This window comes from Pyxicephalus adspersus, chromosome 5 (genome assembly GCF_032062135.1).
Source record: "Pyxicephalus adspersus chromosome 5, UCB_Pads_2.0, whole genome shotgun sequence".
Lineage (NCBI taxonomy): Eukaryota > Metazoa > Chordata > Amphibia > Anura > Pyxicephalidae > Pyxicephalus > Pyxicephalus adspersus.
In genome coordinates, this window is record NC_092862.1 from 95,643,323 (window position 1) to 95,751,953 (window position 108,631).

A 108,631-nucleotide genomic window follows, 5' to 3' on the forward strand; every position below is an offset into this window, starting at 1 on the left:
AGTTGTAGAAACTTGAAATTTTCAGGGCACACAGAAGACGCAGAGAAGTGTTAATAAACTAAATTTCAGCCCCCCTAAATGAAACAAGTTACAAGCTTAAAAACCTAATAAGAATCGGGGGTCTTTTCCTATTAAGGGGGGCTATTTTAAGGCCAGGGTCCCCAAATTGGGTTTGCATGTTGGAGACTTCCAGAGGCACGTCCATGGCAATAAGCATTGGGGTACTTGTCAATTGGCTCTGAGCTATGGTGCCCCAAATATATACTTGTCCATTCACAAAACGTTAAGGCTGAGTTCACACTGGTGGTAAGGTTGCGGTGCGGTTACCCCTTCCTCATGCCATGGAACTCTGCCTAGGGGAAGACGCTAAGTACCGCTCACTGCCGCCTGGAGTCAGATCTGCAGACACTGCGGTGCAAGGGACTGAGCGGCTGGTAGGGTGCCTGCTACACATACCTGGGAGCCAGTAGGAAACCCGTTTTGTCAAACCCTCCATTAAAATGTCATTAAAATGATCATATCATGTCACACATAGCTAACCCCTTACTCTCTATGAAAAGGGAAACGTAAGTGCTAGTAGAGGACTTCTATGGCTAACTCCCCCTAAAATGGATTCGGCACCATCACTATCAGATACCAAAAACTATACCTGTCATACCGTGCTACCCTGTCACACATATCTGGCGACTTACCTTCTGTAAACCCTAATTTCGCAGGAACGGGGAGATGTAGGGAGCTGAAGATGTAGTAGTAAGAACATGTACCCCTTGGATTTCTGTCACATGAATTGCATTTCTCTAGTATTCATTGTAGAGATTTTAGGGTACAAACAAGGTTAGCCGCCCCCTAATGTCAGGACGCATTGTGCTGCTGGGGGAAGGGGCGTAATTTGTGTAGTCTTGTCTAAAACATGTAGTGTATATACCAGATTCTAACATTTTATTTATTTAGCCCCATGATGGTGTGAGACACAGAGAGTGGTAAATGGTAAATGAGGGCGAAAAAGTGGCTTTCATCACTGGGTGAAGTTTTATATCTGGCTCCTGGGCCAACAATGATTTGTATGAACCCCTGAGACCTGCTCAGCAAAATTTATTTAGCAGATCCCCTTGTATTCTAAGTTGGAAGTCCCCAAATTTCAGGTACAGGTAAAACATGGGTCACGTAAACACTTGTAGGATTTTTATATAATTTCTTTAGGATCCCACAACTTGTTACATTGAGGGGGCCGACATTTAATGGCAGTTTTCAGGGTCCCCTAAAAATCTCAAGTTTCTACATCACTGTAGGAGATATGAAGGTTTATACATGGGGATATAGACAGCTGCATGGACACAGACACAGCCCACAGCACAAGGTGGGTGGGAACAGCACGTCTGATTTCTGAGGTCTATGGTACACGCCCACTCTCAGTGTCTAACACTGAGCATGCTCAGGAAGCCCCCTCTCCTTTTAGTAGCAGGATCTAATAGAGAAACATAGGATATGCAAGCACAGATGCCGCTGATTGTGACGTCATTGTGCATGCCCATCTAGCTGGTAGGACACATTCCAAAGGTAGAATTATCTCACAGGACACCACCTCTTCCTGGCTTGCTCGTAGTCTGTGATGCGCGACTAAGCGGCACTTTTGATTGGCTGGTCCGGTCACGCAATGTTTACATTGTAGTGTCAATATGGCAAGTGAACACAAGAGGGCAGCAGCGTACTAAAAACCAATTTAAAGGAAACCTGTCTAAGGTTAGGAAAGTTACCATTGCAGAGATGTCTTTCTAAACTGATACCTGCCTGGGGGGTCATTCTTACCAGGTGCTTCATGGCTTTGACCTAGATGGCCTCATTGATAAATCTTCACATAATAATTCTTGTGTGATTATTCACTTATTATCCAATCATGTAAAAAAAAAAAGTTCCATGCAATTTTGAATTCCTGGTTGTATACAGAATAAATCCTTTTTGACAAATGTCCACAATTTCACAGACGATTTTTAAAGCCACTCCTTAATGGGGTCATATATGAGGTCTTTAAAAATTTTGAATCACCTTGTCTCCTTGATGTGTGCAGTTCTTCTCAGTTGTGGCTGTGACTATGAACTTTCATGGCTCCAGCACAGCGTATCAAGCAAAGGTGCCATCATTAGAAAAAAGAGGGACATTAGCTAAATCAGCAGACCCTGGGCAGGCACTGAGCCACCAATCAACCCTATTGGAACATTTGGGTGCTGGACACAGGGTGATGGTTGCTTGGAATTGACCGGAGATAAACTGATGCAGGCAAAGAATTGGATGGACCAGCTGATGCTGGCCTAAAGTTGGCTTGAACACAGGCTGATAGCTGGCCAAGACTTGATGAAGAAGATCAGCAAGAATCTAGCTAGAGAGCAAAAGCGGGCAACCAAAACAAAGGAGTCACCCAGGAGACTGGCCCATCTAGGACAGCTGGAGCAGAGGAGGTCAGCAGGGAGCCAGTCCCAGCCAGGACTGAGGGGACCAGCCTGGGGCAGGCACAGCAATACCATAGGAAGCATGCCATGGCAGAAGGAGTGAGCCAGGGTCCGGGCCCAGCCAAGACATGCAAAGCAAGCCATGGCAGAAAGGGGCAGCCAGGGACCAGGCACAGCCAGGATGTAGATGGACATCCAAGGGCTAGAATCAGTCAATATTTAGGTGGTCATCCAGGGATAGATGGCTGGGGCAGAGGGACAGAGAAAAGTCAAGATGGAGAGGAGGTCAGCTAGGACAGAGGTGTGGATGACAGCCAGGATGAAGGGGGGATTAGGATAGAGCCAGAATAGAGAGCGGGGTCAAGTCAGCCAAAATGAATAGAGGGGGCACCTAGGGTAGAGGGGGTTAACCAGGATAGAGAAGAGGGGTCAGCTAGGAAAGAGGGGGTCAGCCTGAGACTGAATCAGACCTAGAAACCTAGGCACACCAGCAGAACCCACGGGACCCTATGAGCATGTACCAGCCTGCTAGGAAAGACAGCTGTCCTATTCATTTGCAGTCTTCACCTTGACATGAAGGCCTTGTGTCCTTTCTTCTGTCACTTCGTTCAATGGCTAAACTATCTTGGGTGAGCCAGCAAATCTAGAATAGATCCGGTCCAAGATTGAAAACATTTGCCAAAAAATAGGAAATTATGCTATGAAATCCATTCCAGGTTTACTGGATCACCCAGGCTCATCCAAGATAGTCTATCTTCTTCAGTCTTGGAGAGCTTTATTAAATCAGGCCCATATGTGATTTATTTGACAATGTTTATCCCCCTCTTCCACTGGGCACACTATTGTTCCCCACCCATTCCTGCCCATTCCCTGGGCACTGCTATTCCCTCCACAACTTTCTAGGCACTATTGTTCCCCTGTAGGGGATCTTTGTTCATCCCTTCTTCTGTACTCCAAATTTCCCTCTGGACACATTTTACTCTTCTATTCCCACAGGAAACTTTTCTGCTCCCCCTACTACTCCCATCACTTGTGGAGTACCCAGCTCTTGTTCTCTACCACCTTCCACAGGGCATGAATGTTTTCTCTCAACTACCATTCACTGGTACTTGTGTGTTCTCCCTCACCCACTCAATGCTCTGTTGTTCTTTCCTACTTCCCTACTACATTCTCCTGAGGACCATTGTATTCCTCCACTACTCCCTGGGAATTGTTTTTTTTTGCCACTATCCGGTGGATACTAATACCCCCAGAACCCCCCACCCTTCCTTTCACAAGCTTGTTTTGCTTACAATGTCAGATTATTTTTTTCCTCCCAAAGACAGAGATTTTTCTTCTTACTAACTACCATTGACTGGCAAAAACTGGCACTGGCAAAAGGCAGTTTTTCTCCCCATTGACACTGGGTCACTTATACTGTTATCAGCATTTTTTGTTTCCAGGGACAACTGACTTCAGGGCATCCCATCCCATAGTTTAGTACATTAAGATCAGACCCTTGCACTCTATACACTATGTTAAGAGATACATTGTTTGATGTATTTATTTCTCAACAGCTGCTGGGTAGTTTTCAAATAATGTAGATCTCCTTTAGTTTAGGCTCAGTCAAAGTGTTAACTCTGTCTATATGCTTCTTGAGGTCGCATAAGATATTCACATAATTTAGCAATGCCTTTTAATAATACAACACATTTTCAAGTGCCTATTTAACTATATACCAGTTTGTAACTAGACTTTTAGCAGGGACTTATCAGTTAAAATAACTCATTGTAAGCCTGCTTTGCACTAGTTGATGGGTGGAACACTAGGTAATGGATCCATATCCCCCTGACATTGATTGTCAGGCATCTTGCTGTGCACCTATTCAACCTTTATTGTTAGTTTAGTTATACACTTAAGCCGCATACACACATTCAATTATAGTCGTTGGAAGGGATCTTTCACAATCCTTTCCAACGACTAAGCACTGCACGATGCATGGACGAGTACTGTACATACAGCATCGTACTGCTCTACGCATAGGGGAGAAGGATGGAGCGGCACGTCATCCATCGTCTGTGGATCTGCTAGGACGGTCGTTTGGACGATAGCTTTAGGCTACATACACACTTGCAATGGTTCTCGTCCGATAATCGGCTCAGGGCTGATATCGGATGATATTGCACGTGTGTATGTAGCCTTACATCCATGCAAGCACTCCCTACTGTTTCCAATAACAACAGACAGAGCCATGTTTAGGTACACTGTCTGATCAACAAAAGAACAGGCATTCCTCATAATGTTCAATCCATATATCATACAACATTGATCATTCAACATTCCATAATGGGATTTAATAAATAAAGCCTCACAAGTGCAATTAAATAGAAATAATGATTTAATAGATAAATGCAAGGAATCAACAAGATAGTATCTCCACTTAGTAGTTCTACGCTTACTTTACATAAATAAAATTATTTTTAGAATAACATATTCACTTCCTGTTATTCTGATAGTAGATATTAGTGTGTATTAGTATTCAGACTAGTACTGTGAACTGCTGAAACCACATTTTTTGGGGTTGTTTCGAGAGCAGAACATGTCCTGTGTCCCTCCCTGCAGAGCTACAGCCAACAATGTGGTATTTTTATGGACTGATTGAAAGCAGGTATGCTGAGCTGTTGTGAAATGCTAGTTATGCGGAGCAGTGCAAAGAATGTGCAATAGAAGCGGGTGATAAAAGGAACAGATGTTTTTTGGCTGAGGCTGCAACAGAATTTCTTTTATCTTTGTGGTTCTTCCAAAAAAAAAAAAAATGTGATACTTAAATTTTGTGATGATAATGCAGCTTTTATATTCTTGGAAGAGTTATATACTTTTGCTTATATTTGTATCTTTGTATAATACACAAAAGCTGGGTAAGCAGATAATATTGGACCACCTACAACTAAGGTTATACAATACATGTAAATGTAGGATGCAGGGAGCAGTTATAAGAAGAAGGGGTTGAGAATTCACACCAAAACTTTTACTTACACTTATCTTACTTAGAGATTAGGTACACATAGGCAGATTTTTTACCTATGAATGATTTCTGATCAAATAAAAAAAAATTGGTTCTTAAATCCTGTAAATGAAAACTAATTAACCGGCTGTCGTCACTTTGTACTTTTATGTGTTTAAATTGCAGCAAAGGACAAAGCCTATGAACTTCTACTCCAGTTTCCTCCCATATTCCAAAAACATGCAGTTAGGTTAATTGGTTCCCCCCTAAAATTTACCCTATACTGTTTTAAAGACATATGACTATGGTAGGGACATTAGATTGTGAGCCCCTTTGAGGGGTAGCTAATGGCATGACTATGGACTTGTAAAGCTCTGCGTAATATATCTGCACTATATAAATACTGTGTAATAATAATAATATTGGTTACTTACAATGTACATGGTAGGTTGCCCTTCTATTGGCTAGTGACATACAACACGTTACAGCACCATCTAAGACTGACTCACACATTCTCTGACTGCATATTTACAATCAGAAAACCTAATAAAAAGACTGTTAGTATTAACAAAAACCACGCTCACAGTTCCTTAGCTGTACACTATGCAGTTATATGTGGGCAGCATGGCTGGCTGGAAGGCTAGCACTCTTGCCTTTGTAGCACTAGGTCTCAGGTTTGAATCTTGGTCAAGGTGATATCTGCAAGGAGTTTATATATTTTTCCCATGATTGCATGGGTTTCCTGTGGACACTCCAGTTTCCTTCCGCATCCCAAGAAACATGCAATTAGGCTAATTGTCTTTCCCTTAGACTATGTTATTGACATATGTCATTAACACACGAATATGGTAGCCCCTTTGAGGGACAGTTAGTGACATGGCCATATAAATTGTAAAGAACTTCAGGATATATCAGCTCCATATAAATACTCATAACTAGTCGATAACTATGTATTTTAGTTGTACTTCACATCAATGTCTTTATCTGGAGGAACTCTTAAAACAATTTTCATTTCTATAGGTCACATTATATAACACATGAGTAAGTTGGAGATAAAAATAGATGATAAAATGCACCTACTTTTTAGGAAACAAGCTTTGTTCCTGCCAAATATTTAATTTAGTGGCAAATACACATCATGCATTTGTGTTTAGTGTCAGAATTACAGTTTGCATTGGTGCACAGTTTAGTCCTGACTTGTTCAGATAATCAGAAACTTTCAGTTATTCTGCGATTGTTATTATGTATTAGGCAAAAAACATGCTGTACTGTCAATGAAATATTGTATATGAACATCTTACTGGAAATATGTAACACATTGACAGGTAAAGAGTTCAGCAACTCAATGCAAACCATCAGAAAACCTCATCACTGTTCTAAAACATCTCCTGATTAGCAGACTGTTAATAAAGTCGGTACGTGGCTTTTTGTCATGCAGGTCTTGTGGATCCACTGGCAATGAGAATCAATGCTCCCACTGCATCCAAGCAGCCCCTTGCATACAACCAGGCTTTAAAAGTGTATGTGGCTAGAACCCCTAATTTTCTGAAACTCTCCAAAAGCCCCTTTCTTCTTGCTGGGGCTGCTTTTAGCAGTAAAGTTTTATAATCCCATACAGCTTGTAACATAGGTGTAATTTCCATCTACATTTACATATACACATACATTTCCATCCTATTGGACAACCCATTCCAAAATCATTTGCATTAATATGAGGTTGACTCTGCCCACCCTGTCCTTTACTGCTATAACAGCTACCAGTCCTTAAAGCCTTTTATAGCTTTCAGTGAGAGTTTGGTGTGTGTCTGTGAGAATTTGTACCCATTCAGCTAAAAGTTCAGTTGCAAACTCTGATGATAAACGAGAGGATGTGGCTTACAGCCTGCATTCCTCCTAACCCCAAAAGTGTTCAGTAGGGTGAAGAAGTAGACTGGTGGCCATTCACAAGCTAATCAAAGTATTTAGAATCAGACGTGTCAAACTCGGCAGACTTGACTGGTACACAGGGCATAGTCAAGGTGAAAAAGGAAAGGATCTTCTCCAACACATTTTAACAAGGTTGGAAGCCTGATTCTCCAAACAATCCTTGTATCCTGCAAAAAATAATTTTTCTTGTCATATATGTAAGTGTGATGGTCAGGTACCTACAAACTTTTGGGTGTATGTCATGATGCTTCTGTGTAAGTATGGCTTCACTTAAGTCTGATGAACTTGATGGGGTTTTTACAAAAATGAATATCTATTTTGAGTTACTTCATGGAAATATATAAGTATGACATTTCAAAACAACAAAAACTCTGGTTTATACGCCTAAAAACAGGATGCAATATATATATATATATATATATATATATATATATATATATATATATATCTACCTACTCAAAGTAATGAAATACTGTATGTATAAATATACTATTGCTTCTGTAGACATCATCTATAATACAAAATTTTGGTATTTTTTTATTTTGTTTAGTGCAGATGGGAGGGAGGGGTCTCTCTTAAAATGTCACATAGCTAAATTGACAATAATACAGCTAATGAGAAAAGGTCTAATAGGCATTTGGTGACACATAACTTTAGATTCCCCTAGAAAAGCAGTCTGTGATAATCTACAGAACTGTGAAATGTGTCTGGTAAATTTAACTGTGTATACAACAGGAATAGAACATACAAGTCCTTACAAAAAAATGGTCCCTAATCTATTTATGGACTGTGAACTATTTATTTCCTTTTCGTGAGTCTGACATGTGTCTTTTTGTCTCATTATTAATAATTATTATTTTTATTAATATTAATAATAATACCAATAATAAACAGCATAGCGCCAACATATTACACTGCACTGTACATTCCCTATCTCCTGTATTGTGATATGTTTTGATGATCTTATGCTTTCTGTAAAAATACAAAAATCATGTTCTTTAACTGTTTGCAACAAGTGACATTGATTTTGTTTTCATTGTTCATGTCATTTTTTGCCAATTTAAGGTCCCAAGCTATTATTATCAGCAACTTGAAAACTTTACAATATACATGTGTAAAATCATTTGCAGTTTGATTGTTTCTTTTGTGGACCCTTGTTTCCTTTGTTCACAAAAGATTTTCCACTATGTTATGGATTTTATGTCCGCTAGTAGCTGAAGTCATGCTGGGCTATTGCATAGGATTTCAGTGTATATATAAACTTCCTGGGAATATATCCTGTGTTGAAACAATCCATAGCTTTTGGAATTTGACCTTACAGAAATTTATATAATATTGCTGTACATAAGAGGCAAACAGAACTCTGAAAGATGACATCATTTTGCATAGAAGTACAGCATAGTATGTTATATTTAGTAAAGCTATGTTGGTCACAAAGATATAAAACTTTTATTTACAGGAAATATACACTGCCTAAACATATTTTAGGATTAGTAAGAAGTAAATTGGTTTCAAACCAAAGTGAATCTAGAAACTGCAAATTTTTTATTTATTTTCTTGAATAGATGCATGCAGATTTTTCCCATCTGCACAAAATCAAGTCATGAATTGTGACTCCCTACATTCCTAAATAATGCAGTTCTCCAATGTTTATCAAATCAACAAAAAGAGTTAAAAAGACCTGAATTAGTGGTTCTTTAGATTTAGTCAACAAGGGTCAAGCATTGAAAGGCCAGTTTGCACAGACCTTAGGCTATGTACACACTTCAGAAGTTTCTTGTATGATTCTCGTCTCAGGGCTTGTCTAGGACGAGAATCTAACGTGTGTACAGCGGCCATCCAGTGTCGTTCATGGATCCATCCTGGCGGAAGACGAACAACCACAATGGAAGTGAAGCGAGGAGAGTTCAGCAAGGTGCCACCCGCTGGTTTTACCTCCTCCCCTTTTCATGGAACAGAACGGCGCTGTTTGTACAGAATTTGTTCATCCTTCAGGTCTTTTGTCGTTGGAAATGATCGTGAAAGATCATTTCCAACTACTAAAATCTAACGTATGTACGTAGCCTTAGAAACCTCTCCCATGTTACTGAAAGTAGAACAATAGTTCTGTAAAACATTTTGTGATCAGACAGGTTCATTATTGTAGAAGGGACATACAGTAACCTGGTTAAACACACACCTGTCTGATTCTTATCTTCTTTTAAAAAATCAATGGGGCTGCTAGGACTGAATAAATGCCAGTGAATGTGAATGAGATTTGTCACCCAGGCCCAGGCCAGTCAAAATGGATGAAGATTCCAGGAGAAGAAGAAGATTGCATGACCATGACAGGGACAGGTGAGAAAACTGCGATTAGGTAGGGTATTTTATTGCAGAAAAGATATTGCCTGTCCCTATGCAATAAAGGACCTGCCTGAATGCACTTTTTTAAAGTAAGGGTTGAGTTCTGTTTTAATAGTTTATATGTATTGGAAAAACATAACATTAAAGGAAAGGGCGAGAAAATACTAAATCAATCAAAAAGCAGCTAAACCAATGTAGCACTGCAGAGCATATAATGTATTAAGATTCATTCACATATCTCAAAAAATAAGTTATTTTTATAGCAAGATAGTGGGCATAGCAATGCAAATCAATCCTTTACACCTCAACTGCTAAGTGTAAATCCAGATCCACTGACGCATAGAGCAGATAAAGCATAGTATTAAAAAGCAATTTATTTTAAACCACATACAGGTATTTCTAAGCTTGTTGGCTTTCATCTGTGTATGGAAATAATGACTTCTATGAAGTATGACTATGTTTGACTATGTTTAGACTGGTGGTGGGAACAAATGTATTGTGTGTATCCCAGTGGTTGGCCCTAGCCGTGGCCAGCCGCTTGACCACCCATGGCAAACATGTATTTGTACATTATACAGGACACATTGACACATTAAGCTGCTCACTGCCAACCCCATTCATACTCTATGGGCTGACACAGGTGAGAGGCTACATGAAGCATCTTAAAACAGGAAGAAGTTTAGGGGCATGGGGAAGCAGTAACTGCGATACAACCTCCCCGACAGTGTGAACATTTCCTAACTGGGATAAAGAAAGAGTCAGGGAAAGAAACAGAACAGAAAGAAAGTTAAAGTAGAATATGTATATCTTTCACCTAGCTTCTAGGTAGACTAAAGCCTGGCTAGGATTGGCTCCAGGGTGGTGTCTTATGTTGGGTTATGTGACTGACAGGCTGTAGCCTTTGTTTAACCACAACTGCAGTTCCTGGCTGAGTGATTTGATGGATGGTTTGTAGATAGTTGGTAGGCCTCTTGCAAGAGCCCTCTGACCCCTACTGTGACTTCTCCATTGGGCCAGATGCCATTTACAACATATGGCCCATGGTTGTATTTGTGAAGCAAGAGCTGAACCTCTTCACTGCCTCAGGGGAAATGTCACCAAAAAGAAGACCTAACTCTAAAATATAAGCTGTCATTTCTTCACTTATGATGGTATCTGTGTACTGTTCATGTATTAGCATTTAACCTTGTAAGCTGTTTTTCCCTTTGTAATTTGGTTTACTTTTGTCTTCACCAGTCCAATATCAGATTGATATCTTGGGTTTTACTAATTTATTGCACCTATAATTTATATGAATATGTTCAGTTTTTCTCTGGGAATTCTTACTAATAAGTAACCTACAGTATATGTGTATAGAGACCTATATGTGCATGCTATTAAGTTCCTCACAATATGGCCTATAATATGTAATGTGTATTTATGGTTTGATATGTTTTTATTAACAAAAAGGCATATAAAAATAAAACATAAAATTTGTATAACAATAAAGATTCATAAAAAATTTTGAAGAGTTTCAAGTATGAACAACAGTGCAAACATCCAGGTAACAATGGTATTGGGTGTGACAATAAAGATAAGACATAACAAAAAGAGAAAAGAACTCGGAACGGTAATGATCATATAGTAAACATATTATCTGAATTGAGGGCAGAAGGGGAGGGGCGTGAAGGGGGAGGGGGGGGGGAGAGGGATATGTAATGTGTATTTAGCCTTAAGATGTCACTTTTCCATCCTAAATGCTTAAGTTGGATTAAGTAATTAAACTGTTCTTAAATCCTAAAATCGTAAAACAGCTGCACTTGTACCTACCATGTCTGAAAGCTTGCTTGTCTTCTCCAGCCTCCCATTTATGGGGGAAGTGACTGTGGAAGTTATAATGAAGGCTGGCTCTCTTTCTCTTACTATCAGCTGGTGCCCACCAGTATCTGCAAGTGGTCTGGGCTTGCCATCACATGCGACGTCTCCTCTCTATCTCGTCTCTGTTGGACTCTACCACACTGTTTAGCAGCTGAATTGTCTTTACAAAACAGGTTCTTTTGAATCTGTTGTTATTCTTTTGTTTAGGAAGCTCTCCTCTTGTGTACATATGGATTAATGAGGAATAATAGGATTTCACTTGGAGACATGTGCGCTGGTTATTGCCTCCCCTTGCTTAACGGTTAAAACATTTACTGGTCACAAGATGCTGGAACTGATGTAGGCAATCTTATCTCCTGAAACCATCCTGAAGAAGCGGATCTATTATTCCGCGAAACACGTCGACAAATTAGAACCCATTGATTTGGTGTCTAGCACAGGAGATATTGTTTTTATATGTTTTTAAGCTGAAATATGGTTGTTATATGTTTGATATTGAAATAAAACATTTTAAGCTATATGTCATTTGTACCTAATTTGGCCTTAAAAGTCCGAAAACCTTTCTAGGCTCACTCAGGGACAAGTGGCAGGCAGTGAACACACAGTGTCGGTGCACAGTACAAGACCAATAACTACAGCATTTATTGAACATACATATGAATGGGCCTGTTTGCCCTTCCCTGTGTTGGCATAAAAGCACATTACATCAGATGCCTTGTTGCTTACTTTTCCATGTGTATCAGTAGTCTATATCTGAAAAGGTTTTGTCTTTAGATATAGACTACTAACAAATGTGTAGTGCACAAACTGGTCCTGTCATTTGTTGGTGTGCATATGGATTGAGAAGTAAATGGTTTTTGTGAACATGCAGTAGTCCTGACATCTGGGGCTGTAGCCAGTTGGCTGCACACTACCTGTCTGGAAGTTCAGAATTTACATTGTTTAATGCTCTGGAACAAGAGGCATGTAATTGTACACACTTTATTAGGCAGTGTTTCCTGGGTTGATCTGAATCTATGTACCTAAAAAGAGACTATTTCAATATAGTACAACCTTAATGTGGAACATTGCAACCGGGCAGGTCCTATATTGAAAAGCACAGGCAATGATGTTCCTTCTGCAACAAAATAAACATACTTGCCTAATCACAATTTTTTATTTTCACCCACCTTTCCCCATGCTTTGCGGGCGCTGTCAACCCCGATTTCAGTCCATCTTTATGCCAGGATGACAACACTTCCAGGCGGGAGTTCATTCAGTCCCAGCAGCATTGGGAATGCTGAGATACCCAGCAACATACTGGCAGTGTACAGAAGACAGCGAACTGGCAGATACTTAAGTTTATGGACCTGTCTGATCACTGATTTTCATAGGAACTATAGTTCTTCTTATAGTTATAGTTCTGAAGTCTAGCATGATAACATTGGGGCTACTGTTTCTGAACATTCAATAAAATGCTAGCTGTCTGCCTGTCATGCTGGCCCTTCAATATTAACTATTCTAAAACATATGCACATGGACTTTATATGCATACTTGTTAAGTGTCGGGGACCCCCTTCACCAGTGTGTCAGCACAACAACAACAAAAATATTTAACTGGAGTCACATTTCTATTTCTTATAAAGACCTGAAAGAAAAAAAAACTAATAAAGATTGTAGTCTTGGTAATTACCTAATTTTTGCTATCTTGTTTTATTCATAGAATATAATGGAAAACCACGAAAAGAAACAGTTCTGCATGTTGAAAACAGTAGCCCAGATCAGCAGGGACCTCAGTCCAGGATTCCTGGTGAGCAGGCATCATTTGCTCAGAAGCCAGATGGGCAGGAATGATTTTTTATTGCTACAGGAAGGAAGAAATAGACATCATGCAACATACAGAGCTTGACTGGAAGAATGTGCGATGCTGAGTATGATACACAACAATGATCTCAGTGGACTTGTGTAAAGGTATATACAAGATTTGGAAAGGGTTCTGGGGGACGGTGTCTGATCCTAGCCATTTCAGACCTGCAGTGAGCCACAGTGTTCTGCCACAGGCTCAACTGTGGTCCCTGCCCCTCCCATTCAAGTGAACAAGGATCGGCTTATTTTTCTCAGGCAGACAGAGACTTTATTTTCACTCAGCTGCAGCAGATCGTTGTGCAGGTCCAAAAAACATTGCACCATTTAGTCACATAGTTGCTGTTTAGGATTTGCACCACGGCCACCGCCATGGTTGCCCACAATGCAATTTGCCTCTCCTGGCTGCACCGCAGCAGTTTGCCGTGCAACTGGGAGCACATCGCCTGATTTTACGCTGAGGGTCGGAAAGAGCAATAACTTTATTAAAAAATACAATTGTCCTTAATGTATAACTTCCAACGTGGGAATAGTGAAAAGGGACACCTTTTAGTTCAAAGTGTGCGGTTAAAGGAAACACCGCCATGCTATGCAGACCAAAATATATAAATAAAAAAAAGATTGGTTAAACTCACAGCTAATATTTTTCACAACTACCTTGTATATTGTAATATATATATATATATATATATATATATATATTATATATTATGTGGCAGCTCAGTGGTTTAGAGGTCTGCACTCTGGCCTTTGTAGTGCTAGGTCCCAGGTTCAAATCCAGGCCAGGACACTATCTGTATAGAATTTGCAGGTTCTCCCTGTGTCTGCATGGGTTTCCTCCCACATTCCAAAAAACAAGCAGTAAGGGTAATTAGCTAACCCCCCAAATTGACCTTAGACTGTAATAAAGACATATGACTATGGTAGGGACATTAGATTGTGAGCTTATTTGAGGGACAGCTAGTGACATGACTATAGACTTTGTTTGTACAGAGCTAAATAATATGATGGTGCTATATAAATACTGCGTAATAATAATATTGTTATCAAAATAACAAAATGTGATAATATAGATGCTGGATAAAAAAAGCTTTAGTGCAACTTAACATTTTTTGCCGTTTCAATTAATAAATTATGGATATAATTTAATATTCTATGCAAAGAATGCCCAATCATGGTATAAGAAAATGAATAAAAAAAAATTTTGTTTGTACTTTTTTAAGTCAGTGCAACTTTACCACCTCACTATGTAAAAAGTCTTTATGAAGATTTAAAGGAATGTTTTAAACTTGCCAGAACAGAATTTCACTACATCCCCACCTGCTTTATTTGGCTAGAATGTCAGAATTTTAGAAATATAGAAATAAGCAGTAGAAATACTTGGCACATTTAGTCTAATATAGCACCGTCTTTTTTGCATCTTCTTATCTGTTTTCCTCTCTTTTCCCATAAAAGTCTTTTTGACACTTTGCTTTACATACTTCTGTTTGCCTTCCCCTCAATATGGGATGCCATCCCTTTAGAAGACACATTTCTTCATTGTAATTGACTTTTATTCTGATTTACATTGTAGGGATCCTACCATAGCAACTGCAGTGAAGTCAAAAAGCGGAAGGCCATAAGTGCAATCTAATTGTAGTTTCTGCAACTGTACAGAGATCCAAAGGCATAAGGGCTTGGATAAATTTAAATAGTTAATCAGGTTCTATGTCTTAAAGCTTGGAATTGTATGGAAAACGCTTGTTCATTAAATGTTGGTGTCAGAAACTGCATGTAACCTACAGCTTTGAAAAAAAACAGTTTATAATGAAAAAACAAAATCATTATGCCCTTGATAAAATAGAGAATTAGAAGTCCTTAAGGCTCGGTCTACATGGATGTTTCCCCAGCGTTTAACCCGTGGCCCTAATGCCCATGTTTAAAATTACCATGCATTCCAACGGGCTAATCTACACCAGGGCATTTCCTTGAGATAACGCTCCTTGCAACGTGCAACGGGGTTTTCAGATATTTCAGATATGAATAACTGTGTGTAAATAAGAGGCAAAAAAACATTTAGCAGAGAGCAATGTACTAATGAGTCCGGAGGTATTACAAGTTAATAAGTATAAGACACTGTATGTAATAGAGAGGCATGAGACACTGCATGCAGAAATAACGTGTGGAGTTCAGCATCTAATAAAGAGGTACTAGGTATATTAGAAATCATTTAATTATTGTATGCAATAGAGATCTAGGCAGTACTGCTTGTAATAGCAGTATTTCAGGCCAAGTATGTAGCAGCCATGAGTCATAAGGATTTACATGTTATACAGGGTATGGGGCACAATATGTGAAAGAAAAGTATAAGGTACAGTGTGTAATATAGAGACATGAGTAACAAAAATGTAGTAGATCAGCATGAAGAAAGTTTTTCATTAAAGAAGAATTAGGCACTAAATCCAAGGAGCAGCCATCAAGTACTGAATATGAAAGACAGGTGTGAGGTACTACGCGTAACAAAGGTGTAAGACGCAGCCTGTAAGAAAAGGCATAAGGTAATTAATAAATACAGAAGGATACTTATGGTCTTGATTTAAAAAGCACCATCATCCTCTGTGGAGCTGTACAAAATGGAAAACAAACATGGGTGCATAGTACAGAGGTGGTAAAAAAAGATTGTATGCTTCCTTTAAAAAGTGAGTTTTATTTGTGTGCTGCAGGGTTTCAAGGGCCATAAAAAAAATATGTTTTGAAAAGGAAATTCCAGAGGAAAAGAAGTAAAATAAGTTAGTAAAATAGAAGTTGCTATGCCAAGGATTGGTATACAATTTTTTTAATGTACTTTGTTTTATATATATACAGTGTATACTTTTGTTGCATACCCCTGAGGAAGCCCTCATGGCGAAACGCATCGGGTAACAAGTCGTTTCTTATGCCTCTCCACTCTTTAGACTAGAACGCAACTGTTAAGCCCAGCTAATCTCCACCCCATGACTTTACAATGGGGGATGGTCTTGTGATGTAATACACCATTGTACTGATGTATGACACTATACTGTAAATATTGCCTTTTGATAACAGTATACAACATCAAACAAGAGCCTGAAGCTGAACTGTTTTTACTTCTATTTCACATGCACACTAAGAGGGGTGGCTTATATAACTCGTATGTTCTCACTACAACTTTTGGACATGAGGGCGTTTGCTCCCATACCCTTAAATTATGAATTCCAGAGGAAGTAAGAATCTGTAAGAAATCTTGTATGTTTGGAGGTGATGTTGGTTGAGCACAGAATAAGGTTCTGTGCAGAGCACAGGCTGTAAGATGGTATCTGAAAATTAGTGGGGACATATATAGAGAAAAAAGATTGAGGAGAGTTTTGCTGGCATGAATTGGGGATAAGATTTGTATTCTCTGGGTAATGGCCAAAAAGTAAAGATCTTTGCAGAAAGCGCATCAGTTGAGAAGAGAGGTGGTGAAGTGTTGAAGGAGGTGATTATGAATTGGAGATGTTCTAATCTGTTAGTTGTAATGCCAAAGAGAAAGATTTTACAATAATCAAGGCTTGATAAAAGGGAGTAAACTAGCATTTAGTAGTGTCATCAGTGAGAAAAGGGAAAGATACCAGATATTGTTTTGAGATGAAAAAGAAAGGAAAAGGTTAGTGAATAATGTGTGAAATAAATTAGCAGGGTTGAATATTACCCCTTAACAGCATGCTTAATGTGCTAAGGTTATAGGGGTGCTAATAACATTTATTGTTGGTGCAGGAAGAGAAATGGCTTGAGACAATGGGAAGTAATCAATTCTATTATACTTATGTTAAGTTTTGAATGAAGCATTCATAACATAGAGGTCCCCAACCCCCGGACCGTAGACCACATCTCCCAAAGACATCGCAGGATCAGGGCAGTGGGCCGGTTGTGTCTCTAAACACAACCTGCCCACTCTCCTATCACAGGCTCAGACCTGCATGGGAGAGTGGGCAGAATCTGGCATCATGATGTCACTCTGGGGGGATGTTTCTTCCCCTTTGAGTGACACCTGGCTCCCCACGTATGCAAGGTCTGGAGACTGTGCATTTAGTGGTCTGTGACCAGCAAAAGGTTGGGGACCACTGCATTATAGAATATACAGCAGAAAGACATTAGAGAGGTAAGATTGAAGATAGTAAGGTCTGGACCTGAGACAACTGGTTTTAATATAGTGCTATAGAAATTTATTGGTAGTCCGGGCATATAGATTTAGAAGGGAAGGGGATCAAAGACAGAGCCCTGAGGTGCACCAACATATACTATACATGGAATGGAGACTAGATTTACGAGATCTTTTATTCCTAAAGATCACTAAAGAACTGAGTATTGACTACACTACAGTATCAAATGCAAAGGACAGATCAAGAAGGATTAGTGTAGAACGGGTTGGCAAACTCCGGCCTTTAGGCCAGATACAGCCTAGCCCAGGGGTCAGCAACCTTTACTATCAAAAGAGCCATTTTGCCTCCTCTTCCACTAAAGAAAAATAGTCTGGAGCCGCAAAACGCGGCTCCGGAGCCGCAGGTTGCAGACCCCTGTCCCAGGCAACTACGAGCTGCATGACAGTTTTTGACTTACAGAAGATCGTGATTATAGAAGAATATTTGCTAGCAGGTAGAAATTTAATGCAGAAGTGATTCTCCTATAGCAAATTACATACCTTCACCGAGGTTTGCAAAGTGGATGTGGGTGCACAGTAAATACAATTTTCATTTCCTACAGGTGGCTCCACGACCCCCTTTTTTTTCTAGTTGCGACTGTTTTGCTCTGCAATTGTGGTGTCCAATCCCACATTAGGCAGAAATAGCATCCATTAAAGTTAAAAATCATGGAAAAATTGTAGTCTATGCTAACAAACTTTGCTTCTGACTTAATGACAGATTATTTGAATAAAGTTATAAATACATATACTTTTAATATAAAAATACATTTAAATAATATATACAATATTATATAAAAATATATAAGACAAAAATTTACTGAAAAAATTGTGCTTTTGTTCTGTTTCCATAGGTTTTGGGGCATTCTTTAACACAAGCATAATAAATGCCTTTGTCACCCAAAGAAGGAATTCGGTAGGGTTATGTATTTGTTCTTTTTTTGCCTTTTTATGTAAGCAAGAGACCACAGATCTGGTGACCTACTCTCAGTGAAGACTGATCTAGCTCTAATTTTCTTTGTTATGTTCACCAGACATCTACAGGAAATCCTGATCAAAGTTACGTCATCAGGATTTGTGTAAAAGGACGAATATCAGTGCCTCACACTTCTCCAATGCACAAAATGCTTTATGCCTATCTACTTTACACAGTGCCCGACACAATTTTATGGGATGCAGTGCCTTATGTCTATTTCACACATTTTCTCATGTCTTTGTAGTAGTGTAATCCCCCTTTAATACACACAATGTGACATGCTTTTCTACTACGTGAATTGCTTCACAGCTTTTTTTACTAAATAAAATGTACTATATCTCCCTTTACATTGGTCATGGACTGTCTTGTCTTACCACTGCCCGCCCTTGTCATGCCACCTACTAACCCTGGCTGACTATGACTAAGCACACTAAACTCCTGAAAAGGAATTGTAGAGTGGCCGAGCAGTGTTGGAAAAAAAAAAACACAGATGAGGACTTCCTGTCATACAAACGGGCTCCACATGACTTCAGGAATGTACATTCATGTGTAAAGCAGTCATATTTTTACATTATTTTTACTACCCTCATATCAATACAGACACACAATCCAAAACAACTATTCAACAACCTGAGCTCTCTACTACATCTTCCTCCTCCTTGTCCTACCTAGACTATGCCTTACTACCCATTCCTTGGAATTTTCCTTCCATTTTTTCTATAGCTGTCCTCACCCCTTATCCTTTTTAACCTATCCTTTTCTACTGACAATTTTCGATCGTAGATTCCATAGAGTTTAAAGCTACTACCCTGTTTCATATCTGTCCTTACAGATATACTGATACTTACTGATCTTACTTCTCTAATTGCTTGATTTTATGTAGTTTATGTTGATTTTATGTAGTTTGCATATTACCCCTATAATTCCACAAATTCAAGGTACATTTTTCTACACATTATTCTACACCAGGGGTGGGCAAACTTTTATGGCCACTAGGCCATTTCAAGGGTGGGTTGGAACACAGTAGGCCAGACTCTGAGTCACGCCCCAATGGCCATGCCCATCACCAGGGAACGCCCCCTGAGGTGAAATCCCTCTCCTCTGTATGCAACCAGGGGGCGTTAGGCCTGGAACGAAATACCGGCTAGGCCAGGGGTCTGCAACCTGCGGCTCTTCAGCCTCCTTGTTGTGGCTCACTTCGGCTGCCGCGGTGAGATCTCTGATGGGGGATCCCCTTCCTCCCAAGACACTGCGGAGGAGGGGGATTCTCTATCCGGTGATCTAATGAAAAAAATCTACCAGTGAAATAAATCTACCACGGGGCGTGTACAAATGGGTGTGTACAATGACATCCCCCTCCTTTGAACCCCAATTCCTCTGGAATGGGGAGATGTACAAAACCAAAAATGTAGGTGCAAGTGGGGGACACCTGTGACTAACACCCCCTAAAATTTAATTGTTAGGCTATCATCAGAACATAAAGAACTCTGCCCATCAAAAAAATCTACCGTTACACATTGCTGGAGGCACCTGAACCCCAATTTCTCTGGAACAGGAAGGGGGTACAGGTGAACAAAATTAGAGGTGCAAGTGGGGGACACCTGTGGCTAACACCTCCTAAAAACTCCACCCATCAAAAAAACCCTACCCTGTTACACATTATTGGAGGCTTCTAGCACCTAAACCCCAATTTATCTGGAAACGAGGGTACAGGTGAAAAAAATTTGAGGTGCAAGTACGGGACACCTGTGGCTAACACCTCCTAAAAATTCATAAAAACTCTGCCTATCAAAAAAATCTACCCTGTTACACATTGCTGGAAGCATCTAGCATCTGAACCCCAATTTCTCTGGAACGGGGGGAGGCGGTACAGGTGACCAAAATAGAGGTGCAAGTGGGGGACACTTATGGCTAACACCACCTACAATTGAATCGCTAAGGCATCGTCAGAAAATAAAGAACTCTGCCCATCAAAATAATCTACCCTGTTACACATTGCTAGAGGCTTCTAGCACCTGAACCCCAATTACTCAAGATTGGGGGGTACAGGTGAACAAAATTAAAGCTGCAAATAAGGGACACCTGTGGCTAACACCCCTTACAATTTCATTGCTAAGGCATCGTCAGAACATAAAGAACTCAAAAAATCTACCTCCAGCTTCTAATGTAACAGGATGATACGTTAGAAGCTGGAGGCTTCTAGGGGCATAGTTCAGTGTTTAATTTATTTCAAAGTAGTCCTACACATGCACACTTGTTGTAACAGGTAAAATTAAAAAAATATTAAAACTTTTAAAAGTTTATAAACTGTGTTATGTTTTGTGGCTCCAGACTATTTTTCTTTAGTGGAAGAGGAGGCAAAATGGCTCTTTTGATAGTAAAGGTTGCTGACCCCTGGCCTGGGACGATCTCCAAGTTGCGGAACATTGTGAATTTTAAGTCTAAATATCTCTCCTGAGGGAGGAAAACCCTCACCTGCATTGTATCCATAAAAGGGCCAATTATTCAAGGAAACAGAACTTCATGACTTTTAGGTGTTTAGCAGTCACACTCCTCCAGAGACTGCAGGGTAATGTCAATAATTGCTTTTCGTCTTTGCACTGACTGAGCCCATGCATCTAAAGAAACCAGAAAGTTGGTGTGGTGAAGGGTGGAAACCATTAAGTTAATTTTGAACTTTCTGAATTGTTTCTTAGCAATTACTAGCTTAATTTCTCTCTAAGACAGAAAACTCTTGCTCAAGGTCTCCATTATGAAATGAGGTGAATTTGGAGTGAAAGGAATCTTTATTTTGCAACTTGTTGTCTTAACCTTGCTTACTGACATATCCAAAATAAATGCAAAAAGTTTGCAAAGGATTAAAGACACCCTAAAAGACCAAAATGCTGCAGGTTGAGGCAAACATTACTGAAGAGATGGTTTTGTCCATGGGTTAGAGGACTTAGGCTGGATGACCAAGAGCATTTAAAGTGGACCTAGGCTCTAAAAACAAAAAGCTACCAGGAGGTAGAGCTAATTGAAAAAAGAGACATGAAATCCATGCCCATGCTTTCTGTAGTGTAGAGCTGGGCTGTGTGTGCAGAGCCATGCACATGAGTAACTATGTGCCATAATCAGCAAATATGACGTGATCTGGGAGGACACAAATTGGCCTGGTCCACTTCCAGAGGTATAGCCCATTTCTAACAGTATTCCTGTTGCCAGGATCACTAAAGATCACTAACTTTCTATGTTTCCAGTGGTTAAGTATTCCCTTTCTTTTGTATTAGCCTAAAACAGAAACACAAGGAGCCCTTGAGTGTTGTGTGAGCGAGTTCAGAGTGATAAAATGTATTATCTATACCCATAAGGCATCTTCTCCTTTTGCACATAACCTGGTTTGTCAACAGAAACAGAAGACAATATAGTAAGGAAAGGTTAGAACTTCTGATGATGGCATTGCTCTTTGCTTTACTCTACCATAATAAATTTTTGCACAGTTGTCGTTAAGACAGAAAGTGGCAAAAGATTCTTCCTAGTGGTGTTACAGACTAGAAATAAAACAAATTTGTCTGAATTGGTAAGTCTTCCAAACTCTAAGAAGAAAAAAAAAGATTGAAGGTGGATATTTAAAGTGCACCCATTACCACATTTTTACTTTATATTATAGGGTAGATAACCCTTTAATACAAGTAAAATGTGTTAGTTATTCCATCCCCTTCTTTACCACCACAACTGAATGTGAAGCCCACAGCTTTCCTGGGATACTCTCAACTTGTATCCCAAGAGGCTTTGGGCTGCTCCTTCTAAACATGCCCAAAACGTGGGCATGTGCAAAAAGGGCTGTTCCCACAATGTAAAAAAAAACATTTTGGATTTCTGAACTTATTTCATGCATACACAGTGAGATGTACAGGAGGAAACATCACAGTGCAAAGTAGGGTAACGTAGGAAGAAGATGAACAAAGATCATGGCGCCCACTGGTTCCAGAATGGAAATAGAATCCAGGGCAGTGCAAAACTAAATCAAATCCGATTTTGGAGGGATCGAGCGCTCTGCAGAAGTAAAGGGAAGTGTAATTTTTTATTTTAACCTCCCTGGCGGTATGATTTAAAAGGATTTTTAAATGTAAAAGAGGTACATTTAAAAATCCCCATTATTTTATATTTCCTGCCTGGTCCCGCCTACCTTCATGATGGTCCCACCTTCAAGCCTAAGACTAGCGAGCTAGAGGACGCCACTGGAATGTGGAAACAAGGTAGGGGTTTTAAACTCCCTGGCAATTCCACCCCGCTTTTGGTATGGAAAATCCACTCCGAGCCACATTTGGGAATACCGCCAGGGAGGAAGTTCTGGAAGTAAACTAAAATTTTTAAAAAAATGATTAGCATGTAGACTTTTCTTGTAAAAAGCCTATGTACAGTATGTCACTTCTGCCATAAAAACATATTTCTTCCCTACTAGAACATATCTTCTATTTATGAACTAACTTTGCCTATGCGACTCAATGTACAATCTTGGTATTAAATTATTTTACAGTGTGACTGCATGGGCAATTTGTCATCCCAGCCAATCAAAGTAGACTAAAGCTACGTACACACGGCAGATTTTTATCGCCCGATAATCGGCATCGGCCAATTATCGGGCGAAAATCTGCCATGTGTACAGTTGGTGTCGTCCATCGTCCGGACGACCGACCTGCCGGATCCACGGATGATGGACGACAGCCGATCCTAATGAAAGGGAAGGGGAGAGGGCGCAGCAGGGTGGGGCTCCGTCGCTCTCCCCCTCCCCTCTCCATTGAGCATGAATGGTGCTGTATGTACATACATACAGCACCGTTCATGCATCGTGCACTCCCTTGTCGTTGGAAAGGATCGTGGAAAGATCCTTTCCAACGACAAAAATTGGAAGTGTGTACGCAGCTTAAGATTTTAAACCCAAAGATGGCAGAGGCATTGGAGTGACATGGGGTGTAGGTAGGCCATAATGGGACTTTGGGATGTAGGTAAGCCATAATGTGCAAACATGCTGTGCAGACAAGGACCATGATCTTTATATATGCCATATGACTGTAATTTTCTAATCTTATTGCAATTAGCTAAAATACTTTATAGTAATTTTATTAATAAAAGGATCCTTACCCTGGTGAGTTAACTTTGTAAACTGAGCCATAAAGAGGAACTGTGTGCAACATTTTTATGTTTTATATATGCAATACAGTACCTGGCATTAATAGCAATTCTTTATTTTGTCACTTTATATAAAAGGCCAAGCTGTGCTTACAAATAGTCAGCTTTAGTTCATATTAATCTAAAGAAATGCTGCTGTAGTTGCCTAAAATGTTTAAATGTTATTTGTCTATTTTTTTATAAAATATATTTATAACTTTCTGCCCAAGTAAGAAGACCCACACTGTTGTGAAGAACTAACAGCATTGTAATAGAAATGTTTGTCAGAAGTATGTTTGTTCTAGTGACACATTGCATCATATATATAGTTTTTTGATTTTGCCCACAGTCCCACTTTAAGTAATCTTCTTGAATGATGGCTGGTTCCATGGTAATTGTGTTTTTTTTAGGGTTTTAACACCTATTTATTTGACTTGATTTAAATCAAGCTGACATCTTACAATTTATGGAATGGAAAATGGAAGAATGGAAAAGACTGAACGTTTACTTTAAATTCCCTGGTTTGGGAATGTACTTTTGCTGGACATAGATTTAAAATGCTGCCTGATGAATACTTTAGGGTGCTCAAGTTAGTACTGAGTACATTCATTCCTAAATCTAAACTATACATTAATGTTGGGTAGCTTCCCATTTTCCATCCTATCTGACTTGTCTTGCTTTAAAGACCAAACCCTCCTGGTACAATTTTTTTTATTTTGTAGCTGTGTCACTAACATGTTGGATACCCTGAATACGTAATTTCCTTTCTAAAATGTTCAATATCCATATACAAACTGATCCACTTCCTTAACTGTGTTTACCTAATTAACTTCTGCATAGCAATAACTCATATTTTTACAGTTTATCTTCTTCCTGCTTAGATCACTGATCTGTGAACACAGAGAAACAGTAATTACATGATAAAAGAGAATTTAAACAATTAATGTCCAAAAATAACAAACTAAGATAGCTTTTTCATAAGGGAATTAAAATGGAAACATGAATATTGCTAACACCAAAGCAGTAAAAGGTTTGTATGTAACAATAACTTAGTTATATGTTGTTTTCATAGTTGCTGCTATAATGACAATGCAGCTTTTACTTTCTAAACATTCAATGTAGACATTTTAAGGCTGAATTTACATCCTTGCATTGCAGTAATGCCTATTGTACTACATAATACTTCAACAAACAAAATATGTGTTTATTCATTTTGAATGGCAATCCAATGAACATTTCCAACTGAGCAGGCAGGTTCTTAATAACTGCCCTGATTACAGTTTTTTAATTACACTCACTGCCAGGCCAACTTGACACCAACTTGGCCAAAACAAAATGACTGTGCATGAGCATGGTACCCAATATGGGATACCTGGCATTGTACACCGCACATTTCAGAAAAGACTGCGAACAGCCAGATAAGTATGTTTTATTTTGAACCTGTTTATAGGTTCTGCTTTAGGTTGCATACAGGCAGTATTTTTTTGTCACTGGAAACAATCTTTTTTAGTCCTTTCTAGTGAAAGTAGAATAAACTAGTGATGTACAAACAGCACTATTCAGTACTATGGAGACAGGACTGGGGAGGATGAGACATCCTGCTGCATCCTCCTCCAACAGATATGACAGGAAACATCCCTGCTTATTTATTAAGCGATTCACTGTGGCAAGCAAACATCTCTTTGAATCGAGCTTGGGTATTTACCATGCGTACAATATCGGAAATATTGGATACATTTGTTTGCCACCAATAATAGGACTTATTTCTAATCTAGTGGTACAGAAGAATCAGGGTTACAATTATTCATATGTGGGTACAGTTCTCTGCTTGACTTAACCATATTGGAAAAAGCATAAATAAAAACTAATGTGTGCATCCTGGAGCATGCGTTAAAAGTCAGTTGTGGTGTGTGCCTGGATTAGGCATATACAGAAGCCTGTGTATGAACACTACTACCGCTCCTGAGAATGTCATTGGATGAAACACACCAAATAGATAAAGATGTCATGACTTATGTCATCATGTGATGACATCAGACGGGTATGTGTTAATACGCCAAAGCCTTTCCTCTTGTGCAGAGCTGCGCACCATTAGTGTGAATTGTACCATGTGAATTGTATTAAAATGTTTTAAAAAATGTATTAAAATAAAATGTTGGCACTATGGGATCTCTCTTTTTCCCTTTTTATGATTGGGCAATATTGAGAATGCTGTAAAGATGAGCATCTTTGCACTGATAAACTGCTGTTTAACTGTAAGAACATTATCAAAGAATATTGTTGTAAGTATAGTGGTTGAGGATTGTGAATTTCTGGATAAACGCTGTTTAGACTATTTTATTTTTATACCCAACATACGGCCCGCGGGCCACATCTGGCACTCTCCTCATTCCCTCTCTGCTTGTTGTCTTGTGGGGGATGGGGAGCACACATCTCCTGTTTCTCTCTGAGATTCTGCTATCAGGGGAGCAAGCTTTCTAAACATGCTCAGTGTTAGCTCTGACAGTGGATGTGTACTATAGACCTGGCAATCAGCTGTGTCTGCTCCCTGCCACCTTGTACTGTGGGATAATCCCAGCAGCAGCATGAAAGCAGTGTCTGTGTCCATGCAGCTGTCATTATCCTCATATATAAACCTTCTTATCTCCTACACCCAGTGTCATAGAAATGTGAGATTTTTAGGGTACACAGGGGAACCTGAGAGATGCTACTAAACCCTAAACATAAAAAGTTGCCAAATAAGGGGTCACAAGCAAAAAATCCTAATATTACCCAGGGATATTTTCACATTAAGAGGGGCTGTTTTAAGATCAGGGTCCCCGAATTGAGTTTTCATGTTAGGGACTCCCAGGGGCCACTTCGATGGCATGAACATTACGGTACTATCAATTCACTCTATACTGGGGTGCCCCAAATATATACTTGTTTGTTCATAGAACTTCAAGGCTGCATTCAGACTGGCGGTGAGGTTAAGGTTTGGTTATTCCTTCCTCATGCCATAGAACCCTGCCTAGGGGAGGACACTCAGTACCGCTATCTACCCCCTGGAATCAAATCTGCAGACGCTGCAGTGTGAGGGACTGAGTGGCTGGTGGGGTGCCTGTTACACATAGCTGGACACTTGCCTTCTGTGAATCCCAATTTCTCTGGAATGAAGAGATGTTGGCAACTGCAAATGTGTCCAGTAGGAAAACCCTTTTGTCCCCCCTTCCCTGTTACAATGTTATACCCATCATATCAAGCTACCTTGTCACACAAAGCTATCCCCTAAAGCTGCGTACACACTTCCAATTTTTATCGTTGGAAATGGACGAACGAACGACGAACGATCGATTGGGCAAAAATCGTTTGTAAAAAAAGTAACCAACGACGCCGACGAACGAGGATAGTCGTTGGAAATGAACGACCAGACCGGCGGATCGGATTTGACGACGATCGTTGACCATCTATCGTGTGTATGGTCTTTCATTGATCGTCCATGGTCTGAGCATGCGCGGTGAACGAACGTTCGCTCACTTCCTGTGGTGCACGTCACTTCCTGTATCGTTCAAACAATCGCATCTATCGTGTGTACAATATCTGCGAACGATCGTGTCGTTATCTGTATGTACAGGATCGGTGCTATACGATCGTTCGCAGATATCGTGCAGGATCGTTCGTCTACCAACGATAATAATTGGAAGTGTGTACGTAGCTTTACTCTCTATGAGCCTCAATCTCTCTGTAAGAAAAGGGAAATCTTACTGCACGTGCAGGACTCTTGTAGACAACTCCCCCTAAAATGTCATCACTATGGTGTTTTGTAACTTTCAATAATAAAATGAGCATCAAATGGTGAATGCAGAAATTCTTGATTTGTCATTTCCTTTAATTGGTACATGTACAATATGATAACTAGAAACATTTCAATATAATTTCATTTTAAGTCAAACTATTCTAGTTTTAAACATACATCTTTAATGTTTGTTGCGTTGTGGCCCCCAGATGAAAAAAAGGTTGGGCACCACTGTCATATAGCATTTAGCAGCAGACCAGAAATTGACTTTGGAGTAAAAAATATTCGTTAAAAAATATATGTACTGTAATTTGAGTTAAGGCTGAAATTATCAGGTGTGGAGTGGATTTGGCAAGCCATGTATTTTTAGAGACGTTGGTTATTACTAAGTAAAGTTTGTATAGGGAACTCTTTATATGGGGATTGAAGCCTGTGTGAGATAAAAGCAGGTTTACTGTGTAACTCACATCATCTGGATTGGGATCTGTCTGGTTATGGGCAGGTAACTTCAAGTTAAAATGGAACTAAACTCGTTGGTAGTGGTGAGCTTCTGCCATAATCAGCAAATATACACAGCATAGTTACCGATAATGGCACATACTAAACTTACCATCGGCTGTCATGTTGCAGCAATGACAGGTCCTGCCATTGTAACATCCTAGAGAGCTGCACTTTTGATGTCAGACGCCGGTAAAGACAGAGATCTTAGTCATTGATTAGACGCACGGATACAAGACTTCTCTAGAGCTGCCCGGACTCTCTGGAATGGTCTTCCTCATCCTATTCGGCTTGCTCCTACTTTCTGCTTTTAAAAGAGCGCTCAAAACCCATCTTTTCAAACTTGCCTACCCGTCTTCTTCTGTTTTTTGAAACCACCACTACTTCCCGCCACTACATATCTCCCCTCCTATTGTGTGTGAAATTCTCCCACCTACTAGATTGTAAGCTCTTCGGGGCAGGGTCCTCTCCTCCTGTATCACTGTCTGTATTAGTCTGTCATATGCAATCCCTATTTAATGTACAGCGCTGTGTAATATGTTGGCGCTAAATAAATCCTGTTTAATAATAATAATAGTTTATGTAATTTCTGTGCATTTGAAGCCAGTGTGTTAGTTTTTTTTTTCTTTATTCAAATAGTATTACCTCTTGGTGTTTATTTTAAATTTTGGTCTACTTTACTTTAGTCCTGTCTGCACTAATCCCTGGTAGGGTGGAGAATCAGGGAAGCCAGGCCCTTCCTCTTCAGATGAGGAACATAGCACACTATTTTTGTTTTATATACTTGTATTTTTTGTTTAGTTTACCAGGGATTTTGTTTCAGAATGCACTGTGGACCTAAAAATGTAGTCGATTCCACATTCTGTCTGAACCAACTCTATCAATCGCCAGGACAAATAATATTTGTGGCAGCTCAATTTATGTGAGGTGATGAAAGGGTACCTAAATTCAGAAATTTCACTTTACATAAACAGGTTGTCTACCCATATATATATATATATATATATTTTTTTTTTTTTTAAGTGCAGCACTACCACCTAATTAAGCACAAAGGCTCCCGGGATACCCAAGTCAGGCTGCCCAGGAGGCTTTTGGGTGCTCCTTCTGCTCATGCCTGAGCATCGCAGGCATGCGCAGAAGCTTTTTCTTGGATAAAAAAAACAATTGCTGATCTCACGCATGCGCATTAACCACCTAGCCGGTATGCCCGACCTTCGTACGGGCAAAAAAAAATGGCTAGGATGGTTAACCCCGTAATTTTGTCACATCCTTACCTCCATGGTCCCGCTGTGCACATCCAGCGGGACCATGGAGGTAAGGATTCCAGCGTCGTCCTCCGTCCATCGTCGTCCGTCGATCTCCAGCGGGACCGGTAAGATGCCGGCCGGTATCTTGTGTTCCGCTGCCCGGCATCTTGCGTTCCGCCGCCCGGCCGAACACAAGATTCCGGCCGGCTGAACACAAGATACCGGCCGGCATCTTACCTGGTCCCGCTGATTGTCCACGTCCGTGTTCGTCCAGCGCCGAATGATCTCTGCAGGGAGAAGCCGTCCGGCGGAGAAAAAAAACCGGACGGCTTCTCCCTGCGTGCGTGATGACGTCGGCGCGTGTGCGGGAAATTCAAATAGAAACTCATTCATTCATTTTGTATTGGATTCAATACAAACTCCTGTATTGAATCCAATACAAAATAATTCAAATAAATACAAAGTTTGTAATTGGTAAATTCAAACTGTCATTTTGTATTGGATTGAATACAAACTCCTGTATCCAATCCAATACAAAAAATAAAAAAAAATAAAATAAAAGTAAATAACTTGGAAATTCAAATTTATATTTTGTATTTGATTGGATACAAACTTGCGTATCCAATCCAATACAAAATAATATAAAATTAATACAAAGTACATAATTGGTAAATTCAAAGCTCATTTTGTATTGGATTGAATACAAACTCCGGTATCCAATCCAATACAAAAAAATAAAAGTAAATACATTTTTTATATTCATAATATCTACTAGAACCCCTGTTCGGACATATTTCTGTAAGTTACAGGTCTACCAATTTAAAAAAAAAATTTCATGAAAAACAGTGGATCACTTTTGGTACAGAAATCTAGACCTCAGTGTAACGCTCAGGTGGTTAAGATCGGCAACCTATGTCTTGCCCCTGTGATCATATTAGATTGGTGGTTTTACACAAATTATCTGTTCAGGCAGCCTTTGCTGCATCACCAACCTAGTGGACCTTTCCCTGAGTTGAAGTTGTCGCCCATCATGAGGAATGTATAGGAGATTCCCAGTCCCACCCTGGTCTAGTAATCCATCCTCAGCCTAGAACACAAGGCTCTCATCATTTAAATAGTTTGAAACCAACGGTCCCCGGCCAGCTGTTTACAAGTATTCCATCCTACAACGTTTGCTGAGGATTCCTGTGGCTCGGATGTCCCCTCATGTGTTACTCGTTAGAATAGCTCAGCACAAAGAGCGGGATTCCAGACACACTTCCCGCGCTCCGCACACAGGGAACCCGGCCGCCCAGCACCTCGCCAGCCCGGCATAACACCGGACAGCCGGGACAAAACTATATAATGAATGTAACCGAGCATACAACTATTCACATCACATGAAAGCTTCTATTAGCGGGAGGCGGCCAGCTCCTCCTCCCTACAACCACTGACGTGTCAGTCACACCACACCAAGCCCAGGCTGTGATTGGTGCCGTCAATTCTACCCGCGTAACTATTTCCTTCATGAGCGTATTTTCTAAAACAAAACCCACGAATAAAGCAGCCGAAAGGCTTCCATGAAGGGCACCAGCTTCATGCCCACTTTACGGCGCACAAGCCCTCCATTGTAATGCTAGACGCTCTGGCCGTATATTTCCTCACACAACTTCGCCCACCTATGTGTGCTACTACGCGCACAGCCCCGCCCATCTAGCGGAGTTTTTACGTACACGGCCCCGCCTACCATACGGACGTGTAGACGAGACGGTGGGCGTGGCTTTCTACTATTAACCCCCTCCCCTTATGTATGTCGGGCGGAGAGATTCCACTAGCAGCGTACCGCCTACGACCTGACGTCAGAGTGTGGGCAGAAGCTGCTGCTTCCTTGCCCTCCGTAGACGTAGTGCGCACGGCAACGTCCCGGGGCTGTGTCAGTAAGAGAGAGAGAGCGCAGAGACGCGTACAAGGCGAGGCGACGACTGTACAGCACCGGAGGCATCATGGGTGAGTGTCACATGCAGCCTGGGCTTGCTTGGTCTGAATGTGAGCGGTGCCTGCCGTGTGGAGAGCATGGTGTGAGGCCCCGTTGTGTGCAGCCAGAGGGAGGAATGATGGAGGGAAGAGGCCCCGCAGAAACAGGAGGGGAAGAGAGGCAGCTGGGTACTAACACTGTTTATATAGAGTGAAGAATGTAGTGCAGAGGGCTCCTGTACATGAGGGCAGGATGAGGCCTCCATGTCCTGCAGAAGAATGGCTTCCTGAGCACAAGGGAAAATAAATAGCATTGTACCCCAAATATACTACATACTATTCATAGCAATAATGCCAAGTATGTGATTCTGCAATGTATGGTGGTTTAGGGCCTGTTCAAAGCAGCTCCATCTATATTTCCTTACTAGCCAGGGAATTGTACTCATAGACACATCGAGTTTTTTTTAATTGTATGATATTAAACTATTTGCCATTTATTGTATAAATTTAAAAAATAAATGAAATGCACAGTCCAATAATCTTACATCCTCCCTTCTACATTGGCTTCACGGCCACTTCCTGTAGGCGTCGGTGATGTCACTCACCCCCAACTCAGGATCCTGGGAAAGCTGAGGATCCCAAATCCTGTGGAAAGACCTATGGGATTTATTGGTGGCCCCCAACTTTCCCAAGATCTTACAAATCAACTCTGACCATCAACCAATTCAATAGTTTTGTCATGGTTTCATTAGAATCTGTTGGTAGATTCCAGTGGCTTTTTTAGCCTTTTTTTTACAATATCATAAAATTGATTGAAGTGGCTTTGAAATTCTTGGTGTGGTTAGTATATGGATGCCGGTTATCCTACTTTAACAGTTCCATAGTTTGATCCTTCAATACTTTTTTTTTGCCAATAAATGGTAATGTGATTTGTCATTTATATATGACACACACATATATTATATGATGGGTTCTATTTTTGTTTTTTTGTTCTTTTTTCTTCCATTGTATATTGTATTACATTACAATATGTGTTAAGGACTTGCCTGTACTGACAAGTTACATTTCCTTCAGAGAATAAAAATGAGATAAAATCAAATTATTATTATTGGTGCTTTGTAGATTGCGAGATGTAACTGTTTTCTCTTTGTTTCCAAGCGTAAAGTTTTATTTTGTTAAATGAATATAGGTTATAAAGTTTTAGCAGTATTTTGTTTGTAGCGTTTACATTTGATCACTTGTAATTCATGGGACGTTTATATATGTTGATGGCAATTTTATTGAAAGGTCTGATGTGCATTGAGTTTTGTGCACCTGAAAAATCATACTGACTACCAATAGGAAGAATATTTTGGACAGTAAATACATTAGACATACAGCTAGTAATAGGAGTTTCTTTTCAAAGGCAATTTATATTTTAAGCTCCCAATATTTATGAAACTTTCCAGTTTCTTATGAAGGAGATGGGATCTCTTATATATTTATTTGGTCTCATGGCCCCGAGTTGGAAGATGTTATCCTACATGTGTAAGCACTTACATTGTCTTTGTGAGTGAAGGATAGCAGCTGTGTTACTTTATTACATGGTTGAGATGCTTGCAGTGGATTTTTTTTTTTTTTTCAGAGCAAAATGTCAGATTTCTTTTTGACATTATTTGCAAATTAGGAATACTCTCAAAAGTGGAATCTTTAAAGTTTGACTTTTGGGTCATTTAAGGGGGAAAAAAATCTGTAAAAATCCCATAAATGCCCTGGGAAAGCAAGTCTGGGCTCCCCCCTTGATTCATTTTTTTCCCTCTGTAATGGGTTGGACTTCAGGAAGAGGCCCCTCCTGATCATTGTCAGAGATGTCTGGAGCTTTGGTGAGCGCCTGTCAGGCACAGACCTACTTTTACTTTATTTATGTCCAGGGGGCCGGATAGCTGTGCTCCTGCCGGAAAGGCAGAGGGAGAAATCTTCATTTTGGAGGAAATGGAGGAACAAAGTTTGGAAGGTGAACGTTACATTTTGTTTCACGAGTCTAACAGCTTTTTGTTCGTATCAATAACAATGCTAGCCTGCAGCCTGTTTTGGGTTTTCCATACCTTATTTAAGAAATTATATTTATTGAGCTACGGAACCTTTGGATGTTTTGCTTGCAGAATTTTGAAAGTAATAAAAAAAAAAATGTAAATTTCTTGGCCATTTTGTCTGTTTTTAACATAGTGAAATGCAAGCATACGTTTATAAATCACTGTTGTCAAAGACAGAATAGTGGCTCAGAAGTACGTCATTTCACAGTAGTTAATAGCTATTTTTGTAAACTATATTTTTATATATTTAATAGTGACTTTTGCTATGTTTAGAGCTGTTTACCCCCTTTTAAAGGTAATTTGTTTTGGAGGTGAAGAATTTCAGATAGTGTCAGTTCTTTAAGGTTTCATTGGAAATGCATTTTTTGCCTGTATTTGCTCTTGATTATACCTCCTCAAAATAACATTGTGGTTAATAGATCGTGCTTGTAAATAATCGCGGCAAGGGGCTTTTTTTAAGGTACAGCAAGAGTTTATTATTGAATGTGAATAAAATGTTAGTTGTCTAGTTTGAGACAACTACTTTTTCATTCTTTTTATGTAAAGAGAAAAACTTGTTGTAAAGCCGATTGGAGCATTGTGTCCCAAAGATTTTTTTCATTCCATATACCGGAACACAGAGTTGTTGGGAAAAAAAAAAAAATGACTGTCATTCTTTACTTAGTTGACATTGTAGTTACCTTTAACATGCGTTGTGCTTTTTGAGATTTACATACCGGTACTTGGGCTTTGATAACTGATTGTGGTGTTCAGTATCACGTGCTGTCATATTCCCCTCCAGAAATCACAAGAGAATTTTTCTCACACTGCTTTACAGTTGATGGCTGTGCATCCAGTAGTCATTACATCTCTCAATGTGGTCTCTGAAACTTTTTACTTGTTGGTCTATTTAGTATTTTTTAAAGCAATGTTTGGAAAATTCTGGTCATAGAATGATAACAAATATACTGCAGTTAAGGATTCCACTATTCAAATCTATGTTGTAAGGATTATTTGACACTGGAAAATTTGCTTCCATTAATAGGAGAATTGCACCTGGGATTTGCTTAACAAAGTTAATAATATAATACTCTCATTTCCTGTGGTTCTAAACAAAGTAACTGATGGAAAAATGAGTAACAGATTATAAAAAAAACATTAAAACTATCCAAAAGCACGATGCCATAGCAATTAGCATCTATATATAGCTGTATGGGCAAACAAAATACTTTAGTAAAGTGGAGAAAGCTACTAGTACAGTGTAGAGGCTGAAGTATATATTGCTGCCTGTATAGTGTGCAATATAAAATGCCACAAGGCATATATGTTAAATAAATGTAAGTCAATGTTTCTAGGGATTAACCAGCTTTTCCAGGGATTCTCCAGTTATAGATGTTCTTGGGCTCTGGCTGACTTACCTCCCATTTGATGCAGGTGCCTGTATACTTCTGGGTTCAATACAATTTGGCAGAGCTGGTAGGATGATACAAGTAATCTTTTTAGATGTCTAGAAGACTGGCATGTTAAAGAACACTGTAATAGGCATTGTTTCCTGATTATTACTATAAATGGGGACATTCTTGTTTTGACCCTCAGTTCATTTTTTAGACCTGAAACATATTTTCTGGTTTCTCCCTGAGGTGAAAGGGTTGTCCAGAGGATGTTACCTACCGCACAGTGTATGTATACACTTATCTAGAAACTCTAGTGGGTGGATTAGCAGGATTTCATTTGTTAGGCATCCTGCAGTTCTTTAAATTGTAGGTAGCAGCCTTTACTTTCCCAGGCTTTTCTGACCAGAAACGACAGCCTATTCCTGCAAATCGCCTCTATGGCTCGCCAAATTAGTGTCCTTTTTCACAATAAAAGCAATCATGAGCTTTGGGTGCAACTAACTCCCTACCTGGGTTATGTCTGTGATATAACTACATAATTAGGTAGGTGTTCTTGTCAAGTAATATTTTTTAATCGGTTAGGCAGGCTTGATAGAGGCTGGGTAAAAACATGGCATTTAGGCATTCTGATGTCTACAGTGAAAGTGACGAGAATTTCTATGATATTGCTACCCGCCATGCCAAGTTACTGCAGGAAAATGACCTAACATAAGAGGTGATGGGTTGGCTCATTGATTTTTGTAAAGGTTTAGTAAAATTTCTTTCTTCTTTTGGACCCACTGATTATTTTGACTTGCTTTTGGTACACTTTATTCTTTAGGCTATGTCACCACCATCCTGTGCAGCCCTCTTTTGCCGCAATAAAGCAATGGTTTTCCTGCTCTGAGACATACAGCCTTTACTCTTCATGGGTCCCTTGGTATGCTGTGTGTGCCATAATATTCTTTCTGTGTTTTATTTCTTGTTATTCTGTGTTGGAGGCCACAACTTACAGACATACATATGCTCAAGTGAAAATCTAGCAGACTTTCCGGTTACAAAATAAAGTTGAAATGGTGTTGTAAGTCTTTAATTTGCGTGAGTGGATATTATTTTAAAGTTTTGTTGATGTTGTTTTCTGCCAGACAGTCCTATTGTCCAATGGTCACTTTCAGTGGAACAAATATGTTGTTCCTTTCCAGTATAACTTGTGACTGTATTTTACAGCTTAATGTGAATGATGCAGTTGCATCCCCCACTACTATCCCTTCCTTTCTGTATGGTAGTTGTCCAGTCATGCTTCTGGCATTTCCTCTTCCGATTTTCCTGTTTTAGTTGTTTTTCCTCCAGCTCTGCCCATTGTATATAGAATGTTAGACCTTTAGTTGACATACACCCTACTTGTACAGAGCTCTTCATACAAACCTCAGAAAATAGAAAGTTTCTGCACTCCCTCCCCCACATCACATGTGAACAGAAGCAGCCTACAGCAATGTGGTCTGTCAGCTCATGAGCATGCTACCTTAACTTGTTCCTTGCCAGATTACATTTAGAAGCATTTCCTGTCTAGGCTGATGGTGCACCTTTAGAATGTAGCTGGTTTATAGTACAAAAGTTTTATGTGTGTGTGTATATACATACATACTTGTACCTTGAGAGTATATACAGCTCAGTAGCAAATAGGCATAAACATACAAATATCCTATGGACAACAAAAAAACGGAATGCTTAGAAATTATTGCATTTTGTTTTTTACGCATTTCTAGATTGTTTTTCAGAGTTTTTTTATTACATTGAAATATTGAAAAAAAAATTTGAAAACTAGATCAGGTCTCCCTTTCTGTAGTGATCACAAGATGTTGATGAGTACTAAAGACCACTGTTACATTCATTGTTCCACAGATGAGGCAAAGTGTTTTTTGCTTTTTGGTAAAGACATTATATGTTTACTAATCTTCACAGCTCTCATATCAATGGTGTACACTGGTGGTGGGGAAGTTTTGTTATGTGGGTATGCTCTTTTGCCTAAATAACTCGCATTTAATGAAGTTGTATCAGAAAATTCTATGACCGAACTGCTGCTGTTGTGACCTTGATTCCTAAAAATATTTTGTTCAGGAAAGATATGACAATGTCAAATGTGTTTATCTTTGTTAATTCATATTCTTTATTATTGTGACTTGAATAATTATCGGCCAAACCATAATCTAGACTAGTCCAAACTAGTGATTGATGCAAGAGTTCAGATAAAGTGCTGGGCCCGATATAACGCCCAGGCATAGATCAGTATGTTTAGAAATAGGAAATAAGTGGGGTTTCAAGGTCTGCTTGTTAAGTGGAAGTTTATTTTTTTTTACAGCTAAAGCCAGTCAGAAATTTACTGCATTTTGCTGTCTTGTGTGTTATATATCTTTTTATTTTTTATTTTTGGTAAAAGACAAAGTACAATCATTAAAATGCAAGGAGTTTTGTAGTATGAAGCCACTCTTTGTGCTGTCAAAACAATTAGAGCTTGTTTTAGCAGATATCTCTGTGCTGGTTTCCCTGTATGTCATAAGTAAGAAAAATGCATACATTTCTTTACATTTCATGGTGTCTTGCTAAAGAATGTATAGATGTTGTGTATCAGATCGCATCTACTGTCCTCTTTGTGGTTGGCCATTAGTTTGTTTGACATTGCATTGAGGTGTTTTTTTGTTAAAGTGTACCTGAACTCCAGATATATGGAAATCTTACAGAAAGTACATTTATGTCAATAAAAATGCTTCAGAGACATACAAACACCATTTCTTTGACTTTGAAGTCGTATCTCTCTGATATTTCTACTTCCTTTCTGTGGACTGGCCATTCTACAAACAGGAAGTGGAAATATCTCAGTTGTGGAACTCCACGGAGAGAAATTAAAGCTATGTAGCTAGTCATAGTTTAGACGAGAACATACAAAATGCCTTTTGATGGGAAAAAAAGGGATTTAAGATTTCAAGTACATGAAAAAAGTAATGAAAAAAGAATCTGTAACAGTGGACTACAAACCATTTTTAAAGATCTTACAAGAAGGAAGTAATTTCGCAAGATGTCCTATCTAAATTTAAAGTTTTTCTTTTTCCTGTGTATATTAGACCAGTGCACATGTTGAGTTCTGATACACAGGTCAACAGATGGATTGAAGAACATTTTGTACTTAAGTTTAATTATTTAGTGTCATTTCATTTTAACTCATATCATAGGGTCAAGCCAATGATGTTGGCTATTTAACATCTATACCGAACAACATTCCTAATTGGTGGCTTTCATTTTAGAAGGATGTCTGCCATAATAATCTCCGACTCAGAACATAATGTAACAGGATAGGGAAGTGCTTTTTAAAACATTTACTGTTGTTGGTCCAGTGGAAAAGCTTTCAGATAAAAGGATGCTTTTGTCTTATGCTAAAGGCATTTGATCTGCACTTGTTCACCCTTGGACCAGCTTTTATCCTGCTTGAAGTGGGTTTTTGCAGTCCTGTGGACTTGCATGCGAAAACAAAAAACTTTAAGTATCCAAAATAACTGCAATGTTTATCTAGCTGTTTGTCAAAAAAAATCCTTTTGTTTTTTTAAATAGATCCATTGACTATATTTTTGGCTTTCTGTTTTCTGGGCAATTCAGGTAGATCATGGGGGAGTAGGATGGGTCAAAAGTTTCTATGTAAAGCTTCCTGAAAGCACCTTGCCTCAGTACTTCTTTTAAGGCAGCACTGAGGCAAGCAGTGTACTGCAGTGCTCAACCCTCTGAAATTGTGCTCAACCCTGGGTGGGAAGAAATTGTAGGCGGGTGGTAGCAACTGTATTGTGACCAAACTCTTTAGTAACTACCCAAAAACAGCCGGGTGGGGGCTGAAAAGTGCCGGGTGGTGCGCCCAGCTAAAAGGGCCTGCGGAGAACCCTGTACTGGTCCTTGGGGAAAAGTTATGCAAATCTGAAAATGCCTTTATGGAAGGTTGTCAGTCTGAGATTGGGCATTTTTACTTTTGCACACATACTGCTCCAGATAACTCGCATTTGATGGGCAAACCTCCATAACTGAAATAAATGGAAACCACATAATTAGTGACAAGGCTTTGGATGTAGGGCTGCTGTGATGTTGTATAGAAGCACAGTTCTTAGAGAGGTTTAAAGGGTCAAGGAATTTAGTAAGATCTGGAATAGTCTTAACTTGACTTGGATTAAAGCTTAACAAGTCAATTAGGTTCTGGAACCTTATTTAAAAAATCACCAAAGCATCAGCTGCCCACATTTTTGGACGAGATAAATTTTATGTTTTTGTTTTTACAGTCCAGTAAATTCAGCAAGCATGTTTGTGACAAATGCTCAAAAAAATTGAGAGACAAATGTGGCCCGATCCTCAAACAGTGAAAACCAGTCCAAGTATTTTTTTTTTTTTGTTTTGTTTAATAAAATGAAAAAAAAAGATATTGTTCCTAACTTACTGCCTTAGATACAAATGAAAGTCAGAAGAAATCTCCCCCCAACTAAAGGGAAATTTCTTTCTGTTAAGGATTATATTTCCCCTTGACACAAGCAGCAAAATGACATCTGGGTTCTCACTCGATAAGAACTAATCAGATTGTTTCCTGATTTTGTAACCACTCTAAAATAGTGATCACATTCTGTCCTTAAAGCTTCAAATATAAAAATGCTTTCGAGCAGATGAACACATTTCAGCATTTATCTGCAGTTCTGTCAGTTTATTGGTTAACTGTCAGAATTTGTTACATTGTTAAAAATGATAGATATTTTTAAAATGTTTTCTATTTTTAAAAAAGGTGTTCTCTTGTTGGCTTATATAACAAAGTTGTTACTAACACTTGTCCAAATAGGTCTCAGGGTAGATATTCTCCATTTATGGCAGTATAGATGCTTCCATGAAGACAGACCGGATAAACTGATTTTTTTTTTTTCTTCGGTAAATTAAATTGTTTAATAAGAACTTTTTTTTATCAATCCAGAGGAGACTGTTTGGATTCATGATTGTCAGAAAATCTTGGAAGGCATTGGCCTTTATTCCAAGTCATCAACTTCTTTTAATGCTTGATACCCCTAGATTGTCAATTGGTGTGACACGTGACAGTAAATATTACTGTAGTGCACGCTTGGCAGGCCACCTCAAACAATGAAACATGAAAGGCAACTTTTCACTGGTTTTCCGTGTGTGTCTGGCCTTTTTCTATTTTATCTGCAGTCATGTATCACAGTTCTGGACTGAATAAACTAATGCTTCCTCTTTCACTTGCAGATCTATGATCTCATCTATTAAATATGATATTGTAGACTGGCAGGAGGTTACCAGAAGTGACATTTTATATTCAAAAGAAAATACCATTATTCTAGTGCTAAGATTTGTGAATGATAATGTTTTCAATGCTCCCTCTCTGTATATAGAGATGCAGATTTAAAGGAGAACCTAATACAGTTATCAGTTGCTACACAACTGACTTTTAATTTAATGGTATTATACATTACTTTTTTATTACCTTTCTATCCATTCTACTTAAAGCAGCCACTTAAAAAAAACTGTGAAAACATTTTATGCAATATACCATTCTCGAAATGTTTTCTATACTGTTTGCGAACTAAATGCCCCCAGAAATTTCTTGCTTGTGAGATTAGCTCACTGATGTTCCTAGAGGTCTGTGTTTTTCAACAATAAGGATTTTAGATTTGGTTGGACATTCCTTATGAGTTTGTTTTAAAGGGATGCAGACACTGCAACTTTCCACATGGAGCTTACTGAAGTCCACCAAGTGGTTATGAAGAACCAGACCCCCCCTATTCAGCTTTTAGTCTGCAAAGGAAATGTTACCTTAATTCAAACAGCCATTTCTTTAGAACAGAAAAAGGTTACAATTTAGATATGACATCACCTGGAGGGTTTTTTTTTCAACAGAATAGAAGTGAAGTTGCTCTTTAAGGAAAATTTACTCAGAGGAAGTTATGCTCAAAAAAGTCAGTAAAGGCCTAGTGACCAGCATTGCCTGTGGGCTAGTCGCCAGTCTTTTCTCCACTACTTACCATATGTTTTCTCACTTGATGTCTTAGTGGGGAGGCAGAGTAGAGGAATAGGAAGTAGGAGGAACTACAAATCCTCAATTTGAATAAAAATTGAAATGAGGAAATGCTTGCAGAGCAGGTCCACAGGTACTGCTGCTTCTTCAAGAAGCAAGCCTTTTAGATAATGGTGAGAAACACAATATTGATATCCTTTACAAATTCCATGAGCACAGTCAGACCTTGGTGTTTTCAATGATAAAACAGCGGATATACAGCTGTTCAGCTACTGAACAGGAATTTGTAGTCCATGTGCATGAAAATTTTTAAGAATTTTAAGAATTTTTAAGGACAAGTTCAAGCAAAATGTAGATTTGTTTTTTTTTTCCAGGTTACTGCTTCATCAAAATATACATTCCCAATAAGATGGTAAATCTTTTTGAATGTACGTTCACTTTTATTAAATTTGTTTTGAAAGGAGTAAGTTGATAAAGAAGTGAATCTGATGTTTACAGAAACATTCTCTGGTTAAGAATATTCCAGGTCCATGTGTGTCAATAGCAGTAATTGATTCCCCACTGAGGAATGTTTTGGTGAATGCCAGATTCACTGCTTTTCAAACACACCCCAAAGACTCTTAGTGCACTGAAGTTGTTTTTAAATGCAGTACAAAGACATTCAGATTCAGCAAACAGAGGATTTATCAAGCTTCAAATGGCTTTATTTTGGGAGTCTTGAATATAAATCTTAATGGAAGTGCAAGCCGTAGTTTGTTTATAGCTACATCTAGGGTGTTTATTAAAGTCTGCATTCACTAAAAAACTAGAGATGTGAAGCATTGGAAAATCTTTGGAAATACTTGCAGAATCTGAAGCTCTATAAATTAGCACATGCAAAGCAGAATGTAAACTATGGTCATCTTTATATAATATTATGGCTATCTTCCATATTTTCTATCACACAAGGAATTCTGCTAGTTCGATCTAGTGAGATCTCAACCATAGAACCCTATCTCCAGCACTCATATCCCACTTTCGAGTATCCATATTATCAGTAAGATACATCTTACACAGTTCTTTTTTTCTTGTATCCTGTGTTCTAATAAAACAAAACTGCACTGGAGGTTTCTTGCACCTATTCAGCTTTACACACTCAGGAAGTATACTCCTATCTGCTCACTCTTCCACTCCATAGTTACTTCACCTTTCCTTATTGGTGGCAGGAATGTACCCCCCCCAGAGCAGTGCTAAAAGCTTCTGGAAAATGCACTTAGTCTTAATGTCTGTTTTTCTAACCTTTGTTATAGTCTAAGCCTCACACACTCCTTAGCAGTAATACATTCTGTCCTATGTCCTTTTTGCTTTGAATGTCATCCTGTTCTCTCACTGTCACATCTGACACCTTGCATTTCAGGGTTTTGTTTTCATTTCATTTGTGTTCTGGTGCTCAGAGCCACCTCGGATGCAGATCGGGGTCTAGGGGATATAGAAGAATTTTAGGTGTCTCATACACCAATGATGTCTCAAAGTTAGCCAAGCGATGAAAGCAAAAAAGTGCACTATTCATCCCACAACTTCCACACCTTTGCTCATCATTTTATCTAAATGATGCATGCTGGTTTTTTTTTTTTTTTTTTTTTTTTTTTTTTTTTTTTTTTTTTTCCTGACCACCTCTTCCAAACATTGTGGGGACTGCTTTCATACTATCAGTACTCCTTTCTACTGCCTACTGTGATGCCCTCTACGGCTTGTACTACATGATATTTTATCTTGGCACTTCTTTCCCACCCATACTGAATGTTTTCAAACTTTTTATTATTATTACACAGTATATAGCGCCATCACATTACGCAGCGCTGTACAAAGTCCATAGTCGTGTCACTGGCTGTCCCTAAAAGGAGTTCACAATCTAATGTCCCTATGTCACCATAGTCATATGTCATCAATGAAGTCTAAGGTCAATTTTTAGGGGAAGCCAATTAACCTCCTAGCATGTTTTTGGAATGTGGGAGGGAACCCATGCAAACATGGGAAGAACCTGCAAACTCCATGCAGATAGTGTCCTGGCTAGGAATAGAACCTGGAACCTAGCGCTGCAAGGGCCGGAGTGCTAACCCCTGAACCACCGTGCTGCCCTTTTTGCACTCCTTTCCTACCAGTACTGCCCCTGTTGCTCACTGCAACAAATGTTCTGGTCCTTCTGGCTGGCTCAAAGCATTTCACTTTAACACACATGCTTTTAATGCACCACAGAGCCAAAGTGGGGTAAATGAACCTTTGTTTGCAATATACCCAATATTGTCTTGTTTTGGAGTCCTAGTGTATAATACCTTTATTTAAGTTGATTAGCGAAACATCTCTCTACAAACATTTTTTAAGTTCCTTTTTAGAAATAAAGTAGGCAAAAGTAGTTGCCTATCCTATTTTCTATATGTATAAAAATGTTAATAATGCTAGTACTTCAGGCACTTCTACCTAAAATAATGTTATTGTCACCTGCAGTTATGTGGACATTGTGATACTTAAATTGATTTTTTGCAAGCTTCAATTACGGTTGTGAAGTCTGAGTTTGCACTGCTTTCCTGGTTATTTTGTACTCGTAACTTTTTAACAAAGTTATGCTTTGTGCCTTAAACCACCAAAAAATTATAACCCCTAGATATGTTGTGTTAAATCAAAATTAATCAGTGTTTCTGCCTCATCACGGGACAGTTCTGTTTATTTAATACCATAGGAAGGTCTTTTATAATGTTTTTCCCTGGAGTGGCTACATGGTTGATCACTGTAAACATGATATAGTAAAAATAGTGACTGTTGTGTTCTGTGTTGATCATTACTCTTTCTTCCACATCCCTATTTAATGTACAGCACTGCATAATATTTAGGCGCTATATAAATCCTGTTTAATAATAATAATGCTTATCAAAATAACCCCATTTTGCGGCAGCTGTAAAAGTAATTTAGTTTATAGGGATTGAGGCAAGTCTTTTGAGTGTGTGGACTATTGGGATATATTTATCCCTGATCTATTTTGTTATATCAATATTTTAAATGTTTATTTGTGCAATAGTAATCACTAATTTCCAGAATGTTTGTTCAGATAATTTCCTATAGCAAACAACAAATCGTTTTGCCAACCTTGTCTCTGAAGGTTAGCTTTTGCCTTCAGCAAAAATCTTTACTGCCATACCATTGCTAACTTCACCTAATAGTAAAGTCTATCTCTGTGTGTGTTGTGCTGTGTATTTTAAATGATTGCATGGAAAAGTCTTAATAAAATAGTTTTGCCCTTTTAATTTTACACAAAACCTATTATTTTATTACAAAATTTATGCTTTAACAATCAGTCTCAACATGTTGTTAGAGTAGGGGAGGTTAAAATCTTGATTTATATTTCCTAGTCCTGTGTCTGGTTGGAGGGATTTTATTTACTTTCCTATTTTATAAATGCAACACAAAGGGAGTGTAGGTTCTCCTAAACAAGTGTTACTGGAATTTCTGCCTCTTTAAATGTATTTTTTTCTGTTTGGGTGACTACAACAGATTTGCATTGCCTATCACATTCTGTTTGGTGAAGTCTTTAGTAGGTTTTTAAATCACATCTGCAAAACATCTTGTATCTTCCTGATAAATGTATTTTAAAATGCAGTAGTTTCATTTGTGATAAATGTTGCCATCATCTCATTATAAAGATGCCAAGTTTGTGCAAAATATAAGAGGAAATTTATAGAGCATTGAAAGTCGCCTTAAATTCATTGTAAATATGGACTATGCCATACTTTTATTATGATGTGAACCAGTCACCGTGCTAAATGTTTTAAAATTACATATTTTCTTTATCCAGATACCTTGTAAAAGATGAGCATGATAAGTAAACATGAAGCTAACTTTTTTTCTTTTTCACTGTTTCTCTCCACATGTCCTCATGGATTGTTTTTCTGCTTCTTGAACATCTGTGATTCGGCTAATACCTGAAATCTTTCAATGCTGGATGTTGGTTATTTACAAAGTAGCTGTAAGTAGTGCCCATTTATCCATTTCATTTTCTTTGACTCTCTTTTTTTCTCCATTATTGCTTATAAGGTGTCTGAGTGTTAAAGTGTGAAATAGCACCTAGACATGTAAAAAAGGAAATGCTATGCAATCTGTTTGTAGTTTATTAAAAAAAACTTACAATCAAACAAATGCAAAGTAAATTGCATGCTTCTCATGAATTTCATGTTCTCTGCTCAGTGAAAGTCATTAGGATTTTGATGACCTGTGTTGATATGCACTCCTACAACACTTCAGGAAAAACACCCTAAAAGCAGACCTATCACCAAAATGTTTACTTTACATTAAAGGGTTATCTTCTTTTTTTAAAAAAAAAATAATAATAAAAAGGTAAGCCCCTCCCCTTCTGTCTTTACTGCACTAGAGAGAATGGGAGTGCAGAGCCCTATTCTGTCTGCCATGTTATGCATCCCAGGAGGCTTTAGGTCGGCTGGCCCTTCTAAGATCAGTGCTCCAATGTTTTTCAAAAAATTTTTTTTTTTAAATGTTCCTATTTATTAAAAGCATTCTTTGAGCACCAATCAGGTAACTTTGCCTGTATGTTGTCATGTCATTAGTCTGCTGCAAACAGGAGGAAGCATTTCCTCAGTCTTCACTCCCGGTCCTCAAACCCCTCACTGTAACAAGGCTAGAGGCTGCAGCAGAAGGCCTAAAATTGCTAATGCACAGATTTACACAATTGTCATTTCTGAGCTATCTCAGTCCAGGAAGCAGATGCTAACCCTGGATGATGTCAGAACAAAGACGCTGCCATTTTTCTGATGTGAAAATGGGATGAATGTATTTTTGGCAATAATTATGTGCTCTCTGTGAGAGGTAATATATATCTCTGGTACACAGACTTAATACTCATTTTAATAGTTATAACACTAATGAATAAAGAAAATCTGGTTTGGCACCTTGTTTTTAAACAAATATTACTTTACCACATGTCATTGCAATGAAATGTTTTCCCAGGCACACCACCCGGCACCCCTCAGCAGCCACCTGACTGTCTTCAGACAACTGCTTAGGGCAAAATATTACACTAAAATGATTGCACAAACCATGGGACACTACAAATATGGGTTACATTAACGGGGCACTAAAAAATTGGAGCATAATTGAGAAACAATGCAAAATTGGTGCATACTAAGGGTTGGACATTGCAAAGATTGGAAGTATTGGTGGGCAGTAGAAAGGGGCAACAGTTATGGAGGTTACTGGATACCTATGGCATGAACAACTGGGAACACTAAATTTGTTGTGTGTTCCCCCACCCACTACCCAGCTTCAGCTTGGCACCATCTGGCTGAAACATTTTTTTCAGGGAGGACACTGAAAGTGTTAAACCCCCAAATATAAACTTGTTTTGAATATAATCAGAAGGCTTAGAGCTCTAATGTAAAAATAATTTTGTCAGCTTTACAGCCATCGAGTCCTTTTTACAGATGTGTGAGCTACTCTTTGGGAGCTTAGGACCACAAAAAAAATAAAAAATAAAAGTCCTTTGAGGATGGCTAGTAGGAGGTCATTGATGAAGGCTCTTTCTCTCATTGTCTCATTCTAGGGTATCGGTTGTCAAAATCACAACTGAAACAAACCGTGAAACATCATAATTCCCAAATTGATAAATAGCTGACATTTTGGAAACCTTTACAGCTCATCAGTTTATAGAGTTTGCTCTAGAAGTGCTTGATCAACATTAGGGCTCCAATAGATCCCTGACTCTCCAAAAGAAAAAGTACTTAACACCCCCCCCATTTTAAGGCAGATGACAAGAGTTTAAAATTAATACCAATAGTTGAAAGCACTTCCTTTGTTCACACATATGAATTCAAATACAGTTAGGGTACTCAACATGTACAATGTTTTGCATACCAGGGTGTAGGAAATATTTCTTGCTTATTTAGGGATTTTTGTATTTACTCAACATAGCCTAATTTTTTTTTATTTTTTTTTTTTACAACATTCTGGATTGTTTTGTGTGCATTTATTTCATTTTAATTTCTTACTGAAAATATAGCTGTCATAGACAAAGAAGTATCATAGAAAAAAATAGCAACCACCTTCCTTTATTTTTATTTTTTTTGAGTAAAATTTAAGCCAAAATTGTGGATTTTACAAAATTTTCAATTTTTGCTTTTTGTTTTCTTTAAAACTGCAGTATTATCAGCCCCATCTGATTTTTTCCATGGCTGGTTAAAAACACCTTCCTTATATGTTTTTAAGATGAGAGGGAAAGTATCTTGTGGTCTAGTAAAGAAAAACCTGGCAGGTTTGGCAACACTGCTAGGGATTTTAGAGCAGCTGAAAAAGGAAACTAGGAAAACGCTGGATTTTTGGCAGATGTACAGGTATTTTTTCCGTATGTGCAGTGTTTTATAGAGATATAACCATATATAATTTTTTGTATGCCAGTACAGTGTTCTCCCCAGAAATTTTTTTCAGCCGGGTGGTAGGAAGCTGTAGCCGGGTGGTAAAAAAGGGGGTGTGGCAAAACACGGCAAATTTAGTGCTCCCAGTTGTTTGCCATGGGTATCCAGTAACCTCTTCAGTTTCAGTGTTCTACCTTCTTCCAATTATTTGTTACAACTTTGTAATGCCTGCCCGTTAGTATATCCAATTTTTCTATTCTATGTACACAGGCCATAAGTGCTGGGCACCTAGGATTGGTAACCCCCAATTTGCACTTTCAATTTAGGACTCCTAGTTGCACTTTTCTCTGAAACAGCAACCCCAAAGTTCAATTTTCATAACGTTTTACATTCGTGACCCCCATATCTTGACATTCTTTAAAGCTGGGGGCCTGAAATTGTAATAACTAGTATCTATGAGGGTCCCCTGTACACCCTGAAATTACAGGTCATTGTGACATACATATTAGGAGATATAGAGGTTTGTACACAGAGCTGTGAGGATGCAGAATGACATGGATACTTTATACACACTGGATACATTTCACAGGCAGAGCTGGTGCTATGAGATGGGGGCGGGGCTGCCTGTGTCTCCTTCACATGAAGGCTGAACTGTGTGCTCACCTCTCATGGAAGAAGCAATCCTCTGAACGGATGACACAGCGCACAGAGCAGCCTCACTGAGATCCGTGCATTCGAGGATGAGAGCTGCCGAGGAGAGCTGGGCGGGGTATTCAAATCAGCCGGGCGGAGCAACCGGCTAAAAACCTCTGGGAAGAACTATGCAGTATTCAAATATTGTGAAACTGTTTTACAGTTTTACAGTATATGCACCCCTTAGCACAAATGCAATATCTTCCTATATTCCACTAATATTCAATGCTAAACAAAAGAACCTCTGTCACTGCACATTTTGGAGAGTTCTATCCTGCTTAATAGAGACAGGAACAGTAAAGGTAAAAATGTTAACTCTTCTTACACATTCCTCAGCAAATTCCAGCTCTTGGACCTAATTAGTTCAGGGAATGGAAATTGTCTTTACATGTGATCGCACACTGATTGTGTTACAGTAAACTTGTTCCCCTAATAGCTGTTACCTGTAAATCTCCAGATAAGGATGATAGGCTACATGTAGCTGGACTGCCATAGAAGCTGGAGACTAGAATTCTGGGATGTAGCAGCAGACTCCTGGGGTTGTCCTTTCATGTGCCAGTCAGCCTTTGTGGGGTCAGGCTTTTATTAGTTTACCCTGGTGACGTCTCTTTCCTTTAAGAAGTAAAGAAATTCAAAGCTTCTAACTTCTCTTTTAGGGTCTGGAGCTTACATTGTGCATATGATTTTTTGGTTAAGGAGTCAAACAGACAGGGCGTCACTTCTTTTTATGGTTTGGCAGTAGTTACTCGGTTTTGCTTAAGTAGATCCATGCTTAAAAAAAAAAGATAATATAGCTTAAATGTATGAGCAACTCTGACTCAACCAACAGTAAAACATGTTTATCTTCTTAGTTGGGTTTGGAATTTGGATTTTTGCATTCCTTAAAAATAGCCACAATTTTTGGAAAAGGGCCTGGCCACATGATAAAATAAGGCTATCGCACCGACATTTAAAAGGCTATTACAGCTCTTGGTGAAGTCATTGCTTCTTATGTATGCTTTGCCCTTTTGGTTTTTTTCTTATGTGGGTATGTTTTGTTGATGAATAGGTCTTCTATATTACTTACCTTGACAGTCTGTGTGGCATCTGGCAGTTGTTATTCACTGGAAATTAATAGCAGATGGCTATTATATGGCTATATATTAGATATTATATGGCTATATTTTGGATATTTGGATATACTGGATAACTGTATCCAAAAATGTTGTTTACCTAAACCAGCACATTTAGTATCTGCAATGGTCACCTCTCACCGTTTTTTACATAGAGCTCAACCTGGATGGTTTTCTGATACAATGAATTTTTGCTTAGGCAGGCCATAACCTACACAAATGCCTGAGGGCTGTCAGATCATATCTGTACATCCAAGGCTCTTTGTTCTAGTAGTAATAGACTACAATAACCTAGATAAGAGATTCCTAAGATTTCAAAGCAATTTTGTCATTTCCATATTTGCTCCTAAGTTGTTACTTCAGGCGAATGGCTAAATCCATTATCGAAACACATAAGTAAACTGTTTCACCTGTCAAAGGATTTGTAATTTATATGGTCTGCTCTCGAGATTTACAAAGCATAGCCATGAAAAGCTCTCATGTCTCTCTTCAGCTTTTCTAAACTATATTATGACTGATTAGATGGAGATGATTATTCTTCTTTATTATCTACTGAGCAAGTTCTTGGTGCCACTGCAAAGTGCCAGCACTGAAGCTCGATTTCTGCCAGTTTTTGCCCAGTTAGGATTAGTTTCAGGTGCAGTAAACACACATTTCAATTTATTCTTCATCCCTTTAATTTTTTGGTTACTTTCACATTTTTAATTGTTTGTACTTACATGTTTTTGCTTTATTAAATATAAAGAATGCCACATAAATCCGCGGTCACCTTTTTGGTCAAAAATGGTAAAATTACCGGCTCCTGACAGGGAGCCAGTTGTCAAAGGGGAGGTACCTCCCCCATAACCCTGACCTTCTGCCATCGCAGATCTGAGCCTGTGATGGGAGAGTGGGTGGGTTGAGTCGTGAAACACAGCCCGCCCACTTCCCTGAGCCAGGGATTTGCACAGGGGGGCGTGGTCGTAAGGTCTGGCCGGTGCGTCCCTTCCGGCAGTGTCCTTCTCCTGACGCCGGTGGGGGGGTTTCACTGATCAGAGCCGTGGACCATCAGTTGGTGACCGCTGACATAAACTACTACAGCAGACCAAAGGACATACTTGTCAGCTTATTTTTAATGAGGTGGCCCACTCCTTACATTTACTATGTAAGAAGGAGCAGTAGGATTGAACCATTTTACGGTGTCTAACAAACCACTATGAAGAGCTTGTATACATAATGTGCAGATATGGCTGCATACATAAATGCAAACTATATGGAAATAAACAAGTTTTGTTTTTCGGCTATCTCGACAAATGTGAGATCAGGCAGGGCATGTCCTTTCTGCTATAGGCATTCTTACCTGCTTGATCATGCAATTGCTGTGACTGCATGAACTCCCTTGCGCCTGCCTGCATGTGCATTGCTTCATCCCAGCCTGACCAATCAATATGGCCAAAGATCAGAAAGATCAGAATAAGGAAGAGGAAAAAAAGAAGATGGCAACGCTCTACAAGGAACGGGGACAGGTGAGTGTGATTGGATTTGTTCAGCTTTAAAGAAACTAAGTTACATTATTTCCTAATAATTGCCATATATATTGCACAGATACAGCAAAGGTTTATATATTACTTTATCCAGTCAGAACTGCTGCAGAGACCTACTTGTCTCTATGAAATCACTCCCGTGCTAGCAGTGGCTAGTTGCTCCTTATATACTGGGAATAGGCAAAATATCAAAGTGTGCTAGGAACTTTTAGGTTTGGCATGAAAAAAAAAGTGAACGTGGTGTCCCAGCCCTCTTATACCTTGCTATCGACTGTGTAAAAACCCCTGAGCATCTGAGTATGAGAAAGCTTGTCACCTCCTTTATAAGCGTGGTCAGATTTAGCAGCCAATTGGATTGGACAGGGCACATCTCCACCACAATTTTCAATTACACTGTTTACATATAAATACTTCTTTACATATTTTGAACCCTTGTTGGATCTGTCAATTACTGTGCTTTTGTTCTAAAGTAAAAAATTGTTATTGTTGACCTCAAAAAATGCTGGCTGCCCATTATGACTAATTTTGCTTCAGTACCTGATTTCACTGAGCCATAATCTGTTGGAATTTTTTAGTATTCATCTAGTCATTTGCAATTGAAGGCATTGAACATTTTCATTTACTGTTTACCCTTACTGGCAAAATCGGTGCTAACTGTTTATCGTTTGTATTGATTACAGCAACAGAAAAACCTTGAGGGATATGTGGGATTTGCCAATCTGCCAAATCAAGTATACAGGAAATCTGTGAAGAGGGGATTTGAATTCACGCTTATGGTAGTAGGTGAGATAATATGTTATTACCGTCTGTGAAATTCAGTTTTTACTACTTGGTGTTTCTGTGTAACCAAATTAAGGACAAGCCGATAATGCGCTATCTTTGGTTTTTGCTTTTTATTATCTATGTTTGCTTCAATGTTCTAACCCTCAGTGATCAATAAATAAAGGAGATGCACCCTAACACCAAACTTTTATGTAAAATTTAATGAAAAAACTTAAAGAAATGAAGCACCTTGCTATAAATAATATGCATCAAAACACACCAGAATCATCTATGTTTACAGTGTTGGAAAAATATTTAACACATGAGATACAAAGCTTTCATATAAAATATATATTTACAAAGTACACATATCCATCCCTACTCTGTAATGTAAGAAAAATCATTGGCACGTCCTCTCTGCAGTATGTCATTCATTAGATTTATTCCTCTCACCCTAATGTGTTCCTCTCCAAGTAACACAATATTTACACCGGATCTAGTTTTTGCATGAAGGTAGACCCAGTTCCTTTTGTTGTGTTTTCATATATATTCTGCTGTGTCATTATTTAACAAAAATGGATAAGCCATGTGTGAAAAACTAAGTACACTCCATGATTCTGTAGCTTGTAGAGCCACCTTTATCAGGAATAATTAGAAATATTCGCTTTCTGTATAACTGTATCCTTATTTCACATCATGGTGGAGGAATCCATATGTGGTGCTGTGAATTATGGTTAAATATTTCCACTTTGGTCTTATCTGTCCAAAAAGAAGTTGTTCCAGAGGTCTCTTGGATTGCTCAACTGCAACCTAAACCATACAATCATTTTCTTTTTAGGGAGAAAAGGCTAGGAATTCATGTGTCATGTGTCATGTGTAGTTGTGCATCTGAGGTTGTATTTACCTAATTAGGACCTGCTAAAGGCCAGATATTTTTTTAAATATGCTGATACATCCAATCTTATAATTGAAAAAGGATGCACTTTCTATTTCTCATGACTCTATATTTATCTTTTTTGCTGTTTTTAGTTTTCTTTGATGTCTTTATTTTCTCATATTTAAAGGCTTTTTTGTCCTTTTAGTTCAGTTCACATATAGTTCCAATATTACAGGTTTTAGTGTGTGCTGCATATTTGTTTTTATCTATATAAATTATAAAAAGGTGTTTTTTTTTTTTTTTTTTTTTGTTTTGGTTTGGTTTTTTTTCTTGTCTGTTCACAACTAACCCAAAACTTCTTTTGTTTAGTTTCATCAATGACACCTAAATGATTCTTTTTTTGTCATTTGTCACTTGCAATTAGCAATAGGTTCTATTTCTCCAGTTTTTTCAAGATTGTAAAATTTAGGCACTGTCTAGCATTTCACATATGTGCATTAGATGTAGCTTATATAGTAATATAAATATAGGTTTTATGAGGTTTTTTTTTTCTTGGACAGCAAACATCAGTATTTATCATTGCTCTAAATGTACTAGTTTTTAAAATCTCCTGCAATGTCGGTGTACCCATAGGCATAGGATGACAATCTACTTACTGATTGACCTATACATAAATTATGTCTGAACTTCTAAGTCCTTGTTCAGAACGCGCTAAAACTAGAATTTAAGCAATTTCTTTTTCAAATGAGAGAAAGTCATCTAGCGTATTGTATTTGTGAGCACTTCATGTCTATGTTGATCGCGTATCAAAAGTTGCAGTGGGGTTCCTGCAATGTATGGATCTTGATAGACTTTATTCACATATCAGCATGTCTGTGGCAATTCTTAAGTCAAAATCTATTGTATTATCTGTGGATTCAAGGAAGAACTGTCAGATATTTAGACTAAGAAGGCAGGAAGTCAGAATTTATTCAATCCAGTTCATTTCACTTATTTTGCACATTGGTAGTCAAACTGACTCAGATTTCAGATGATATGGGAATGAATATTTTTTATTTAGCGTTTATGTAAAGCAGGGAATAGTTTAAACTTTTATCAACTTAATTTTTGCTGCCTGTGTCACACTGAGAAACTTACCCTTTACTTCCTGTTCTGGGAATAGAAAAAAACTGGAAATCTTTCCAAAGTAAATGGAATTCCATCCTAAAAATATGTCACCATACCAGGCATGCCTGGTAAAAGATAAAACTTCATCTCTTACCCTACATTGCTTACAGCCCAATGCTGCGCTAATTCTCTGCTCGGCATTGAAGAACCTGGAGCTAATTTTTTTAATTTTTTTTTGTAGATTTAAACAAGTGATGTGGGATAGGTTGGCACTTCTGTATCACCTTCATTATTTGTTAGTGTGATTCTGTGGCTAAGACATGGTGTTAGAGGATTAGGAATACCCAAACACTAGTAGTAGTCAGTGCATAACTCTTTATACTTGTTCTGTATGTTGTGCTATTGCCATGTTGGAAGGTCTGACAGCTGCACTTTGAATACCTCCTGTTTGGAGTTCTGTGCCTGCCCAACTTTTTACCTTGCTGCTTGCTTTTTTGCTGTCCTGAGGACCCCACAGAAGGCTAAAACTGTCAGGATTAGTTGAGCCAGAACTGACACTGGCTTCTGTCAGCTCTTCAAACAGCTGTTCTTGCAAGCCAGTGATGATGAAGGCAGTAAGGCTTTGTTATAGCAGGAAGGTAATAGAAAACAAAAATTGCTGGAACATGCTCTAGAAGAGTAAGGCCTGGACATAAACACAGTATTACAAAATCTGGACTTAAAGTGTACAAATGTCCAACTCGTGTAAACATAGTTCTAAATAGATGTTCTAATAAAATATATCTTCCTAGAATCCCTCAATAAAGTGTAATTTTCTAGTTTTATGCACTAGTAATTCAGATGCATATGCTTTTATGTGAAAATAAAAGTTTGGGTAAATACAGGCATCTACTACATCACTTGCAATTGTGGCTTGTAATTATTCTGGGTTAGAGCTCAATCAATATAGCACAGTTGTGATGCACAGCTGAGTAAAAGGGGTTAAAAAATAATTTGTTTCCTGGAGTAATTCATTCCCCATCCCCCAGGCTTCTTTGGCTTGGTCTGGGAAGCTTCCTGTGTTTTTTGTTCAAGCATATTGAGCTGGGAGCCAAGGAACTAAACTGAACTTTAGTGCTTAAATTTTATCTTCACTTTTCTAAGAGAACTTCCAGATAATGAAAATTAGCCTTTGCCCATTTTGTTTATTGGTCTAAACAACTACATTTTACTACAGTATGATCATCTGTTTTCTCCCACAGTGTTTGTTCATTTAAACCTTGGCATTTGTATGTTTTGCTTATAATTGCTATAGCTTTACTAATTCAAAATACCTTATGATTTTAGTGACCATTTTTGAAGTTATTTTACTATTCAACTTAAAACTTACAGATCACAAATCACAAGAGTGTATTCTAATGTTCATCTGATTAAAAAGCTGTGGGAACTGATCTTACTCACCGTAGATTTATTAACTAATTTCATCATCACAAGAACCTTCTTGTATTTTGAACAAAATCATATGGATCCCTACACTTGTGTTCAGAACGTACCAAGATCCTTGCAATGCTGGCTTTAAGGTTTTGTTTACTCCTTTCTATATAAAACTGTAGGGAGAATGAACTGCTTTATAATTAGAGAAACTGTCTTCTAGATTAAACAATTTAACAGTTACAATTAGTGTTTCACTGGCTGAACCTTTGTTATATCACAGTTTTTACTATCAGCATCAAACTTAGATAAAGTATGGCATCTGCAGGACTACACCAAGATAGTCATAACAGATGAAGTTTAGGCTATCATGTACCCATAGTGTAATCAATGAGAGCAATCTAAATTAGGGCTGCTGTTTTAGTGAGGTTGAAATTCCTTGTAATATAAGTTGTAGACCTACAGCGAAGTCGAAGAAAAATAATTGGTGTTAAAAAAATAAAATAAAAACACTGGTATAAAGTCAGATTTTTGATGGCTTGTCCTGATTTAGGCTGTTTCAATTCTTAGAATGCCATACGTCTGTCTTAACTGTTGTCATTGCTCACAAACAACTGTTTGTATCTGGACATGCAGAAGTGTTGTTGTTGTTGTTGTTGTTGTTATTTCCCTGTTTGCTATTCCGGTTGCATTCATGTTATGGCTGGAATGTCCCCAGTGCTGCCTGTATTTGCCGCACCTATAGTTAAAATGTAATTGATCCTTACTTATGTGCCAACCAAACATTCCTCCCCCCCCCCCCCCTTTAATTCATGAAGAAACTGAAACCGTTAGAGGAACTTATGGAAGAACATGTGGTTGTTATTAGGCTGAGAAAATTCCAAAATACTAACTCTTTCAAATCATCCATTTTGATTTATACACCGTGTGTTTGTTTAGTCTTTGTGTTTTGGTATATTTTTTAATAAAATTGTATGCTTGGATATTACGTTGACTTAAAGTTTATTAGCTTTATGTAATGTCGTTTCATACAGTTCTTAACAAGCCAGTCACATTTTAAATCGGTGTGTGATTTAAAAAATACAAATACTTTCGGTTACTCCCAAATTTGTCTTGTTTTGATCGATTGGGGAGCAATTCAAATCTGACAGACATCCATTCCTGTCTGTCGCCTTTGGGGACTTGGTCTCCCACCTTCCTTCCTGTTCTTGGTGGCACAGTAAGGGTCCTAGGGACAGAAATGATGGGAAAGCGGCAAAATTTGCATATATTTATTACTTTGTCACGTATCATAGTTTGCCACTCCCTATTTTTATCCAGTTGTTTTTTCTAATGTGTCATATAGCTAAACAAATATAAAAAGTTAAAGTGTTGTTTGAGCCACATATCCTGAGATACATAGAAATTTACTTACCAATCATTGTTCACGTCGCTCCCGCTCCTCTGTTCACGTCGCTCTTGCTCCCCTGTTCACATAAGGAGTAGTAGAAGTACTTAAAACCTAATAATACTTCATTCCCTGAATCCTTTCTCCTTTTCTTCCTGATTCTGCTGCTGTGGATATGTGTTAAAGTAGTTGTATTGGTAAATATTTAAATCCATTTTTACCAATATTAATCTACTAGCATTCTTCCTATTTGTTACCTCTGCTACTGATCTTTTAGAGATGATGCCAGCATTCGTACAAGAAATATCTTACATGTGGTAAACAAACTGATATTTCTTGAATCTCTGAATCTTCCCTCTTTATCAGCTATATACATTACATGACTGAATTGTAAGACAACCCATCTTTTTGAATCCACATAACTCCCCTAATCTTCTCGGAGCATCCATAATTTGTATAGCAGCAGCTAAATATTCGGGCCAGATAGGTCTGCCTTGTAAACTAATATGCATATTGAGCATTGTAGTTCTAAGGAGATACAAGATTAAACTTTTTTTTTTTTTTTAAAGTCAAGTAAAGGTAATGTATATATTGTGTTTAGCCCGAACCTGGAGTTCTCCTGTGTGGAACAATTTGACATAGTGATCCAAAAAAGAAGGAAAATAGAACTGAACAGTGTGTGGATGGCAGAGACTTTGAACTAGAGCTTGTTGGTAATAGCTATTTAGAGGCTTGGGCTTCATTTAATCTACCAAAAGCTGCTAATTTTATTGGGAGCTTGCGGCCTGTCTCCATACAGTGCAGGCAAGAATTTATAATGTATAATAAACACCAGTATATAAAAGTAGTAAAATGAACTTTACTAAGTAAGTGCTGGCAGGTAGTTGTATTAGTAAATATTTAAATCCATGTCCTCCACTATGTGTAGCTAGTTATATTTTAAGGACCTTTTTTTCAATTAAAGCTCCTAACAAATTTTTTTATTCATTTTACAGCTGTGACGTAAAAGGTTTTAGATATGACAATATTCTCTCAAGATTTAAATTTTAGGAATATTAAATTACAACAATTATGACATATGTAATAGTTGTATTTCTTGTTCACATTTGCACATAGTTCCATTTATAAGCAGTTTGCTGTGGTCACCACCCTTGTGCGGGTTGCACACTGAGGTTATTACTGCTGGGAAAGTCAATCAGAAGTCTAGAGACCTTACTTACCTTGCTTGTGCCTATTCAGCCAACACTGTGTTAAAGCTACTGGGCCAGGAAGATGGCAAGTATCCGATTCCCTTTTTTCAGGTTTCCTTACTCTGTTTATACCTGACAAAAGCGTGACATTTCTTTCAATGGGAAAATTTGAACAAAATGTGTAGAAAACACATTGATGTGTAAGCACGATTTTTTTTCTGCCCTTTTATCATTTAAGGAATAGGCTAACTTCCTTTGTTGGTAAATTGAAGCCCTTTGAGTACACCTTAGAAATCTTGGCATAGGACAAATAATTCTGAATTAGTTCTCACAAAGTGGGGTACATGTTAGTCACTGATGTCCAGAAAAGGAATGTTATTTTTTGGTATGCTTTGTCTTTGTTGTTCAACTATTCCAGACTAATAAAGACAAGATCTCGGAGGGTGACTATCATTTTATTGATAAAATTAGGGTTGGAAACCTAGGACTGCATTATTTCTGTGAATTGTGTTTATTTCCGAATATTAGGCTCTAAACGTTTGTATAAAAAATCCTCTGAACGGCAAGCTAACAATTTATTTTATTTACTTCCTTCCCTCCCTTCTTGCGATCATATTTTTCTAAGCTGCCTTATCAATGTTACCTCAAGCTATACCGTATTTTTCGCCGTATAAGACGCTCCGGAATATAAGACGCACCCAATTTTAAAGGAGGAAAATCTAGAAAAAAAGATTCTGAAAGGAACAGCAGGTGGCGCTGTGCCGGCTTCTTTCGCTTTGCTTTACAGACAGGAGAAAACACGATGCTGGCAGAGGAGAGAAGAGAGACACGCTGCTGCAGAGACACACGCAGGATCGGGTATCGGGTGAGTATAATATTTTAATTATTTCTTTTAACACATTTGTCGTATAGGACGCACTAACTTTTCCCCCTCAGTTTTGGGGAAGAAAAAGTGCGTCTTATATGGCAAAAAATACGGTAGTTGTCCTACATTGCCACAAGATCCATCTGAACATGGCTGGTATAAAAGTTTACATGATTTCATTTCTTTGAGCTGCCTAACCAGTTGTCTGCTTGTGCTAGCCAGATGATTCATTGGTGATATTTTTACTCTAGGATAATTAAGAAGAAAATATTCACTTTTTGCTGAGATTAAAGTTACAACTGGTAGTATTGTATACAACATGTTTAGTATTCTAGACATATGTTTTAGCTATTGGAACAATATCCATATATCATAGTAAAAAGCTTTTTGTAACTTTCAGAACAGAAGCAAGTACAAAGCTGGCTTCTTGTTTCAACTGTTTTTAGTGGGATTGTTCATAAATGGTTTGAGCTTTATGTGCACATTTTGTGAATAAATGGCAGAATCGTTTTGTGCACATACATATGCCTTACATGTTATGTAATTACGTTTGTCTCTTGTCATAATATGTAAACCCATATTGTGGCATGAGAATTTATTTGTTTCTACAGCTGCTAGAGAAGCTTCTGGCAATCCCTGCCAGCTGCTACTCAAAATCTGTGTCTAGTATGTTTGACATGGCTGAGCTGAAATAAGGTAAATAGATGGAAGTCTATAAGTGCCCCTACCAGTCTCCACATTCTCATTTGGATGGTTTTGTTGTTGGTGCCACTGTGCTTATTGATTTATACACAGCTATATAACTCCTTGACAGCTCTTTGAAACAGGGATTGGCTTTGCTAGTTTTTTTTTTTTTTGTTTGTTTTCATCCTATTAATTTGAGCTCCTTACATTTATTAAATGTAACATGTATCAATGTGATGAATTTACATCACCCAATTATTCTCAGCAAAGTTACTCGGTTGTCATTACTATTATTATTTTATTTGTCCTGCACCAGTCAAGAAAGATTGTGTTAATGCTGCTCTTGCTTTGAACAATGCATTATATTTGTCATTTTATACATAGTAATTTTGCTGAAAAACAATCCTTGTGAATCCCTATGCATTGCAGAGCAGAGGGATTTCCCTTCAGGGAGCCTTCCCTATTTACTGCGCCGGCGGAACACCAGCCGCAGTAAATAGGGGAGCCACTGCAAGGGGCCTGCAAGGGGCCTGCACTGGAGCTCCAGCGGCTCTGGTAGTTCCTAATGCCCCCTGGCCGATCTGCCGGCAACCTGCGACTCAGGACCCGCAGGTTGCCGGCCGGCATTAGGCCGGATTGGCCAGGGGCTTTTAGGCCGGAATGAACTACCGGCTAGGTCGTATCTGGCCTAAAGGCCAGGGTTTGTCGAGCCCTGCTGTAAGGGTTTGCTCTATATTCCTGCATTTCTTCTATATTTGTTTTATTTTCCTTATACATTATGCAACGTGAGTAATACACATTTAACATATAGATTGTCCATGACGTAGATGCATTTAAAATTCACAAAACAGCATTTGCTATTCATTTTAGTTAACAAAATGCATGAAACAGCCACATAAAAATTCTACTACAAATTATTTTGCATGCTACAAAATGGCCCTACAAAGCACAAAAACCCACTGCAACCAACTACCAAACATTCTTGTTTTTGGCTAAAGTAAAAATTAACAGAGGATGCCTTGTGTCCATTTTTATTGGATTTGGTAATTGAATCCATGTATAATAGTCAAATGTGGTATTGTGTGTGTGTGTGTGTGTGTGTGTGTGTGTGTGTGTGTGTGTATATATTATATAAAATAAAACTTGTAGTCCTATTGAATAGTAATCTGCATGGTGGTATTTAAATTATTATTATTACTATTATTAATAAACAGCACCAACATATTACACAGCGCTGTAGATTACATTCATATGGACTATCCATATTTTACCTTGGGTTAATTCCTTAACAATGTAAAACATTGTGGAGGAGATCAGATGCAAATTTGGCTTAAGCACTCAGATTGTGCAAATTATTAACTTTTTTTAAAGTAGCAGCTGACATTATACTGTTTGACTTTTTTCTCAGGACCCCAGCAAAGCTTCAAATAGAATTCTGGTCAAAGACATGGTTTTGCAGCACAAACATGCTTCAAATTCCTTACAAACCATAACATTCTTGTCATAGATTGAAGAGTGTGTGTGATCTGGATTACATGAAGAAACAGGAGCATGTTAATGTTTTACAGTTGCTTTAGCACTTGTACTCAGTTGACATTTAAATATTTTTTTTTTATATATATATATACATTTTTTAATCTTTTGCTTTAAGATAATTGCAAACCTTTATTACAAAAACAAAAAGGCAGTCAGTAGTTTATCTATAAATCTAGTTCAGAGTTCCCCTTCTTCAGGGCCACAGTAAATAGCCAAGGGCAGCATGGTGGTTTAGTGGTTAGCACTCTTCCCCCTTGCAGCACTAGCTCCCAGGTTCAAATCTCCGCCAGAACACTATATGCATGGAGTTTGCAGGTTCTCCTCCTGTTTGCGTGGGTTTCCTCCCACATTTCAAAAACATACAGTTAGGCTAATTGCGCCCCCCCATAAGTTTCCATATTATAAAGATTATCAATGCTTTATGATGTGTAATAAATTGGGCGGTTCTTTACAGTGGAATTTTCTCTCTACCTTATTTGTAGTCCAGAAAATGGAAGCTTTAGTGTAGTTCGTAACTTTTCTTGAGATTTAAGTTCAGCACAGGCAGAACTTGCAGCAGAAACAAGACGCTATAAGCTCACTGGATTTCTAGCTGGATCAACAAGTATTTTTCTTTGCATATTTGAAATCACAACTAGGACACAAGTGCTCAATGTAGCAATCAGCAAAAAAGACATGTTTATGTTAACTTCCATCTGTTTCTCTCTTGGAGCACAAAAGAGTGGATTAGTATAGTTTTGGAGGATTGGTTTTACCTTTAGGATTTATGATGATAAAGTTCCCAACTATTTCTTAAGTGTCATTCTCAACCTGTTAATACCGTGCTTTAAATTTGTATGTTTTGCCTGGATAGAGACGTCACAATATATTTATTATTACAATTATTAGACAGAAACGCTTATGTATTTGTCCTATGTTCAGTTTTTTTTCTTCAGCCCTTCAAAATGCCATTTTATTGTGCAATGAAACAGTCTTAGTGGGCAATAAGAGCAATCCTATTGTACAGGAGAGTGGTAGGTGGTGGCATTTTTTAATGTCCAAAAAAGTCAAACCCCTAGTAACAAAATGGAAAGGCAGATGAAGAGCTAAAAAGTAAATTTTAGGCAATGTTGCATACACGTCACACCTGTACATAACATTGTGAAGTCTTGCTGGTTGCATCTTTGGTCTGTTTCCAGTTATTACTGGTAACATGACAAAAAAACATTCAAAATGCACAATATGCCAGAAGCAGAGCACATCATTTATACATGTAAAACAAAGTATTTTAAAAAGATTAAATTTCAAAAGTTTAAAAAATGTAGTAGAGGAGCTTGTTTTTATCCTTTTTTTGGATGGAGTTAAGGTAAAGAAGTAAAGGGGTTTACAATCCTGTCAGATTTCTGTGGTCTCTGGCCTTCCTGTTAGATGTATTCTCTATAGATCCAAGTAATCATTATTACAGAGGACTAAAACTGAAGAGTTCAACATTTTTATTGTTGTCATTACAGGAAAAGGGAGTAAATCTTCAAGTGAGTAAACTTACTGAGGTGAAAACTAAGTTGAAGTTCATACCCTGGGTATTTGGATGTTTTAAAAACCCATTGGGTAAGACTTTCCTTAGGCTACGTACACACGTGTAATGGTTCTCATTGGATAATCGCCTCAGAGACGATATCAAGACGAGAATCTGGCATGTGTTCAGCGTTCGTCGTCCACTGTCCGAACGACCGTCCTGGCAGATCCATGGACGGTGAACTACGAACGATTGTAGTGGGAGTGAAGGGGAGAGAGCGCAGCGGGTGCCGCTTTGTTGTTCTCCCCTCTCCATAGAACAGATTGGTGCTGTATGTATAGCCCTCATTTATGCACCATGCAGTCGTTAGGCGTGAAAGATTAGATTGTTAAAGATCCTTTCCAACAACAAATATTGCACATCTGTATGTAGCTTTTAGAGACCCAGAATGCTAAAATACTATTTATTTGGAAATTATTTCTCGTTTTGACATAATTTTTTGAATGTATAATGTTTCTGTTCTTCAGTCTTTAAATTTTTAATTTAGTTTCAATTTTGTGAAACATTACAAGCTTTCTGCAAATATAAATTCTATTTTATAACCTTTTTGTTAAGATACAAAATGTATTTGTGTCTGTTCACTGGACTCCAATACTTTTAAAATAGTTTTCACACTTTAATGCATCTTGACTATTCTGCATATTTCCTTATGCTTGGCATTCTTACTGTGTCCCCACCTTAGCAACTGAACACAAGCAGTCCTTAACATTGGCTCCCAGAAAATGTTCCTCAGCATTGTCAATGGCGGATGTGGTTGAATAGTTCTTATGGAGATAAATATTTCAAGGATGTCTTTTCCTAACTCACTTGCCAATAACCTGTCGTACAGACATTTAATGAAGGGAAACTTTTGGATTCCAAATAAAATGCTGCTGTCTTTTGTTTATCCATGAAAAAGATCTCGTTTGGCATTGCTTTTAAATGTCCTAGTTAAATTCTAAATTCCACTTTTGTAGGACCATTCAGTAAGCACACCAGTGCTGTAATGTGCCTTTATATTTGTTAATTGCTACTGCTGTTCCCACTTTATTCAGTGGCATTGAGATGAAGCAATGCTTGGCAAAATCCAGAAACACCAAGGGGAATGTCTCCATGGTGAGACGTTTAATTAATTTACTAGTAATATAGTAAACTATTGATGTTCTGTGTTATGCATGAAACCTTTACTGGTACTCGTTTTATATCTTTAGGCAGTTGTTTCTACTGTTACTACTGTTACTGTTACTATTTGAGGGCTATTTTAAGTTTTGGAAAGGAAATCTAAACGTACCCTTAGTTTTTAGTATGTCCAAATGATGGTTTCCTTTTGTTCGAGTATAAAAGATTTGTGTTTTTTTTCCCCCTCCCTTTTCTTTCTTTTTCTCAACAAAACTATTGTGTTTGTGAACAGGTTGGGTGTGCTAATGCATGTTTAGTCATTTTGAATGTAGTAGCCACCAGGAAATATCTTTGTGGACTACATAGACATACGAAAAGCTAGCAGTTTCCACCAGAAACCAATACCAGAGTCACATTTCCAGTTAGAAATGCTGTGACTTTTAAACTAGTTTACCATTTGTCGTGGCTAATTGGATGTGTGAATGCTAATGTGTTAACATTAGGTTTTTAAAAAAATATATATATACACACCTCCTATTGTGTGATACTTCCCCCACCTCCTAGATTGTAATCTCTGTATCTGTCTGTCATTTGCAACCCCTATTTAATGTACAGCGCTGAGTAATATGTTGGTGCTATATAAATCCTTTCTAAGATTAATATATATCTAGATTTATTTATTTTTTGTGTAGGGCTAAAGAAAGAGAAAACACACTGTCTCTCTCTTGATGTCATTAGAGCGTACCTAAACTCAGAAGCAATTGAGATTGAATAGTAGTGCAAAGCTCCTGGGATACCTACGTCACGCATCCCGGGAGGCTCTTGGGGGTGGCTCCTTCTGTGCATGCCCGAGCATCTCGCATGCGCATTAGGAGCCTTTTTGGGAAGGGGAAACAAATTTGCCATTCTCACACATGCGCAGTGAAATCGGCAAGTTTTTTTTCAACCTACGTCACCCAATCTTGCACCTGGGTTGGATGATGTAGGAAGAAGAACCTGAAAGAAGAGGCAAGGATGGTGGCCAAATGGAAGACGCCTCGGGACTGATCGACTGCACTGCAGGCGTTGATCACTCATAGTTACATAGTAGGTTAGGTTGGAAAAAGACAAGTCCATCAAGTTCAACCACTAGGGAAATAAACAAATCCCAGATATAAAACTCTATAAGACATAGTTGGTCCAGAGAAAGGCAAAAATAAACCCCTGGTACAATTTTACTTCAACAGGGGAAAAAAAAATCCTTCCTGATTCCATAAGGCAATTCCTTTTTTAATACCAGAAAGTATTTTGCTAGCTTTTGATATTGCAGCTTGGCATTGCATGCTGTTAAGTTTGATTTACCAGAACCCCCAGATCCTTTTCCATTTCTGGCTCCCCCCAAAAATTTTCCCCCCCCCCCCCAGACAGTATGAAGCATGCATGTTATTAGCTCCCAAGTGCATAACTTTACATTTATCTATACTGAATGTCATTTGCCACTTGGCTGCCCAATCAAACATTATAGACATCCTGTATGGATATTCCATTACATATTTTGGTGTCATCTGCAAACACAGAAATGGTACTTTTAATCCCAAACTCTATATTATTTATAAAGATGTTAAGCAGTAAAGGTCCCAACACTGAACCCTGGGGTACACCACTAATAACCTTAGACCATTCAGATTATTAATCATTAATTACAACTCTCTGGATGTGATCTTTAAGCCAGTTCTCTATCCATTTACAGACTGACTTTTCTAAACCTATCGACCCTAACTTGCATATTACCTGTCTGTGGGGTACAGTGTCAATTGCTTTAGCAAAGTCCCAAGTACACTATATTAACTGCTACACCACTGTCTACCTGTTTACTTACTTCCTCATAAAAAGAGAGTAAATTTGACAACTTCTGTCTTTCTTTAAGCAATTCTGACTCGCTAATATTATTTTCTAGCAGAACCTCCTCCATGTGGTTCTTTATCAAACTCTCTAAGACAAGTGCATTAAAAATATATGTTAAAAATATGCTTTTTAAAGTGCAGAAATGTGAATGGTCACTTAGTCGATTTATAATTGGTTTCAATATTTTCCCCAGACTTAAGCTGGGTGGGAAGAAGCTGTAGGCTGGTAGCATCCTCTGTATTGTGACCTAACTTTTCAGTAATGACCCAAAACCAGCCAGATGGTTGTGGAAAAGTGCCAGGTGGTGTGCCCAGTGTAAGGGCTGGTGAGAACACTGGGTTTTATGACTTGAATAATGTAATATTTTATGTTTTTTTTACTAGCAGAGAAAACAATTTTTAACGTATGTATTGTCTGTCTATCATAGGTGAATCCGGTCTGGGAAAGTCGACTCTCATAAATTCACTCTTCTTAACGGATTTATATGCCCCAGATTATCCTGGTCCATCCCACAGAATTAAAAAGACTGTTCAAGTAAGTTTATTTAAGCATACCTAAATTTATGAACAAAAGAACCAGCTAACTATCTCAAAATTGAATTATTTAAAAAAAAAAAATGGATCCATACCAGGAACCTGTTGAATATTGATTTACTTACCCACACAGGAAGTGCATTGTCAGCCAACTGATACATTTTTATTGTTAGAAGGAGAAGTAAAGCACAACTTGTGTAGCACTATATAGAAGTAAGCATAACCTGGCTATATGTAATAAATTAATGTGTTTATGTACAATAGTTAATGCTTGCTCATCAATGTTTTTGATATTGTAAAAAGTATATGGATGCTTTTATTGTGTCTATGGTCATGACTTTTATTTAAAAGCTTTATTTTTAATTTATGAAAGGTTTTCTTTTATGAAAACCTTCCTTATCCTTGCGCTGCCCTTCCTTATCCTTGCGCTACAAAGTGGGGGAAAAAATTACACATTGCCAGTGTGGTTATGCCAGTATACCAAAAACATACTTTGTGTTGTTGCCCATAATAAAAAATGAAAAATGGAAGTCTCAGTTATATTTTGTGTGCAACAGAACACCACCTCATTTGGTGTAGACATGAGGGATGTGGTTTGTGGTTTCAATAAGGGGAGCACCCTAGATGAACATAGGAATTTAAAATATAGTCCCTTCTAGATTTATATGTTAACTTATTTTTTTCTAGAGTGGGGTAGAATTCCAGCTCCTGAATTAACCAGCTTTTAGTGCAGTCTGTAACCCCCCACGCCACCCGTAACCCTATTTACTAAGACAGAATGTCATGGGAAATCTAATTCTGGGGTTTAAAAATAGTACTCCTACATTGTCGAGATGTCATTTCCCCTAATGTTACCAAAACTAAACTAACCGATTTTTAACCCAACCTTGTTAAACTAAAGAAAAATATTTTGGCTTTGCACACCCTTTACCTTGCCTCCCTAGCAGTATGTTCACATTTTATTTGCCCTCTTTTCACTTTGTACCGCTTTTGTCTTTGTTATTGTACAGACCTGTGGTCCTTATGACTTGAGTTACTACTAATTGAGTTACTACTAGTGCCACGGTATGATTCATTCTGTCCCCGACAGCCAAGCAATCAGTGGGTGAATAAAGGAAAAGTATCTGTTGGGTAGGGGGCCAATACAATGAACCTGTTGCTTTGAAATTCCTGGACAAAACAGTGAGTTTTGTCACCCTAGCTAGTTTTCTAGTCGCCCACTACCTTTGTGATAAAATTTCAGCATTGTTGTTGTTCTTGCAATAAGGCCTCAAGTGCTCACGTTGGAAACGATCGTTTCCAGTGACAGCTTAACGAATGAGCGCTGTACACACGGTGCCTATTCTGTTCTGTGGAGGATGAGTGAGCGCACCCCACTGTGCTCTCCTTTGGTTGCATATTTGTCATTCCCAACCATCTTTCATGGATCGGCACCCCGCTGCACGCTTTCCCCCTTCACTTCCATTAAGATCGTTTGTCGTCCATCATCCATGGATCCGCCAGGACGTTCGTTCGGACAATGGGTGATGGGCGCTGTACACACACCAGATTCTCGTCCGATATTGGCCCTGAGCTGATTATTGGAAGAGAACCATTGCAAGTGTGTATGTAGCCTTTCTCTTTTCCCTAATCTGTACATTTGCATGTTCATTGTGGGGTTAACTTGAAGTCTTTGACTTTAAACTCAATATATGTACTTGCCTAAAAAAAATGTAATATTTCTTTAAAGTATTTTCCTTAAAGGATGTATATGTTGAGAAAAATATGCAGCTGGCATTGCTTTTAAAATTGGTAGTTGCCTAGGGTCACTTTAGATTTCAGTTAGTAACTTGGAAACCACCAAGAATCAGGGGCAGTATTGCAGCTAACTTTTCCTTCAGGAGTTTAGCATTGATGGGTTTCATGTTTTACTCATTACATAATTCCTTTAACTGAATTAGCATGTTCCTTGAGCAAGAAAACTCGCAGGCAGTTCAGGCCTTTTTATTACTAGTATTTCTGCACCTGACAAGCATCAGCCAATTGCACTGCTGCTTGCTGTTTACCTAACCCAGTGAAAACCTTGATCATGGATGGATTACACAGCAGGTAGCATTCCCATTGACTGATGGTTGAACTCCAGTGAGTGGTGACGATTAGGGCAGAGAGTGGGGTGCTCGTACATTAACTGTGCCAGCATCCTGTGCTTTGGAACCTCCTAACTTGTGTCATTGGCACTACAGAAGTAGGTAGTAAGGGTCAGATGAAATAATTTTACCTGTGAAGCTAAAAGTACCATTTCTGCTCATATTTGTTTCAAACCTTTAAGCTGGGTCCTAACTTGGTTCTGCTTTACTGTATTTTTTAGGGCTTTTTTAAAACTAAGAAACGAAATTAGCTTCAATTACATAAGTAAAATTTTCTGTTGCATGTGTTCTCTTTAGGGAAACTTTGTCCTTGACCTACATTAGTAGGAAGCAGATCTGTTACCAACTTCCACTATCTCTATTACAGGATGAACTATATTCCCACTGATGTTCAATTTAGACAATCTTATGTTGTGTTTGATCTATGAAAAGAAACAGAAAATGGATTAATTTAAAATATAGCAAAAGGATAATATGACATGTATTTGCATTTCTGTAAAGAATAAGGGGTATTTGTTTATCGTATTTTACCGATAGAAAACAAATGCAGCCACCACATCTAAGGGCCAGTAAGCTGCCATATATTACATTTTTTGGTTCAATGTTAGACCGATTCTCAAATTGGTGTCTTGTAATAACTTCTTGGTGTCTTGGTGTGACAGCAGCACCATTGGGTTTCATTGCTTTGCATAATGCAGTTACTCCAGCACTAAGAACCTAATAATAAGAAGGGAGTGTTTACTATTGCTGCATCACAATTACAAAACTAAAGTGTGTTTGTTCGAAGCAATACTTTTCCTGCATCTTTTGCTGTTAGGCTTGTGCATACTTCCCAGGCATACCATGAAGTATTTTAAGTTCAGATGCTCTGGCACCACCCTTAGTTAAGCATGTATCTCCTCACATTGCATAAATTTGTTTTACTGATACTTCTTTCCTGTCAGGTCATTGCTTCCCTCACTAAGTGCTGTGTATGTTTGGGGCTGCAAATAGACATTTAAAATGGATGGAAGTGACCTGCCTTGGGGAGTGCATGGGAAAGCAGCCATTTGGAGTGGGTTTGCTGAGAAAAGTTTGAAATTCCAGGGCTCAAACTAATTTGTTTTCCATGAGCCTCTGGGGAATTCTGGCTGAAGCAGATGATGGGATACAGTTTGAAGTCTAAATGTGAAGGACACTGCTTTACAGTTATGTTTTCTTGGATCGTTTCCAGATGTTTTACTGCATGTGTTTGACCATGTATGGAAACAGAATGCTATAGGCTGCACAGCATTCAAACCCAGAGAGCTTGGGAAAGCATATCCTGCAGCTTCTTCCTCTCATCGGCATTCTGTAAATTAGCTGGACATTTTCTTGTAAGGTTTTCTTTTAAAAAAAATTAAAACTAAATAATATATTTTAAGTAATTTATATGCAACATAAGAGTGTCAACAAATTAGTCATTTGGTAATTCTAGACTTTAAAACAGTTTTAAACTGTTTTGCATAGCTTAGGAAAGGATTAAGATCTCTGGGGTTGGGGTAGCACTTGCAGGGACTGTTGGCTGGGGTTAATGTATGCCCATTGTGTGCATTTATTGGTTTGCTTCAGCCCTACATGTGTATTGTGTACCACATGTTCACCTTTTGATCACACCAGTAACCTATTTCCTGTCTTGAGTTATTATTGCTCATGCACTGTACTGTATTTATGGAGGAGCAGTATTGTCACACTAGGACATAACTACAGACCATCTACAGATAAGACTATGCCCTCCTCTTGAGCTTTTTAGCTCTACTTTAGTCTGCTGATCACAACTCTACCTTTCTGCTGATCACACAGGACAACTCTACCTTTCTGGAGAAATCAAGTATTTTTGAAAACTGCTTTATCAAAATACTTTTATATTACGTTTAACAGCTTTAAAGCCAGTAAAAAGGAACTCGTAGTTTTAGTTTACATAATAAATAACCTTATTTGGCTCAAATCCCCTACTCCATAATTTCTTTAGGATCACATGCTTTGCACTCCTCTCTGCTTAAATCTTTAGTTTTGTATTGTTTTATTATACATGTATGTAAAATATTTTAATATACAATCTTAACAGATTTTTAAATTTTTTTTTTTTCAGGTCGAGCAGTCAAAAGTTCTAATTAAAGAAGGTGGAGTTCAGCTTCTTCTTACAATAGTAGACACACCTGGGTTTGGCGATGCAGTTGATAATAGCAACTGGTAAGGGTCTTTTTTTTTTTTTTTTTTTTTTTTTTTTTTTATTTCAAGAATTGTTTTAGTTGCTGGTTGAGCAGTACTTGCAGAATTTAAGTCTTCTTGGCAATGTTCTCATTTTTAGGGAGCTTGGTATAATAAATTGTCATGTTTTAAACAATTTTTATACAGGGGTGCATCTGTGATACTCAGTGCTGGGCTTTTCAATATAAAAGCTGAGCATTGTCTGTATGATTTTTAGCAGCCTGTGTATACCAGAACCAAACCGTCTGATTTGCTAGGAGGTGAGGGTGTTAAACTTTTCAATTATCTCAGTTCCTCTGGGCTATATTACAGCATACCTGTAAATCTATTGGGTGCTGTTGAACTTGTTGGTTGCAGTAAATATATGGTTTGTAAAGTATAAGATTTGGGTACAATTAATATGTATGGAAAAAACATTTTCTGTTTTGTATTTATGAAAGCTATTACAATTATATCCTAATGAGTCATATATGCAGCTAATTTGGATTGTTGTGTCCCTTTCTTGTTCTCTCTCTCTACATTGGGCTAATCCTTTAGCCTTTTCTTTCCCTTCTAGAGTTAGGCTTTAAATATATTTGGGTTGCAAGCAAGCCTGTTTATTACATTGTGCACTGAAGGTAATATTGTACTTATTATAAATTTTTCTGTTTTAGTTGGCAACCGGTTATTGACTATATTGACAGTAAATTTGAAGACTACCTTAATGCAGAATCACGTGTGAACAGACGTCAGATGCCAGACAACCGTGTGCACTGTTGCTTGTACTTTATCGCACCTTCAGGCCATGGGTGAGTGTTAACAAAAATTTTAATTTATACCTATACAGTAATTATGTCAATGTATAACTTGTTTAAGTTTTTTTGCCCAAAAAAATCAGCCGGGTTTACAAACCTAATTAGAATCTGGTTGGTTGGGAAACATACATGGATTTATTTGATTAAAGTCATTAAAAGCAGCGTTAAGCTTAGCGAACTACACAGTTAAAATAGACTTATCATATGTAGATTGTTAAGGTCCCCATTGTTTAGATACCTCACTGCTTACTACACTGGAATTCAACAGACTGATCCAGGATTGTTACCTAACTGTTAGTAGATGTTGAAGCAGAAGCACCTAGTTAGGTTGATCAGCTTGCTTGTTACCATACGTATGTTTACCGCCTGCGCTAAACCAAAAATTATAATTTTGATTGACTTGGAGTTTTGCAGTGTTACGCAGCACTGTACAATAAATAGGGGTTATTACAGGAAGTGCAAGGGCTAGGCATTAAGTCAAATACAGATACAAGGTACTTTTCTAGTTTTGTGGGAAATCCACACCAAAGGATGCTAGTTTTTCTTATTCAACTGCAATATTTCCTATTTCTTTTGAGAATAAGAAAAAACAAAAAAACATTTAAATTTAAAGTTGGCACACCATGTACTTTATCATCTGAGAACATTGATTTTTTAGAAATCTTTAGCTTAGAAGACTAAAATGGCCAACTACAAACCTTGGCAATTCCTAATAAGCATATTAATAAAGAATGCATCAACATTCTTATTAAAGAATGCATATATATATATATATATATATATATATATATATTCATTATAAAAACTTATATAATCTTGTTTCATGAATTGACCTTTGTACACACTATATTTTGTTTTTGTAGCAATTGGAATTTTTGTTTATTCTTTTTCATTATTAATATTTTTAGTGGCACACTCATTCCAAGTTTTTTCAAGCTGTCATTTTACAGAGTATGGCAGTATAGTCAATTATACTGCATGTGGTTGGGTAGCTTGATGCACCATTGATCCATATGTCCCTGTGATTTTATTTGACAAGGAGACCTAAATTCTGACTATGGCAGCTTCTTTTTCTCATGAGACATAATTTGTATTGTAATTCAGCAGTTCATGTATTTTTATTTTCATTTAACATTGTTCCCCCAAAAACTTGGAGGGACAGATGTACATATTTAGGTGTTGGGCAGGCTGCACAAATTTTAACCTTTCTAGTTTTACATGGAAGCTTTAATATGGGAATAGCAAAGCTTTGAAATTATTTAACTTTATAATAAAATATATATTATAGACTGTATGATAATTTTGTGCTTTTTGGAGTACTCAAAAAGTCTCCTGTCCTATTTTGTTTAAAATTTACATTTGTAACTTGTCTCCTTGAAGCTTTTTTAAATCCATGGTCATTTCACTTCATATTGTAATTCATGCAAATATCTGCATACAACTAGCTTTTCTGGCATGCGTAATAACATCTCACGCTGACAAGGAACTGCAGACAGGAAGAGTTTGTTTTAATATTATACATCATATAAAAATAAAATCCAGAGCTGATGTGTGTGTGATCAGTATGCAAGCAGAGTGTGTAAAACCTGCCTAGACATCTTCCATTCCAAGGGTCATCATCAACATTCTTACATGGGAGTTTTAGCACCCCTCCCAACTTGCAGCATTGGCAGGTGAAGACTTTCTGCCTGAATAGTGGGCTCATGGAACCAATAGAATAATCTGAACTTAACACCTTGTAATAGATGTAAATAGGAATAATATGGAGTGTAGCAATCCTACATTAATTTATGGGCCAAAAAGGGTAGAATTGGGGTTTTATAGCATGTGATGTTGCTTGCAAATTACCATTTAGGATTGCTGCAGACAATTTGTTCACATGGCAAGTAGGAGGAGAAAGCCGTGCCTAGTGAGGTAACTTTATCTGTGTGTTATTGCTGCTGTTTTTTCATTGTTCAGGCAGCAGGTTTGAAGTCATAAAGAACACCACTCAATTACTTTACTGTAAGTGGGCTCATTTCTTTGGCTGTACTGTGTGATAGCCCTATGTAAATCACAAGACTGGAGTGCAATTTAAATCCTTTCACAGGTTAAAGAAAAACTAATTCACTTGTGCTTTTTTGCTGCTACCAGAAAAAAAAATTGAAATTAATGTAGATTTTAATTGAATGATGTAGATAATGGTTTTGAGATTACTCTGTTTTGAGTTTAAGACCCCGCATGTGCTGTTAAGGTGTGCTTGAATCTCAGGCAAACAAGTGACACGTGTTTTACTAGTGCTGCATTCCAAAAGAACAGGCTTTATTATACTAGAATGTCTAACGTTCATTTGTGGCAATAAACATTATCTCATGTAGTCAGACAGGTGCCGATTAGTAGAGGGTTATTAAACTGCAGATCTAAATATGATTTTGTCAGGGTTGTGTTATGATGGGGTTTCTGGTTTATGTTTCCTGCAGATTATTTTGTGTAGTCCTATGTAATCACTTTTCTTCCTTCTAATATGGTTTTGTGATTTGTTTTCTAAATTACTATAATTTCATAATTGATATAATTTTGTAGTATTTATAGACCCAGATCGCAGACATTGTGCATTGTTTATTAGATTAGAATGAATGTCATGTTACAGTTTAAGCCAGCCTGAAGGAAGAAAAGGATGAATTTAAAATTGTTGACCTCTTTTTCTGTAACTGCAAGCTCCTATATCTGATGTACAAGTCAGATGTTCTGACACCTATAATTGAAAAGCTTGGAGAATGGTATACTATCATTTTTAAAGAAATTATTAAATATAATCATAGCATTGAAAAGGATCTTTTACAGCAAAGCAATCTTTTCCAACGACAAAACACTGAAGGATATGGGGGACAAGCCATCTCCCTTTCACTTGCATTGTGGTTGTTCGTGGATCCCCCTGAATGGATCCATGAACGAGGTCCGGCGGCCACTGTAAAAATGTCAGATTCCTGTCCAATACTAGCTCTGAGGTGAGCATTGGACAAGAAGCATCTGACGTGTGAGCGTAGCCTATGAACTGGTGCTGGTATCATGCCTGTATCCCTTTCAGAATGAAAGACCTATTCATCCTATGCTTTCTATAAATTCAGTGGGTTACACTGCAATAAAGCATCCCATTCATTTATTTAATTTAGTTTTATTTTGTTTTTTTGTTAAAAGGAAAAACACAACATAAATATAATGGTGCACAAAAGTGCATATGTATAAAGCTATAATACCTTGAGAAACTCTCAGTGAACATCAAATTTGAAATAAAAACAACAAACGGTAAAACTGCTCATTCATTTTGAATAGTCAGACTCTTAATACACAAGCTCTTAATAGCTCTTAATACACAAAAAGACCAATGAACTATTTTTACTACAGCTCTGTACAGCCAACCAGTGGTTGACATTTGTTCATTGTGATACCCAGATGTATTGCATGGCACTGTTAATGAATGGCAACATACAATACTGTGTAGCGTGTTGCCTCAACACATGGTGAAACTCATATTACCGTAACTCACTCGTAAATGTGCATTACTACAATTAAAAGCATTTTGTCATGAGAGAAATTTTAATACATTATTTCCTAGATATTTTCACAGAAACCCGCCATGAAAGTTTAAGGGCAGCGTTTAGAAGCTTCTGTTCTCAAGACACTAACAATCGGCTTTCGTCTTTTAATTCTTCGTTGCAGGGCTGAAACAAATTAATATGAAATAAGGATTAGGTTTGGTTCCTATAGCCAAGAAGACATGTTATCGTTGGCACGCCATTTATAAATAAGCACCCTGCCTGTAGTGTTCCCAAGCCTCTGAAAGTCAGACAAATGTGCAGTTCAAAGCTGTTAGGAATCCCTTCTCTCTTTAGCATGCCATAGCTGGAAAGGGTTTTGGCAGGCCTGGTGAAAGGAGCAGTGAAACTGTATTTTTTTTTTTATTAATAATAACGTAGCAAAAACATATTTTAAAATTTCTTGCAAAACGTGTTTTCCTCACGTCCTGTTCTTGAGTGACAACGCATCCTCCTTATCCTTATCCCTATCCCTATCCTGAATCTCCTGTTTACGTCTGCTGAATCTCCAATGATTTGACGATGTAAAGCAGTCATGTGGTATCATTACCAGACACACACTACCTCTTCATTACAGCAAAGTGCAGTATGAAAGAGCATGTCCCCAGCATCCCTTTAGACATGCATGCTTTTTTCCCCCCTGTATAATTAAAGCAATCCGCAGATTGTAAATTGAAAATTGCTCCTTGCTGTTGGCCATTGGGTGGTGCAGATTTGTGCCGAGCAAACTGCAGGTTATTGATTACACCGAAAAAACATGTCTATGTATAGGAATGCTGGAGATGGGTTCTCCTGTACACAATGGGCCTGATTTTTTTTAATGCTCTCCAAGGCTGGAGAGGATACACTTTCATCAGTGAACCTGTGTCATCCAAAAAACCCAGAATGGATCTTATCCAAGATTAAAAACTTTTGCTACAAAGGATAAGCAAGATTGTTTCCATTATTGAAGTACTAAAAACAATTATGAGCTACTGCATATTATATCTATTATTTAAGCATTGTAACCAAATCTAACCAAGCTGGGTATAGGCAGTAAGTTATTGTGGGTATCAATCTCAATGGCTATTTTTATGTAAGGCTCTTACCACCTTCAAAACTGCTTTGTCATTAGAAACATCAATATTTGTTTAGACCAGAATTCTTCTTTAAGGATCTGTATTACTGCACAGCCTAGGAATGTCAGCACTTACAAATGTATCATTTACGCTTAACCACAGGAGACAGCAACCAGAAGATTCTGGCAAAAAAGCAGAATTTTGTTTTCATGACTTTAAGTAGTTCTCTTTTGTATCATAAGAATCCTTCTGTTCTGGAAGAACTTTTGGGATAACACTTTTTTTGTCCATCAAAATGGAAGAAACTTCTGTGAAACACAAATCATTTTTTTGTAAATAAGAAAGTTTATTTGAGTTAGCCCATCTTTAAATAGAAACTTTAACTATTAGGTTTGGTACAAAGGGCAGATATTGTACTTCCAATAATTTTTACACAGACCTTTTTAGATAGCAAAAGACTTTAATATTAATGTTTGAGGCTAAAACTCCCTAGATTAATGTTGAGTGACTTATTTAAGCTGGATGTAGCTAATTTTAATATGAGAGTCATTTCTGTTAGCAGTCATATCTCTTCAATCCAAACATTCAACAGTGATTAGTAATACAGAAATATTACTTTGTGACGCAAATTCAGGTCTTGGCTTTCAAACAAATCTGTAACTTTAATTTTTTTTCATCAATTAATCAAAGGAATTCATACCCCTTTAATCAATAAGGGTGGACCCTGGATGTTTACATTCTGCAAATAATCATTTAAACTTCTCTCTTTTTTTTTTTTTTTTTTTTTTTTTATATTCCTTTTAGACTGAAACCATTGGACATAGAGTTCATGAAACGTTTGCATGAAAAGGTCAATATCATTCCACTTATTGCAAAAGCTGACACCCTCACACCAGAAGAATGCCAGCAGTTTAAAAAACAGGTATGTGTGTGTATTTTTTTTTTTTTCTCAAGTCTCACGTGAGACTGTTAATTTACACCAGGAGCATTGCCTATATAGATCATTCAGCAGCAATTCATTGACATGTGATGCACATGTACTTTGTTAAAACACATTATGGCTTTTTTTTTTCTTTCCTGCTTGGAAAATCTGATTCCCTGTAAGCCCTCTAGGCTTCAGGTACTTAGTGATGTCACTGTTGCACCAGGCCTTGACAAAATGCTGATAGGTTAAAAAGCATAAATAATTCATATTGGCTGGTGGAGTAAATATCAGAATTTTGTCCACACATGTTCTTTTAGCCTTTACCATACATTTCTTTGGTTTTATTTTTTTAATGTAATACTGATTTTATACTGTATCTGCTAAAAATATATATGCTTGTGTTGCAAATAAAACTTTCAATTTTTTTTTATATAAGTGAATCCTTAGTGCACTATGGGTTTAGTTGGGAAATGGTACAGCCAACATTTGGGCTCTATTTATAAAACCGGGAAACTAACATTCCCTCCAACGTTCCCTGGTGGGAATCGGTTACTTCAGTTGAGACAAATGGAGCTAGGAGATTCCCATCAGGGAAAATTTGAGTTATTGTCTAATTCCCTGTTTTATAAATGGATCCCTTTGTAGCTTAGTTGGTTTTAAATTGAGCTTTGTGATAAGGGATGATTGGCTGTTATTGCAAATTTGAGTTACTGACTTCAGCCCAGCGGAACGCTGCAATATGTGTAAGGATATATTAGAGCATTATCTCTAGAGCGCCAAAGTACAGACTAACAAAATGCAATATTTTATATTTGTTGACCTTAAAAATGAAAGTTTTCTTTCTTTTTTTTTTCCCCCCTGCTCATAATACAACTAAAATGTATATTGGTATTGTACACATTTTCTTTATCTATTTGCTTGCAGGAAATGGTTTGGTTTTGTGTAGTTCTGCAAGCCATTTCTTTTGTTTAAACAGCAATAAGCAAGCATGAAAGATTTGACATTCTTAGTATAATTATTTAGATTATTACATTCCTGAACCAAACCTGGTCTACAGAGGACTTTTTAATAAAAACTGCAAATGTGTATTGCGTATATATTTGTCTACCCTATACAAAAGTTACATGAAACTTCATGAATTAGCATTGTAATGGTCATCTGTTTAGTTTTAAATTTACACATCTTTTTCTAAACAGCACAACCTATGCTTACAAAGAATTATAACTCCCATATGTGGAAGTGGTTTAGTGAGATGACGACAGTAGATAACATTCCTTTTACACAAATGCAAATTCTTTTCTTGCCCATTAAAACCCAGTTTTATGGGTATCTTTTGAACTTTGGATGTCAGACAGTGTCAGTGCCTATGTTGGTTGCCTCTTCACAGGAGAGCATTGTAGAGCTGTTATCTCTTTTCAGATAAAGAAGGCTGATGTTGCTGCTGACCTTTTTTAATGTAAGGACCAAAAGTAGCAGCAAAGCAATCAACATAGAAATATTTTTTTTTTGGCTTTATGATAAATGCATGACTTGTCAAGTAGAAAAAAAGTGGATCACTTAAACTAATCTGCATGTGAGGAGCTTATTGGAGAGGGCAATTATTCATACACCCAAATAGATAAAAGTTACCAGGGGTTGTCCATCAGCCAAAGGCTCACATCAGGGGAAATTTTCACTGTGGTCCTCCATAACAGGAGCTACATCACAATGGTGTCCCATGAATGTGTTTTGTTTGATTAGGATAGGATGTACCATGTTTGCATATTCTTATCATTTATAACAGTATATGGAACCTATGGATTATGGTTTATTTTAGATTTATGATCATCTGTTAGCTTCATGCAAGTTGATCCCTGGGTTCTTTTATCTTTTGCTGTTTATTACCTTCCACACTGTAGTAGTTCACTAGGTATACCAAAGGTGTTTACATTGTATACTCAGTTGTGTTCAAGCGGAACTAAATTTATTACCTTTGATTGGGTCTGTGAAGTAACACTATTTTACTATACATGCTAAGCCTAAGTGAACTATTTTACTATACATGCTAAGTGAACATACACTTTGTAGAAGCTAAAATATGGCTTTCTTGAAAACCACCAATATATGAAACTTTGGTTATGTGTTGGTTGGGTTTACACTGTCAAATCGGTTCCAAAAATTAATGAATGTGATGTTTTATTGGCTTCGTCATGAGCCACATATTTTTGGAGTTTAGGTTGCCTCAAGAATAATCGCTGTATAGATCAAAAGAGTTCGAATTACTAATGTGTTTATTTACATTTCAGATAATGAAAGAAATCCAGGAACACAAAATCAAGATTTATGAATTTCCAGAAACAGATGATGAAGAAGAAAATAAGCTGGTGAAAAAAATAAAGGTAGGTGAAACATTAAATATTTTGGTAAATGTTTTGCTGTAAAAAGGTGTTTTCTGAAGGAAATAGTTCCTGCAAGCACCCCCCTTCCCTCTAAAGTGTTGTTTTTAGAGGTTTTTTGCTTACCACAAGCAGCTTATTGGTGTGGCCTGCTTATAGAGAAGATAGAAATTAATATCTCCAATGAAGTGTAGTATGTAAAAGAGGAGTTTGATGGGAACTGTGTGTTAAAAGCATCTGGAGACTACCTGATAATATTATTGTGTCTGGCTTTACCTAGAAATAGGGTGCAGATCACACAGTATACATTCTGCTATCTGATTGCACCTAGCAGATGTGGTCTTCTTTGTCCAGTCTGCAGACTTGCAGGGTTGTAATGAAACAGACCGTTGAACATGGCTGACCTGCCACGCAAACAGCAGTGAGAGTAAAGCATTCCCAGGACCAGTTCATCCAGTGCAAAACATTCTCCATAATAGTGTTTAGAGCACTGTTTGGAACAATTAGAACAATTTAACGATTGTGTGCTTCTCTATTCATGAAGGTGATAGACCATTTTCTTAATCATACACGGGTCAGCAGCACATATGTTTCCAAATCGTTTATGGTTGCAGTAATGCTTCCCTTATGGGTGGGGGTGGGGTATTTGACCTGTATATTTTTTTACTTATTTGTAGCAAATTAATTCCAGTGTACTGATATCTCTACAACAATTTATCCCCTAATTTTCTTTCTTTTAGGACCGTTTACCTCTTGCTGTTGTGGGTAGTAATACTATCATAGAAGTGAATGGCAAAAGAGTAAGAGGAAGACAATATCCATGGGGAGTGGCGGAAGGTGAGAATACATTCCAAAGGCCACTATAATTCGGGTTTTTATTTTTCTCCCTTGTCCCTGGTGTAGTTGCTGTATTTACATTCTACATTCCTCTTGAGTTGCTGAATGAGAGATTTTATGTCCTTGTTTCCAAGGATATTCAAATCCAAAATATTTATTGTAACTTTCAACAGAGCAGAGTAAAGTTGAAATTCCTGTGAAGGTTCTTGTTTTTCTCACACTTTATTTAACTGCTTATATGTTACATGCTTCTTCCAGTTTTTCTGGGATGTTTATACACAGTTTAGAAAATTTTACAAAATGTTAAGTAGAAATAGGCTACATCTGGAACAGAAACCAGATGTAGACTACTGAAAAGACACTTTAATGTGTCTTACTTTTTACTTTGGATTTGGAGTGCTTATTAAAATGGTCTTGACAACTGCCATACTATTGTCCACAAAAGCAGCTTTGGTGGCCAGGAAAGGTGCTCATTGGATTAATTAATAGCAGTTGGTGGTGCCATGCAGGCAGAAGCCCACCTTGTGAGTCTTGTCTTAAAAATTTGTTGGGGTTTTTTTTTTCCTACAACATTCTTATGTTAGATTGCTCATGTGTCTCAACACAAAAGACATGGGCATGTGAGATATCTGCCTCATGTTATTTGGGACAAAAAAGAAATTTGCATTAAGATTTTCAGTGTTCCAGATGGCAATGAAATAGCATGTATTGCAATTTATTTACCCTTTTATTTTAGAAAACAGAATATTGTCGCTCACTTCAACAAAGATTGAAGAGCATGTTGGTAAATCCTTTATGAATTAAAGATGACTACCAATGTCTGAATGTGCACCTAATCACTGGAAGCCCTATGTGACTCAATTTTGCCAAATCATTGCACATAGATTCTTTTATCTCTCCCAACAGTTGCTTCCTATAAATCTGTGCAAAATCAGATGTATTTTATTTTAAATCTCACATTACCAATTTCTGCATTTTAATAAGAATGTTATCTTGGGTTACCCATAATCTAAGTCTGAAAGAAGGACTGTAATATCTTACCCAAAATGTGGGTTTCTTAACTAGTGTTGAAGGGCAAATTACAATTCAGGCAGATTTCACTAAATAGGCAGTGAGTGCAGTAAAAGCTTTTTTTAAGAAAATCTTCCATCCACATCCATGCCTGTTGCCTTAACCTCCCTGGTGGTCTAATTTATGTCAGTATTTTTATGCCAAAATCGGTACATTGTTTTGCATGGAAATTTATTTTACATTGTAGGCCTATAATTCTTAGGCATAAATCACCGAAATATGTCCAATATTTATTTAATTAACTTTTTAAACTTTAAATAAAAAAAAACAATCTGTTAAAACAAATCTGTACAGTAGCATGTATAATAGATTACTTTGTATTGGATTCAATACAGTTATTTTGTATTGAATACAAAATAATTAGAATTTACCGCTGCACTCCCTCGCACACACCGTCACTGGGAACTCCCGGGGAACGTCAGTGCATTCCCCGGGGGAGGATCAGAAGATGAGGATGGGCAAGATGCCGAGGGCACCAGGTAAGTGTTTTTAGCTACCCCGGTTACTGCTTTCAGCTTTTTTTTTTGTTTTGTTTTTTTTTTAACCCTGAGCCACTCTTGGGGCTTACAGATTACTGCTTAGGGGGTTAATACTTAGTTTTCAATTAAAGCAGACTATGCCCAAAATATAGTCCCTTTGTCTTTGGAAAATAACCTTGATACAATTTTACATCTATCTTACATATCACGTGTAAGTAAGGTAGCAACAGTATTTCCTTTTAAATGTTTTATCATTTGGACATTGCTATATTTTATTATGCTAAGAGTTACTCTTTTGGCCAAAAAGAGTCTCTTTTTATTGTACTGTTTTTAAAATTCAGAAAATAATGGCAAAACATTAAAAAGGTTTGCTATGCCATACAGAGCAAGTATTCTTTCTAAAAGTATCCCATCAGGGGTGCATAGGGGTTCACTTAACCGTGTTTTGTGATCTCTGCTTGAAACATCTCTATTTTGTCTACAAAATATTCAGTGTGGAAAAGTCATTTCAAGGGTTCAACTGCTTACACAGAGGAAGTACTTTGGCCCTTTGATGTACTAGGCTGGCAGGAAAAAGAGCTCTGGCATCAAAAATCAAACAGTTGCACCAAAAGATCTACTTCAACTTTCAAGTTTTGGCAACACAATATCTTTTGTTTCCTTTTTTTCCATCTTTTTTTTTTTCTTTGACTCCGTAATATTTTAGTGGGAAGGAAATAGATACTGCTCTGTTTAGGCATTGCAATTCTAATTTTGCCTCCATTTGTTTTTTCTATACAGAAAAAGTGGTTGGTAAAAATTCACCACTACGCATGATTACTTTTCAATAATTTGGAGACGGTGTATGTTTTACAATTTTTTTTTTTTCTCCAAATTTTACTTAAATCAATCCTTGCTATCAAATATAATGCGATACTCAACAATATTCCCAAATATTAATAAAAAATATGTTAAAATGTTTGTTTTGATTAATGTTTACCAGATTTTTTATGTATTTATATATGTGTGTATGAATCATGTAAGCACAGTTAATAACTCCTGAAGGGCAGAAGCTGATCTGTTCTAATATTCTAGTGCTGTAGAAACACAGAAAAGACATCTATAGACGCCCTGATTGTAACCTGCTACCCTACTTGTGGAATTTCTACTGGGACAGTTTAACATCTTATGTTCTCCCCCATTGTTTCTGCTGTTGACGTAAACCCCCCATTTGTGTGTATAATGACATGCATATAATCAATTGTACTGTTCAATATTTTTCCTTAGAATGCAGTTATCTGTTATAGCTGATCTATGGTAGCTTAAACTGTATATATACCCAAGACCTGGGGTAGGATGATGATGTCATCCCTTCCAAAGTTTACCTGTAAAGTAAATCATGCCATGGTTCTTGATGTCTTTGTCTCTCATGTCCTAACTATGTAACAATCTCTATAGAGAATGAGGTCTAGGCAGGTCGAAAAACAAGAAAGCTGCACTTATGTAGCGGCCTGCAATCCCCAGAGCTTTTTGTGTTTTCAGTACGGGCACTTCACAGAAAGATGTCCTTATGGAAAATTGAAGAACGAATGACAGCCTCCTGCAACATAACTAAACTAAATTAGAATGAACCTTTACATTAAACAGGTTCACCTAAAGACTTTTTCTGTCCACTGATGCTCCTGAACATGTGTTGGTCTCTCTATTAAATTTCTCTATACAATATGGGTGGTAAAATCCTGGACTCCAGTCTGGTGCGAAAATCTAAAATGGTCTGTGCTGCGTGTGTACTTGCAGTTAAAGTTACCATTTTGTATTTATGAACAGTGATTAGCAAGTCTAGTAACCCCTGATGTGGTTGTGGACAAGTCCTAATTGTCTGCAAGAGCACAAAGTACGCATTAGTATTCCTCTATCTCTGATGGTACAAGGCTGATTGTGGATCCACATAATGCTTTTCTTATTTAAAGAGAGCATTGTGTATGTAACTTGTCAATATCCAAACAACATGGAGACATAATGTTTTTTTTCTTTTTACTGTATTCTGTGGGAGGAGGGTTCTGTGTGTAAAATGTTGTTCTTGTCATTGTGTTTACTTGTGATTTTTTGTTAAAGACTAACTATTTCTTTCAGTTATCACACTTCTTACAATTCTGATTTTGCTTCCTTAACAGTTGAAAACAGTGAACACTGTGATTTCACTATTCTTCGGAACATGTTGATAAGGTAAATGCAATCAGTCCTGTATATATAGAGCAATGTATTATTTGTGTCATAGTTATATTGTTTGATACAAAACTGTAACGCCTGTCCCTGTAATGACTGTAGTCTTGATTTAAACAAACTACATCACTCAATGGTAATACTTACCTATCGAAAATGAATAAAAATACAACAGCTGTAGGAGTTGCTTCTCTCAAAATAAGGTATGGCAGAATGTTTATAAACACTGCACACTTGCCAAATAGAGAAATGCAAGGTAACATTGTAACTTTTGTATCTACCTGGATTTATTTATCTGAACATCCCTTTGATGTGCAAATTAACGAAGTTCCATCATGGTAGGTAAAACAACAAATAGTAGGATAAAAGTCCAAAAGGAGTATACAGACACAAGAGCAGTGATTGAGTGGTGTAGGGGAGGATTTTTCTTACCTTTTTGCCATCTTTGTCTCATATGAAAGGTTTCCCTTTATTTTCTATCCTAAAGACTCAACAGCATTTGAGCAGAAATCTTTTTTTTTTAATGTGAGAGAAATTCCTTGTTATTGAAACAAGTCCATCCATTAGAGGTTTATACCCAGTTTTCTCCCTAGCCCCTTTTAGCTGGGTGCACCACCCGGTACTTTTCAGCAACCACCAGGATGTTTTTGGGTGGTTACTGATGAGTTGGGTCACAATACAGGGGCTGCCACCCACCTAGAATTCCTTCCCACCCAGCCAAAATTAATGGGTTGAGTACCGTTTATACTCATAAAGATTATGGTGATAAGGCACTCAAGGAAATCTGCACCCTCATACTGAATAAAGACATTAACATATGTCACTCCATCAAGAAAAAGATAATTTCTCATGTCAGGACAATGAACATAGTGGAAGAAGAACTTATTATAGGAACACTTAATCCAGCTGTGTACTGCTGGTTCTTCTTTTTTGACCATGCTTTGTTCAGTGGCATCCATGGATTTGATGTGATATGGCTTGGGCCAAACCCTCCTACCCTTTCAGCAAATTTCCACACTATTCATGCTCTGGTGACAGCTCCAGTGTCTATTTTTTTTCAACCCTCACTTTTACTCTGTGACACTGGTCATCAGGATGATTGGGGAATGTAACTCTCCAAAACAAAGAAACTGACAGCAATATAAACATGACAGATTGTAACTACTTATCACACTGAACAAAATGAAAAACATTTAAGCTTTAGTTATACTTTAAAACAAAAATCACCCATTGCAGGTTCTCAAAGAAGAGATTTTTTTTTTTTTTTTTTTTTGTGCTCGCTAATGAGATTCATTTTCTTATATTAAAACGGTAAAACTCTGTTGCAAATAAAGCATACAGTTGTCTTTTGTGTGTATGCACAATGTGTTGAACCACCAAGTTCACCTGTTGCATTCTGGTTTCCCTCCTTCACTGAAGCCTGCCAACATTATTTCAAACTGTTGCCAAAGACTTAACAAAATTAATTGCAGTATTTTTATGAATTGTAAAAGTGTGGTCTCTGCCAGCTGGACATGTCACTGGCACACATACTCTTTTTTGTGTGGTAAATTTGGCATAGTTATATTCCTATTTCATTCATGTTATTATGAAATGTTATTAAAGCACTGGCATTTAGCCATAGGTTTTTAAATAGTATTTTCCATTTCTTTACTACTAAATAAAAAATGTGGAACTTCTGCTGCTGTCTGACATTCCTCATTGTCAAAATGTATACTTTTGTATGAACAGTCTCCTGTTACAGCTATTATCACTTGACTTTTCAAGGTGGTCTTCCGCTTCACAATGCAATGTGTTCTGTGTTTAAACCCAATAGGATTATTAATGCTGATGTTACTATATTATTTTTTGTTTAATTAATTTTTGTACCATGTTGCCTTTTTAAGAGTAACATTGTGTATATTGACAAGTTGAATAGCATTTGCAGTATATCCCCAGGTGTACTGGGTTGCACTACCTTATTAGAGTTTATTATGTTGTGAACCAATAAAGAAAACATTTTTTGGCAGCAGGTTATGCTTTTCATTACATTTCTCAACCAATTTAGTTTAATTGCCTGATCATTTGTAACTTTCACCATTGATTTTGTAGTTTGGGGTAATAAAAATCATAAAAATGCCAAGCCAACAATTCTAATAATACAAATATTTGTTGTACTTTGGTCTGTAACAATTGTTTTCCTGTATCTTCATGCAGGACCCATATGCAGGATCTCAAGGATGTCACCAATAATGTACATTATGAGAACTACAGGAGCAGAAAATTGGCAGCTGTGACTTACAATGGTGTGGATAACAACAAAAACAAAGGACAGCTTACAAAGTACGTACCATCCACACTACACAGTCACACCATTACCTTTTCCTGTTTCATATACCATCCTTTCATTCCATTTCCTTTTCCACTTTGTGATGTCATTTTCTGGCATTTTACATTATCCTGTTATCCTGCATTCTGGTTATTTGCTTAAGGCAAATTAGTGACGAGAAATGAATGTTTTCAAGTACAGGATAGTGGTGTTCCAGTTTAAATATATTGTATAGCAATTTGTGAACAATTAGAGCTTTAGGTGCACCATGGAGAAAGAAGGCATACTAGTATGAGTGATCTGTAGTGAACAGCATGACTAGGAATGTGCTGCATAGGCCGATGGATAAACTTTATGGTTGGCTTTCCCTGTAGTAAGATGTCTGGTTTTCATTTTCTTTAAGGCCAGTTTGAGTTCAGAATGTTGTAAAAGTAGGAGTGGTTGTAAAGTATGGGTTTGTAGAAATAGTGACACCTTCTGGTATCTGAAGGAGACTTCATGGTAGGGAACTGGTTGTGTTTTATTGGAAAGGATGAAGCTTTTTGGCCTTGCTTTACAACACTGATGAGTAACATTTAATAAACCCGCAGTTTGTAGCTAATTTTTTTTTTTTGTGCTACTGTGTGATGTAGTGATGAATTTGTATCTATTATTTTTATGTTTGGGAAGGCTTAATAAAATTTAGTACATTGTAGATTAACATAAAAAAATGCATTGTATACATTTCAGCAGGTCTCTCTGTTAGTGATCCACAAGACCAAACTTTTTTTTTTTTTCTGGCTAAGGGATGATTAGAAACAATCTCACTCAAGATTTCTTCCTTGGCTGAAGATGCTCTACTTAAGACTATCCTAGATAGAGAGATGACTTGTGTTTTTGGCCAAACTAAAAACAAGACTATGCACATTTCCATCTGAGGAGAGGGGAAGAAAGTAAATTTCCATATGTGTATATAAACCTATTTACATGTTAACTGCATATATTTTTTTTTTTTTTTTTTATCAAAAACAGATTTCTCCCCCAACTGCCCTGAACAAATATAAACTACTAATTTTAGGTCATTTATCATCCCCCCTTTCTCATTGCTGCTACTACTTCACTCTTTGTATTCAGAGTATGCAACTGAAAGGATAGGGAATAGATTTTTTTAATGTTTCTTTTTTATATAAAATGAAACTGTATAGTTGTTTTAAAACAAATGTGTATAGATTCTTAGTAACTTCCCAGTCATTAATTATTTCTGTCCTGTGTGAAATGCGAAATAGTGATAACCAGAACACGATTTTACATTGGAGGTTGGAATGGAGAAAACTGAATGCAGTAACGTATATGCAGACTTCTCCATTCAGAATACTCAAATGTTTTATTGTCATCAACAGTGCCAAAGGTAGCAGCTAGGGTATATGGCAATATCCACATACTTAGATGAGTGATAATCTGGTGGGTGCTATATGACAAATAGCATAGTGTAGAATAAGTCTCATGACCGTCCCTAATATGTACATATTAACTTGTGAATGTTAAGTGAATAATAATCTAAATGCATGTGAACTGATGGCGCTGTCACCAATGCACTATTGCACATTTTAATTATTGCACATTATGTAATCTTGTCTCACTTAAAATTCTAAAATTAACCAATATCTGGACAATTCTTGTCTGTTTCCACTAACCTTGAGATCTCAAATTCCCTGCTTTTAAAGACTGACATTCTTTAATCTATTTGCACCCTTCATAAAATTCCTAGTTGCACAAATAAAGCTTTTCTTTAATTAATTAATTTTGATTATTTGCTTTAAATTACGCATGCTAAGTCCTGTGTTTTTTTTGTTTGTTTTTTTTTCTTTGTTTTGTTTTTTAGACTTGACACAGTTGAAGGCATGTAAGTGGTTCTTTTTAAGTTTCTCTTAAATTGCATACTTTGCATTTACTTAATAGAAAGTAATTGCCACTTTTTAAGTTGTGAATTTTATGATAAAGTTATCTTTGTTGTGTGCAGAAGTTCATACTATGAAGTACATTGTTAATGCTACAATATTTTATGGTGCTTCCTGCGTACCAAAGATACACTGAAAAGTATAAGAAAAATTCATTCCGTGTGCTCTGTTTCTGTATCTATATAGTACTGTGCAAAAGTTGTAGGCTTTAAAGAATTTTTAAACAATACCAATATTTCTTTTTTGAAAATTGTTAGCGCAGCACAAACGAAAAGACAAATTAATCTAAATGTGTGATCAGTTAGTCTTCTTATGTACCCTTACACACAGTTTTAAAGGTCTTTTAAAAGTTGTTTAAAGTATTCTAGAGAACTTGCCTGTGTCCTCTGTCTTTGCATTTAACCCCCGATTGGTTAAATGATGTTAATCAGGACTTTGTAGGGACCTTCCCTTTACTTGTTCTTCATTTTGCTTCAGATTGTTCGTTATGATTTGAGTCTATGTGTTTGGGATCATCGTCCTGCTGTACAATGAAGTTGAGATCACTCGTATGCTTATCTAATGGTATTTATATGATAACTAAGAATATGCCCTTTCCTTCTCACAAGTGAGGGTTGCATCAGTTGTGACCAAATTTCCAGCTAGATTTGCAGAAATACAGTTCCAAACCTGCAGGGAACCTCCACCATTCTTCATTGCTGCTTGCAGACATTCATCCAAGTGCCATGGCCTCAGCTCTTCAGTGGACAAACCACCTTCTGAGATGACTTATTTTAAACTTTGCCTCAACAGTCAAGAGCACCTACTGCTATTTTTCTGCTCTTAAGTTCTTGTGTTTTCCTGCGTAGGTGAGTGATTTGGCTATTTTCTCACCCTGGAAGAATGGCTTTTTGGTTGCAACTCTTCCATGAAGACCACTTCTGGTAAGACTTTTCTGGATTGCAGATGAGTGTACCAGTGTTCCAGTGGTTTCTGCCATTCTGAGCTGATAGTGGTGATGGTCATCTTCTAACTTTAAAGGGGGTGTAAGCTTGGTGTATTTGGCTTCTATGACTTCTGTTTTGCCAGTCATCAGCCTTGCCTATTTGTTTCCTTCTGCAGAAGAACTTGGATAACACAAAAATTCTTAGAAAAATGGCTTGATGTATTACATTTTTGCAAAAGAAAAACTTTTTTTGTAATGACATACTGATATAGGGAGCAGAAAAAAATGTCCGTTTAAAGACTATAGTGGACTATCTAAAAGGCCTAAGACTTTTGCACAATACTATATGTGGTGTGTTGTATACATGAGAGATGTATTTATTCTGCTGGTGTACTCTTGTTACTGTTAGTAGAAAGACATTTATTTAGAAGTAGTGTATCTGTCCAATTAGCCAGTTTTGTATTTCAATGGTTATGCAGACTCTCCTCACTTCTGGGGAAAAAAGAGCTCTGCACATTTATAAAGCAGAATAATGTATTTTATAAATGTGCGTTGACTTTTCAAAGTCAGCTTTTCTCCCATTGGCTTTTTCTGCTTACACACAACTGTCAAAATTCAATTAAAATAGTTCTGAGATATATATACCACCAAATCTATCCACATGGTTTTAAGAACTGCCCTTGAACTTGAAATCTGGGGAAATATAAATACTTTGTATATACAAATATTGAGAATGCATACATAAAGCTCCTTGTGAGCAACAAATATAATTATATTTTTTTTTAAGAAACTTTTTTTAGACGAGCAGGATGCTGACCTTTCCTAAAAAAATATTTTGCTTCAAAGACAGTGGGTCAATATAATTGCCAGGCAACTAGAATTTTTGGAAGTTGAACGCTAGCAGCCTTTGTATGCTACCATGACAAGTTTACTTCAGATTGGAAAGTTTCTTTACCAGGATGTTAAGGTAGAATTTGGGCATCCAAAAATAAAAACTTTACTTAAACTTCTCTGAGCTATGGACACTTCCTAGAAACTATTGCATATTGCTGCTATTTTTAGACCATAGCCAAAGCTTTCATACAGCCAGAAGTAAGAAAAGCCCTATAGTGTACGTCGGTGGTATCTGTTTTTCTAAAATGGTTGCCCCCGGCCCTTCTGGTTGATGGTTGGACATTTACAGAGACAAAAATTAAATGGGACATGATATCTCTATCCAGCCCCTTAACTTCAGTTAGTTGGGAAATACAGAGGTGGATCACCAGTGCTTGTGTGCACAGATCCTGGCTCCATTATACATAGTAATATATGTTTATACAGAGTTTCATTTATGCAAGTTGGTCTGTATTGATATACTTCTGGTTTATAGAGGAAGAATGTTGTCTTATCAAAGCGCAGGTTAGATTTGCATCACGGTGCTTATTACTTCATCACGTTCCCTCAATAACCCCACCATCCCATCTGTTCTCATTTTACTCACTTCATTTAAATACTAGTTGTATCTTCATGCTGCTTGTCAGTCACCTGTGCTGTCATGTGTTATAGGAGCCCCTTGGCTCAGATGGAAGAAGAAAGAAGGGAACATGTTGCCAAGATGAAGAAAATGGAGATGGAAATGGAACAGGTATTTGAAATGAAGGTTAAAGAAAAAGTTCAGAAGCTCAAGGACTCTGAAGCAGAAGTAAGTACATTTCTCACAAAATATTACAAAAAATATTAGCATTTTGTACACAATGCAAAAAGAAAAAAAACTTTTCCTATTTAATCAGATGTTTGTTTCTATGAGGACTGCAGTTTGCAGTTTTATAAATGAGGATTAAAGGCTTTAACGCTGTTCTTCAACTGCTGATGCATGTTAGCTGCCCAAATAATAAAAGGCAGAGGGGAAAGGTCTGCTTAATGATCATCCACACTATTTTATTCTATAGTGAAATGCATCAGAAAATCATACAATTATTAGCATTGCTATACTTTTTATAAGATATTTCATTATTTTCTACTGCAGATTTTTACAAACAGTGATGGTACTTGAAGTAGATCCCAATATACTGTAATTTAGAACTGTACAATCTGCAGTTACCTACCCTACTATCAAACTGAACCCACCTTTGCTTTAGTTTTGAATCTGGTTTTCTCTTTTTGTTGTTTGTGGAGGTATTGCTTGGAAATGTAATGTTTTCCACAATCTTACAGCTTCAGCGACGTCATGAGCAAATGAAGAAGAACCTTGAGGCTCAGCACAAAGAATTGGAAGAGAAGAGACGCCAGTTTGAGGACGAGAAAGCCAATTGGGAAACTCAGCAACGCATACTGGAACAGCAGAATTCTTCAAGGTTAGAGATACTTAGTACCTACCCTACTATTAAACTTGTACAAATAAATGAATTGGTGCAGATTACATGTGTTTGCATGCATGTGATTTTATTATAAATCATTGATCATGACATGACATTAGGATTTCCTTATCGATTTTCATGTTAAGTCTTTCTGAGGTATTAAATAACACCATTATATTATTTCTAAAAGATTCTGCTGTAATATCTGACAGCACATGTTGAATGTTGTCATGGCAATGTAGCTATAAAGGGAATTTGTTTCCATGACAACATACTAGATAGTTTTTAAGCAGGTAAATAATTCCACCTAAATACAAGTTTTCAGTGTAATTTGTCTGTGCAAAACTTTAATTTTAACCCCTTTTTACTTTGCATCTTAAATCCTTTGACAAATCACTGTTATAAGGTTGCAATCATTGCCTATATTTTCTAATAAAATGTCACAAACAGACATAGTCTCTATGTAAAATGGTATTTTCTGATAACTGTTTAAAGTAGGTTTACAACCCTTTTCTCTAAGTAACCTTGGATGTCATCCTTCTGGACACTTTGTAAAATCAATTTTCTTTACTTCTTTTACCAAGTAATACCAAGGTCATCCATGATTTTAGTTTCATTTAAAATTTTTTAAAGTTAATAAATACTGTATAACTTTTTTTTATTGTGGAATGTATGCCATTATTACCCGACCTGTCCGTCGCTCAGCATACCATGAGAAGTTGGGGCTGTGTGAATAGGTGCCCAGCCACACAATGGGTTTTTACATTTGTGCTGCTTAGTTCCAAAGGTATTTTTTTGATTGATGATTGCAATAAGTATTTTCCTTGTTCCATTTTAAATTTTGTTGTAATTTACTAAAATTCATTTGCATTTGTCCTTATCCCAGTATTGAATGAAGTGGATGGGAGGAGTAATGTAACTATTTCCAAGTTTCTAAACAAGGTTTTGTTTTTTTGTTTTCTTGTCCATGTTTCCTGTCCCTAGGATAAAAATAGTGTGCATTATAATGTCCCCCGCTGTGCAGTGGTCCCACACACCACCTGCTTCTACATGATGATATTATTTTTACACAGTATTTATATAGCGGCCAACATATTACGCAGATCTTTACAAAGTCCATAGTCATGTCACTAACTGTCCCTCGACGGGGCTCACAATCTATCTCATAGATATGTCATAATGTCATAGTCATAAGTCTTTAATACAATCCTAAGGTCAGTTTTGAGGGGAAGCCAATTAACCTAACTGCATGTTTTTGGAATGTGGGAGGAAACCCAAGCAAACATGGGGAGAACCTGCAAACTCCGAGATTCGAATCTCAGAACTAGTGCTGCAAAGGCCAGAGTGCTACCTCTGAGCCACCGCCCATATTAGAAGTAATGGAGCAGCCAAAGGGTGAAATTACAAGATGGTAGGAGGCCACACCATCTAAAACGCTTCTAAATGTCAATGACTTTGCCTTACAGCTCTGTAAAAGAACAAAGTTGAAATTGGTCCCTATTGGACAGTTAACTATTCATCATCTACAACACAGAGGCTAAGTGGTTACAATTGGGGTCCCAGGTTTGTATCTAGGGAGTTTTCTCCAGCATGCCATAAAACATACCAGCAGGTCAACTGCAAAGCAATTGGGGAGCCATAGGTCACTGTATGTCTTGAGTTGCGGGTCTGCTTTACCTCTTCATCAACTGTGCAAGCATCTGTTGTCAGTGGGGGTTCCTGTAACCTTTGACTAAAGTTTCAAATGCAGCCACACTACAGCAAAGGTTTTAGGCTGACTTTAGCAAAAGTTTTTACTTGGTTTTACTCGAAGTTCTGTGTTTTTATCATATGACACAATATACAGATTCCCACATATCCCTTTTTTAAGGTATTTTAATTTATTCTTTTTTTTGTTCCAGTACACTTATTTTTACCTCCATTTTTTTTAGGACCTTGGAGAAAAACAAGAAGAAAGGGAAGATCTTTTAAAACCATTTACCACCATACCTTTTACCAGTTGCCAACTTGCCAGCCCAGACGTCAGTGTTTGTTGGAACCATTCAGCCACTTTTGAAACCAGATGCATCCATTAATGTTGGATTTAATGGCATGACCTTTATTTTTTCTTATTATTCTTTAAGAATATTAAGATGCCTTGAATCGTTTTGAGGTTTTTGCATACCTGGAGAACTAGATGCTGCAATGCTCCCTCCCACCTTCTCTGTTTCTCTTTTTAACTGATGTCTCTATTTTAAAACTCAGAAAATAAAATCATTTTACGGTTATATAACTGGGGGCTGGTAGCAGGTTATTCCACTATACAAGGACTCTGGCTTACTATGAAGATAAAATGCCATACTTTTATTGCATCTGCTAACTTGCGCACATGTAATACAAAAACTTCCATGCATACAGTTTCTTGTAATTTTCATTTTTTTCCCTATTTTGACACTTCCATTGTTTAAAGTACAAATGGGAATTATAGGCTTACAGTGCACAGATGGCTTTTTTTTTTTTGGTTTTTTTTTTTTTTCCTCTCCCTTACTTCATGACCAACCTTTTATGTTTGGGCAATATCTAAAATATATGCTCTTTTCCATTTATTACATTCTTTAACCAGGAGTGTCTAATTACTGCTTCCTTTTATAATGACATTTACCTTAGATATTTTCCAACTATTGGTCCTACTGAATTAATCTACATATTATTTCTTTGCTGTAGGAACCAATAAGTAAAACATTTCCTTCTTTTTTTTGGTTTTGTTTTTGTTTTTTGCATCTTTACATATTTCCCTAAGTTTTGTGGTAATGCAGCAGGGATGGTGCATTTATAGGTCATTTCTAGGTAAAATTAACAAACATTCTGTTTCCTCCCTATTGTGCAGTCTATTTTATGTTTTGCTAGAAATGGGAATCATGACCTCACAAGAAGAGGAACATCACAATTTTGCATTTAGTTGTATTCATATACTGCATTTCTGTATTTTTTTTTTTTGTTTGTATTGTACAAAGTCACATAATAAACAATGTTGTGATGTAATACAGCAAGTATGGTTTCTTACCTTGTTTCTTCTTCTGTTATCTGACATGCAAAATACTTGATATTTTGTAGTGTATAAAATAATGTTTTGCAGTTAAACTAAACACACCTGCACTATATAGTGCACTGTGTTTGCCAGAAATTGTGCAGGTGGGTTTTTGTACATTCAAACCCCATTTAATATGAATTTCCCACCTTACACAGAGGTATAATGGGACCCTTTAATTTTAATTATATTTTAGGTCATTTTTATTTATTTCTTGTTTACTTTGTGATTGCATTAGCATAATGACAGGTTCTTTCTTTGGAGACATTAGCAGTCTGTTAAAACCCTGATGCCTCCTCCTGTTTTCAGCAATTACACTTTATAGCAGAGATCAGTGAGCACCAAACGCATATCTCCACTTCTTTCCACCCTGCTGTTGTCCTGGACTTACAGGGGCTTTTGTGCTAGACATTTCCATTCTTTTCAAATTATAGAGATTGCGTTAAAGTTGTTTTCATGTGAATAAAACCTCAAGCCAAGTTGTGTGATGAGTGTGTAGAAGGGATATGTCCCTGAGTAAACTGGTTTCTTTCATCTCATGGAGCTCAAAGTGCTGCTCAAAATTTGAAATTAAATCTACAGCTCCATCTGGTGGTGTAATAGAAGACTACATGATATGCAAGATTTAATTTTTAACTGCCTGAACAAAGATGAAGAGCAGATTTCTTAAATGCCAACATGATTCAGTTACTTTGCCAAAAATGACCAAAGGGTAATTTAAGTGCAAGTCTCTCTTATCTCTATTATGTGGGGATATTTGAAAATGCTAAATAATGTAGTGACTATATGCTAGGTCACTGGATCCGCAAGTAACTGCAAAACATGCGGATTAACTGACAGTTCCAAGTAATTTTGGACCTAGTTATGCATGTAGCAATATTTTATACCTTTAATTTGTTGAAGCACAGATTTTTTAGAATAGTGTAGAGCACAGACTTTGACCTTTTTAACATGAGGAACCATTAAATTAGCTTTTATGTCTGCAGAGAACCTATACTATAATTAGTATATCCACAGCTTACAGTATATTAATAAGTTGGTCAGTGGGAAAAATGTCAACCTTACAGATGGCAAAAAAAATATTGGTGTCAGTTAAGCAGACCTGAGGGCACAAATTGCTCATATCTCAAGAAACCCCTAGCAAACCCTGGTTGGGAAACTATGGTGTAGAGTTTCATTCATTGTTAAATTTGTATACTGGGCATTTTTTGTTGCTCATTAAATTTGTATTGTTTCCAGTAAGTAATCAGTTCTTGTTCTGTTTGTGGATGGCATATATACTGCTGGTAACATGCTAATGGATTTTTTTTGTGTCAATGTCTTGCATGCCCATACATGCAAATTGCTTGAAATAGGTCAGTTGCACAGGTGCAAATGCATGTCTAATTTCTGAATTATCTCATAATAGTGTCTGATCTCACTGACATGGGCCCCTTATAAAATACAATAATATTTTATAAAGATTGCAGTGGGGGTAACCTGTTTACCTGAGTGTTTTTTGTTTGCAGGGATTGTTTTAAAAAATTAGAATGGATGTTTATACAGATGTTTTCTTAAACATAAACTCCAAAATATCCCTTCACAGTTGTGTAGGTTCCTATCATGTACTGACATTCTTCACTGCAGACAGTGTGCAATAAAGCTGGGGCACATTTGATATTACCTTTCTGGTTGGAGGACATCCAGCATCATCTAGCCCAGCGGTCACCAACCGTTCTGACCTCACAGACCACTAAATTCATAATTTTAAATCCCATGGACCATTAATTTGAATTTTTTTAAAAAGATAAATATACATTTGTAAAATATTGATCTTCCTAATGATGCCTGACAAGGACTGTGGAGGCTCTGATTCATTGATCAGCTCATGGTTAAGTGAAGTATTACTATTGTTACTGTTATCTTTACTTGCATTATCTCTGGTAATACAAAAGAACTGTAAAATATTTGTTTGCTTTTTCTCACTCATTATGAGTTTATTTCATTTGAGTCGAAGACCAAACAAGACATTGAATATAACAGTTAAAGAAAATACACAGATAAGGTCATACTTATCTAAAGGAGCATCTGAGAAATAAACAAAATAAAACAATTGGATGAGAACCAGTATTCGCCAAGCGGGGTGACTGTTGTTAAGATGGAAACGATACTGAAGCGTACGGCTCTGCTACAGTTGCCTCATACAACTTAAGACCACACTGATGTCAACGCTGCTCCTCCCTTGTTTTTCCGTCTCTAGTAGTTCCTGAATTAAGTGCAATATAAAGGTGAAAATTGTCATTCAGAATATAGGAGTTTATTAGAAAATTATTTTTGTTTTATTATTAATAAAACCTAACAATTGCAAATGATGTCCTAATTTTTCTGTGGTTCACCAACTTTTTCTCATGGACCACTGGTTGGCGACCTCTGATCTAGCCCTTTTCTTTTAACTCTTTCTGTTCCTTGTCTCCCTCTTTTATTACTTGGGTTTCAGTTCCTTCTGTCATTGAACCTCTGCAGTGGGTGGGAGTTATCGCTACTTCCTATTTTTCATGTAGATATCTAAAGGAACATACAGGCCCTACCACCAGTCGTGACCTGCTTGCATTGCATAGAGATGCAAAGGCACTAATGATGTCACTTGGTCTAAAAGAAGGTTTGTATTAACCGGTTTTATTCAATAATTAAACATGTTATTGAGGTTGGAAAAGTGGAACCAGTGAAGGCAAAATATAAGCAGAATAAATTTAAGTTTTGAGATTCCACTGAACTAGGATTATCTAGTAACCTGAATTTTTTTTAACTGAATCATCTACTAACTAGTTTCAGTTCGTGTACATCAATGCATCTGCCTTGAGCATTTCCAGTTGCAGAGCTGTATCAGTGTGTAAACTGTTCTTCAGCATTCTTTGAATTACATTTAAGACTGATTCCAGAAAAGTGCTCACGTGCATTAGAATAGTCTGCTTACTCCATCATCCTTAAACCTTCAACACAAGTTAAATTTTAATTGTTTGAAAAACTGCATATAATCACACTGACATTAAGTGGTGATTTATTTGGTGCAGGAGGATGATGTTAATGAATGTTATGGACCCCAATTTGAAGAGGGTAAGTCATATTTTATAAACCAGATTTAGATGATCTAGTAAGGGACCTGTCTTTGTCAAAAGAGAAGTCTGAACTGTTAGCCTCCAGATTAAAGAAGTGGAATTTGCTACAAAAGGGAACGACAACTTCACACTTTCGTGATTGTCACACAAAGTTTGTAGGTTATTACAAGCTGGAAAATGACATTTGCTTCTGTACCGACGTGAGTGGTCTGATGATGGAGTTAGGTTGTGAATACATACCAGAGCAGTGGAAAATGTTCTGACTCGAGCAAATCAAGTTTGAAAGCTGTATTGCTGCATAAAGGTAAAGAAAAACGTTCTGTTCCTCTTGCTCATGCTGAGGGAATGAAAGAGACATACAAATTCATTGAGGTCATTTTGAAATTGATCAATGGCATGGTGTAATTTTTTTATGACCAGGTGATTTTAGGTCCTGATGCACAAAACCTTAGAATTGTAACGGTGTTTTTCCTGTTTCTCATGACTTTGTCAGTTTAACCTCCCTGGTGGTAACCCCTGTGGCTCGGGGTTAATTTTCAGTACCAAAAATGGTAACCCTGAGCCACACTCAGGATGGAATTGCCAAGGAGTTTAAAAAGCTTGACGCCCAGATGTGCCTGCAGAGTCCTCCAGTGGTGCCCGTGGCATCCTCCAGTGATACCTGCATCTTTTTCCCTGGTGATGCCCAGCCGGGCATCTGTGTGCAAACCCGAGGCTGGGAGGCAGGAAATCTGCATCTGCGTCACCTGGCCCCGCATCTCCAACATTCACACGCTGGGGACGCAGATCGCTGGAGGACGCCATTGGCATGTGGGGACCAGATAAGCCACAAGGTAAGCATTAAAACTCGCAATTCCACCCCGAGTGTGGCTTGGTGTTACCGCTTTTGGTACTGAAAATTAATCCCGAGCCACACTCGGGAATACGGCTAGGGAGGTTAAAGTAGGTTCAGCAATGGAAGTAGGCTGCACTTTTCCTTTCAGGTAGAAGGATGCAAGAGGGGTTAGAGAGGGATTACAAGAGCTTCTGGGCAGTACTTCTGGAATCCACATGCACTGGGCGTGGGTATGTCCCCAAAGAAAAATATATAATACATAAGCAAAGAGTATGTTTAAACTGGTGTTCCTAAATACAAGAGAGCCCTATTCGCCCATTCCCTGTGTGTTACAGCTGTGAGGCTGGGCTGTGTGTATGGAGAAGAGAGCCCTCCATCATAAAAAAGATATGCAGCATTAAATCTTATACCTGTCAAGTGTGTTTTGCAGGTTCACTGCACTGAGCAGTATAGTGCTTTGCTTTGGTCTTTAACGTTAAAGGTTCTGCCAGTGCTCCAGATCAGCGGTCACCAAGTGGTTGTCCGTGAGAAATTTTTCGCGACTCTGGACAGTAATTAATTTGGTAAGCGGTTAAGGTAAAGATTTACGTTTATAGCTTTTCCTGTTTAGTGTTAGGACAATCCTGCCGGATGCTCCAACAATAGTCAGCCATCATATGTACATCCCATCTACCCTGTTACGGTCCTTCCATGACCTTCAAACCTTGGTGAAATTGTTCACCTTGCTCATCACTGACTGCACCAAGGTTTTCCAGGAAGTTAGAAAGATGGCTATACAGAATAGGCATTATAGGCATTAGGATTTTCTGGATGATTTCTGTGTATTTTCTCATGTGTTTCCAGAAAAAGTCCTTGATAATGGCTTTGAATGACTTCTGACATTGTCCTGATGAAATGTTCATCTTTGATGGGCTGCCGAATCTGTGGACCATCAAACACACCGGCCTTTATTTTTTCAAATGACAGGCTAGGAAATGCCAAAATTAGCTACTTGAAACAGTCTCCTTCAGTTAGCAAGCTTTAACGAACTGCTTCATCAGACCCAGGTTCATGTGAAGAGGCGGGAATATAATATTCTTTCTATCAACAAGTGGCTCATGTAGAATGTTTGGATCACCTGGTTATAGGGCAGATCTTGGAGGCCAATTCCTTTCCACCCAATGCCTCCCATGAGCTCTGCTGTCCCACATGCACAGGTAACAGGGATACTAGGTGTATCCGCGTTGCTGACCAAGAAGGAAGCATACCATTTTATAGTCAACACAGATGACCCAATTGTGTTATTGATAATGAACATCTCAGTGACTCTCTTTATGTCTGCTTATTCTTCACAAAGAGAAACTGAATGGCCAATTAGGACTGACCCAAATATATTTCCATTGTGAAGGAGGACACACTTTACGCTCTGCTTTGAGCTATCGATGAATAGTCGCCATTCAGTTGAGTTAAAGATTGGAATTCCCAATTCCTCCATTAAACCAGGTATGTTATGGCAATAAACAAAGCCACTGTCAGTTCTAAAGTACTGCAGAAATGCAATTTCTCTGGTTGGAAAGTATGATACCTTCGTTCCTTTTTCAAGTAAGTTTTTCTCACGCAGTCTTGATGCTAGGAGTTCTGAAGCCTTCTTCGATAGTCCCAAATCACTCAACTCATGCTGATCAAATCCGTTATGAACAGAGTCTTCTTCAATTTCTAACTCTTCATCATTGTTGTCTCCTAGTTCATCACCATAATTATGTTCTTCAAGAGAGGGTAGTGTAACGAAAACTGGCACTGGTATTACCAAATCTTATCACGTGTTCCCTTTGTCCACATCCGTAAACCCTCAACACATTTTTTGCACACCTTATGAGGGGCCCAAGACTTATCTTGATGACCAAGTTTACCTTTACAATATGCCAAATAGGCTTGCTCTACAAATGTGCTGATGGTTCGCTCTTTGACTGGGAATTGTGAAACTGCCACAGATATAACAAAATAATTCAGGATTATTTAGGCACTTACAACGAGAAACAGCAGAGCCTGACATAATCTAAAAGAAAGGAAATACGTGTGTAAGTACAAAAATAAGTTTTGCCTATTCAATACGTAGAGCAGCGCACAACCTCTGAGCACACTGTCTTGCGTGTAAATGAATGGCCTACACAAATCCACACGACAGTAATCGCAATAATATCAGCGGTAGAGAAAAAAAACCTGATGTGATAGAAGAAAACTAACTGCACTTTCAGAATCACCATACCTATTTTAGTGTAAATAAGCTTAAAACTTGAATTGAAAATTGAATAAAGCAAAACATGGCGGGTAGGTGGAACGGTTAAAAGGGGTTTTCAACTGCTCCCCCACTTCCTCTTTTCCCCCTTTTAACCTTTTTCTTTTTTCCCCTACCCCACTCTACCATTGTTATCACTTAGTACTTTATACCTCATCCCTTCCCTTTCTTCCTAAAATTTAACCGCATATTTTCCTTGCTCCCCCTAGCCCCCTGGTCATGCTGGCCTTACAGTGACCTTTTTCTTCCACCAGCTAGAGGCATCTTTTTACTTTGGGTCATAGGCAGATAGCAAAATTATATGTACAACAAGGAAATAGGAGAGAAGTTTTTATATGGTATTCCAAATTTTACTTTGGCTTTAATGATTTAAGATGGATGATACTGTGGGTTACAGGGGGTGGAGAAAGTTCCATATGTAGAATGTGTTCCCATGCACCAGGAAACTTAAAATACTGTAATATATGAATCTTAGTATTAATTTGAAATTATGTACCTAGAGTACTATCTGCACAGAAATCCTTCTGACCCTAATGTACCACAAGATGGCAGCAAAGTAGAATACATGTGTTTAATACTTGTCTTTAGAAGTGAAACCTCACTTAACTAGAAAGTAAAAATTTATATTTAAAATAGTTTTTTTTATCTATAATTAAAAAAAAGTTTTTAATTTATTATGTGGCTGCCCTAATTTTTTTTAAACAGGCATACAATTATAATGTTACAACCTAAAAGGCATTGTGTGCAATGTTAACACTGTCCAATAAAGTGTCAGGGCCAAATATACTAAGCTCCAGCATCAACAAACCTCAGCACGGTGTCAGCAATGATCACCGCCACAGTGAGTCTGGATCACTATTAACTTTCAGCTAGTACAATTTTTCTCCATCCAGCATTCCTAAAAATTGGTTAAATTTTTTTTTTTACGGTCCAACAGTGGGCCAATCCTACTCAGCCTCTTTTCATTTGAAGTTTGCAAGCCTTTTCAGCCCTGTAATTTTTAATGTCAGTAAAGGTTTTCTGCTAGCATATTGTAGATTCCTTTATTTACTATCATCAAAGGGAATACTATTTATATTTGCAGTAATCTTTTTCAGTGTAGCAGAATTATTGCAAAGTTCATCACCTTACATGGACCTTTACCATGTAGTCAATCATAGGCTTGCTCAATGAACAAGGTTTCCAAGAATCCCTTATCCATTTACTTCCACAGCCAGTTTTTCATTGTTTGCACACACTAAATTTAAAAAGCCTAAAAACATTTTCTGAATGCAGAGGACCTAAAAAACAATTGTAATTGCTTTTTTTAATAGAAATTTAAATTCTCAGTAATAAAATATGCTCATACTAACTGTAGTGCATACAATATAACTCTCAATTTTTGGTTAATATAAAGATAAAATTGTAAAAAAAATATCAATCAGTCTCAAAAAGTCAATCTAAACTAAGGTTTAAAATTGTAGGTACCTACAAAATGATAAAATACTGCGGTAACTGAAATTCTCCATAGGAATTAAGGGTAATCAGTTTACAGTTAACTATAAATTACCACCCTACAATTATTCTACCTATTCCAATGAAAAATGTAAAAGGGATTTTACTTTTGCACTCTAATGTGCATGTATGTGGGTGTGAGGGACCTGTACATTTTAGAAGGGTGCTTTAATATTTGTGACCTTTTATGTCCAGGATTATGTCATGTACAGAATGCAGGAGTATAATGAGTGAGCAAGAGTACAGTGAGCAAGAGTCAGGTGAATTTAACATACAGAGTGCACGGTTCAGGAGAATTTAATATACAGAGTGCAGGAGTCAGGAGTGCGTAATGTACAGTGGTCAGTAGTCTGAAGTATAACATACAGAGTACAGGGGTAAAGATTGTGTAACCTACAGATTGCAGGGGTCAGGTATGAAAGTAACTTACAGCTCAGCAAAGAGTACAGGGGTAAGGAAAATGTAATTTATGCAAACGTTGTCATGAATGTAAGTCACTTTGCTGGCAGGACTGGCTTTTTTTCCAGCCTCTTTGGTTTCTGTCCCTCATTCCTGCAGTAAATCATGGGGATAGCAGTCCTAAGGTGGAGTGTCATGATTGTCCGTTCCCCACTTAAGACTGCCTGCCTCTGGAGTGTACAGAACTGTCGCTGCCTGTAAGCAGCAAAACCTACTTGTTGGGCAGCTAAAACATCAGAGAACATAGGGGCATTCATAGCCAAGGCACCAGGCATAAAATGCAGGGCACATGCCTCCGGTGCCAAATTTTGGCAACACCCATGAGGTCAAGAAATGTAATAATGTGTTATTGATAGACTATTCATCAGGTATAGGGGAACCAGGTACCAGCTTTTTACTTTGCTTTTTCCCTAATCTTAGGCTAAAAGTCCAAGCAAAAAGTGGTGGTGGCACATTACATTCATACGTGGTAAAAGTTTATTGTCCCAAACAGATTGGCTTGAAGCCTTACTTGGGACCTACCAATCCACCAATAAGCCCAACACTGGGTGAAATGTGTCAGAGTTGGCGGTACCAAGTGTGTCAATTTGTATGCAGTAAAGTTTTAACAAGGGAGATTCTACAGTTTGACACCATCTTTTTTGTGTACATTGTTTTGGGGAATGCATGAAATCATGTTTATATATACTCATCCTTCCTTTTTTTCCTTCCTTTTTCTTTCCTAATAGGTTATATAATATAATAAAATAGGGGCTTTTCTCTGAAATGCAAACTTTTTGGGGGATGGGGGGTAAAAGTTTCCCTTGTCTTGAAGTTTTTTCTGCACTCATTCTGTCTATGATTCCTTTGCAGCTCTTCAGTCTGTTGGCTGCTTCTCTTTTCTTACTTCCCAGCATCCTGTAAATTCCAATTCTTTTTCTCCTCTGTAAGGGATACTGTTGCTTTAGGTATGTATTTCCTTTTTGTGGGGTATACCTATCCACTGCCAATTTGAAATTGTCATAAGTTGAGCCCAGTGTTCCCAATCTTCTACACTTATAACCATGTTGACCATGACCCATGCTCCCTATTAGCGTTAATTTGTATCTTTTCCTTTAAGTGTGCTTTTCACTTTCCCATCTTACTTTCACTTCCTGTTACATTTTTGATAATGTTACTTTTAATATTTGCTATATATCAATACTGTTCCAATCAAAATTTCTATACATTCTATATCTACAAAATTCTGTACATTCTATACTAATGTTCGCCATCTTGAACAGAACATAATATGGTCAATTCAATTACAGGTATCTCTTTCTAGTATTTTCTATGTCTCGGAATATATTTACTCTTATATTGAAAAAGGCGCTGCTTATAACAAGTCCTTGAGCCTTGGCAAACGTAATCATTCTCCATTTGGGCATGCAACACTCTTCCCCACTCTGTCAATGTTTACCTTTACATACACTTTAAAGATTAATATCCTGGGACTGTTCCCTATCAGAGTTGGGAAGGGCTTTTACAATGTATGTGTTGATATGGTACATTCACAATTACACGGACAGTAACCAGAAATGATGGAAGCAACAATGAAGTTCTAAGCAGATTCACTCTTTTTTAATTGAGTTTTTTGTGTTTGTGTTCCTAGGTCAGCATGCCTGCTATGTCAGTTATAAGAAAACCCATTTTGTCTTGGATTTTAGATCTCTTTTATATTATGGTAAGAAGAGAAATCTACTGAACATGTCATTGCCGCCCTTATTTAATCTCTAAGTGTGGCCACAATACTGCATGTAGCATCTCACCCAAGGGCCCGTTTCAGTGGTGTGGGAAAACAGTAACTGCACCACAACCTCACTGTCAGTCCAAATGTAGCCTTACTGTTCCTGGTTTAGACATATTTATATTAAAATCAATTACAGTATTGTCAAAGTTGACACTGCCAGGTGCTATAGAGATAAGCCGTTGGGGAACCCTGCTGAAATGTTGCTATAAAATCTGTTGTTATACCCCTGATGCTGCCCAGAAATTATACAGTATAGTGGTCTGCTGGATGTGCAAGCATCAACCAACTGTTCTTAAAGACTCTAAAACAAGGGTCTGAACATATGGCCTGCGGGCCACATCTGACCCCCTCCTCTTTCCCTCTCTGCTTGTTGTCCTAGAGGGGATGAGGCACATGCACCCCCTACCTTTCTTTATGAGATCGTGCTAGCAGGAGAGGGAGCTTTCTGGAGCATGTTCAGTGTTATCTCCCTGAGAGTGGGTGTGTACCCTCAGCAATCCCCTGTGGCTGCCCCCCCAACCTTGTACTGTGAGAAAATCCCACCCCTCCTACAGCAGCAGCATGAGAGCTGTGTCTGTGTCCATGCAGCTGTCATTATCCCCATGTATAAACCTTCATATCTCCCACACCGATTGTTATAGAAATGTAAAATCCAAACAGAATTTGCCTGATATGGGGTCACAAGCATAAAATCCTAATAACAATCAAGGATATTTTTTACAATAAAGGGGGACTATTAAGAAAGACCACGGTCCCCAAATTGAGTTTGCATGTTAGGGACCCCCAGGACCACCTTCATGGCAATGAGAATTAGGGTACTGTCAATTCGCTCTGTGCTGTGGTGCCCCAAATATATTCTTGCTATTCACAAAACTTCTAGGCTGCTTTCAGACTGGTGATGAGGTTGAGGAGTGGTTACCCCTTTCTCATGCCATAGAACCCTGCCTAGGGGGAGACGCTCAGTACCGCTTACTGCCACCTGGAGTGAAATCTGCACACGCTGCCGTGCGAGGAACTACAGTACGGTGCCAGTGTGCCTGTTACACATAGCTGCATGCTTACCATCTTTGAATCCCATTTTCACTTGAAAAGAGGGATGCTGGCAACTGGAAATATGGGAGCCAGTAGGTAACCCCTTTTGCCCCCCCCCCCTTCCATTAATATGTTATACTCATCATATTATGCTACCCTGCAACACATAGCTAACCCCTTACTCTATATGAACCCCAATTTCTCTTCTAATCTAACTCCCCCTAAAATTTCATCACTATGATGCTATCACAAGATACGAAAAACTATACCTGTTATACCGTACTACACTGTTACACATAACTGGCCACTTACCTTCTGTGAACACTAATTTCTCAGGAAAAGGGGAGATATAGGGACCTGAAGATGTAGTAGTAAGAACATGTTCTCCTTGGCTATCTGTCACATGTATTGCATTTCTCTGGAAGTATTCATTGCAGAGATTTTAGGGTACAAAGAAGGTTAGCGGCCCCCTATAACTAGCAGGACATATTGTATGGTGTAGTTTCTGCTCTTTGGTACAGGAATGGTGAGCAGGGAGCAATATATGACCGGCCAGCACTGTATGATAACTTCAGTTTTGTATCTTTCATTTATAAAATGGTACATTAATAAAATCAGCATCAAATGGCGAGTGCAAACATTCTTGATTTGTCATCTCTTTTATTTGATGCATGTACATTATGATATTTAGAGACATTTCATTTTAAATTAAGACTATTCTAGTTTAACATACATCTTTAATGTTTGTTTGCATTGTGGCCTGCAAGTTTTATCCCAACGTCAACAGCCGCCACGGATAAAAAAAAGGTTGGGCACCACTGCTCTAAGAAATTACAAGCTCAGCTACTTTGCTAAGCATACAAGTTTATATAAATGGACAAGGTAACAGCAGTAGAGACATTATCAAAGCATATTAGTTTATATTCTATAATAATGTATATATTTTGACCTAACTGATCATTATTCATCCTGACAGTGGCAGAAGATACAGGGCAACATGAATAGAGAAAGATACTGCCAAATTTAACTATTGATCATGGATGTGAGTTTGTAGACGTAGTAATTTACAAACAAGATATCAGTTTCAAATTACTTCCATGAAAAGCTGATTCATGACACATACTAAGGTACTAATGTCTTTACCATTTTTGTCATTTGAAATCTGGATAAACTAGCACCTACAATATAAAACATTAACTTTTTTTGACCGGTTACTTTGCTCTTTGATGAGTCAAGGTTAGAAATGAAGCAACCAATTCAGGTTTATTTAGCTTGCTATATTGTGACCAGGCTGTTTGCAGAGTGAAAGCAGAGCAAATGCAGAAAATACAGCTTCAAAGGTCACTAATCCATTATGCTGTTCTGGGTGACAGATAGCTGCTTATACCATACAGTTAGCCACATAAGAATGGTAAAAATCCACCCATATGCTTCACATATATGTCTTCTAATTGTAACAGTAATCACAGGTAACTTTACACCTTCTTTGATCTTCCTGGAGCTGATCATTGGCAGAGTCTTTGTCATTTTGGCTATTGTTTCATGCATTCGAATGGTAGTTTTCCATTTTCTTTCACATCTTTCAGGTTTTGGCTACCATTTTAAAGCATTTGAGATCTATTTAGCTGATCAGCCTATCATTACCTGCAATTCTTTTTATGTATATGATCTTCAATCAACAATGTCTGGAACGACCCATTTTACTCAGCTTTTCAGAGAGAAATTCACTATTACCAGCATTTTACCAGAAATTCACAATTACAACATTTGCTGCCTTCTTTTTCCCAGAATGAATGACCTCACTAATTAAACTCCACACTGCCCTAATTTTCCCTTTTCTTCACTTTCTGTAAAGGAATAAAACAAATCTTTATGTTTTGATTTAGAATAGAATGTGAAGTGGTCCCAATGCATTTGCATGAATAGAAATAACAGCTATTATAAAGATTTTCAGCTTTATTCACTTTTTTAAACACACTGCTAATATTCTGAACACAACTGTACATATCTAAATACCAATATTTGGCATCAGTTTAAGTGGGTATACGAAATAGAACTTACATGTGACTTGCTTGGTGAGAAAATGCAGAAAGTGCAGCTGAACTGCATTACGAGGTTACCCATAACCAGTAACCACACGTTTTAGATATTGATGGCAGGCTTCTAATTAGTTGAGTATAAAAAGACTGATATTGGCACAATCCTAATACTGTAAATAAAGAATACCAGCCTAGATATTATTTAGGTCAGGACAAGCAGCAAGACCATAGTGCATTAAGTCCTTTACTAAAACAAACACCCACATTAACGTAGACCTGAATTCCAGTAAATGATTTAAACATTGTCTAGGAAGCTTGGGAGAAACCATCATTATTTCAGCCACTAATTGCTCCTGGAGGATACTGGGGTCAGTTACCTAAACCTACCCTGCTACAGCTGCTGAATGGATGAGGGGTGGCAGGGAGAGGAATATTTGCACCAGTATCTAGATATAGAGCTTAGGAATAAAGTAAGGAAGGTTTATTATTTCCTTCTTGACTGAGCCAAGTTGGGTAGCAAGATGACGGCTGTTTTCCTTTCTGGGTGAAGCATCTTCAGCACTTGTAGGTCAAATCTAAGAGAATAAGTTCAGGTCTGAGAGTCAAGAGGTACCAGAATTTTGAAGAACCTTTCCTGTTCCTAACAAGCTAAGGATAGTATATGCAGAAAGATAGTATATGCATGCATCTTTATTCTATGAATGTACCCTTAGCAAAAATAAGTAACTATATTAAAAAAAGAGAATATATATATATATATATATATACACATACATACAATGTAAATTTTAAACTTGCATCATTATCTATCATTCTAAATGCATTGTTTCTCTTCCCAAGAGAATACCTCTTACCCTTACTTCTATACACCTATACTTCCCACACATTTTTCCTATAAAAGTGTACCTTTCACGCCTACTTCTTTACATGTGTGCTTTCCACACCTATTTCTATACACCTGTGCCTTCCACACCTATTTCTATAGAATTATGTCTTCTACACCTTTAATTTCTCCTAGCCCATTTTTGGTAATATGCAAACACAATAAGGTTGATTTACTACTTAACATTTAACTACTTAAAGACTGTTTACTATGCAAAGTGAATATGATAAAGCTGTGTTCATTCTAATCATCCTATCATGTGCAAGCTAAATTTTGGTTTAATTTTTTTCTTTCACATGATTGAATGTTCAAAGTGTACTTCTATAAATCAACCCTAAAAGTATTTTCAAACTTGTATACAAATATTCACCAAAAGAAAAATCAACAACATATACAATGTAGTTTTTAGGGGCATATCCCAATCAAAGGTCACTATTTAAAAAAAAAAATAAAAGGTAGTAAAGGGGTTCCCCATCGGTCAAATCTGGTAAAGTAATTTGCAACTATGACGACTTGCAGTGCCACCATGTAAGGATGGTGTATGCATGAGGATCATTTTTTTCAGTTCTCTGGGGAGAGGGGTTATATTTAGTTCCCTCTCCTAATGTTTGTGTACTTGAGGTTTTTAGGGTGGACATTTAGTAGAAGTGGGTTACACAAGTAGAAGATAAAAGGATATGAGATGGGTGATTACTCTTAAGAAGGATTTCTTTCCAATCTGCAAAGAGTTCTCAAAGTTTGTCTAAAGCAGTTACTCTACGACTGACCCTAGGTATGTACTGCACCCTTTCACCCCCAAATATAATCTGCTTGCACAAGGAAGCACAGAGACCTTGTGCATGAAAATTGGGCATGTAACAAAAATTTTATGAAAAAGTTTATAAGTATGATGTTAAAAGACGGAAAATCCAGCCAAAATCTATATACTGGGGATCCAAACACAATACTGCCAGCCATTTGACAATATTATATTTACTAATTGGCTAAACAGTGTGGCCTCTGTACAGAGTTTTCTGGGTTACTGAGGACAAGACCCAGACAGTTTGTTCTAACAGCTTGCTTATGCAATAGCTGCACATAGTTTAATTTGTTCAGAAGCTACCTTTGAGTAAAACATACAGATTATTTCAGATATCTTCTTTAATACAGCCACAGAGAACTGGATCTAACAAATAGGAAAATCGTAACTTTGCTTAAGTTCAAAAGCTCATACTCCTTTGTGTTAAATATATCAAGAGCAGGTAATATTAAACTTCCCCT

The 108,631-nt window shown here is 37.6% G+C and overlaps 1 protein-coding gene and 1 long non-coding RNA gene across 3 annotated transcripts; both read left to right on the forward strand.

The window, feature by feature from the left end:
* Positions 1–31,030: 31,030 nt before the first annotated feature.
* On the forward strand, positions 31,031–46,158 carry LOC140331290 (uncharacterized). The gene is made up of 2 exons (XR_011920911.1): positions 31,031–31,205; positions 44,632–46,158. It is a non-coding gene; the product is annotated as an uncharacterized lncRNA (long non-coding RNA).
* Positions 46,159–50,994: 4,836 nt separating this feature from the next.
* Positions 50,995–93,445, forward strand: SEPTIN7 (septin 7). 2 transcript variants are annotated; one of them, XM_072412182.1, is made up of 13 exons: positions 50,995–51,142; positions 65,142–65,248; positions 69,484–69,584; positions 70,256–70,390; positions 75,834–75,951; positions 78,240–78,332; positions 79,070–79,166; positions 82,870–82,921; positions 85,115–85,240; positions 87,088–87,108; positions 89,634–89,769; positions 90,282–90,421; positions 92,356–93,445. In XM_072412182.1, exons 1-13 carry the CDS (start codon positions 51,133–51,135, stop codon positions 92,393–92,395), a joined length of 1,176 nt encoding a protein of 391 aa, XP_072268283.1. In that variant the 5' UTR covers positions 50,995–51,132; the 3' UTR covers positions 92,396–93,445. The 2 variants fall into 2 exon arrangements, with proteins under 2 accessions (XP_072268283.1, XP_072268284.1); XM_072412183.1 differs by lacking the exon at positions 87,088–87,108.
* The last annotated feature ends 15,186 nt before the right edge of the window (positions 93,446–108,631 follow it).

What these genes read in the sequence shown, in the direction of transcription:
- SEPTIN7 (XM_072412182.1), top strand. An exon ending in TCCATGGGGAGTGGCGGAAG is followed by an intron (nt 79,167 to 82,869) that starts GTGAGAATACAT and finishes CTTCCTTAACAG; the next exon opens with TTGAAAACAGTGAACACTGT. An exon ending in AACAAAGGACAGCTTACAAA is followed by an intron (nt 85,241 to 87,087) that starts GTACGTACCATC and finishes TTTGTTTTTTAG; the next exon opens with ACTTGACACAGTTGAAGGCA.